Here is a 144,179-nt window from a genome sequence, read left to right as displayed (position 1 = left end):
TCCATGCGCAACGGAGATTGCTGGGTCACTGTACAGTGGCGCTGACTGGTGTCAGGAGCTGAAACATAAGAAGCTAAGAAGGCTCTAAGGGCGCTGTTAAGTAGGAACTCTAAGTACGTGTTACGAATGACGTAGCGCTAGGAAGGCTTTAAGAAGGCTTTCAGGAAACCGGCCCCTGGGTAGTAATAATAATAATAATAATTATTATTATTATTATTATAATAATAATAATAATAATAATAATAATAATAATAATAATAATAATAATAATAATAATAATAATAATAATAATAATAACAACAACAATAACAACAACAACAACAATAATAATAATAAAAATAATAATGATTCATATATTAGTCATATTATCGCATTGTATTGTATTATTAGCATTTGATTAGTTTTTGTCATATAAATACTGAATATAGCTGATTTAAAGGTACTTCCATTGTTTATTTATTCCTTATCCAAACCAATGACGTAGTGAGAGAACCTAAAGCTGATTTGACTCAAATTCTCCTTCATCCATTAGAGACCCTCAAAAAGCTTTCATAAATTGATTAACTTTGTTGACCCTTTAAAAGGTGCTTGCACCCCCTTTGGACAAAAGAGGTACTGTTTTTACTTCGCCAACTCTTGTTCCTGGGTGATGAGACCCATGACAAAGGAATCAAGAAAAAGTATATAAAAATAGCATTCTTTGCACTGATGGTCTTGTTTGCTGTTACATGTAATTTATGATCATCAGAGAAAAAAAATACACTGTTTCGGAAATATTTAAAAGTTCCTCGTAGCACCTATAAATGAACTCAGTGATTACAGTTTTTCCATAACATACATAACATGACATGACATAAGATAAAGCTTTTTCTCCATGACACCTGCCACTTACAGTACATGCAGGTCACTTTTTCTTTGACTTGGAAGGCTATTTTCATGGACACGAACAGAGCCGCACCATTGGCAGCTGCCGGGAAGGACAGTTGCTAAGGGCGATGATGCTGTTGCTAGTCCACAGAAATCAAATCATGTCTGGAAGCTGATTGGCTGATCAGTTCCAGTGTTCAGCCACATGCACAAGAGACAAGGTGAGACTCCCATATCCAGCCATATGCTCAACATGCAAAAACACACACACAAGAAAAACCTCTCAGACTTACATATATTCATAATCCAAGCTCACTTATAAACCCCCTGAAGCAAATTGTTATTTGTGATTTTGGGCTATGTAAATAAAATCGACTTGAATCTCAAAGCACACACACACATAGGCACACAAACAGAAACATTCAGACCCAAATGTTATGTTTTTCTAGCTGTCAGAAGGGAAGATGTGCTGCCAGTCATCTGGGTTGTTGCTGTCAAAACACACAGATGGTGAGGAGAGAAAAGAATTCAGAGAGATGCTGCTGCATTCTACTGGATGACTCAGCACTCTGTCACTGTGACCTTTATCTGCTACCCTCTTCACCTATATGGTCCCATCCCTCCCCATCATTTTCATTCTCAGCACACTTCTAAAACTACATCTCCTGCTGTCTACATGTATGTTGCTTGTCTACTTCACATCTTCTTTCTGACACATATTTGCTCACCCTGGTATAATTTTCACCTTATACACAGTATTCTTTCCTCCCTTGCCAGGGAAGATTTCATTGAAAGGGCAGTGACCCTGCCAAGTTTCTGAATATACCATACATAGTCAGCCTGCCCAAGGCATGCGGTACTATAGATATCATGTATGTACTCCAAAGTTTTCTCCCTAAGCTAGGCCACAATTCCAGAATTAGGTCATTGATTTTTCCTGTTTTCAAAGGCTGAGAAAAACAACAGAGCGTAAAACCACATCCATAATCAATAGTAGAGTACTCTACTCCGAAGGTAAGGACCTATCGCTCTGTGAAAGCGGTGATCATCATCAACCTGGCATGCTCTCGACAAGCAGGTGAAGAACTTCCAAGGTCATTCTCTAAATATAGAGGGATGCCTGAGGGAGACGTGCAGGGAAAGAGTGGAGTGATGGGAGAGGGATTAACGGTCCAAATAAGCTAATATGGTAATATAGTTTCATAGAGAAGATTAACTATTGGATTGCTTTTTTAAATCCATCGTGCCAAAATTAATTGGAAGTGGAAAGACAATTTCCATGTGTTCACAGTGGAATTGAAGGTCTGATGGCATATGGAGCTGCTGTTAAGTAATTTAGGGATATCAGTACAACAGTGACAATGCCTTTTGTGCATTTGTGCATGTATCCCATACACGTGTGCTTGTTTGAGTTTCTCTTCAAGTTATGTTTGTTTCAGTATGGACACGTGTTCTAGTGGCATTTACAGGCACACGCCAATACAGCACTTGTTACATGTGTGTGTGTGTGTGTGTGTGTGTGTGTGTGTGTGTGTGTGCCCAACCGTGTTGTAGCTGGTAAGTGAGCAATCACCTGCTGCAGCTCTAGCATACTGTAGGTCACCCAGGAAAAAGCTCCTCCCCTGCAGTTTGCTGTCATGAGTTGGATCAACACCCTCTTCTCCCCTGGCCTCTGTCTCTTCCTCTCTCTCTCCTCCTCCCTCCCTCTCTGCCTTCCACATGTTCTGCTTCATATAAAAGGGTGGATATTGTTAGGTGTGTAGGTCACAAATACGGGGTCAATTAATCATGTTTGCGAATTAGACTGTGGGCATAATGTGTTCTGTGCAGGTATTGTTCTCTCTACAGCTGCCCTCTGCACTCATTGGTCCCCCTACAGAAAATTGTTTGTTTCTATCATTTTTTTATCCACAACTCTAAAAAAAAAGACAGACAACAGATATTTTTGTCTAGACTCCACCTCAGCAAAGGCTGAAAGTGCTCAGTTGGTGGGTTACAAGTTAGAAAACATTCTCTCGTGTTTCTCTGTGAGGTTCCATCTGGTCTGCCCCATTGAAAACAAAACAGAATCAATGGTCCCATTTTGAGGCTTGGCACAGCCTGAAGGTGAGAGGGAACTGGAGACAGGACTGTGGGGATCTAAAATGGTTGGCGGGTTAATGGCTCTCAAAGCTCCAACTATCTGCTAGCAGTTAAGTTGAATCCTTTTCTTTGCATATATTAATTTACATTGTGGCAGCATTACAAGTATGAAGCATTAGACTGATTGAAACAGCTATAAGCAGGCCAAATCACTGAACCCCCATTTAACAATCTTCTAACAATTTTCAGAACAACATTATGCCCCTGCCTTATTCCTTGTCTTTCCCTTTTTTGGAAAGACAGACGTGGAAGTTTGTAAAAGGTTTTTTTACCAGAAATTATATGTTATAGAAATTTTAACTCTGGCGTTATCCAACAATGAGTTTGTTAGTGCCAAATTTGCATGTATATTCAAACGTGTCTGAACAAACTTCAATACATAAAGTTATTATTTTAATGTCAGTAATCCACTGGCAAAGTTTCATGATATCGATATAGCCGTTATTGCTGATATTGTTGATAGTGTTGTTTTTAATATTTTCTCATATTTATTATTTATATAACTGTGCAACTGGAGGACTGCTCCAACAAAATGTTATTGTCTTGTGCAATGACAATAAAGATTATTCTGATTCTGGGGAGTTGAAAGAATTCAATAATAGAGTGTAGGATATGACTCACTCCTCCCCTAATCCCAATAAACTCAATCCCATATCCCATACTCTAAGGGCTCCATCCTGCTAGTAAAACTGTGTTAGAGATGATGGCTGTGAAAGTGGTGGTAGATGATGATTAATTACACTGCTGACACCTAGCATTGACCATTAGTGGCTGGGCTCTTAGCTGCCCTCCATTTAGAATTCATTTTATAATTTAGATTTCCAGGCCATCTATCAAACTGCTTATGTAAAAGTGTCGATAGCTCCTCGCTGAGACCTTTAGCCACAGCGGCAAACTGTTTTTTTTGCTCTGTGCAGAGTGGAGTCCCTGTGGTCCCATCAGTATTTTGACATTTTGATTGGAGAAGGATTGCATATCATATGGAACCTGCCAGAGAGATGGCAGAGCAAGGAGAACCCGGGGGAAGACGTCATATCCCTTGTGTCTTCTCTGGGGAGTTGTAGAGTCTCTATTTCTTTCACGTGCGATTCCCTCTCCCCACCAGACATAACTGGGTTTTCACCTGGCCCACTTTCAGGCAGCAGAGAAAAGAAGAGCAGGGAAGACTTTCTACAAAAACACTTCAATGCACCAGTAATTGTGGCTGTAATAATAATTGTTGGACTCATAGCATTGCCCTCATCTAGTTTGTGATTGAGCTGTTATCATCAGTCCTGTGTGTGTGGGGGAAGGGGGGGTTGTGTGCCTGTGTGCTTAATAGTCATTAGTGGACTGTCACACAGCTAGTCTGTAAATGATCAGAGCATAATCAACAAGTCAACATTTAGGATCTCAAAGGTTGACCTGGGACTTGACCTGTTTACACAGTGGTCACAGACATGCTCACCATCTATAATTCCCTCATTTCAGTTTAGAAGAATAACCCAGGTAATATTTATTTATTTAATTGTATTTGGTCCTCCCCTGACCTTCTCCCATTGTGGCATTGTGTATGTCTTCATGTTGTCAAGTGTACATCAGGGGCACTGTGCCCCTGCCTGCCAAGCCAATTACAACATTTTAGGAAAATACATGGCGTTGTAAGTTTCTATCTTTCTATATTTTCTTTGTATCCCTAGATCTCTCCTGAGACGTGCATGTTTTGTTGAAAACCGTTACCACCCAGTGGTGGGCGATGCTTCCCCTTTAATGTGGAGCAGTGAGGACAGGAGTGTCGGGGAAGGGGGAGCGCAGAAGGATGGGGCGAGGCGCGCAAGAAGCTGTTAGTATGCGCTGCGATGCCCTACTGCAGCCCACGCGTCTTAACTATGGTGAATCATGGTGAAATATGAGAATTATGAGAAGCTTGAAAACGTTTGATGACGTGTTTCGTGATGAGATGAAAAAGCCGCTGGATATAGGCTATTAGCCAAATAAGGGAAGATGTGAAGGAATGGAGTCACGACCTTAAGGCACCTTTTAAGAGGGGACAGACTGGATCAAAATACATGCGTCTGCGCACCAAGAGAATCAGGGTGAATTCCTGCATGCCATTATCTGAAAATGATATGTAGTCCGACGGACTGCTGTTTTGTTTAGTGCATGGAGTCTATTGTGGCTGTCCATATGACCCGCACAGGAGAGCGCTGCAAATGGCTTTGCTTGAGCATGTCTGGCACCTGCTACTGCAAACTAACTCACGCGTCTGCCGTTGAACCACCAAATTTACATTTCTTAGACAAGCCCAGTGCATGAACTTGGCTGCTTTATCTCAATGTATGAAAATATATCCTCAGCTGTTAAAAAAAAGCCGTCCGATTCCTGCGTTATTCTATGGAATGAATGTAAGCAAACGTGTTTTACTAATGTGCATGGCGTATTCCTCCCTATGAGATAACATTTTAACGAGCTGAAACAGAGTTTAAAAAAAATTAAAAATAAATAAAAAATCTAACAGGTGATTTCGCCGTTAATGGTATCTAGCGACGCGCTTCCGAGTAGCCTACAAATACAGACAGAAGCACGTCCCGCAACCCTGCTTCTCAAAAATCTCTGAAGATAATATATCAGCCTATAGAACTACCTTTGCTGTTGTTGCAGGCGGCAGACTTATTCTGTAGTGTGGGGTGTCATTTAGCTGGTGCCAGCATTTAGAATTGCTCAAACGAAAATCAACAAAAACATGAACGCGCCCCACCAGCATCAACCTGTAGCCTTTAGCTGCATCACAACACGATATCTGCTGTGCTGATCAATGGCCGTGGAGGTAACTCCTTCATCCTCACGCCTTGTCCCCTCTCCCACTTCCACTGCTTCGTCTCTGCAGAGCCGGAGCTGCATGGTGATTTATGGCTGGCGCTGGCAGAAAAGGAATAGCTTTGACCGTTGGGGCTGACTCTTGACCGGACACTTCTGCCAGGCCCGGCTGAACAACCACAGTTAACAAGGATTACTAGACCCAGTGCATAGGCCTATAGGTAGGAATTGTTGCTTAAGTTTGAAGGTTATATAATACTGTTGAACCAGTAGGCTATAAACAGTAATGCTGCCTGCTCTGACAACCACTGCCAGAGACAAACATCCCCAAATATAATTAACTGATGAGTTTTTCCCGGCTTTGGGGGGGGGGGGGGGGGTTGGAATGTTGGTTACATGCATCACACATAGAGAGAGAGAAAATTCATTTTAGAGATTGTATGGAGCACTCAGCATATAATCAGATTTGTTTGTTGTAATTGCACCCCGTGAGAGCTGATACAGTATTACTGGCTAGCATATTGATCCGGCAGTGTGCTGTACGGGAGAGAAGTCAAAACCTAATACACATAGACACAATGGAGCCAATCCCCTCTGATGGTTCTGAAGGAATTGCCCCTGCACCCACACTCACCCCCCCCCCCCCCACACACACACACACACACACTCACACACACTGTTATTTTCTACTGCAATTGTCTTACCTGTGCCTGTAAAGATCTCAGTAAATAAATAATTAAACGGAAGAATTTGTCTCGCTCCTCACATTCATTATGACAGTCTTTTTCTTTCTTTCCTTCCCTAAGCTCTTCAAAGGCAGATCTGCCTGTACCCAAACACACAAGTGTGTCCTTGTGGCCCGACTTGGCCCCACCCTGTCTGAAAGCTGCAGGTCCCATCCTCTTCCAGCATGACGGTTGCTACCAGCGACCCTGCGGACGAAGCAGCAGCACATCCGGGTCAGCCTCATGACCAGTACGATCCAGATCCGGATCAGGAGTGCTGCGAGAGGGTCGTCATCAACATCTCAGGCTTGCGCTTCGAGACGCAGCTGAAGACCCTCTCCCAGTTTCCAGAGACGCTGCTGGGGGACCCCAAGAAAAGGATGAGGTATTTCGATCCTCTCAGGAATGAGTACTTTTTTGACCGGAATCGACCAAGTTTTGATGCTATTCTGTATTATTACCAATCGGGCGGCAGGCTGCGCCGGCCGGTGAATGTAACCCTGGACATTTTTTCAGAGGAGATCCGGTTTTATGAGCTGGGCGAGGAGGCAATGGAAATCTTCAGGGAGGATGAAGGTTTCATAAAGGAGGAGGAGCGGCCCCTGCCAGAGAATGAGTTTCAGAGACAAGTATGGCTGCTGTTTGAGTATCCAGAGAGCTCAGGTCCTGCTCGCATCATTGCCATCATCTCTGTCATGGTGATTCTTATCTCTATTGTCAGCTTCTGTCTGGAGACGTTGCCAGTTTTCCGAAATGAAGATGAGGAGATGTATAATTATCCATTGCAGCCCATGTCCAATGGAACCTCTACTTATGTTGGATCAAACTATTTTACAGATCCTTTCTTCATTGTAGAGACCCTCTGCATTATTTGGTTCTCTTTTGAGTTCCTAGTTAGGTTTTTTGCCTGTCCCAGTAAAGCTGGATTTTTTGGGAACATAATGAACATCATAGATATTGTGGCAATCATCCCCTATTTCATCACCCTGGGCACAGAGCTAGCAGAGAGACCCGAGGAAGGCCAGAGTGGCCAGCAGGCCATGTCTTTGGCGATTCTCCGTGTCATTCGTCTCGTCCGGGTTTTTCGTATCTTTAAACTTTCACGTCACTCGAAGGGGCTCCAGATCTTGGGACAGACTCTGAAGGCCAGTATGCGTGAGCTGGGCCTCCTCATCTTCTTCCTGTTTATCGGTGTGATTCTCTTCTCCAGTGCCGTCTACTTTGCAGAAGCAGACGAGCCAAATTCGCAGTTCAGCAGCATTCCTGAGGCCTTTTGGTGGGCCGTGGTTTCCATGACCACTGTGGGCTATGGAGACATGGTGCCAACAACCATTGGAGGGAAGATTGTGGGGTCTCTCTGCGCAATTGCCGGTGTGCTGACTATTGCACTCCCTGTACCTGTCATTGTGTCGAACTTCAACTACTTCTACCACAGAGAGACGGAAGGCGAGGAGCAGGCACAGTACCTGAATACCCCAAGTGTGCCTAAAGCCAGCTCAGCTGACGATCTGAAGAAGAGTGGTCAGAGTGGCAGTGGATCCACTCTCAGTAAATCTGACTATGTGGAGATCCAGGAGACTGTGAACCACAGTACTGAGGACTTCAGACCAGAGGGCATGAAAACAGGAAACTGCACCCTGGCCAACACGAACTATGTAAATATCACTAAGATGCGTACAGATGTATAATGTGACAGCTTCTTGGCGGTTAACTTCACGACTGGAGGATGAAGATATGACTCCCTATATTGACCAACCACATATGGCGTAGAATGGTAGAATGGTTAACCTGGAAAAAGAAGGTCAGTAGAGAGGACCTTATGGTGTCCCACATCTTACCGTGCAAATCATAGAACTGCCACCCGTAAAATTTAGTCAGTGTCTGCATGGAGTTAGTCTTTCCAATCTGACAGTATTTGTTCTGCTTGCAGAAGTAGCCAAATAGTAGCCTAACCAGTAATAATCAATGTTAACAGCGTACAGGGAACACTAGTTTTTACCCTATTGCTCAAACTTCTGCCGGGAGAAGATGTACGATAAGTTACATTTATCATTTAGATCAGAGAAACCTTTCTTTTGAAGTGTAACTTAACATATGTACTACTATCAGCATTCATGAGCAACTAAAATCTGCTGCTCTAACTGCCAAGGTCCTGACGCAGAGGAATACCAAATCACCAATTTCACAGCTCTTCTGTTTGGGGGAAATCCGAATTGAGCAACAGAGAGAGATACTAATATGTGTTTGGCCAAACGGTCATTTGTGGCCTTCTCTGTCAGAGAAAAAAACATAAGTGCGCCAGCCTTCCTCCCTGGGCTATCAGTCACTAAATATTGTCTGGTACAAGGTAGTGGTCTCTGACGAGCCCATTACATAAATGACAGTGCTGTGATGTAATTCAGGACCACAAAAGCACACCACCTTCTTTCTCCTGCCATCTTTCCTCGATGAAGCTCAAGTGGATTTACACTCTCGCCATGACTCGCCTTTTTTCTGTTTGCAGCCAATGCAGGATAACAGACGGACAGAAGGAATGTGTCTCCGAACAAAGTGAATGTCTTGTTTATTTATTGAAGTGTGTTTGTTTGATTTGTTGTAGTGTATGCTTTTATAATGTTATTTGACGAATGTGTGCATTTTTTAAGGTTAAAATACCTGAGAAAATGATAGTAAATATTCTCTCAGTAGTGCCTATTTCTCCACCCTCTCAACTGCCCACTTAAGTGTCTCTTTAGCCTCCAAACCCTGGTCCACTGAAACAGACGTTCTGTTAGAAGTGCTCAGTTTGACACTACTGCCCAGCATAAGAGTTGCTGTTCTTGACTTCATAGCATTCCATGTGTGTAGGAATAGATCAAATGAGATTAAGATGCAAACAAGGGTGGGTTTTAGTTAGTCATTTCTATCAATTAATGGCAATTAAGCATTAAATATTTTTACGGTACCCAATGTTTTAAATGTTTTAAAAAATCCAAAGGCCCACAACCAAAAATATAGCTCAGTGATCAATTAAAACTTAATGTATGACACCATAACGGCCTATCTATTGCCATACCAGCAAGGCCAGCTTTGTATTATGGAGCATTGCAGAATTAATGTCAGTCTTTAATTCTGCTGTAAACTTGAATGTGAAATCTAGAAGCTCATTAGAAATACAGGTCAAATATATTGCTCTTCAGAAGCAGACCGATGAACCATGTAATCTGTCATGCACTCTTTTATCCCTTCCTTTTAAACAAAAAAAATAAGAACGCAATCTCAAATGGTGCCTGCTTCTGAAAAGTTAGACTTTGAGCAACAGGTCTTTCTGTCGAGTCACCGAATACAGATGTGCTGCCTCCTGGCATACTGTATCCTGTGCTGTGAAATTGATCAAATTTGGTTCAGCTTTATGTTTTATTTTTTGGTACTCAGTTTAAACAATCAATCATTGACGCATTTTCCCCCATATAACGTAGAACCTTCAAAAAGCTGCTATTCTGCTATTGTAGTGCTGCATGTCCTTTGAAGTATTAATAGTAGCATGAAATAGTAAGAATAATACTTAAAAAGCAAAGTGACATAAATGTATTCCTATATATGTAGAGGTACTGGCCAATATACTGTGTGAAAGACAAGTGTCTTGTTTTAGAAGTATGTGTAATGCTTTGCATAATGCATCTTCTTGCTATTAGAAATATTGATTACCATACATGTAAAGTAGTTTCCCAGAGAGGGTTTGGGTGTCCTGGCAAATATTTTTCAACTACTGCTAATGTACAGAGAGTTGCAAGAGTAACAACCTGTCATACATGAAAGGTTAAACATGAAATCAGAGAAGTTTTGAAAAGTTTAGAAAAAACAAATGCAAGATGAGTCCATAGCCAAACCTAACTAATGATGGATAAGCCATACTATCCACAGTTCAGACATAACCAATGTCCCGCTGCCTTCAGCCCCAACGTCTTTATAGTCAGTTGCAGTTACATCCCAGTGACTCGGTTAAAGCACAACAGCTACTATCCACTGCCAGCCCAGTGGATGCACAGAGATTTGAAAAAGTCAATCAGACTTTTTGCTCAGCCTACTGTATGATAGTGCTCCAAGGGAACGTCTGAGTGCCCTAATCTCTGCTATATAGGTCCAGCACTCTCAGTGTGTAATGTTGTGTGTGTGTGTGTGTGTGTGTGTGTGTGTGTGTGTGTGTGTGTGTGTGTGTGTGTGTGTGTGTGTGTGTGTGTGTGTGTGTGTGTGTGTGTGTGTGAGAATAAGAGAGAAAAAGAGTGAGACAAATAGATTGTTTGAGAAACAGAAAGCTTTTAGATGCACACTTGCTGAGAGTATAGCTCTTAGAGACAATGTGGTTGCACTTATCTAAAACACTGCTCCTCCTGACTCCAGGCCAGGACATATATTCCATCATAGCACACTGTTTTTTAGTCTTTGTGTAAGATACAGTATCACCCACATACTGGGTGAGGAAAGATTTTGTAATAAAAATAAGTTTTGGAGGTAAAATGAACGCTGCCCACACCCCCTGTTGCTTTGTTATCTGATGTGTACTTGTGTTTTTCTAATCTGTTGTATACTGGAACACCATTGTGACTTTATCTGGCTTGAAAGCATTGTCTGTAATGCCGTCTTTTCCACTCTTGTTACGAAGCACATACAGTATTGAAGTGACACTCTGTCAAGGCTAAAACACTCTCTTGGAGAAACCAACCGAATGGCACATCAGGACGATCTGAACCAACAAAAACACATCTTTGCTGTATTCCACCACAGAGACCAAGAGGACACACACACATACACACACCGGACACTTGAACACACTGCCTGTGAACGTACGATGTTATGGCTGTGGGCACACCTTAGGTTGTATTGAACTTCACAGAGGCAATGGACTTTAACCCACCGCTGGGGATGAACATACCATGTAAACAATGTATCTAAGAGTTACAGCTGCTTACAATGATGTCTAAAATGCCTAAAGCTTCAGCTTCAAAACTAGCTTCTGCATTGTCCAGATTCCTGTGTAGCTCGGAATCGAAGTGTATGCTTACTGAATTAATACATGAAACAAAAGTTGTACAGTAGGTGAATTATGTTTTACATTTAATATACTCCGGGCACTAAGGATGTGGAAGTGTATTAAGGGATCAAAAAGGAAATATTATTTATTTCAGAAGTTTAACTTATTTGTGTCATTATACACTGTACAACTGAACAGTTGTTTGTTTGTTTTCACTATGTTTTTCTATTGGAATATTATTGGCTCACCTTTGAGCTTCACACAGTGCAGAGGCTGAGGTTTGACTGAAATCAAATCTGTCATATTTACTCCTGCAGATGAGAACCTCTCACTATACTTCCTCTGTCTTCGTCATCTATTTGCCTGTCCCTACTGTGTGTGTATGAGATTAGGACAATCCTCAGCTTCTTCTCTGCACTGCGCTCTTTACTCGTGGTGATCCATACTCAGATATCTGTGTAAAACCTGTGTTCTTTTCTACTATTGTAAAGAAAAAGACTGAACCAAGAAGCAAATTGTCTATTGTTGAGGGGATCCGAACACTTACCATGCCCTTCACAAGGACCAGTGGACATAAACTAATTAACAGAGAATATTTACAGAGCGATACTTTCATCATTCAGAGTTATTGTAAATGATAAAACTATTATGAATAATGATGGCTATATGATGATAATATCAATAATAACATATTTATAACAACCTCAAGCGTCTGTTGTGTCTTTCTTGTGTGGTGTTATTTGTACAGTAAAGGACATGTCATGGCAAAAGAAAAATAGATGCATTTATAATAGTGAATTTAGATGTATTTGTCTCATAATGATGCTAGTATACATCCACCATGCCAACCCAAACCATCTGTTTTGGGCCAGTGTTTTTGATTTATTAGGGCCCGAGCACCGACCGGTGCGAAGCCCTATTGAAACTGCCAGGATTCTTATTCTTCTTATTTATTATTTTTAGTCATTTTTGGCACTTTTCACCCCCTTCCCGTCATGCATAATTTGAAAATATGTGGCGTACCCATCAGACCTGCAAAAAAAATTGCAACTTATCGTTGGTTTCGAGTCCGGGCCAAAAAAACGGCGCCCCCTATGGCCACAAACAGTTTTTCAGGAAATGCATGCTCAAAAATTGGGCTAGAAGCCTGAAATTTTAGGACAACATGTATGGCCCAAGGCGCACATAAATGTACACAATTTTATGTCCAGGGCCAAAATCAACAGGAAGTCGGCCATTTTGGATTTAGTGCCCTAAAATCGCCATATTACAAATTTTCACATATCGACAAACTCGTCCTAGAGTTTTTACGCCAGGAACGTCGAACCACTTCTCAAATACTCAAGACGCTTGCCCGATGTTAAATTGCGAAAAGATTTCAAAATCACAATAGTACCAGGGAGCTATTGGGGGTCAAAGTTGACGTAAACATCATAAAATACGGACCACATGAAACTTTAATTCATCATAACTCAGGCTAGTTATACCTAGCTGCACCAAATTTAAAACCCAAATGTATCTTTGCAGGCCCCACAAAAAAGCCTCTTGAAGCCCCGCCCCAAAATCAACAGGAAGTCTTTTAATTTTAAATATGTGAATTTCTGACTCTCAAATCATCACAATGTTAAAAAATGCATAACTCCTAGCAGGAACATATTTTGCAAAACGAAAACTATATACAAAAAAAAATGTTGTTTGATTCTGAATAACTATGATGAAATGCCAGCCAATAATCACCAAAATGTACTCAAAAGTCATAACTCCACATTACTCTGCAGGATTGCAGAGTAAAGTGGACTCATAACAACTTTTTGTGCAAGAAAAAATATGATAGGGTATGTCCTCCGACATGGAAGATGATATACCCGAAAGCTCGTTTTAATCGGAAGCACCGTCTTGCAGCACCAACGCGTCATTCGCAAAAAAAACATCAAAAACGGACCCTTGAACCCTTGAACCCTTTAATTGATCATAAGTCAGGCTGTGTTACACCTAGATGCACAATAATTCATATAGCGATGTAAAATCCCAGGACAAACAAAAAAGCCTCTTGAAGCCCCGCCCCAAAATCAACAGGAAGTCTTTTAATTTGAAATATTAGCCAAAAAAACAGGAAGTTGGCCTAAATCCACCATACTCTGTATCATCTTCTCCAAATTTGTTATGGTTAATGACACCCAAGGCCTGAGGAAGCCCGGACACTAATATTCATAGAAAGTGAGAGCGCCACTTGTCAAAACGCCTTCGCCGTAGCTTGGCGTCTTCACTAGTAAACAGGAAGTAGCTGTAACTCCACTATACTCAGTCTGATCTTCTCAAAATTTGATATGCTTAATGAGACCCAAGGCCTGAGTAAGCCCACACAATAATATTAAGAAAAAGTGAGAGCGCCAACTGCTGGGTCAAGTAAATATTGCATGCTAGTTATTTACCTCCAAGTCCTACACACTTGATCAAATCAACCTCAAAGCAGCCCAGGGAGGTCCAGAGACAACGATAACACGGGAAGCCGGTTCTGTCGGCTCCATGGCCTTTGTAGTTTGTCGGCGTCATCGCCACGAAACAGGAAGTCGCTGTAATTTCGCTCTGCAATGTCCCATGTGCTCCAAACTTCACCTGCCTGGTAAGAGCCCAGGCCTGAGGTCATCCTTGCATCCGTATCAAGCGCGTCGCGGCAACTTCTGCGCTTCCGGTGACAGGTATTACTGTGCCGCGCGCTCCGAAGAGGAGGACACTGCGTTCGCGTTCGGAGCACCAAGGCCGGCCGGGACGGCGTCCAGCACGATGAGGTGCGAGGGACCGGTCATCATTGCTCGCAGTTTTAATTTATGGTGTTTTTCACCGTAACAATGTACTACAGATTGCACACAATTTAGAGGCAACTGTTTGCATTAAATCCATCAACTTATAAGTCAAGGCAAAGTCACCCTACCCTTCTCCTTTGGTGCTCTTATAACAAAGCTAAAGAAGCTGTGAGAAAGAGACCTCTGAGTTCCATATACAATATAAATGAATGACAGCTCCACGTTAGCAGCATCTCTTATGTCCATTACTGAGAGTATATTTGAATGGACTATCGACCTTTGCCTCCTCAATGCTTTTGTGTCCCACTTCTCTCCTTAAGTGAATCTTATGCTCTCTGTGGTTTACTTAGAAAGCCAAGTGGTCTATTTATAAAAGCAACGATGGACAAGGTGAGGCAGGGAAAGTGGGGGAGCACAGAGAATGAACAAAACGCTCTGGACTCCTGGTTTCAAAAAAGAATAGATGAGTACATACTATGCTCTCTGTATCGGGACCATTTTTACAGTCTAACACCTCCTCCTTTGAGTGTGTCCTCTCTATTCCTCTCTTTTGTTTTCTCCTCTCATATTTCATTCACCACACATTTTCTCTCGTCTTTATCTCCCTCCATCTTTGCGTCTCTGGGGTGATCGAGTTCCCTCTCAGACATACAGTATATTGGCAGGAGTATTATGCTCCTTCTGGCCATCTCAGTTGGCTGGGTTCTGGTCTTTCAGCTAAGGAGATCAGTGAGGCAGCATTACAGATAGATAACTGCTGGGGATTGATCCACTGATTGCAATTTGATTAGCCATGTATATATCACCCATCTGCGCTTCGTCCAGTCTTATGATGTGAGTGATGTTGTTCCCTGCTCTTGTCCTGACTCATCCTTCCTTTTTGTATGCAGCGTTTACAGCATGATTTAAAGTGGCTATAAGAAAAATAATAAAATGAATATGTTACCAATAGGTTTCCCCGCCCAGGAGCTCTCGCAAGGCCTGTCACTTTGATGGACGCAAGTGCACTTGTCCATGTTGAATGAGCCAATATCTGCTGTGAGCATTAGCCCATTGCAGTAAAAGCTGATTTGTAACCTAATACGCAGCCCAGTTATTGGCCTGTCAACCTAAGCTTTCTTTACAGCACACTAGGTTTCATAGACCCTGTGTGCACATATGTACATTTCTGTGTTTGTGTGTGGAGGAAGGGAAGCCCTTTCGCATCACTCCTGTCCCCAGAGTGGAAGCCACTTACGTCAACTTCTTCTATTAATAGCACACACAGTACGTTTCCTTTTCTGTTCATATGAAACGTCTCTATATTAATAGTAAAACGGACTCCATAAGATCTGTGTTTTGTTTCGTTAAACAGTATTTGTTGGCAAATTAAGATGAATAATTTTTTTAAGTATATTTTTATATATATATAGGGTCTGGATAACAAAGGAGTGGGAGGAAGGTGAGATAAGGGGAAGAGGAGGTGGTGGACATATGAGAAAAGAATAATGCCTCTGGGGTGCCTCCACCTGTCAATGTGTGCTTAATGAGCTGAATTGATTTACACAATTGGCCTTCATTCTGTTCTCCATCATATATCTTTACTTACAGCCAAACGTAGCACCGCAAGGGTCTTCAATGTTGACTAAGCATTACGATGTATTGATAGCATGCAAATAGAGCGGTTTAAATTAGACACACATTATTTCAAGACATTAACATTAACAATACTTACACAAAAAAAATATATAATGAGGGAAATGTATCATAATTGTATAGTTGACTGGCATATTAATAGTCCAGTCGATAAGGACATCAATTCATAAATAAATGACTTATATAGAGACATATGGAAAGGGAGGCATCCCCTATGAACAGAAAGAAAACCCTACTGCTATTAATTGATCAGCCATGCTGTTTCTATACTCCATCTGTCTTTACCTAAGCCAGCAACAGAATGAAGCATGTGGAAGCAAAACAAACATATTGAGATGGATAACAAGATCCCTCTACAAAGCTTGAGCTACCCAGCAATGCAGTGACCTTCAGAGAAAATGACTCCCGAGTATTATGCTTGATAAAAATAAAGCAGTTAAGGAATACACAATGAGCACCACTTTTAGTACCAACATTGATGAGGTATCACGTCTTTGATTGCGCTTCTGTTTCTTTTAACCACATCGACCCAAATAGTTTTACCTTCATATTTACGAAAATAGGACTGTCAAAATAAATCAGCAGCCTGAGTATGTCGTTACTTAATGGAGGAAACATCTCAATTCCCTGTAGGCCAAAGTAAAACCATGCACAAGAGATAGACATGTACTTCTGATGTTTTAATGTGTTAAAGAACATAAAGTGTTATTTTATTGTTCTCCTTGTTTGTATGAGTGTGGCTAATAGTCACCACAGTGGAGAAACAGGCAAATGACACCCACTTCCTGTCTTTCTCAAATCAAATCAGTTTTATTTGTATAGCCCAATATCACAAATAGACATTTGCCTCAGTGGTCTTTACATTCCATACAATATGATACAATATGATACAATATGACACCCTGCCCTTACACCCTTAGCTCGGCTGAGAAAAAACTCCCAGTAAAAAACCCTTTACCGGGATTAAAAAATGTTTGAAGAAATCTCAGGGAGAGTTGACAAAGTAAGGGATCCCTCTCCCAGGACGGACATGCTGCAATAGATGTCAGAAGTAGAGAAAATCACGAAGGAATTTGATCATTGACCAGATGTTTATGGTAATACTAAAGTAAAGAGCGAATAATGTGGATTCTCTTTGTCTCTTCACCCACTCATCGCTCACAGACATGATATGGGGGGGCTTAAAATATCCCACCAGCATAAATAATTCATAAACTCAAAATCCATGATCTACAATTCCTCCTGGTTTCCATATTCCTTCTCTGCTCTCCCCCTTCTGCTTTGATCGCTTTTGTCATATTCAGTCTTTCTCGTGGTGTGCTTTTACTCTTCCCGATGTTTGCTTTTATGTGTTGAATTTATTGTCAAATTGCCTTCACACATGAATATTGTAAAACACCCACTTATCAAACATGCACACAAACACACACACACACACACACACACACACACACACAGTAATCAGCTTTGTTATTGTTCTTCATACCACTTAGTGTATTGATCAAGTATGCATCTGAAGTGTTTTACATTATGGGGTGGTGACTAGAGAGCATTAGCAGTCGATAGTTTCTTAGCTTTGGTAATTGTATCGCACACTCAAGGGTTGATTTACTCTGTCTCCACCCATCTGGTCCCCTGGGTTCAATCACCAAACATAAGAAGAATATAGCTCTTAAAAATAAATAAACAAACAAACAAACAAACAAACAAACAAACAAACAAACAAATAAATAAATAAATAAATAAATAAGGTATCGTGGCTTGGCATGGGTCAAAAACCAGTCAGAAAACTAACCATGACTTTTCCACCTATCAGCACCAAGGAGGGAAGAGAAGGCTTGAAACCCCTTCAATCAAGGATGAAGCTTGATAAAGATATCATCAATCAATCAATCAATCAATCAATCAATCAATCAATCAATCAATCAATCAATCAATCAATCAATCAATCAATCAATCAGTAGTATACTGGACTGAGACAAAGTACAATGAACAAGTATAGGCCCTGCATTTTGTGACAAGATATACAATTTCCTTGAATAAAAACACAAGAGATAGAGAACGAAAGAAAAACCTAACCTACTACAAAGTGCTTTACTGTATATTTGTTCTTCTAATAGATAAAACAGAGCCCAGACAATATATTGGCAGTATCAGCTTTGGAAGGGCTGGGAAAAACCCAGAAGTAAGTGTTAAAAGAGCAGGAGATCAGGCCTGTTGAGATACACATTCGGCACTTCCTGGAAGATGACGACTGACTAATGCTTGAGACTTGTGTGGCAATGGAGCCTGCAAAGCTGACAGTGAGATATACAGTATGTCATGCAGTATATCTGATCTGTGAATAAGGTAGTGGTAATGAATTGCTGTATGGGGTTATGTGTTGGACAATCCCAAACTGACAATGGACAGGTCACATTTACGAAAAAAATGCAAACAATCACACAAAACAAAATCTAACCACAAACTTCAAAGCCTGCACAATGAAGTGTGTGTTAAAGTGTAGTGTCACTAGACGCCTGCAGAGGGCAGCCTAGTCATACTGTGTACCTCTCATGTGACCTAGTAGTTCATTCTTTCAGGAGCCAGACAGTGGATCCCCAGCCTGAGGATGAACACAGGTCAAGGGGTCAGCCAGTGGAAGACTCTGGGCCAGACATCTATTCAAACAGTTCGGATGGGAGATTAATATGACAGTAAGAAACGCAGCGAATATATCGTATTTAACCGTTGTGAGATTACCCTTTTGACCTGCATGGAATGTCTTAATGGAATTTAGATGCACCACCGGTCTTGATAATAAACCAAGATCAGCCTCTTTCAGCCGTTCCCAGCATGTCTTCTCTTCCCACGGGTTTACCCTCACTGACTGTGGATCTTATCTTTGTCAGGCACCACTCACAACTCCCCGTGAAATACACCTCTGTGGCGCGATGGGGTTTCTCTTATAAATCTTTTTATCTTAAAATCTACCAACCACTGACATAAAATGCTAGATGGAAAGTTCAACCAACTGAATAAAAATCAAATTAAAGAATAGTAGGTTAGTTAAAAACTAGAGTGAACAGGTACTTTCTTTTAAAAATATTAAGCGAGCTGGCTTCCCTGATAGGTATAGTGTGTTCCACAGCTTTGGCCGCATCCCCGATTTTCTTTCAGCAGTTGCTGGGAAACTCTGTTAAACCAGTGGCAGATGATCTTAAAAGAAAATATGTAACAAGTGAGTTGGCAATGTAGCTTGGCCATAGCCCATGACTTTGACTATAAGGAGGAGGACCTTAAAATCAATAATACATCTTAAGGGAAGCTGGTGCAGAGCAGCTAAAACTGGGATAATGAGCTCTCTCCTTTTGGTTCTTGTTAATAACCAAGAGAGCACAAAAGTCAAGTCCAAAATAAAAAAATAAATACATCCGATGAATTGGAGTTACAAAAAAGTAAGCGGTTTTCACAGAACGAGTGGATATTTGTTCTTGTGCTGCATAAATTTTGACCTTTGACTACTATGAAAATGAATGATATATATTGATAAATCGATTCATTGGTTCAAGGATCAAATCGCACTGATGCAACGCCCAAACATCGATGCATATCACCGTCTTTCACATTTGCTTCTATTTTGACAATCTCTCTTCACGTCGGTTTGTGAAACTATTTCCACTTAAAGAATGTTTTTTTAAATGTTACTATGTGAAAGAGCTCAGAAATAAAATGGGATTGTCATATTTCTGTATTTTCTTGCGGGTTGATATAAATGTAATAGGTTGTGTTAAATGGGTATTTGATCGCCTCTCAGATCGCAGGCCACTGAATTGATTCTAATCGAAGTTGTATCGCGCCAGCCATCGTAATATCATCAAACATTGTATAGTTGTCTCATGAATCGATCTTATATCGTATTGTAATGAAACCAGCGATTTACACCCCAAACAATTAGGAATAATACAGTTGGAATGCAAAGCTAAATCATTGGATAACTCTTTCAAGTAAAAAAAACAATAAAGGAAGCACACAGAGGAAATTGCAGACTAAATAGACTGTCATTTGGAAAAGGCATACATTAATTTCAGTTTATTATTATCAGATTCAACACTTCTCTTACATTCGAGTTGCTGGAGGAAGGAATCCCTTTGCCGCCAGTGAGGACAGAAGGAACTATTGCAGCGACCACAATTGCTTTCATTGAACATAAGGAGTGTTCGCTTTGCTCTGGGATGTTTAAGCTCATGACATTCTAGTTGTGACAAATGGGGAGAGAAAGTTATCATGGCTAATGGTCAAGAGAACATAAGGCAGCCTGGCAGAGGTTAGAGAAAACAACCCTTTTTTATCTCCTTACACACTGTGTGTGTGTGTGTGTGTGTGTGTGTGTGTGTGTGTGTGTGTGTGTGTGTGTGTGTGTGTGTGTGTGTGTGTGTGTGTGTGTGTGTGTGTGTGTGTGTGTGTGTCATCCCCCCCCCCCCCCTCTCGAGATCAAGCGACACAGCTGTAGTTGCAGGACGAAGAGAACAGGGATTTCGCAAGCGGGGAATTGGCCAAATCAAAGTAACCATGCTGCTGTTATATCACTCTCACATCTGTCCACAGGGTGATTGGGGGGTTACCTACGCCGTGCCTGCTGTCCGTGCTGTCCGTCCGGAGGTGACAGGACGCGCGTCGTGGTCAGTCAATCCAGTGCGCAATAACCATGCCTCCGGCTCGGCCCGGAGCACCGAACTTTCACCAACAAGGCCCGGACGTTTGTAGGATCGTGACGGCACTGAAGGTAGGCCACGTTTTTTCTCCTAGAGCATGTCTGTTTCAACAGGTGCTACAGGTTCCGGAGTGATCGTTCCCGCGTTTTTCTCATTTTTTTTATTTATTTCTCTCTCTCTCTCTCGCTCTCTCTCTCTCTCTCCCTCTCTCTTTCTTTTTTAATTCAACCAGCTGTTGCACAATTGCGCTGCATGAGCAGTTCTCCTGTCTGTCGCCGGAACAACAGAGGAATCACAGCTTTTTTTATGTATCTCCTTCAGCTGACTATGTTTTCCAATAAATGGGGAATGGAAAACGTATACTTTCTGCAAACAATATAAGATAAGAAGGGCACCTGGTATTTTATTTAGGTCGACAAAAACTATTTATTTTATCTGTCATCTCCATAAAACTCTACAAATCCTCACTAATGTGTATCTGGAGTTGCCTACATTCTAAAACAAAAGTGTCTCAATAGTGATATCGGCTACTTGTTATGTCCATGTTTTTTCTTACCTCACATTTCTGCTGGGTCATGTCCTGAGATGTTTCCCCCTTTTTCAAGGTTATCAATTAATGTTCAGGATTGAGGAGAGCCAACTGAAAACAGGCCTGGACTTTAAACATTGTTTTATGAGTGTGGCTGATACAGCTGTCACAAAATGTAATGAGGTCAAAAGAATGATGCAGGATTTTACCCTTCTCCACACCTCTTTGATTGAAGTTCAAGCAGTGATTAAGCTGAGCAAATTTCATGCAGATCCCTTGATGTAGCCTATACATCTCATTCACTCCCTCATTTGTTACTAATGACATATATTGCAGCATGTCCATCCTGGGAGAGGGATCCCTTACTTTGTCAATTCTCCCTGAGATTTCTTTAAAAAAAAAAATTTAATCCCGGTAAAGGGTTTTTTACTGGGAGTTTTTTTCTCAGCCAAGCTAAGGGTGTAAGGGCAGGGTGTTATATTGTATCATATTGTATGGAATGTAAAAACCACTGTGGCAAATGTCAATTTGTGATATTGGGCTATACAAATAAAACTGATTTACACAATCCCCTCAAAACTCCACTGGCCCGCCACCGTCCGACCGTCATGGGACGCACACTGTCATCCATACTAGGTGCAACAAGTTAATAAGGAATAAGGAATCTTTGTGATGATAGTTTCATACCTTATGATGATCACCAACTTTTAGCCGCTTTCTACCCTCTTGTCTTATTAAACACCATTGAAAGTTACATTTTCATGATCACTATGAGTCTGTCTATCCTGATGTTAGACAGCTGCACCAGAGAGAGAGAGATAAGTATGCATGTATCAAATGTTGTACTGTAGTCGTCATATGGTTATTTTAGAAGCAGATGCAGGGATTAACTATAATGTATTGTCTGTCTGGGGTGGTGTGTCTATTGTGTGAGTGTGTGTTTGTTGCTTTCTAAAATACCTAAGATTAGTAATACATAATAGAGAGTAAGACCAGATGGCCGTATTTTCCTCATCTGACACTGGTACAAAAAAAGGCTTCTAAAGAATAGCAACCTTTTTCCTGTAAACGAGACAGGTTTAATCCCCACTATGGAGGGATGGGAGGAGGAAGCGGAGGAGGAGGAGGGTGGGGGCCTGAGTACAAAGTAGCAGAGATGAGTGTGTGTCTGTTTTCATTGCTTTTAAGGTCAAATTAAAATCATAACATTTGACATTTTGGCTTTGCTTTGTGAGAAAATAATCTTCTTCTTGCAACAGGGAGAGATAATAAAACTTTTAATACAAAGGTTTTATTTTAACTTCATAAATCCAACTGAAACATAATCAAATAATGTTATTCAGCAATGCAGGTAAATAAAACAATATGTATATATATATGTATTTCATTCAGATTTTACACTATTCTGAAATATCTCATTTATGAATTATTTAATTCCCTACTTTTATTTTTTAATATTTTAATATTAAGCATACAAAACATGTATATAATAATACACTTTCGATGGGGGAGTATTTAATGGAATATTTCATTAAAAGAAAATGTTCCATATATATAAGTTATCGTTGTTCTCCTTTATTTAATGCAAAACTTTTTATGACAGTATGAAACTGTAACTTCCTGATTCCGTCAGGCAAAATACATGTATTTTCTGGGAGTCTGCATTTTTTTTTTTTTTGCCAAAAGTTCAATTTCTTAAATTTTTATGAAATTAATATCATGAGTAAACACAACTCATGAAAATGTTCATTCTGAATTAAATGTTATATAACAGTAATTCATTTATTTTTAACATAGCAAGGGCTCTTCTGTGTGGGACATATTTGATTCTTTATCCCAATAACTCAAAAGCCTTGAAACCCCCTTTTTTTGAAAATGTATATTACGAAGAAAAAAATGTAGCATGTGCAGTTCATGTACAATTATGCATTAAAGGTGCTGTAAGCGGAATGGTTCTTTTAGCTAACTTCCTGTCAGTTACTGCAGTTAGCAGTCCCCTCGCTCGTCCCTACGTCACCACATTAATGCACTGCGGTCTTCAAGCAGCGAGTTATCAAGCATCATCTCGGATCCATGAGTGTGATAAAACATGATGAAAAACCATCAAAACAGACATTGGGAAGGATTTTTACCTGCTCCGCCATTGTAGGCGCATACACATTCACCAATCTGTCGCTCTGGCTTGCACCGGCAGTGAGACCATGAGTGAGACGGGTGTCGGTTTGTAGCGTTCTCTCTTGTGATTGGATATAAATTTCGGGATCCTCCAATAAGTTTATTTGCCGATTACATGCAGAGCAGCCGACTGAGAGATCGGCTTTAAGAAACACGCACATTATGTAAGTGATCACTGTATGAATAAAGAGCGATTTAACACTTATATTAACATAAATAAACCGCTTACTTCACCTTTAATATGGGTTGGTTCATGGCAAATGTTCTGTACATGGTGGCTTTGTGTGTATCAGACCAATGCTGGCATATCAATACTTTTACATCATCAACCTCTGTGCCAGTAATTGATGATGTCCTGTCCATATAACATTCAGCCCAATGACAGGTGTTTTGCCTTTTTTAGAAGTCATGAAAAGACATACGATTATTTTTCTTTATTTTCCATAAAGCAGAACAGTTAGCAGTTGCATACAGCACTATCAGATGTTTATGTCAACGTCAGTGTAGTGCTGATTGTGACACAGGTGCTGCAGATATGTGATATACAGTAATGCAGTATTTTGAAGATAATTATAAGCTTTGCACTTGTGGGTTGGGGTTATTTTTTCAATGCAAGTAAGTCTTGTTAGTCTGTTGACATATTCCTCTAACTGAATGAATGATGGTAGTAGTGTTTATGCTGTTGGTCAGCCAGTGTTATCCCCTCCAGTTGTGTCAATGTCTAAATAAGGCCGATTCTACGCTCTACAGGAAGTTATTGATTCAGAGGTGAATTTGGCTGAGCTCTTGTGTGTGTGTGTGTGTGTGTGTGTGTGTGTGTGTGTGTGTGTGTGTGTGTGTGTGTGTGTGTGTGTGTGTGTGTGTGTGTGTGTGTCTGGGGGTTTGTATGTGTTGTCAAATAGCCAAGTGAGGATTTTATACCCAGCTGCTGTGCACTGAGACTTGGCCTGAAGCCTGCAGACACTATCATTCCAGCATCAGCAGCTTACATCTTATGAATGCCTCACAGAGGTTGCACGTAGACCACAAATCTGCTGAAGACAACACATATGGAGAAGTGGAAAAACAATTTAGATACTTTTCTTTTCAGCTCTCTTTTATTCAGTGAGATATCATCCAAATGTAGGTTTTACTGACCAGTTTTAATGTTTGTTCCCTGCATTTATGATTAACATACTCCAGTCACTCTGGGCTGGGCTGTGGATTATAATCATGCTAGAGTTTCTCTCTAATACTCGTTATTCAACAACAAAACAGCATGACGCACAACACTAGACATATTGCTTTCATCGCTTGGTGGTGTTCATATCACACAAAATGTTTTACTCAAAACTGTCCCCCCAGCAATGTCAAAAGCACAATAGCTAATAAGAATAACCACTGCTGTGACACAAAATATATATTTAACCGTTTTTTAGAAAGGCACCTATTTTAGCAATAACTTTTGGCTTATCTGACCTCAAAAGCATAATCAGTTTGAACATAGAAGGAAAATTAACATAATATGTTGGCAGGTAATTTTTTCTATAATACATTACATTTAAATTCTTACACTCAAAAAGTAAAGTAAAAAAGTTGTCATCTTTGACTGCTTTGCGTGTTTGGAAGATCCACTGCACAACCACAAACACACACCTACACTCATTATGTAAAAATATACAACATATTATTACCTCATATAACCACAACTGAAGGTTCATTTTTGCATCTATTTTTAGCTCCAATCATTAGAGGCAGAGTTTGGCTGCGGTAATGTGACCTGCATTACTTAATGGAGGTTTGTAATTCATATTACAGTAAGTGATTTAAAAGCTCAAGAGAGAGGGCTAAAGGTTATGATATTCTAAAAATCTGATTTTGGGATTAATAGATATTTGATAATTAAAAAAGATACTCTAAATTGCCATCTGTACTACTGTGTGAAAGGGTTTTGAACATAAATGGTTGACTTGGTGTGTGTGTGTGTGTGTGTACAGCAGGGGTGTTTTTGTGTGTTTTTGCTGAATTCCATAGAATAAGTTGCATAATAATACGTTGTGCATGTGCTTTTAAATCTATTATTTTCCTATAAACAGCTAAGATTCATGGTGAGAATAGCTTTTGTCACATTATTGCTATATTCACAAGCTATTTTTATGCATTGTCAAATATCCTCAATGTAACCAGTTAGTATGACATCACGAAGTATAGTAACCTTTATATGGTGCAGCACAAAGTGAATTTGGGATCAGCATGCCATTTATATTCGGGCTGCAAATCTTGATTATTTCCAATATCAATTAAACTTCTTAAGGGTTTTATAATTAATGGAATAATCATTGTGTCTGTTAGATAAAGGAAATAATGGAGGATGGCTGAATTGTGTGATGTATTGAAATATCTTGGCCAAAACTCAAAGATATTCAGTTAATATGTGACTAAGCAAAAAATCTATTCCTCACATTTAAGAAGCTAGACCTTCCTTTCTGAATGTGTGGTTGAAAAAGTGGTTTTACTTGCTTAACCTTTTATATGATAGTTTAGTTTTCCACACAAGGACTTATAGGAAATATGTAGCAGTTGGAAGTTGATGGCACTGTTTTGGGTCATGTTTTACTTTTTGTGTTTGTTTTTTCTATCTGTGATGGCTCGCTTGTATCTGTGATGATCTGACACAAGAGATCCCTCGGCTTATGGCACTGAGCTGCCCAGCCTGTATTAATCTGCTTAATAGGGTGAAACTGGTCCACAAATACAAGCTCTAGCCTACAAGCCTGACCCCCCACTGACTACCACCATCACAGCAGGGAAGTAAGAAAGGGTCCAAGGTCAACTATACCTTATTACAGCTAGTCTAAGTGAAAATGTGGCCCGTGGTAGTTCTTTATGAGGAATTCAAATTTAACCGTGATGTTCACATGTTTTTACACCTACTGTGCTCAGCTACAAACGCCTGGCACATTGTGGATTTATTTATTTTTGTGAAAGTAAAGTATGTTGGAATGCAATAGAATCCAGTTTGTGATGAGGAAAATAAACATTTAAAGGAAGACATTTAATTCAATTACTTTTATTTAGGCAGGAGCCAGGAGGTATGGACACGTTAAACAGCAAAGCCAAATCTGCATCATAGTTTATCAGTATATACTGTAGCTTACACAGAATATGTTTAGCTTAGTATCAGTTTGATATACTTTAGTGCAGTACAGTGTAGTACATCAAGATATATTTGAAGAATAACTAAACCCTTAAAAAAGTTAATTTCAACCCATGTTTCCATGTGAGTGATTTGAACCATATGATTGGAAATGACAAAATCAGGTCCCCCTCGAGCCTGAGTGGAATGAATGAGGACACCAAACCCGTAAAAGCACACTAGTAAATGTCAGGGATGAAGGTTTGGGATACAAAATGACCTTAAATAAACTGTATTTGTCCCAAACTTCCCAAACTTTACCTCTGTAGATTTTTAATCCTCTTATGCTTTGAAAGGTCTGAAGTCAGCAGTGTTGTTCCTGCTTTAAATTCATATGCAAGATGATGTGTTTTTTTCCCTCAAACAATATGCTACTATGTGCTGTAAATTACGCTACTATACTTAATTTGATATAAATTACAAGTGGAAGCTTTTAATGTGCTGCACTTTGTGTGAATGAGTTAACAATGAAGGGTGGAAACAGTGTATGTACATGGCTCACGTTGCCACAGTGACAGTGGTGTTGCAGTGGTTTGAAAAGCGGGTCCCCTGCTAGATCAACCAAAGCAGAAAGGTTTCAATTAAATGGTGTGTAATGTTTTTATTTCTAGGCTAAACATGAGATGTGCATGCATTTGTTGCCGAGCTGCTTGCAAAGGATTGGCTTGTGGTTAAGCTCGATCCGACTGAACATCTGTCCATGTTTACTCAAATGTGGCAAAGTCACAGAGGTTTATCACTAAAATGTACAGCGCTTCTGCGTAACATTCATTACCGCATTTCTGATTTCAGATTCCCATATTGTCCCATGAGTAATTTTTTTCTTCTTCTCTAATCTGTGTGCAGCACTCGGATGTATAGAGATGTTATCTCACAGGTTTTCTCCCACTACTCCCAGAGTAATAATAGCTTGTCAGGAATAGTCAAAGCCCAACAGGTTGACATGGGCCCCATATGACACCTCTGTTTCACGCTGTCCTAACACGAGTGAAGATCACTCAGGAAGGATGCTGTCCTCACTGCTAGGGCACAGCTGCTATAGAGTCTGTTTCCATGCATATGGTTTACTGCATATTCATAAACACATCCGGACATCTTTTCAGTATTTATTTATTTTCAATTCAATTCTTTTGAGGTGTAAGCTCCTGAAACCCCCAGATCAAGACAATAGTGCACGCTGTTTCCAGAAGGGCATTTCAATTCATATATTTGACAAGTTATTATGACAGGTTCTCATAATGACAGCACAGGCTAAAAGAAATAAAAAGCACCATTGTATATCCGTGCGTGCTTGAAGTGCATAAAATAGGATCTGATTATTACACAAATGATGTAAATATATCACAGAGTGTGGACAGCAGTTGTTCACACAGGCTCTAGAGTGGGGTGGCAGCTTCCTTACATGCCTGTGTTTACAGCTTTACAGCATGAGGACAGGGAGGTATGGTTGAGTGTCACTCTGTGGAATTTGATGTCTGCTCTCAGGCCGGCGCCCTATGAGATTGAAGTTGTCCTTTTTTGTTCTCTTGCTCTACTGAAGGAGTACTTTAAACATAAAAGTCAAGCATTGAGAGATCTGAGGATGTAATCGCACCGTTCCACTATACAGGACTTTAAGCACTTGACCTCGATCACTGAGAGACAGCTTATGCCAACAAAGGCCACACACAACTTATGCCAACAAAGGCCACACACAACTTATGCCAACAAAGGCCACACACAACTTATGGCAACAAAGGCCACACACACACACACACACACACACACACACACACACACACACAGGCATAACACTTGCATACAACACTACTGCTTTTTCTTTTTTTGGTGCACTGCATGTGTGTTCTCTTGTGCGCATGTGGCCTTTGACCCAGCTCTGGTTTGTACTCCAGCATAAGTTTACCCAACATTTTCTCTGATAGACTAGTCATTCTGATGGCAATCGAGGTGGTGGTGAATGCTGCCACAGCGGGAGAACTCGTAAAATACCCTTTTCTCCCTCTCTTGTCTTGTCTTTTTAAGGCACATACTCACATGGTCTGTAGACTTCTTGCTGGGGAAGGTAAGGTGTGTGTTGCATGGTTGCTTCTCTGTCTGTGAGATTGTCTGAGCAGCTTATAAAGAAATTCCTATTTGCTTATTTCTTCCTTTAACATGGAGTCAAGGGTGCGGATTTTGCATTGGAGTTTATAAAATTAAACTCCAAAGACCGAGTCGAGTCAGATATCACTCTGTTTTTTTAAAGAAAAAGAAAAATCTTTCTCACTACCGTAATTAAAGGTAATTAAATTAATCAGTGCGAAACACCTTCGACTCATCTGTTTCGGAAACTATTTTCATGTCAGAGCAGTCATACATCTTCGCGGAGACAGACCTATACGAGTTAACATTTATTTGTGTTACTTTTAGGAAACTTAAATATTATTGGCAAGTTTAGTTGTTGAAGAAACGGTAACACTTTATGAGATGGCCTGCAACGCACGGTGTAATTCTTTCCAATTTATCGTGTAAGTCTTTGAACATGTACTGTATGCACCAATAGGTTCAGGGGAATACGATGTGAAGTTAGGGGTACAAATTGGTTAACACAGAAAACTGAAAAACAATCTTGCATTTGGAACAGTTGGTGGAGTTTGATTGAGATGCTCTTCCCATGCCTGCGTATATTTTTGAGACATGCAGGTTATGTGTGACAAGGATGAATGTGAGCGTTAATGGTTGTCCGTCTCTATGAGTCAGCTCTGTAATTGAGTGGGTTTCTCATGCCTCTACCTTAGTGTCAACATGGATTGGCTCCAGCCCTCTGTGACCTTTTGAAGAATCATGAAGACGATATGTGATTGATACTGGTTTTGGTTATGGAGTTTGTAGTATAGGCTGACATATATTTTTTTTTATTTTATGATGAGCTAAACTTAAAATAGTATTGTAGTTGTAAATAGTACCATAAGTACCAAAAAGTAACAATTTAAATTGAGAAAATTTAAGCTATACGTTGCCGGACGTATCATAAAGTGTTACCAGGAAAAGAAATCGGTCAAACCTGGTTTGCAGCTTCTTTTTTAGGATCATGAGAAAGTTGTAGTTGCTCAAAGAGGAGAGGAGCGGAGATTTCCTTTATCTTTTTAAATTTTGTGTGGCTTTGTGTTGCAATCATAGATAGTAAATAATATGTATGTAGCATCCGGGCTGACCTCAGTTATTCACACGGCATCATATAATCCTGGTTTGTGCGCGTTGCCATTTTGTGAGATTATTACTCCACCTCATGTCGGGGGGAGGGAGATAGCTGACGTATACCTCCGAGGCAAAGTGAGGGACAACGGGTGGAGAGCTGTCACTCAAGAGATCGCGCCAATACATTTTAACCTCCAAAAGAATAAAAACTAGCGTGGTCCAAAAAAATTCACCCCCCTCAGTGTTGTCATGGAGATATGACCTAAACATACAGACTAAAATGGTTTTGTGGACCAGGCTGTAAATAGGTTTAATAAGACTTTGAAAACGGCCTGTCTAACAAGTGAGTCAAAAAAAATTGCTCAGTCTTGGTACCACCCCCAGTGGCACTTCCGTGTTACTACAGTTGTGGTCACTTCCTTATTGGATGCTGGTAAAAAATCGCTGAGGTTGGGGCTTGGTTGCAATCCATATCCCCAGATTCTGTTTCTGATTTACTTTCATCTTATCGGAAATCTTTGCCCGTTTGAAATGAACCTATGTTACACTTCTTGAGTAATAGTGATTGGTATCTATCTAAGAAACAAGAAGTCTTGCTAAAACATGTGCTTCCAGACTCCATTTGTTTCTTCCGTGAACAACCCCTCTTTCTTTGTCATAGTGGCTCTCTCATAATCCACTCACCCATCAACTCCTTCAATGTGTCACTTCCCTCCTTTTGCATTCTGTCTTTTGCCCACCAAGTCCCTCCAACCAAATCTGTCTTCCCAACAATTTTTTTGTCATCCTACTTAATCATACAGCTTGCCCGTCTCTCTCTCCCAGTAGCATTGTTATCACCAGCGTTGGATATAGGTGAAAACTCATCCCTGTGGTGTTGAATTAAACACCTGCAGGCTTCATCACTCGGCCATACACATACATATACACATGTGCAGTATAAGCACAGTGCATGTACAAGCTCAGAATACAGATTGCTATTAAAGGTAAACCACACCCTGTTAAAAAGTCACACTAGCTGGGGTATATTTAGCGGCAGATACAGATGGCACCAGAGGATCAGTCTGTTACGGGACTTTAGTGGCACGGTGTGAATTTAAGCGTGGGCCTGGTGTCTGGAAGTAGCTAGGCCCATGCTATCACTGTACAGCCTGTTAATTATGCACTAATGTATGCACAGCCCCAGTTAGCCTAGCCTGCACTAACCTCTCCTTCTATGGCCTGCATTGGGGTCATTAAAGGGTGTGTGTCTAAGAGCATATCTGAACACAACCAGAAATATTTCAACATTTGAAAATAAGCCTTCCGTTAGCTTGCCTGCCATCCAAACACCATATTCTTCTCTTGTTTTCCTGTTCACAGTAACATGACTCATCATCACAGTGCCTCCACAATGACATACTCTGGAAAACAAGGAGTTTTTCTCCCTTTTTTCTTTTTATTTTCCATCTGCCTCACCCTCTTCCTCCTTTTTCTCTCCCCATGTGTCTCCCTCTCCCACTTTCTCTCACTGCCGGTATCTAAGAAACTAGAATTCCTAATAACACATGTGCTTCCCTACGTCATGTCCTTGTCACCCGATGACCATCAACACAAAAACAACCCTTATCCAATTACAGAAACACACTGACTCTCTTTCTCTCTGTGTATCTCTCACTCTACAGGTGTCAGAGGGAACAAAGACTACAGAGGGCTCTTGGTTTTTCCTGTGAGTGCTTCTGAAGACTGGCTGCTCTGGTACCCTGCTGCTGCTTGTGGTGACGAGCCTCCCATCTGTCCATCTGTGTGTGTCACTGTCTTATCCTGGGGTCCCAAGGCTTTACACTGGCTCAAGCGCAGCCATGGAGGTGGCCTTGGTAGACTTTGGGAGCCTGGTTGACCTTGACGGCAGCCTTGAGGATGAGTTGGACACCTATGCAGATGAAACCACAGCACTCACGGTGGACATGCCCCCAGAGCACCTCAGCCCAGGCAGCAACTACCTTCTGCTAGCACCGCAGCTTTCCTCTACGCCCTCCCACCACAGTCCCGTGCCCTCCTGCATGTGGGAATCCACCTCATCTTCGCCCGCTCCACACAACCAGAAACTGGTAATACCTCAGTCACCAACCATGCCAACTCCAAGCAGACAGGGGCGCAGTAGCTGTGCCAGTATGATCTCCAACTGGAAGTTGCTGCTAAGCAGTGAGTGCACTAAGGACAGTGAAACGATCTTCAGCCGGCTTGCAAAGGAGTGCTGTGAGGATTTGTTTGTAGATAAACGAGGGCTGAATGACGGAGATCAGAAAGTCATCATTAACATTGCTGGTCTACGTTTTGAGACACAGCTCAAAACTTTGGACCAGTTTCCTGAAACGCTACTAGGAGATCCTTTGAAGAGGATGGACTACTTTGATCCAATGAGAAACGAGTATTTCTTTGATCGGAACAGACCCAGCTTTGACGGGATCTTGTATTACTACCAGTCAGGGGGTAAGATCAGACGTCCAGCTAACGTTCCACTGGATGTGTTTGCGGATGAAATTGTGTTTTATGACCTTGGACATGAGGCCTTGGAGCAGTTCAGAGAAGATGAAGGATTCATAAAGGAAGTTGAGATCCCTCTACCGGATAATGAAGTGAACAGGCAGTTCTGGCTGCTGTTTGAGTACCCAGAGAGCTCAAATGCAGCCCGAGGTGTGGCATTGGTGTCGGTTTTTGTTATTGTCATTTCCATCATTATTTTCTGCATGGAAACGCTGCCGGAGTTCAGAGATGACTCTGACCCAGTGGTTGTGCCCACAGTGATACAGCCTTTCAACCAATCTAGACTCTATACTTCTGTAGCTCCATCTGGTGCAAAGCCCACAACGTTCTCTGATCCCTTCTTCATCATTGAGACTGCCTGCATTGCTTGGTTCTTCTTTGAGCTGGGTATGAGATTTTTTGTCTGTCCTAGTAAAAGGGAATTTTTCAACAACCTCATGAACATCATTGACCTTGTATCCATCGTCCCTTATTTTGTTACTGTGGTTACAGAGTTGTTCTCAACGCCACAAGAAAACTCGGGACAGAACATGTCTTTGGCCATTCTGCGTATCATCCGTCTGGTCAGGGTGTTTCGTATATTCAAACTCTCGCGTCACTCCAAGGGGCTGCAGATCCTGGGACAGACTCTGAAGGCCAGCATGCGGGAGCTAGGATTGCTCATCTTCTTCCTCTTTATTGGGGTTATCCTTTTCTCCAGTGCCATCTACTTTGCTGAGGTAGACGAGCCTAACACACAGTTTGTCAGCATACCTGATGGCTTCTGGTGGGCTGTGGTTACCATGACCACTGTAGGATATGGGGACATGTGTCCAATTACCATGGGGGGAAAAATGGTGGGCACCTTGTGTGCCATCGCAGGTGTGCTCACCATTGCTTTGCCTGTTCCTGTCATTGTTTCCAACTTCAACTACTTCTATCACAGAGAGACAGAAGCAGAGGACAAGTTGCCCTTGTCCGATGCAGTTGAGGAAGCCATGAGGGCTCAGCCAGACACTAAACAGGCGAGCAACACCTCGCTCAATAAAGCCAATGGCATCAGGCAAAGTAACACAGGGAAATAACTGTATGAGGACACAATTTTGGAGAAGAGACTTTGCCACAAAGCAGAGACGAAATACTGAGGATAAAGATAATTTAGAGGAAATTATCTGTTGTGATTTTCCTCAACAAACTCATTGGATCAATGCAATTAAAATAAATTTTAAAAAGTATATACAGGAAATACTGGACTTACCTCTTAGGTGTAATATATTGTAATATAAAATGACACACAAACATAAAGAAGAATTCAGTGTTCATCTTCAGGTTTCTATGTAAACATATTTCAAGTTTACTTTGTGTTAGAACTCTTCTTTCTATTGCATACAAGTAGTTATCATTTAGCAATACAGTGTTTATGTTGAAAGGATTGTTATTATTTTGGTCTTATTTTCATTGTCTTGGCCATTGATCTTATTGCTTATGACAAGTTACAAAGCAGCTTCACAGATGAGATATTTGGTCACAAGTATTCTTTTTTTCCAAAGGTTTTTTTTATTAAATTGCATAGTTGCAAAGCAATTTCAGACATAGGATTATACATTTTTTCCCCTTTTTTACCCCCGAACATACCCTAATTAACTTCCTGCTGATGGAATAGCTGACATCATCAAAGTTGTTTTTCTGTGTTGAGCACCCATATTCTTTTTATCAAAGTAACGCTGGACGTTTATATTGCACAATTCGGGTAAAGCATTTTTCTTTTTCAAAATGTTTGCATTAAGGCATATGTTGCGTGGCACCCAAAAGATGAGGCCAAATCATAACTGATAGGAATGATGGCCAAAAAAAACAAGATAAACAAAACAAAACAACATAAGTAATAACAAACAACATTTTCCTGTAAGTGTTTTGAATGAGTAACTTGTGTATAGTTTTTAGATTATATCCATGCTGTGTTTATTTATCATAATATGTATCCTAATCCATATTATTTATTCATTCCCTTTGATAGGTAGCATGGGTAAGGATCCTCAACTATTGTTAGTAGTCTTACTGACTCTAAACTGTATTATAATGGAATGCCTTAAATTATTTAATGTTGGGATACTGTTACATTCGCCATACTTAATCTTACTGTAATACTTATGTTTATCATGCATATTCTCAGTATTTATTGATTTCAGCTTGGTTGAAAAAATGTAGATGGAGTAACCTCTCTCCATCCAAACATTTGTTTGTGAGACTTATTTTCCAACAAAGAAATGAATTGCGACCTGAAAAAACAGGAGTATTCAAAGTATTCTGGATCCCATCTGTTTATCAGGTTTACTATCCCCCTTTTTTTTCTTAAGGTAATGTATTTCTGAGGAACGTTTCAGTGACACTATGATCAGAAAATGACACAGTGAGAGAGTGAAAGAGAGAAGGATGAAGCCAAAGATAATGTTGAAAAAAGTAAGAAAAGGGAACTGTAACTTGGCCTTGGAACATTACAGGCCAAAATGTCCCATGAGTCTTATTTTGAAGGAGTAATTGTACATTATGCTGTATCAGTGTAATGTACTGGTGGTGTGTTTTTATGATATTGTCTCAAAATAGCTTTGGACTAATGCCTGCATTTCTGGTTGATCAAATGAGTACCTATGTGTTGGTTTGACAGTCAAATCCATGGTGATAATGATTGTACAGTATGATGTCAGTTCCTCATCTGTAAAATCGCTGTTATTCACAGGTAGACTGGCCTGAAGTGATTACCTGCGTTGTCATGGCTACAGCAGGCCAGAGTGTGTTACACCAACAAGACCATTACACATTGCATTTGTATGTATAACATTTCAGTATACAATTTACTGTCATGTATGCAATATATTCTGGGATTTTAAATCATGCTCTGTCATTTTTTATGTGCTCTGATGTGTGTGTAAGGTGTGTGTGTGTTTGTGTGCATATACGTTTGCATGTTTATAAGAGTCAGACAGAAGAAGAGAGAGAGAAGGAGTTTCGCTTACGTATTTTCTCCTTGTCTCCATCTGTGTTGCCCTTCAGGGAAGATTTCGTCTTTACTTTCTGTAACCTGTCTCTGCTTTCGCTGTAATGACAGTGCCAAACACACGCACACACACGTACACATACACACACACACAGAGAGAGAGAGACTGACTGACAAAGGTCAGATTATCAAGGCATTCATGGCAGGGCAGTGATTGTTTAACTGGAAATCTTCCAAACAACAACAGGATCCCTAGCTTTTACAGCTAGCTAGCTGCACCTGATACCCTTCTCTGTCTGGATTCACCTCAACACTTCATCTCAGATGAAGGAACACTTGAAGCAATTGATTTAGGATTTTACCATTTCATTAAACGATATCTCTTCTAAATTTGTGTTTTGTGTTAAAAATGTTTTGCATTTTCATAATATAGCTGGTGAACAATTTGGAAGATGTGTTTCTATCAGAGTATTCAGGGATCAGTAAATAAACAGAACTTTATTTCCATAGATACATTGCAGGATAGGCATTTTTTTTTAATTAATCTTTATGAAACCCAGAACATTTTAATAGCCAAGCTATCAGGTGTAGATGCACTTTTAACTTTCAAATTAGTTAATGCAAAATGTAATGTGTATGTATCATAAGTAAGCGGCTGAAAAACATACTATATGTAAATATATGTAATTTAACATGGCCTAAACCTAGAAAATACTGCAAATGTGGCACATTCCTCAGATATCATGTTTATGCCAAATTTGACTCAAATTATGCAGCAGATTAAAATTGCAGAGTGCTTCTTGATTTATAATAGGATGCAAATTAAGATGTACTCACACAACCTCAGAACCAAGTTTTTTTTTCTGTCACATTGCAACTGTGTTATTATGCAGGGTAAGGAACACATAACACTGTGATTCCAACTTTGACTACTTTCAGAGTGTGGCTGAATAGAGCAGAGTAGATGAGTTTGATTTGACAACTCTTGCTTCCCCCAAATTGCTCAACAACTGCTGTAGTAAAAGTGGTTACATTACCTGATAACAGGAACCCTAAACTATGAATGAGTTTATGTATGACCCAGATTGTTACTACATGGCTCGCGACTGTAGGTAATGAGGGACATCCAAGGACAAAGAGTGAAAACAGAGCTGCTGCTGAATAGAGATGAAGGAGGGATGAATGACACTTGGGAGGAGGCGAGAGTGGAGTTCACACGCTAGCCGGTCTCTGGTCATCTTGGTGACTGGCAGCCACCTAGATAGGTTAGTAAAAGGTTCCAGTTGAAATAAAGCTCTGGCAGACATTTTGTAAGTCTACACACAAAACAGAATATTAAAGATACTTTAACCTGTCATTAACGGTCCTGTTGTCAAATGGTAGTGATATAGTAATTTTTGGACAAAGTGTACTGTGTATTTGGTAAACCTTTTGTCTTTTGTCCGTCTTTGTGTGTGAAAACTCCAGAAGTTTGAGGAAAGTTTAACTTTGCAATATTTACGTACACAACAGACACTCCAAAAGAAACGTACATCAACATGTATATCATGCTGATGAGGTAACTTTTTTTGAGAACAATTGTAATTGGCTCCTTAGTGACCAGTTTGAGAGTAAGCACAAGAGCAAATGATTGGTAAATATATTAATCTTCATCTCTCACTGCCCCTGTCACTCAACCTTGTCTACAGCTAAGCCTTAGTATTCTTTTTATGCTATTCATTTCAATGGATACAGCAGACAGATACAGACTTTCTTGTTCAAGTAACTTAATTCTGACTGTTACCAATAAACTAATTTGCTAACACAATTTAAACAGCCACATTTCCATGGCAGACTAATGGTCCAGGACCCTAAATTTGCAATAGCAGCTGTATTTTGACTAGAAACATTGTTTTGTCTGGTCATTTCCATTCAAACTCACATTTGTAAAGGACATACTTGTCTGAAATGTTAAATCCAGATATCACATAATTTCAAAAAAGGCCTTAAACCGCTTTGATAATAATCCAAGTATCTCTTCCTGGTTATTTATCCAGAATGTGTGTGTGTGTGTGTGTGTGTGTGTGTGTGTGTGTGTGTGTGTGTGTGTGTGTGTGTGTGTGTGTGTGTGTGTGTGTGTGTGTGTGTGTGTGTGTGTGTGTGTGTGTGTGTGTGTGTGTGTGTGTGTGTGTGTGTGTGTGTGCATGTGCGTGTTTGTGTGTCTGGGTAAGTATGTGTGTGTGTGCTTGCATGTGCACAGAGGGGTTTTATCCACAGCCGGTCAATCTGGCTGAATCACTGGTGAGGTTGGGTAAAGGTCACTAAAATTTCATCAAAATTGTAATCGGTATTGTAATCCCTAGGATTACCCAAATTCAATAAAATATATTTCTTGATTGCTGTCCATATACAAATAAAAACTTACAAATGTATCTTTAGCTACTTCATACAAATATTTTAGATTTAATTTTAATTCAAATGTTACACTCAGGTTGACATTTTAAAGACATAAGCAGATCCAGTATGTTATGGACCCTTAAATAATAATCTCTAATGATCGTTAGTGTATAATCAGTCTTTAATTTTGTTTAGTTTTTAGGTATGGCAACAATAACTACTTAATTTCTTTGGAAATGAAGGTTTGTCCTTCATTTAACTTCAAAAGGACTACTCATCAAAATAGATTCAAGATTCAAAGTGTTTATATGCACAATATGAAACATGTTCTCAGTCATTCAATGCAATTCTTCCTTTGTTTTCCACAGACTGAATGCCATGAAAGAAACATAAAAATATGCAATATACAAATAAAATAGAAAGAAAGCAGCAACAATACAGAACATACAATTTACAAGGTAAATAGAAGAGCAGCAACTAGGTAAAACAACAAATTTAAGTTAAAATAAAATAAAACGGAATGGTGCTAATCCAAGAAAGTGTTCCGTTGTGCATTACCAAAATGTAAAAATATTAACAGTGGTGGCAGTCCTGAGATAGAATAATAACAATAACAACAGTAACAGCAGACTCCTATCGGTTGTTTAGGAGTCTGGGGGCAGTGGGGAAAAAAGAGTTATTTAGTCTGGTTGTACATGTACGCACATATTGATGCAGGTGTGCAAACATATTGTGTGATTGGCTGAGGAAGACTCCATGCTTTTATTTACGTATTTATTTATTTGACCAAACAGTCTTCATCTTGTTTTTGTAGGAGTCTTATCTTTTCCATGCAGTGCCTGAAGTTGATCTTGGGTCCCCACACACATAGACTTCACACAACCAGGGCTGCCCATAAGGACTAAAAAGTGGGAACGCTTTCTGGGGCCCAGCCCTTTGGGGGGCCCATGGGTCTCGGAGGCCAAGAGCCTAACTAAGATAAACTTTATTTTTAACCGAAATATTTACTTTAACCAATTAAAAGTCACACAACCGTAACATCAAAACAATTATTTAATTCATTGTAACTTGAGTAAAATGTCAATGGCCGCGTTTCCCAGATTCGATCGTTCTTTGGGACCAAAGAAGGGTCGAAAGAAGGGTTCGCCTAAGAAGGAGCGCTAAGATACGGGTGTTTCCCAGATGCCATCTTAAGTGCCTTCTTTGGAGAACGCGTAAAATGAAGCCAAAGAAGGTTCTTAGTGGGAGCTGTCCATCGCGGTGGTGCTGGAACTGAATAAATCGATGCCAGGCGAATCGATCACCCACCTCTTTATCAGCGCATAAGTCACACAAAGCGCCCCGTGGTCTCCCCCACACAGGTGGAATTAGGCTACGCATGTCTCGTGTGTGTGTGGGGGTGTGTGGGTGCGGGTGTGTGTGTGGCAACAAGTGTATCCAAGTAGTAATCAAGCCCATTAGCGCATATATACCCCGTGGATATAGGCACACACATGTGAGAGTGGAAGAAAGCGGCAGCAAAAGAAACAAGCGGGCACCGTCGTTTACTGCGGAGGAGATGGGCGTCTTAGTGGACGAGGTCTGGCAGCACTAACATTAAAAAAAATAGACAACTTTGTTGACGTTTTCAAAGAGCATACACATCTTTTTCTTCTCTGTGATGTCATGGCTGACACCGCACACTGGAAGATCCCTGTCAAACGCTTAAAGATGCATGAGATTGTTCCATTATTAATGAGATGCTTTGATGGAAAGTTCCACGCCCCGGACTGGAGATACAGGGATCACGTGTGAAAACACATTTATACTAAATAGGATCTCAGAATTCAATACACCTTCATATTCCAACTGGTGAAGTAGGCATTTAAGAGCGCTCCAAATAAGTACTTAGCTCCAAAGAGGCTCTTAACGAATCTGGGAAACGCGGCCATTGTCAGTCCTGTTTTAATATGGGCAACTGACCTTGCGCAGGGCCCATTATTCAAAAATAAGGCTGTCTTTGTACAATGACTGTGTTTAACTGTGAGCAGTTGCTCTCAGTGAGAGCACCCTGGGTAAATAATGGTTACAACACACAAAAACAAGTAGGGATACAATCCTCTCAACTGTGCACTGGAACTGATTCCCACTCTTTGCACATATCTCCAAGTCACAAGAGAGAAGCACTTCATGGAGGTTAACCATCGTGTGAGAGTGAATCAGAACAAAACAATGCTTCATTGTAGCAAGTCAATTGATACATCAACAGGCTGACATTACTTATAGCTGCCGGCTCCTGGAGTGATGGTTATGGAAGCTATTTATAAAACCGTTTTTTTTTTATTCTGCAATTTTTTACTGTTTTCATGAGTTAATGGTAAACAACATTAGCAATGGAAGGCAGATTTTTCTTTTCTTTTTGGAAAGAAATATGGAGTTAATTACATACTTATTTTTGATGTACCTACCAGATGATTGGTGAATAATTGTGCCAATAGAATGTGTATATCATTGATTACTGTCATAATATGCTTAAAAATTAAAAATTTGACTATTAAAGGTAAATATTCTGCATGCAGACCCTAACCGATGGGCATCACACTGTAGCACATAAATACAAGTAAATGAAAAGGATGATGAGATGAAGTGACTGGAAGTCAAGATAGGTGAAAATGTGGGCAAGACGGTCAGAATTGAGACGAATGGAGAGTATGTCAGTTTGACTATATCCCTCAGTGCCTGGCATCATTATCAAGACGGGAGGAGGAGGGAAGGATTAGAAACAGAATACAGTCAATCTGTTGCTGTTTATTACTCAGTTGGCTCGCAGGGTTCTGCAGAGAGTCACACACGCACACACACACAAAACACTCATTCATTAAAACATGCAAGTTGTGCTCCTTCCCTAGTGAAACCTGGCAACATCTGTTCAGGACTGTTGATTGAGTGGTCAGACTTAATCTTAATCATCTCCGCTAGATTACCCAACTTCACAACAGACAAACAAACTCAGAGCGATAGTCACGTAAGGCCTCTTTGGGTAAATAATGTTCTAGAACTAAGTTATCTTTTAACAGCAAACAAGACCATCAGCAAAATCAACTCTATTTTTGTAATAGTTATTATTAATGACTTTGCACGGGTTCAACATGTTTGACGCCAGGCAGAACAGTACATCCTGTGTTTCCTGAATGGTACTATTTCAAAGTTTACTTACCTTTACCATCCTCATATTACCATTATAAATGTTAGTCACATATAAATAGCCTACATTTCCTCATCGTGAATTTGCGAATAGCAAACCCTGTAGACATAGTGTAAAGTTATTTTGACAGTGACCTGAAGAAACAAATAAGGAAAAAACGGAACCTATTAATGTGTGGAAATCTGATATTATATTGGATACAGGGTGGGTGAGTTGGGAGGTAAGAGGGGTGGAGTGAAAGGGCTTTTTTTCTTCACCAGTCAGCTGGTGGAGAAAACATACTAGAGTTACTCACTCGGACTGATAACTATATAGCAAATAGACACACACACTCACACGCTCTGACACACTTAGACTGACACAGACTGAGCTAATACCATAAGTAAGGGTTTATAGAGCATATCTCTAATACCTAAAACTGAACTGCTCTCCCGCACATTCAAAGTAACCCACACCTCTTTTTATCAGAATCAAACTACATGACAGACACCAATGATCAAATGTCAATCTGCTCATGTGAAATCACATCACCTAATGCTCTGTTCACCCTGTTACCAGGCGGATTAGTGAAAAAGGTCATGCACTTATAGAGGTATCATCACAAAATAGACAGGAAGCAGCTTGTGCTCTAATTTTAGCAATGTTAGTAATTTCATAAAATCACATTTTATGGACTTACCGGGAAGAGGAAGAGATTAAACCTGTGTGTTTGTGTGTGTGTTTCAATTAAGAGAATCTGCTCTTTTTCTGCATATCCTGAATATATGAACTCCTACATGTTTTACGTGAAAAAACACCACGCTGTGGCTCTTCTCTGTCTATACAAAGCCATCTGGTCCCCACTGACTGGCTGGATCAGTGGCTGGTGTAGGACAGCAGCAGATGTGTGTGTTATCCGTATGAGCTATCCACATTCATTATATAAGAGGATCTATCTATTTCCGCAGGTTAACAGGCCATCTGTGTGAAACGGACGTAGCGCACAGATAAAATAGCCGGTTATGGCAGATCAAGACCTAGTGCCATCCGGGCAGGAGTGGATAATGTGTACACAGTAAATTCCCTAGTGTTAAAAGGGCATTGTCAAAATATATGGACTCTTTCAGAGTTAGTATAACAACAGTGAGAGTAACTTAAACACATCTAGAGTAAGATATCACCCAGTGTAAGTGTAAACCTTCAGAGTTAAAATGTACAGTGTATAATGTACAGTGTTAAGGCACAGCACTCTTTCAGAGTTATTTCAACAACAGCATGAGTAGTGACTGACAACTGATTGAAGGCAGGTGTTCCTTAGAAATAACTCTGAAGCCTACCCTGGAAAGCTCCACCCCCATCTCATTCTTCTTTACTGAGGACCATGGACCTATGAAGAATGGGAGGGAGTGTGACGGCCACAGGGTTGCCTCTGTTGTTGTGTTGTTGTTGCTGCTGGTGTGTTCTGTGTTGCAGGGAGCTGGCGAGATGCAGCTCACCTGAGCAGGCTTGGCTCAGGAGCCTATAAAGCATTCCCTGACAGATTGGCTCATTCTCTTCCCCGGCCTGCAGCCTGACCTTTTGTTTAATTTGTGTTGCACTAATACATTCATTCATATACACTTCTCCACATGCACCCAGACACTGCACACATACTGATCTACTGACAAACACACTTAATGATTTCATGCTATTCTTTATTAACCCTTATGCCCTATTAAAAAAAAGTTACACTGGGACCGTTAAGTACATTTTGTGTATTTTGACCTTTAAACTGCATTAAAATGATGAAAGATCAATATTTTTTCACAATTTTTTTTTCCATATTTTTCATGAAGGGGTTGCTATTCAATTTATGTCATGATTTAATAAATCACAAATAAAAATTAACCCTTTAGATGCCATTTTTGATCATATACCACTAACCGCTTTATTGAAAAATACACTAAAATTCAATATTCGATTTTTTTTTTTTACTTTGATTATTATTAGTATCACCGGCTCACCCATCTGAATACTAGGTGAGAAAATTGAATTTGGTGCATTATTACTTTTTGTATAATGTCAGATTGAATAAAAAAGTTACACTGGGACCGTTAAGTACATTTTGTGTATGTTGACCTTTAAACTGCATTAAATTTATGAAAGATCAATATTTTTTCACAATTTTTTCTTTCATATTTTTCATGAAGGGGTTGTTGTTCAATCTATGTCATGATTTAATTAATCACAATTAAAAATTAACCCTTTAGATGCCAGTTTTGATCATATACCACCAACCGCTTTATTGAAAAATACACTAAAATTCAATATTCGAATATTTTTTTTAACTTTGATTATTATTAGTATCACTGGCTCACCCATCTGAATACTAGGTGAGAAAATTGAATTTGGTGCATTATTACTTTTTGTATAATGTCAGATTGAATAAAAAAGTTACACTGGGACCATTAAGTACATTTTGTGTATTTTGACCTTTAAACTGCATTAAATATATGAAAGATCAATATTTTTTCACAATTTCTTTTTTCATATTTTTCATGAAGGGGTTGTTGTTCAATCTATGTCATGATTTAATTAATCACAATTAAAAATTAACCCTTTAGATGCCAGTTTTGATCATATACCAACAACCACTTTATTGAAAAATACACTAAAATGCAATATTAAAATATTTTTTTTAACTTTGATTATTATTAGTATCACCGGCTCACCCATCTGAACAATAGGTGAGAAAATTGAATTTGGGGCATTATTACTTTTTGAATAATGTCAAATTGAATAGAAAAAGTTAGATTTCTACCATTGACTTACATTATAACGAAACTTTTTGGCAACCCGCCTTTAAATTAAAGTGAAACAATTTTTTTGCCTCTGATTTCCCATTTTACTGCAGAAAACACAATGCAATTGGGTAAAATGAAAGAGAATAGTAAAATTTACCCATTTTATCACCTCTTTTGTCATCAAAATATGAGTTTTTATGATGAAAACAACTCACTAAAACTACAAAATAACAGCTTTTTTTTTTTTTTTTTTTCGTGTGTAAGTGTGTGTGTATGTGTCTGTGTGTGTGTGTGTGCAAGTGTAAGTGCATGTGTGTGTGTAAAAGTGTGCTTGTGTGTCTGTATGAGAGGAGAGAAATTACAAGGGGTACAGATTTACAGCCCTAATATCGTATGACACATGCAAACACACACACCCCCACACACACACACACATACACACACAATCTTATTTTGTCATGGACATGCAGACGTCAGTCCATACTATCCATATCAGAACACCTTTGACATTTTTCTTTAGATTTTTTTGTCACATTGGCCAGTAATCCTGAAGTTTGACAGAAAATATGAAAATTTCAAATTTTTCCTCGTTTGTGTCATTTGGCATGTTTGTCCCTCGGTTTGAGACTATATGAAATGAATAAATCAACTAGAAATGGGTTAAAACCTAAAATGTGATGCCTTACCTTCAAAATGAATGCAAAAAATTATATAAATTCTGATTTTATCTTGCCATTGCCAAGGAATCAAAAATACTGGTTTTATGGCTTTTTATGAGTTTACGAAATGGCATCTTTTTACACAAGGATTTCAGTTTATGTGATTTGAGTTCACACAGACTGACTCCTGGAAAATATTTTTTCACTTCAACCATTCTGACTAAAAGAGGTGTTCACTAACTACACATCAAAACCATTTTATTGTATTTTTTTATTTTTGTTATTGGTTTGCAGCCATGAATTATAAAAGGATGCCAATTTGTTGTAAAGGGTCACCATAGAGGTCAGTGGGGGGGGGCTAAAATGGGGCATTTTTTTTATTTACCTTATTTTTACATAAGTTTATCAAGTTTACTACAGAGAAATGGCAAATTACAGTCAAAATTATTTTTCACTTTAATTTTAAGGTGGGGGTCAAAAAATGTCGTTATAATGGAAGTCAATGGTACAAATCGTGTAGCTAACGGTCCCAGTGTAACAAAAACATCTCACACAGTCAAAATTAAGTAGATATGGATGAAACTCAGAATATCCAAACTTCATTGTAAAACACACCTCCTTACCAAATTTTATGGCTAGGGGACAATCACAGCCAAAATTATCTCAAAAATGCAACCCCAGATACACAAATCTCCACCAATAGGGCATAAGGGTTAAACATCATGTATTTAATTCAAGACGATGTGTGGTCTCCCTCTTGTTGTTGTGAGTACCAACACCTTTGTGCCAGATTGTACCAAATAATTGGTACTATCTCTTTAAGCGGTGTCCTTGGGTGCAGAGAAAGGCGCCTTTAAATAAAATGTATTATTATTATCAAGCAATCTTGTTTGTTCATATGGATTGCTGCAGTTGGATGATGGCGTTTGCAATGTTTAAATTTTACAACGATGTCTCTCTTAAAAACAATGTATTTTTTTTCATCTGAAAGTAAATTCTCTGTTAAACCCAAGAGTTAATGATTTCATTTTTTAAACATGGATATATTATTGTTTCACTTTTCTCCTGCAGACATTCTTATTTTTACTTATTTAAAGTGTTAGCTGGACATAGTAAGGTAGAAAAATAACAAAGTGTTGTGACAGAATAACACTAGCAGGGAGTAAATAGTATATAGTTTTCAACACAGTCAGTTAAAAATCAACAATATGTAGGGAGTAATCTCTCAGTGTTAAGTAGGTCTAGCACTCATTTTAAGTAAAATATTAAGAGTTAATTCTGGTTAACACTTAAAAACTTAGAGTCAAATGTAAATAACACTGTTAGTGTTATTTTCATCATAGTATAAAACTTCAGTAACACTTGTCAGTGTTATATAATCACAAATATTAACTCTTATCGGAGTTGAATTAACTCTCAAAATATAACTCTATGGTAAGTGTAACTTTCACACTTTGTAGATAAGGAACGTATGTTATCTGGAATAGTGTTAAAATTGACTCTAAGTGTTGGATTTACACTGTCAATTTGACTGTGTATTAGCTGCTGAGTATGTGGTGTCTTAAAATAGGACGGTATTTTCATTTAATTTTTTTTACTATATTCCATGTGGATTATTCATCTGAAAAAATACTGCATATTTATAAAGAAGGAAGTTTGAGCTTGGTTGCACAATCTTGCAATGGTGCTTCAAAATAAATCACTTATTTCTGCATGGCGCCACTTTTTTCCTGGAAGGAAACACTATGCCAACGAACCCTGAGGCCTATCGAATTCTTACACTTACACAAGAGGAGTAAAAGGCTGCAGTGTTCGAGTAGCACATCACAGGACTTGTCCTCACTTCTGATGTGGAAATTAAATTACGAAATGTCTAGATAATCACCCTGAAGCTTAACTCCTAACTCGACTCAAACTATTGTATCTTTGTCTGGAATGTTCCACTGAAACTATGGATAACTGATTAGTGTAACATTTTGGGCGATGAACCACCTACATGCATTCTGTCTTATGCTTTGCATTCTTTGTTTGATGCTTGTCAATGTAATGTCTGTTTGATTAGCTTCACATACTGTGACTCTTCTACCACAGATCTGGTAAAGAGTTGACTTTTTGTTTCTTTGCTCTATTTAATGTCCCTCAATATGCACTCAAAAAGGCTTGTTTAAGAAATACATGTAAACAGCTATACAACGAACACATTGTCTACAGTTGTACATGTTTGCTTGGTGGGCAAACAAAAAAGTCAGTGTCTCTCGATACATTTACTGCAATTTTGGTGCCTTGTAATCCTGTGACGGAACGACGAACCATCTGTGTAGGCTCCAACGCTTCCACTCTTCTGAATGGGCAGAAAAGGGAAACTTATGGCCAGGTGAAGCATACCTGTCTGCTGGTGGATCATCATATTGTGCAAGCACCATCAGCCACTGCAACACTATGACGATGGGCATAATCCTAAAACATAAAGAGCAGTCCAGTCAAGTTGAATCAAGTCAGGTCGGGTCCGACATGACATGAGATGAGATGTTCGAAAGAAAATATTAGTATAAAATGTGCAACAACTGAACCTTCAAAAAAAACTTGTAGTAAAATAATTAAGCAGTAATGCACAACATTTCCACAATGGTTGAGGAAGTATTCAAAGTATCAAAATATTATCATAAAAGGAAATCATACTTTTTATGCAGAAAAATGGTCCCTGTCATTGTATCACTATGATTTTTTTATGGATTGAGAGGATAAAATGAAAGATTACATACAGTATATTGTTTTAGTTTAGAAAGCTCTTACCAGTTCTCGGTGTTCTTCTTGAAGCTACAGAAGACTGTGTTCAAAAAGAAGAATGTAAAGTGTCTCAGGCCATACCAAGCCCAGAACACCAACTCAGGTGCCTGCCTGGACATCAACTCCAGTCTGGGAGAGAGAAAAGACTTGTGGAAATCATGGAAACCAAGTGAAATGGCAATGCCTTTCTATTTGCTAAATACATATTAGTGTATCTGTATATGAGGGCATAACTTAACCATGACTATAATAACCATAACACAACCATGACCTAAGATGCGGAGACCTTCTAGGATTCATTTTGATGTGAGTTACAAATGATCGTTACCAATTTCATGTCTGTTTTCCAAATATGCTACAGCTAGCTGCCAGTGAGCTTAGCTTGGCATAAAGAATGCCTAAGTGTATTTTTCACAAAAAGTCAAACTGTTCCTTTAAATCTGGGTAAGTATAAATATTGTGACTTCCCTTAGCATTTCTGTGTTAAATGAGAGGAATTCCAGAAAGTCTCTCAGTACACAACTTTGGTGTCATCAAAAGTTGACTCTGTTTTAGGTGCAGTTTGTTCAGTGGGTTCATTACCTGCGACCACTCTGTAGAACGGCTTGAAAAGACAGAATGAGCGGTATGAGCAGGTAGGAAAATATTCTTGCAGGGTGTCCAACCATGCTCAGATAGATCATTGCATTTCCAAGAAAAACTGAAAGGCATATTTTGACAAGAGCAAAGGCTTAATGTAACATTTACTAAATGATCATGTTGCTGCAAGCACAGCACTTTATTCAAGGCACTTCACACACGACAGTTTCTCAACATGGGCCAGTTCAAAGCTGGATTAGCAAAATAAGTGCCAAACTTTATTTACAAAGACATGGATATAGTTTGTGTTTGGTTGGTGATGTGGAGAGTAGCCTAAGTCCCGTGTGTATACAGTATAGCATATCAGCTCAATGACTGTCAGAACTAGCTCGGACACTTCACTCCATGTAATTTCCGCTAGCTGTAGTGGCTTGCCAAAATCTGTATTTACAGACATGATCTGAAGAAATTTAGAAAAGTCACAAATGGACAAGAAATCAGGGCAGGCTTTACAACAGTAGTGTGTGTTTGTGTGTGTGTGTGTGTGTGTGTGTGTGTGTGTGTGTGTGTGTGTGTGTGTGTGTGTGTGTGTGTGTGTGCACGTGCCATACCATTCTTTATCGTGTTTAAATGCAGGGGAGGTTTTTTAATTTGTTGATTTCCAGTCGATTCAGGCTCAGAAGAGCTTTCCATCTGCATGCATCTATTGTCTATAGAAGATGTCAGTGTAGCGGGCTCCTTTTCCTCTATGTTGCTCTTTAGGTGCATCGATGTTTGCATGTAGACATGGTTAAGTGGCCCTTGGAGTGCCCTGTGTGTCAGCCAATGTGGCCCGAGATCTGCACACAACGGGAAAATGTGAAAGACAAATAAAAACAAGTAAGTCAGATTGATTCTGTGTGACAATAAGTATATCTTCATTGCTTGAATTAGTATCCCCAGCATATACAGATTACCCACTCTTGCTCTGAAGGAAATGAATGGCATCTTTGTAGCCACTGTTGTAGGCTTGTTCCAGATTCTAAATAGAAAAAGAACAACAAACAATGAAATGTTACAAAATTATCATTTAGAGAGTGGTTTTCACAATGTTATTGTTGGACCGGTCCTAATAGTTCACATTGATGTAATAGCAGCTAGTAAAGGAACATCCCATCGAGATTATATTGGAATTATTTTGCATGAAAAAATCACTCAAACATTCAGCTTCAAAGATAGGTTTATAGGTTGTTTTATATATAATAAGATTATATAGCACAAACACATTTGAGATTAACTCAAAAGAAGAACATGCTGTCCGAATTGTTACACAACACTAGTTCAATTTCCTGGACCACATTTCTAAAAACACTTATTTACCCACCTAGACACCAATATGAAATAATAGACTAAGAATAAAAGTGTGCACATGGAGAGTATGTTATGAGACAAAACAGGGGTCTGACCTCTACACTCATGGGGTAGAGAGCATTGATGAGCCTGGAGCTGTTAGCCATGTTGCCCTTCAGGGTGGATCCGCTGATCACCAGGTCCCAAAAAGAATGTGTGTCGGCGGGACAGATGTCCGCGTCTCCAGCGAATGGAGACACGGTCAAGACGTCACCACTGTGTGTGGGCAGTAATGGCTGCATGCTGCTGAAACCCCCATCCAGATAATGCTGTGGGATCACACAAGATCACATGTATTATGCTCATGACGAGCACTGTAAATGAGGACAACCTCAGTGTCTCACGAGTTGAAATAAAAGGTCATTACATTGAATTGAATTATGACTCAGACCACACAATGTGTTTTAAGCAAGTTTGTGAAGAGGCCATCAAATACTCACTACTCCTTTGAAGGATGGAGCAAGCATACCGCAGTACACAGGCAGAAAGCAGCTACAAAGCAAAGCCTAAGGACAACGTGGAAATAAAAAAGGTCAAAGTGTTGGTGATATTGCATTTAAGGCGAGACCCTATCCCTAACCCACTGCCGGTGACAGTGGGTTAGGGTTAGGGTACATTTTTTAATTTTTAGATATCATCATGAACTTTACCAGTTGATAACTTGCATTACAATTTTTTTAGAAATGTTAAATGAAAATGTGAATTTGGCAATATCTTACTAATTATGTACATTTACATCTCTTTAAAAAAACAAAAATCTAGATGTTAAATCCAGAATTAAAATCTTGACTTCTTTTTCACACCATATTTTATTCCAAAGTTTTTACTGCACAGATTTTGGATTTTAGACAGCCTTTATTCATATTATAAATCAAAAAAATACCACGTACCGGTGTTAAAAATGCACTCAGCATGTTTTTTAGAAGAAAATGTTTTATAATCAGACAATTAACAATATATGGACCTATCCTTCTGAAATACCCTTCAGAATAGTGTTAAGAATGATCATGGATATAGTTGACAAAGCAAAATACTCAGAAATCTCAAAATTGACCAGTGCTTGAAAAAATTATGTTTTTGCCTGCAGTGTCTCGCCACAACCTGCTGAGGCTTTATTTAATTCATGATAGTGTTAATCTGTTGTACAAACTCACCTGTAAGACATCCTCTTTAGACTGAAAATCAGACATGATAATGAGCTTTCTATCAGTCACGCGGGTCAAAGCCACAGCAAGACGCCCACTGGCCCGTGTGTGCGCATCAGAAGGAAGATGTTTGTGTAAAACTGACTCTATCCAGTGGAAAACATTGATTGAAGGGCTCAACGGTCCAAGTGTAAATGATTGAATACGTTTGGCACAACTAAGCATCTCATCCCGAATGGTCTCTGTAAAGTAGAAAACCTTAGGTCAGAAAAAGTATTTACATGCAACATAAGTGGATTTAGAAAGAAAGAACAAAGTCACTTACCCATACTTATTTCACACACTATAGCAGCTGCTACCAAAGAGCCAGCAGATGCACCCAGTACACAAGGTGATGTGCGCAGTATCCATGGTGCGTAATTTAGGATGCACTGGGAAACACCTAACTGGTAGGTGCACAAGAATCCAGATCCAGAGAAGGATATGGAAGGAGGAACGTCGCGAAAATGACAACTGGAAACTCCTGGAGCCATTTTCGGAAGGCTTCTAATTATCAGTTCAAAACAATCTAATAGTAATGATGTTGTTTCAAAAACGTATTCTTTGAGTCAATTTATTCAGTAGGAAAAATGGGTGGCGGCTCCACAATCAGTGTTTTTAAACCAGTCTCCATTAGACATACTGTATTGGTCATGCCCATGAGTCATAACACAAAATGCTCTTGTTTGTTTCTATTCCCAAAAGCTAAAGTGGTTTTGGTTTCGCTTATTTAGGCTGGCTTCCACATGATACTAGAAAATAACTGTTAAGCAGCTGAACTAATGAGTGAAAAGTTCAAATCAACAAAAGAAAACTTACACAAGACCTTTCTTTTAACACTTGCAGGTCAGACAACATGCACAAACACTTTAAACAAACATCAATATGTTCATCATCCGAGTCTACTGGGTCATCTTCTTTATCCTCCTCTGTCTTTTTTGACTGAAACAAAGTAAAACATTTTTTTCCTATATGAATAAAACACAACACTTTTCACAAAATGACTCACTGCTTTCCTATATATATAGAGCGAATAAACAAGATATTTTAAATGCAACAGACACACTCTGTTTCACTTGTATAGCTGATTTTTAAATAACACTATACATTATGTACTCAATACTCCATTGAAATGTGTAATATCCTGGAGAATTAAAGTCAATTGAGATATTAAGTTAGCTAATAATAAATGTCCTAATTTCTGCTGTCTAGGAGGAAAGGAGGTTATTTATCAGAAGCTCAGGCACTGGTTTCCTTGCTACAACAGCACCCCCTGCAGGTACAGATGCCAACTTTGACTGTGTATTCCTCAAGTGTCCTAGGTTTTCTGAGCTTGCTAATGCTGTCTGATATACAGTACATTTTTCCAAAAACGCACGCCTGTTAGTGGACTCTAGTTCCGACTGGCCTATGATTTTTGTCTTTGCTTTAAGTAGTTTGTTAATTCCATTATTGAGGTGGATTTACAGTAATTTACATCTAGATTATTCACCCTAGAGGTTAATGTTATTACTGATCATACGTAATAAAATAACAATGAAGTGATATATTGTTCTAGTACAAAATAGGCCTAATATTTTATTTAAAAAAGCATGAAAAACACCAGCTTTGAAAACTAAAATACCTCCATTTGAGGTTGATATGTGCCACGTCTATAAACTGGCATCAAACCTTCTACACTGACTGTGTTTTACTGTTCTGCTAGAATGATTTGATTTGAGTCCTTTTAGACCGCTTACATGCAAGACCTTAATTATATCTGAAAAATAAGCCTTTTTCATCTAGAAACTGTGTTGAGCAAGCCTGAAAAATTAAAGTGATTGGTTGACTGTTTGAATACTTAAGTGAGTTCTTTCAGTTTTCCTCATACCATGATATTAGTGTTCATTCTGATCACAGACACACATTATACAGAAAAATTAAAAGCAATTTCAGATTGGGAAAAACTTTCCTAACAATACAGCTAACAGTGCTTTGAGTTGTACCTGTACATGCATGCGTTATTTTCTGAAGCCCAAACAGTCTCCCATTTAAACTGTAATAATCGGCATTCTGTGTACTGTTTTTAGGACGTCGAATACTTTTCCTATGGCGGAGGCTGTGGAGAAGCCCGGTCGGGGGAAACCTCAAAAGAGTCCTCATTGAACTCATGTGTGGGACTACTGTCTGTAAAGTCCTGATCCGGAGTGTGTTGTGGGGACTCAGCCCGCAGTTTCCTGACACCATGTGGGAGTTTCAGAAACCTGAGGGAGATACAGAGAAGTAATAACGATAAATATGTGTGTCGTTGTGTGTGTGGGAGAATTACAAAGAAAGAAATGTGCAAAGACCTGAAGAGGAGTTTTTGTCCTGGTTCTTTTTTGATGATGTTGAGCTTGTAGTAGTGGCGCAGAGCACGGGACATTTTCTCATAGGTCATATTGTCTCGGTTCTGTGAAAAGAGATCACACATCATCCTGGGCCAATAATACAACATTTACTCTGCTTCGATTTCCCCTGTTTTTCTTGTTTTGTTTATCTTGTCTTTCATTGTTTCTTGTGGTGCTCACCTTGTGGTTTCCCCAGAGACGTGCCAGTCCGTTGGGGTCGACCACTCGGAACACCAGGCTGCCCTTTTCTTCCCATCGGATGTAATTTTGGTACTGGTCGTCACACAGCAGGTGATACACATAGTCCCACAGCAGTCTGCACTCTGGACATGATTGAAAGAGCAATACGACAAATAAACTAATGCACTAACACCAGTTATTGCTATTTAAAGATCTATGAAGTATGTATAATGCAAATTATGCATGTTTATCCATTTTAAATACAACTCAATATTAATGCCTTGTTATATTGCCATATCTAAACATATATGCATCTGTAATATTGTCACTCTTGCAGATCCTTTAAGGACTTTAAAGTTTTTTTGTCTGTATGTGGCTGCAGAACAGGGCAGACCAGGGTTACAATATGATTGAATGGTGAATCGTATGGATTTCTAGATAAGAAGTTGAGAAGCTGACAGTGTATTGGTGACTGGTATCTACGAGTTTTTAACACCCTCTTGTGGTCAAAAACAGCTTTGTTTTTGTGAATGTAGCTTAGTGATAGCTGCAATGCAACTGTTAATAAAACAACATAGCAGTACCTGTGATGCGGCCGTTGGCTTTGTGCAGCAGGCTCCTTGGGTTCTCTCGACTGGATAGGTTGAGTGGCTGCTGGATGCAGCTCTCTGATTGGGGAGGACATTGAACTTGGCTTTTGGGCAATGTGGAGATAGCTGCTGATCCATCTAAGAAAAGGGACAGATGGAGAGATACAGACATCAAAAAAAGAAAGGGACAAATCCCTGTCAACAACTTCGTATGCAGGGTAATGTTCTTTTTTCTTTTTCTTTTTTTTTTAAATACCCACTACTATGTGTGAGCGGAGCAGGGTTAGTGTAAACGATCAATAGACAATCCCTGAGAGGTGACATGGACTGTGGCTGACTGCTCACAGTGGTTACAACTGCTGCCAACGCTGCAGAAAGATAAGTGGGTGAGAAAGATAAGTGGAACTGTGAAAAAGAGCTAAAGTGAAAGTAAAAGTAAATTTGAGATCAGTTTGAACATGTCACATCAATGTGAATATTGACCTAAAGCCATGTGCAACACAAAGAGGCCATATCAATCCTTGCATACAGTAGAAAATATAGTTGTTAACTTGGACTCTGGAGTTGTAAGATCATTGGTTTCCAGGTAACCATGGCACGCCCAACTGGCACATATCCTACTTTCTAAAATGGAAAGCACCTTTTTTTAAGACACAAGGTGTGTGTGTTGTATTCCTCTACTGAGGGGGGGTAAAATGTCCTCATAAAATGTCTTGCAGTGTGCAGGGTTAAACTATTACAGCCGTTAGACAACCTCACAAGTAAAGTAAAAAGAGAACATAGGAGAGAGCACAACTCCCTGCGTGTTCTTGCACACATAGCGTGCACGCATGTGGACAATCAGGAACTATTTGTGGCCACAAACAAACCAGGATAAACAAGTTTTAATTTTATACGCAACAGACTCAAATACAAAATGTGCAGTAGGTGTGTGTGTTCGTTGTACTGCCATGCACTTCTGCATGCTCTCTACCAAGAACCCTGTGCATACAGTACATAAGAATCTGACCTTAATGTAGATTGTATGCTGTACTGATCTTTCCTCCTGTATATTATAGCTATAGGCTATACAAATAAGTTTGATTATATTCATTGAGCTTTATATCTTTGATTAGTTGCATGTCTGTAATTGTATTGTCCATTAATTCAGACTGATTCTGAACATGTTTTAAATGTACTCCTATGCGTGACTGACCTTGATTGCCATTGGGAGGTTGGGACTCTTGGACACTCTGATTAGCTCTCTGGCAGCTGACTGAGCTCTGGATGTGTCCAGTTGGCGGGGAAGCAGATGTATTTGGGGGTTCACAAACAACACTCCTCCTTTGCTGTTTCACGCACTGTAGGATCTCATACAAGACATCACCTGTACAAAATAGTGTGTGTATGTGTGGGAAAACGAAGACTCAGAAATAGTCGGCAGATTCTCTCTTTTTTTTTTTGCAGTCACACTCATTGTTCTACCTGAGCTGGGACAGCGGCGTCTGAAGTCTTCTTTGGTGAGCAGGCACAGGGCTCGACCATTCATCTCAAAGTGTCCCTTTTCAGGCCGGCGCAGGGAGTACTCCTTCTGAGCCCAGTGGAGCCAGTGAGCAACATCCTCCTTATCCCACAGTGATGGATTTATTCCTATGACACAGATGCACACAATTCAAATACACTTTTACGGTCTGCTCTGCTGTATGTTATTTCTGGAGTGGTATCTTCAAGGTAAACAAGGGTATGTCCAACAGAAAACAGAGTCTGACTCACGCAATCTTCCAGGTAGATGCCACAGGTCTTCCTGAGTGAGAGAACTCACCAGAGGAAGCTGGTGATGCGCACTGAGAGGAACATTGACTTGCCTGCCAGGCATTATGGACTGTGGACTGTTTGCCCCTTTCTCTTGCTGCAAAACATGAACACACATGCCCATATAAGTTCACATACACAACATATTGGCAGTATAGAAACAGCAATTCAGAGACATTTTAAACTTTTACATAAAAACTTTTTTGGGGGGAGGGAGGGGCATGGCTATCAATCTAAAAAAAAACAGTCCAGTCCAAAAATACATAAATTGATAAATAGAGGTAGGCTTAGCTGAGACAAAAAAACTAGGCTTTGCTCCTGTGACCTTATCTTACCTTGACCAAAGGAGACGGGGAAATGTTCTCCATGGAAATACCGTTGTTTCTGTTCGATTAAAAACAGGCTATAGTTCCCTTGAAAGTATTTAACTCGTCCAATAAATAAAATAAAGTGCAGCTCAATTCTACCCAAACATCACTTTAAATGAAAACTCGGTGTATCTTAAGAAGAAATAAAACTCATTCGATCCTTCCGGGAAATGAAAACGAAAGAAACATAATTCTGGCAGGGGGTGTGTGCAAGATAGGCTGATTGGAGGAAGCGACCGCAGAGTACAGATCCAGCAACAGTCGACTGCGCTCCTGCAACTATTTATGGGAGCGTTGCACACATGATCTCTTAAAACGTAGGCCTATATGGAATAAGTCTGCAAGGGGAAATAATCGATGGAAACTTTCGAAACTGCGTTCATGTTTGTTTGTGTGTGTGTGAGTGTGTGTGTGTGGGGGGGGGGGGGGTATAGGACGTTAGTGATTAGAAAAACAATAGTGTGAATAAGCGAACAAAACAGAGAAGCCAGCTACATTGATTTGCATGACTTCTTTCTAGTTGTACATCTCTTATTGTATGTACAAATGATATGTTATTATATATTTAACTTACACTAGTTAATGTCCCATGCATTTTGGCTTCAATTTATTTTTTGTTTTCCTTGTTTGATGTAGACTAGGCCTAGAAGATCATTGTTGGAGTGAGCCTGATATGATATGTGGATTAGCCTATAGGGGAGCCTATATCATAGATAGTAAAATATATGCTATAGGCTATATGTATCAAGTGAAGTGTCCGTCAATTGGAGATGGTTATCTAGAACATTGTAGTTCCCAGGAAGTCAAATAAAGACTTCTTAATTTTTTTTCGGTTAGATTAGGTGAAATTGATCGTAGGTTTAAATTCAGCAATGTGTTTATGCCTCAAATCCTGCATTGTGATTTGCATTCCGCTAGTAGTATGGATATATCTGTACCAAAAAGCACAGATGTTACAGAGCTAAGCCTCATATGAAATCCTAAATTATTTGAGTCGTTTGACACTGGTATTTTGAAGTAGGACTATTGTAATAAAGTTTTTTCAAAGTAGAAAAACAATGGGGAAAAAAGGAAAACAATCCACTGTCCAATCACAAGGAAGGGGCGGGGGTTATGCAGCTGACTGCGTCCATGAGTGACACCAACGTTTACTGCACAATAAGATTTGACTAAAGATTTTCTAAATAAGGTTTTGCCTCTGCAAAATTATCGGTAAGTGTTGACGGCTGGGCTAATTAGTATTAACTTACGATAAACAGTGTAACGGAGGAGAAGCTAATGTTAATGCAAAGAGATTTCTAGCTGGAATTGGTTGAAGAAAGTCCAAAAGGCTAGCTTGTAGCTATAGTTAACCTTTTGTAATAAAAAGACACTCACTAAAAGTATCCCTTTTTTATTAGTGTTGTGAGAAAAAAGTTAATAGCCTACATCTGTTCAGTCTCTTCTTTGAAAAAATGTGCAAGCTATTTTTTTAAGTGTTAATCTGAGAGATAATCTTCCAGTTTTAATTTGATTAAACATTTAAAAAATATGCGATTTAAGAATCTTCACTTTTCTGCAGTTCAGTTGTTTTTATTGGTTGATTTGAGAAGATCACCAGTGTAGCCAACACGAGTGTGGTTTGGTCAGTGTCACGTGAAGTTTAGTATTTATTAAAAAACTACTAAACTTTGTGCAACGCTCCCATGTTTTAAAGCATTTTAACCCATGAGATGCCCACACTAGAAGTTGTTGATTTTAAATCTCTAGTAGTTTAGCCACATGTATAAAAATGCCAATATCTTTCCATTCTACTTTCTCCAGTGATGTGGGCTGAAAAACTTGGGGCACAGTTGGGCAACCCAACACGATCATTGGCAGGGTGGATGGTCAGTAAGGTTCTCAGAAAACGCAATCATGTACTTGAGGAGAATGCTGTGCTGCTGAGTGGGATCCAACCTGGGGACACAGTGCTGGAGCTGGGTCATGGCCCTGGACTGGGTCTGCAGTTAGCGGCCACACTGCTCACAAAGCCCACAGGCCACCTTATAGGCGTGGATTACTCTGAGTACATGCATCAGGTGATGTACTGAAGAGAAAAAAAGCAGAAGACACAAACAAGCCTCTTTAGCACACCTAAACTAGCCACATACCAATTGCAAGTATCTCTGTAAGGAACAATAAGAAAGACAAAATTGAAGAAACTCTTGGCAAACAGGCAGACAAAAGCTGAAAAAATTGTATTTACATGTCTGGGACAACACATGTATGTTAACTCTTTTTCCTTCTCTTACAGATGGCAAGTAAGCAAATGAAAGAACATGTGGCCAGCGGGAAAGTGAACCTATACCACTGTGATGTAGCAGCATTACCTCTGGCAGATAGCATTGTGGATAAAGTATTTCATTGTAACTGCTACTACTTCTGGCCTGACCTCAGGAAGGGAGCCACAGAGATTCACCGGGTAATGAAACCAGGTAGGATAAGACAGTCACTACGTTTACATGCACAGCATATTCTGATTAAGGTCCATACTCCGGTTAAGACAATATTCCAAATAAGGTGTTTACATGCGCAGCAGCTACGGGGGTATTCCCGTTTACATGTCAATCAGCATATTCTGAATAAACCAGCGACGCGGTAGAAGGGTCATGATGCCTGACGTAAGCATATTATTTTCCAGTAATAATTCATCCATGGAAAATGAACTCACTTTATGTCACTTGCGTTGTCTGGCATTGTTGCATACGCCAAAAATTATCACTTTTTTTAAGGAGCGTTGTTGCATGTTTACACACTTTAGATAACAGCCATAAACCAGGGCATGTGTTACAAACTGCGGGCCTCGGCAAATGCTGAAAAATACAGCAAAAACACCAGCAAAACATATGCTCAAGTCAGGCATCATGGCGTTTCTACCGCGTCGCTGGTTTATTCAGAATATGCTGATTGACATGTAAACGGGAATACCCCGTAGCTGCTGCGCATCATGTACACACCTTATTTGGAATATTGTCTTAACCGGAGTATGTACCTTAATCAGAACATGCTGTGCATAATTGTCACAGTCGACCAGACTTTGTGCCTCTGTTGCCAAAATAAGTCATTATTTCTTTCCTCTCTTCAACCTGCCCAGGAGGCCTGATGGTGACCACACTCAGGCTGTCCAATGTGGCCGCTATGGCAGCAATGCGAGTGATGCCAGGGGAGAACTGGCGCCCGGAGGCCTACATGGCAGCTCTGAGAGACTCTGGATTCACTGATGTCAGGATGGAAGACAAGGAGCACAAACAATTTACTTTTCAGGCTATCTATGCCACTGCCTAAAAATTACATTGAAATCAAACCACCAGTGAGAGACTGCACCATGCACTATTTCCCCCCGACTTCTGTGACTTTGATTTTGTTTGTTACTAAAGTTGCCAATATGATATCAATCAATTTATGTTGGATTTGTTTAAATTTAGACATTTAAAATCTTCCATTTAGAGGAAAACCAAGTGTCAGAAATACAGTAAGTATAGGGAAATATCTGCTCACCTATGTGCCTGATCTTTATGTTAGACACTTCTATTTATCCACTTTTGTAAGTATTCCCTCAATGCAAAGAGGACTTGGAGAATAAGTGGGCATCAGAAATACACTATAGCCCATTGTATTGTATTGTACAGTATGCATGTCTGTTTGTTGTGGAGCTTTTTGATTTGGTTATATCACAATATATCACCTTTTTTATACAAATATCCCCACTGCTGTCAATATCTGTCTGAAAAGCTGCTGCCTCACGGTTTTATCCATCCCATTCCAACCACTACAATAAATATTGTTTAACACGGATCAGATCAAATGTAGCCTATTTGTTCTATTGGAAATTCAAGTAATATAAGTTAAACTAAAATTATATCATATACTGTAAATAAAAGGTGCATTAAACCAAAAAATGATGTAAAATGGAATAAAATGAAGGTGAAAGAAAAAAAAACTAACACCAGCAACAACATTAGCAATTCAACAGGGCAATGCAGTATATCTGTAAATTAAGGGGACATCAAGGGGAGCATGTGGGGGAGCTGGCTTTGGAAGGTGCATGGGAGTGGGGAGGAGCAAGAGTGAAAAGGGAATGTTTGATTTTTAAAGTCAATGAGGGAATGGGGAGGATAGAGTTTTGGGAGGAGGGGGTGGCCCTTGTAGTTCACTGGCCAACTATACCACCATGGATTCTACTAGTGCCAGAGATAGATCTAAGTGTGTTAGCTCATGAGAGAACTGCAACATTTGGGGGAATTGTAAAGGAAAGGCTAAATAACAAATCGGGACAGTACATACACATTTACACTGATGGGACTCAAGACCCAAGAACTGGGAAGTCTGGGTTTGCTTTTTGCATCCCAGATTTGGATGTTGTCAAATATAGGCGACTGTCTGAGGGGGTTTCAGTTTACACCACAGAGCTGCTTGCAATAATCTGGGCTATGCAGTGGGTGGAGGAGGTCAGGCCAGGGCCAGTTGTGATATGTTCTGACTCTGCTTCAGTGCTGATGACATTGACGGAGGGAGGGCTTGGAGCCAGGTCGGACCTCATGGTGGAGCTTCTTACCCTGATGTACAGGATTTAGCAGGCAGGGAAGTCAGTGGGGTTCATGTGGGTCCCAGCTCATGTGGGGATAGAGAGGAATGAGCTAGCTGATGGGGCAGCAAAAAGGGCTTTAAGAAGGGAAGATGTGGACGTAGAAGTGAGGCTGGGGTTATCTGAGTTTAGGTCAATCATCAAAAAGAACATCATGGCTGTGTGGCAGGAGGAGTGGGATAAGGAAAAGAAGGGGAGGCATTACTACAACTTGCAGAATAGAGTCACAAAGAGCCAGTGTTTTTTGGGAAAGGAAAGGAGGCATACAGTCATGATGACCAGACTGGGGCTGGGGCATTGCGGACTCGCATGGGATTTACAAAAACATGGGAAACATGAAAATGGACTATGTGGAGTGTGTAAAAAACAGCAAACAGTAAGACATATCCTGATGGAATGTACTGGACTCACTCGACAGAGGGAACATCTGTATACAGCAGTGGAAAAGCCTGGGCACAACACCGGTTACACTAAAGAGCCTTCTAAATCCCATTGAGAATCAGCCTGGGACTATAAAAACTGTCCTGGATTTCATATCGGCCACTGGATTATTCCTATGGAAATAGGATGGATTGATTGCGTTTGAAATATGTTGTTTGTTTGTTTGTTTGTTTATTTTTTGTCCTGTGGGTGGCAGCAATGTACCGCAAAGGCATACAGTCTGCCGGAAATTAAAATAAGAAGAAGAAGCAACTCAACAGTAGGTGGCGATCGTGCCGTGGTTGGGTGCAAAATTGCCTTTAAAACAGAAGAAGAAGAAAAAGTTGAAGGCGGGCGGCGTTGATGACGTAGCGAGAGCGAAATCCAAAACAGCTCACGGCCACTCGGACGGTGTTGGCAAAGTTGAGAAGCCAACTAAAGCGAAACAAGCTGTTCATTGCACGTCAGTTGTTAAAGCGGGACAAAAGTAAGCGACTGTGATTTAATATCGCGTAAATTCTATTGACCAGAGTGTGTTTTTTTTTTATTTCACAAAGACATAATTACAGTTTCCAAAGCCACAGCATATTAGAGGCTCAAACATTAGCTTGAAACTTTGAAGGTGAGAGCTAACGTTAAAATAAGTGTCTTTAGGTTTTAACATAAAATCTATCAATAGCAACATTAGAACAGCCAGAGCTAACCTTATCTGTAAAGCGAGGGAATATTTATTTATTGTTCAAAACGGATACATTAGCCAAGTAGCCTACCAGACGAAGGACCAACAGCATTTCTGATGCAGGGTTCCGCATAGTCTATCCTTAAAAAGTCAGAAAAGGCGTTGAAGGAATTAATCTAAAAATAAGGCCATTAATATGTCTTATATCAATCTTTCTTAAGCCTCATTCATCTCTGTCTGACGTTGCGATTTAAAAACTCTAAACAATTGTATTCCTGGTAGAATCTATTTGTCAAACATTTTACAAATACCTCTGGCAATAAAAAAAAAAAAAGTATTTACAAGCCTTAAATATGGCTTGCCTTAAGCTGCATGAACCCTGTTCTTATGTGTTTGTGCTGCATTTATATAAACTGGTTCACTTTTCACTGACCCTGTACCAGCATGCAGAGAGCTTCCCGTCTCAAGCGTGAACTTCAGATGCTGACCACCGAGCCAACCCCGGGGATAACGTGCTGGCAGACGGAGGAACGCATTGACGACCTTCGTGCACGTAAGTATTCTCAGCGTCAAATCCCTGCAACTAAAATAACTAAGACTGCATATCAATGAAACTAATAAAATCTAACAGGATAAATATCTGCCAGATCATGTGTTGTTCACCTTTATCTGGTTTACAGAGATAGTGGGTGGAACAGAGACTCCATATGAAGGTGGCCTTTTCTCCCTGGAGATAAACATCCCAGAGAGGTACGTTTTCCCAAAGGTTTAACATTGATGGAGGATGACTGCCTCCCATTTCCAAGTTATAAACACCTACTGCAGTCCATCAGCCATGACCTGATGTGTTCCTCTCATAGGTACCCGTTTGAGCCTCCAAAAATAAGATTCTTGACCCCCATCTACCACCCAAACATCGACAATTCAGGACGTATCTGCCATGATGCTCTCAAACTCCCACCAAAGGTAATAACTAAATTAAACAAAACAAATACATTCTGGTTCACTTCTTTCAAATGGGTTTGTTTGTCTGCTGTCAAATTAGGGGCCACTCACACTAGGGCCGCGGCCCCGTGCCCGAGCTCATTTGCATACTAAAGTCTAGAACGTTTGGCTAGTGTGACCACGCCATCCGTATTCCAGCACGGAACAGCCCCTTGGCCACGGTACACTTGGAAGAGGTGTGCCGTGGCCAAAGTACAGATGCTAATGAGATGACACGCGCACAAGGCCACAAGCAAGCGCACAGGCGGCGTTCCTGACGTGAATTTATTAAGGATGCATTGTCCGTTAACGTCCGCTGCCTTTCTAGTCGGCACCAGAATTGCCCACCACTTTGACTGTAGCTACATAAAATGTGTGAGAATTAACATGTGTGTAGGCCTAGGTGTGGGCTAATAAAAGAGGGAGAGAGCTAAATAGGTGAGCGCAGAAAGCAAAGCAAAAAGGTTTTCGTGTTTACTCACGTTCGTCAGATGATTTTTTTCTTTTTCCTCCCGTCAGCTGTCATAATACTGTCTTTACACATGGCGGTGGAGACGAACACATAACAACACACAACGGGACTCCGCGACCCGGTGATAAGGAAACAGTAGCCTACACTAAGGTTTAACAAGAAACTTTATAAAGACACTAAAAAAAAGATCTCTGCCCATACAAAAAGTTCTGACTTGGATTACTTGATGGAGCGATCGATGTGTATAAAACCATCCGGTACGTATGGTCTGATGACGGGCCGTTATATTAATAATAAACAGCGTGCTGCCGTTATATTAATAATAAACAGAGTGCTGCACAAATATGAGACTGTCTATTACGTCAAGGCTACATTTAAAAAAAAAACAATAGCTTAAGGATTCTCGTTGCTCTAATGTGGAAGTGGAATATATGATGCAAATTTGGCCGGATGAAAATATTCACAAACAGTCGTATAGCCTACAAGTAGACTACGCTCCGAATCCTAAACGCGCACGGTGACGTAGACAAGGTGCAATCGTGCCCAGGCCACGAGCAGTGTGACTACGGGCCAGCGGGGGGAGTGGGGAGGAGGGGAATCGTGCTGAATCTTCCTGCAGCACGGAACAGGCAAACGGCCCTAGTGTGAGTGGGCCCTTACTGAGGAAACATGCCACCTAATGTTTTACATTTTAAGTTTTCTGCTTCTTTTTTTCTCATTTTATTCAGGGTGCCTGGAAACCATCATTAAACATTTCCACAGTCCTCACCTCCATTCAGCTGCTCATGGCTGAGCCCAATCCAGACGACCCACTGATGGCTGATATAGTGAGTCACTCATATTCTCGCTTTGAAGCACAATGATAATGTAGTGGTTTCACTTGTTTTTGTGAATATTTTAACACAAATATTTACGTGAAAAGACAGCTTTTGAGAAAATAGTAATGACTGAGTTCAATGAGTTTTGAACTAAACAAAACTATGCTTAAAATTTGTACCTGGAAAGATATGTAATACTCTTTCCAGCATGCATTTTTTATTACAAGGCATAGGTTTGGCTAAATGCCTGAATAAATTGTTCAGATAATCTTTCGGAAACACCTTTACCTCTTGTCACAAATAAACATTCTTGTCCTAAAACTGCAGTAGAGGACATTTGACTTGTTATACCAGGATCAACTGTGTATTTTCACGGTATATACTTGTATATTTTGAATGCAGTCGTCAGAGTTCAAATACAACAAACAGCTGTTCTCGGAGAAGGCCAGGAAGTGGACACAAGAACATGCTGTTCAGAAAAATACAGTAAGTCATTCTGGCTGAAGCAGTATTTGCTGTCGTTCATGATTGAAAAAATTAGAATATCAATGAAAAGTTCATTATTTTCTGTCATTTGATTTCAAAAAGGGAAATTTATATATATGCTAGATTCATTACACATGAATTGAAATTATTCTAGATTAAACATACCTTTCGGAAGGTCGGCATTTCTGTATTATAAATCTTTTTTTGATTGGTTTTAGGTAATACTAATATATTTTGTGATACTTGATATTTTATTTGATGAGCTGTGAGCCATAATCATCTAAATTGAAACAAAAGAAAGGCCTGACATATTTCATTTTGTGTAATGAATCTAGAATACATGAAAGTTTCATTGTTTGAATGAACTTCTCCATGATATCCAAATTTGTGTTAGATGCACCTGTACTGACCTTCTGAATGTAGTGATTTGTTTCACCCACAAGGTGGTGTTATGCTCCCTTTTTAGAATGGTGTCTATTAATTGAATAGGCCTATTCAGTTGTGACAGGATTACGCAGACTGTTTGATTTATACTCAAATGTGTCCTTCAAATATAATGCTTCTCAGTATTTGTAGAGCATAGATGAGCATTGGTGACATTATCTAAACTAGTTGGTATCCGTCTTTGTTCAGGGAGTGATAGAGGGCAACAAAGAAAATCATTCAGATCAAAAAGCTTCATCCCGCAAAAGAGAATCTTTCGATGCACAGCAGGAGACTGAGGAACCAGCCAAAAGGACCTGTGTGTAGTTTGCATCATGTTTGTTGGATCCACAGGTCTCTCTTCTCCAAAACCACCATGCCTTATACACCTGTCTACTTGGGAAGAGAATGATTTCCATTTTTAATTTAGGGCTCTTACCTACTTTCATGTACTATGTATGCATTCCCCTTCTTAATCCAGAAATTCTGACATATTTATATGTATATTATTTACGTGTGATATTAAAGTTTATTTTGAACATTATTTGATCATTCAACTTTATTTAATGCATTTCATAAAATTCCTTGACTTTGTCTGATACAGAGGTGTGTTTCACAATAGTACCAGAGTGGTCGATGTATATACATTATGAAGATAATAATTTTATTCAGACATATGCTTATCAGTTGTATACAAAGTATGTACATCCTAAATAGCATTTTTTTTGTTTTTGTTTTTTAATACAAACTAAGGATTTATTTCTTAATATATAAAATTATATATTTGCTGCGTATCATTTAAAAAGGGAGACAAACATCATAAGGTTGTAGTGAGTCAATGTCATGCTAGTTCAGAGGTAGTTACATTGTATGTACATATTGCTAGCCTACCCTAATGTCTATAGAAAGATAGCTACATCCCATTCAGTCTGTATATAAATGCTCCTATCCTATTGGAGAGTTGCATATTTGAGACAAAATCATGTAAACCGTATGAAACTGTATGTGCGATTTGTTTCCTGTTGCATTTTCCTGCCACACGTTATAAAAATAAAATTTTGTTTAAAAGCTACTTAACAGTTGGAAAGAAACATATCTGACGTTACTGAGAATGGGAAATCTTAGCTTACTCTGGTAAAAAATAAAAATCCTGGTGTGTCTGATGAGTCCCTTTCCATAAAACAGACCTTAGCAATAAGATAAAACTTGATAAACAAATACAAATCAGGTAACTCCACTTATATAACAAAACAATCTGTATCCTCTATGCTTTATGTCTCATGATCACATTTCAGAATAAACATTTACACTAAAAATTCTACTGGTTCTACCTAAATTCTCCCTGGCTAAACCATTGATTTGTCTGATGCTTAGTTTTTCCATTTCATTTACAGTTTACTTGAGCTTTCTTTTTTGCATGCAAGTCCATGACTGACGCAGTCCACTCGGTATTTTCTGACAAGGTCCTTTTTTTCTTGACGCTCATGTTGTACTGCAGTGTTTCCTTTCATAGTCTTTACTGTGAAGGGAACTTTTAGTTGCACACTCCATTTTTAGAGGCACATTGTTGTGTTCTCATAAACTTCTCTAGTGCTATACAATCCTATTGTAGACTCATTCTGAGGTGCTTGAGGATTGAAAACCCGGAGCAGGTTTCGCTGATGTTTTTGATGAGGGGTCCTTGAGTGTTTATAGTGTCCCAGCTATACAGACAAACAGAGGTTCATGGATGAGAGGTGAGAGAGGCAGTCATGGTAGAGTGATACAGAGGGCAAGTGTTATGAATCACGTCTTGATCCAAACCCTTAAGACATTCATCATCGCTCGGGCTCCCTCGTTCTGTCACTCTGTCTCTATCTCTGGCAGTGGGTATCTGGCAAGGGATGAGAGGAACGGAGGAAGTCGAAGAGCAGTGGGAAAACCTGATTGGATCCAGTCGAGGTTGGAGGGGTGACCCCCCACTGTACAGGGCGTCAACATCAGCGAGTGACACCTGTGTTGACGAATCGGAGCAGGAGCTCTTCTCTGTCCCCACAGAGACCAGTGAGTCCAGGGTGTGGTCCCGGCGTAGCTGTGGGCGTGCTTTGGGGTGAGGCCAGAAGAAAAACTGGGTATTGTCTCGTGTGAAGAGGAGGAAGAGGAGGGGGTTGAGGCAGGCAGGCAGGGGCTGGAGAAGCAGGAGAACTGATTTTAGCACCTCCTCCCCCAGTGAAAGGAGTCCCAGGAGAGAGCATAGGGAGAGGAAAGCTACTGGTACATAGAGGAGGCCATTGGTGAATATTAGCCAGGCAACGTGTTTGATCATAGCACAGTCCCACAGGCCCTCACACTCTCCCCTAAGTAACTCCCAGTAGAGGCGGATGTAGGAACCTGTGACTATAAGCAAGCACAGGGTGTTCATCATAATAAGCGCCAAGGGAAAGCCCAAGGAGGATGGCATTCGAGAGGATGGGGGTGGCAGGTGCGAGGGAAGGCAGAAGGGTGAGGACCCATACTCCCCAACCCCTATGAGTGGGAGAGAAGCGAGGGTGAGTGATAGAGTGAGGCAGAAAAGTGCACATGTGCGTACACTCCCAAGGGATGGAGACTTTCCATATGCACGGGCACATGTCACACTCACTCCACACTGTACGGCAGCCAGAGTCAGCAGCAGCACACTTGCCTCAGAGGCAAACACCCATACCCATCCCGTCGCCTGACAACCAGGACCCCCTTCCCAGCGGGCTCCGTGGTGACCAAACTCTCCAAAAGTTAGAGCGTCCACAAGGGCCAGGGTGCATGTACACACTCCAGTCAGCAGGTTGGAGGCACCCATACAGGCCACAGTGAAGCGGAGCGGTGACAGGTAGCCAGTTGAGCCAAAGAAGGACAGGAGCAGAAGAGAGTTCCCCAGAAGAGACACCAAGGAGATGGACCACAGGCCCACACGAACCAGCCAGCTGCCCAACAGAGAGTCACAGGGACGGAAGGGACCTGCAGACATCAAAATCACCAGCTGTAGTTTAACAAACTTTATAACGACTTGATCAACATTGCTGAAGGTGTTACTTCCATTACCTGGTGTCGGTGTGCATTGGACACTGGTATGCAGTTTGGATTCTTCTACTTCTAGTTGGAACTCTTCCAGGTCAGGGTCGTCTGTAATAAAGCATTGCAGGGTCAGTAATCAGAACATCTTTCAAGTCTGTTTAGCCTGCATGAGCTCTTAAGACAGCCTATTCTGTATGTGCATGTGTTAACAGTATTCACATCTTAGATTGTATCTGGGGGGGAATTGGTGGTTTAAGGAGGAGGTGAGGTGATCACTCTTTTGCATGATAAAAATATTTCCAGAAGATAATTGGCATCTGCATGCAATTTGATCATCATGACTGTTTTTCTATCCGTTAATGTGAATATATTTTAATTAGTGATATGTCTGTTTAATAATTTTTGTTATCGTTACCTTTTTGTTACACTAAGCATGTGTTTATTTTCAGATTTAATGGTCTAGTGTTAATGGTTTTAATTTCAACTTAATTTTGGTTTATTGGTGTTTGTACTTTATGTCTGCCACAGGAATGCGTGGCAGGGTTGACACTCAAGTGTAAGAGTCCGTCAGCTGCCAGGAGCTGTGGTTTTAGCGAGGCTCTGATCTGTTTCAAGTGGGCTTGTGTCAATAATTCAGCAATGAGCCCAGACATTTGGCGCTCAGATTTCCATGTATTGCTTTACCCCGCACCCTTGGTGTGTACACCATGTGTTATTTACAGTACTGTATGCTAGCAAAGATATTACATGCTTTCTTACCATGTGTGTCAGCATGGATAGGGTACATGGCTACAGTCCTCTTGTGTAGGTCCTCTTCACTGTGGCTCTGCTCTGCGTCCCACTGGCTTCCTGGCTTGTAACTATCACAGGAACCATACACACAGCACTGGTAGGCATAAGGCATCTCTATTACCCTGTTGCAAACAGATGAACAAATATTGATGATAGACCTGGACAATCAAGGCCACAACAGATGGTGTTATAAGTGCACAAATAAATGGTAACAAAACCTTAACATTTGTGTGATGTTCAATTTAATGTCAGCATGAGCATTACCACCTTAGATCTTTGATACAGTAACGAGTATTTGCATTACTGTTTCAAAGCAATCTCAGATGTGTATTAATCTGTTCCTGTAGCAGTTGAGTAATTATAAAAAAGAACCTATCACTCTTTATCTACAACAAAAAGGAGATTAAATGATTTCCTGAAGTCAGGAACAGCTGACTTGTTTGTGGACGGTTGTAAGAAAACATTTACTGTGCATGTACAATGCTTCTCAAAGCGGCTTTCTGCCAGAACTTCTGTTTTGGACGATGTTATACAGTAATGCCAACAATTTCCACTTGATCACCTGCCATCTCCAATGTCTTTGAAACTGACTCCATTTCTACTTCACTGCACCTTTCTGGGCCTTCAGGGATCGCTGTAACAAGAATTAACTTGCTGCTTACAAATGCTTCCTCATTGTTGAAGTTAAGTTCAGGGATGGCTTGCAGGGGTACAGTGGAATTTGTTTATTGCCAACCTTGGCTGCTTTTGGTAAATTGAAGATATTCATAGAAAATTATGGGAGGGAGGATAATTGAAGGGATGGGAAGTAATGCATTCTATCATACAGCCACAGGATACACACCTGGGCATGTTATCATCTTAAATCAGTTTTTGGTTAGAAACCAAATTACACAAAGTTCACTGTGGGGTCTACATTAAGAAATAGATACATTGAAGGATGCATGATGGTGTGTGTTACCTCATACGGGCAAAGTGATCAGGACTGAAGGCCTCGTATAATTCTGTGTTGCCCCTCAGCTTGAGATGGGTGAGACCCCCCAACCCTGCAACAGGTACTGAGGTGAGACGGTTCTCAGTCAGGTCCCTGAGATGTTTATGGAAAGAAAATCCAAAAGTAGTTAGATGTGAGATCAAGTCAAATCAGTGTTTATAAAAAAGATAATTTTGGATATTGCAGAGGGTCATCGTGTTACAAAAAGGCCTTGTGTCTCAGAAGGTTTCCTATCAGATGTACTGTAGCTGCTTGTTTAGCTAGGCATATTTCAACCGGTCTTCACAGAATGAAGCAGTTTGTATTGGCATGGCCTGGGATGAGTCTCTTGGCCACACAGAGGGGTGTCTCAAACAATAAATGCATATCTGTTTTCTCTGTAGACTCAGCCAAAGACAACAGGTTTTCTGTGCTACACAAAGTCATGTGTTGAGGGATTGTACAAGGCAAAGGCTCTGACATACAGAGTGAATGTATTTTAAGATTCACAATTTAGGCATGCTTTCTATGGGAAAAGATTGGCACTGCAGAAGGACCACATGAAAGGTAGAAGAGTTGTAGTGACGGTTATGTATGTGTGTCTACTCACAGTTTCAACAAAGAGTGAAGCGAGACAAAGGCATCCGAGTGGATCCACTCGATCATGTTCCAGCTCAGATCGCTGACAGAAAATAAGAAGCAAAATTTACTGAAATGGACTCACAGTAATTGTAATAACACATTGATATTGTATCTCCATCACCACTAGATGTCACTGTTAGGTCAAAAGTCTACGCAGTTAGATCTTAACCAATGCTTCCCAGCCGTTTTGGCCACTGAAACGGACCCATGTCAATGAACCCATGTCTTCTTTTCTGATCACACTATGTGAGTGATTTACAGTCCAAAGACTAATTGTTTACATATTTCTTAGAACTGCGAAGAGGTTAAGCTAGCCAACATTGCATAAGGAAAAATATTTGTGCATAAGAATTATATTTAGTTTTTATTCTCTCCTATGATGTTCATCATGAATGGAAACTCAAATATATCTTGTAACCTCTTGGTGGGATCTTGATCCCAAGACTGGGAACCACTGATCTAGAGAATAATTTTCTATAAAGACAATAATGTGTGACATGTTGGAGAAGAGGAACAGTTACAACATATTTGGACTCACAGTGCTCTTAAAGAGGAGAGCTGCTGGAAGGTGCTTGACTCTATCCTCCTGATTTGGTTATGCTGTAGCCCTCTGATGAAAAAATACATGTAGGCATACATAAGTACAGACTAAATTGTGCAGGGAAACCGATACATGGTTGAATTTTTGATGTATTTGTGCATGCAAATGTGTTGGGAGTTGAACTTCTCACATCTCTTGCAGTACAGAGCAGTGGTAAAAGCTGGGCAGATCCTCTATCTGGTTGTAAGACAGCTCTCTACCACAACACACAAAGCACACATAAACACAGTGACCAGCTGTGGATTTATAGCGTGGGAAATTATGGGGGTGACAGGATTATTTGGGTGAACAGTCGGCTTTGTGAGCAAGGCGATATAGCAGGACAATCATTTTGGTGGGGGTGATTGGATTTCATAGCGCAGTGATTGTACAAATGATTGCCTTGGGGTCACAGCTCTGCACAGTTGGGTTTTCTGTATCAGTTTTTGTACCTCTCACTTCCTCCCCCCCCCCCCCCCCCCCCCCACTCCCATGTGTCTGTGCTTGCGTGTGTACTCACAGCACTCTGAGGTTAGGCAGCTGCTCACATAGATCCAGAGGGAGAGCTGATAGACCGGCTCGAGTCAGTGTCCTATAGAGAAAAAGAGAATCATCATTGTTGAAGTGCAAGCAAGCAAAAGGATCCCCCAGTCCCGTGATTCTAACTTGGACAGACAGGGAGCTGTGTAGGTTCGCCAAACCTGTCACTCGCTGGCATAACTAGCTTACTCCTCCCTATCTCTTTCATAAGTCTCCCGTTCTGTCCCTTTCTCCACCAGAATCCTAAAACACACATATTCTCTCCTTTCTTTTCCTCTTGGCTTTCTGTGTGTATCTGTCTCATTCTTTTCTTTATCCCTCTCCACTCTTTTTCTCTCATGTGCTTGGACTGGGTCTGTGTCTCTGGCCTAAACCTTACTGTATTTTCACATTCTTTCTTGTATGTTGTGAAGACCCAATAGATTAAATAATACTCTGCGCTTTTGTGGTGTTAGTGGTGGTGTGTGTGTGGGGATAAGGGAGACACTCACAAGATTTCCAGGCTTGTGGTTCCTTTCAGATCGGGGAACTCTTGAATCTGGGTTGCTCCGTTAAGGGAACTGCCGTAGATCAGGGAGAAAAGTGTCAGAAAACTCTCTTTCTTTCTTTCTCTCCCTCTCTCCCACCGGCTCACACACACCCACACACACCCACACACACACACACTCATGGGTGTGCACACCAACTTTGTCTAACAGCTCATTTCAGCCATCAAACTTTTCCTCCAACATCAACACAGGCTGTTTTGGCTGTCTCGCTAGACATCATAAGTCACACCATTCAACATGTTCTTACAACACACTCACCCTTACCACATCAGCACACAGCAACGCAATACACTAACACAACATCATTCAGTAGGCCATTACACATGTCCACTCAACTCTCACTGCTAGGGACAGAGGATGATTTAAACAGTGTTTTGGCTAACTCACTGGAATGGTTTCTGCTGACCGAATACTTACAGTGTGTGCAACTTAGGTAAGAACTGGAAAGCGGATTTCCCCACAAACTGTATGGGGTTCTCATAGAAATGACTGGAAGAAAAGAAAATGGATTTTGACTTATTCTGCTGAAGCTTTTTTGTGGAATGAGTCACTCTGTAAATGATGTTGACATAAAATAGCATTCATTACTGTATTTGTTCACGTAATACAGTATGTGCACATTACAGCATTAGGCTCACATGGTTTGGAGCTGAGGGTTTCCCACAAAGGCCCTCTCAGGAATGGCTTTGATATTGTTGTTATGGAAGCCCCTGCAAATATAAAACATACCCTAAGTCAGACAGTTTATCAATGTTTTTCTGATTGTTGTGTATGTCTTTGGAGGAGATACAGAGTGTATTTGTGAGCTAGAGGCAGGTCACATGTCCTCATGTTGCACCTGCCATTGCACAGCTGAAAAACATTTTTGGATAAATGAGATGTAAACACGCACACATATGCTGTATCTGTGACACATATGCACGGTGCAGAACATCTGCTGAAGCAGAGGGAACATTTTTTTTGTGTGTGTGCGTGTGCATCTGTGTGTACGTGCAGGCAAGCGGGAGCGTGGGTGTGTAGGCAGCACCTGCTTAGGGCGAGAGAGATTGTATCCGAGTGCCACATTAAAATCACTTAACGGGATTACTTGGGATAACGCAACAATGATAGTCATGTCAGGCAGGTGGGTTTTTGAGCGTGTCTGTGTGTACTCACAGTTCCTGAAGTTTACTCAGAGTCCTGATGGCCACAGGAAACTCCTGCAGATCATTGTAGTTTAAATCCCTGAGAGAGATACAGTATGATAAACAACCATGTTCGTTTGTGTGTGTGTGTGTGTGTGTGTGTGTGTGTGTGTGTGTGTGTGTGTGTGTGTGTGTGTGAAACTGTCTGATTGCACATGTATACCTAGCAATTTCCTCCCACTCTGAGAGGCTGACAGCTGGTGAGTGTGAAGTTTGAATGTGACCTTTGACCTTTGCTGCTCTGACCTGATTATTTAGGTCTGTCTCTGATTAGTTTCCCAGGAAACGCTGTATCAAAACAACCGTTGCTATAGTTGACACAGCTCATATGCAGGTGGCAGGAAAAGGGATTTAAATGCAATTCTTGTTGGTGTATGAGTGTAGATGTGCTTGTGTACACACCACGGGGAAAGTCTGTGGTGCGAATGTTTGTGCATACATACATAGTATGGCCTTTTCCCACATATAAAAATGTGCGTGCATGCATGTGTGTTTTTTTGAAGATTCCAGGGCTTGTAGATATACTTCTAGATACATATGTATATGTTTTTGTGTTGTGAAAAGGTTTACTGTTTGTGTCTTCTCCGTCTAGTTTGCATATGCTGTTACGTTTTCCAGCAGTTCCCTGGATGACTCCTCATAGTAATGATTTTATAATACACACTAGGGGTTCGGGGAGGGTGGTGGTGATGCAGATGGTCTCTCGTATTTCTCATAAGCAAGGCCGCTGTGAAAGATTAACCCCTCATACCAGCGCAATCCCCACGTCAATGACACCTGTCATCTTATCCCTCTGCATCATCTGTCTCTCCTAGCTGCTGACGGCCCAAACACTTTAACACACACTATTCTGGTCCAGAAAGCTCCATCCCTGTCTTGCTCACTCTATAGTTTCCCTTCATCCCCTTAACCACAGCTCCCCTGACTTACACCCTGTTCCCTCACATTTTCGGGCATGACTCAGTTGCACCGTTCCCCTTTCTCTCGCTTTCTTCCTCAACGTCTTTCATAAGAACGTGTCAGTTTCTTGCGGTTTACATATTGGTGTGTGGTTACGAACTAGGTATCAAAGCTACGGCACGTACACTCAAACGACTCTCCTAAAGCCATGCTGAGCCATATTTGACCTCAGTGCTGCTTAGCAATTACTTTTACAAAACAAAGAGGAATCTGTAAAGGTTTCTTCAAGGTTTTTCAAACAGGGAACTTTGATCTTCACATTCCTGCCGTTCATGTATTGGTTGTGGTTTTTAGAAACTTTTTAACACCTGCTGAAATTACCAGGATATTTATCATTACACATTTGTTGCAATTGATTATAAAAACACATTAATTTAAGGTGTTCCAAGTAACACCAAATACTTTCCCTCACAAAAAGAAACAAGGCTGTAGCAAGACTTGTGTGTAAAATGATGGCTCTTAATTAAATTACCTTTCTATCTATATAGTTTTGAGTTATTCTAATGACATGTGCTTGTTGTAAAACACTACGCACCATGCTTGATGAATGTTGATACTTTGTCATCACAAAGCCTGCCTTGTGTTGTTGGGATGTTTGGGGAAACAGAGGAGGTACTCATTTGGGCGTGTGTCTGTGCATGTGTGCTTGTGTCTTGTGTGTGTGTGATACTGACAGTGTCTCAAGACTGTGTAGACCCTCGAAACATCTCGGGCCCATGCTCTGGATCTGGTTGTTATGGAGATGCCTGGAAAAAAGACAGAAATATTTTTCAACAAATCAGTAATGACTTTTTTCTGAAACGTTTCCACACTGCAATCATCACCGACCTGCGGAACAAATCATTTCTCTGCTAAGTTGAGAAACCACACTCACTCAAGAGTTTTAAGTAAACAAGCCAATATGTCACTTACAGTACGACAAGGGCGGAGAGGTTGGTGAAAGCATAATCGGGGATGTGTGTGATCTGGTTTAGGGCCAGCGTCATGGCCTGCAGGGAGGGCAGAGAGTCCAGGGCCGTCACTGGGATCTCTGTAAGGGAGTTGTCATCCAACCACAGGTGTCTTAGAGAGCGGACTCCTCTAAAAGCCCCAGCCGGGACTTCAGACAACAGGTTTGCATCGAGACGCCTGTGGGGTGAGAGGAACTAAGCTTAGTGAGATAATCACCAAGTCTAAAGTTCAGTATGTTTGCATATGATGCATTACAGGTTGTGTGTTGTGGCATTGAAACTGTTTGGCTTACTGAACGGTTATTATGAGGTTCTTGCCGCAGCTTCTCAGAAGCTCCTCATTATGATTTATTCACATGCTAAATAAGCCATGTCTAGCTTTGCAAGCACAGACATGTAGGAAATGTAAGATGTGAAAAACACAGACATAATCATGTAGGAACGGTTTTGGCAAGCCTATTATAATGTACCACTCTTTATTTATGTTGTACTAAGCCGAGATCTCTTTGTCTGATAAATGGGAAGAATTGCAGTTTGAATGCAACTTTAGCTCATCTTCCTTACTTCTTCCCTCCTTTACTCTTTCCAATGGAGTCCCACTGTCCTCATCAGTTCCCGAAAATTTCCACCATTTATATAAAAATAAATGATAAAAAAAAATGTTCAGACTTTAAATGATCAGAAAGAGATTGGTTTAGCTTTCAATTAAAGGTGCTGTAAGCGGAATGGTTCTTTTAGCTAACTTCCTGTCAGTTACTGCAATTAGCAGTCCCCTCGCTCGTCCCTACGTCACCCACATTAAAGGCACTACGAGTAAGATGGCACGTTGGCGTCCCCTTTGGACAAAAGCGGTAGTATTTTTACGACGCCCGCTGTCGCAAATGCTCGTGCCAGGCGCGTGAGCGTGGACTGAGAAGGGCGCAATATAGTGCATGTTCGTGTGTTGAAAGTGTGAGGACTCTTTTCGGCTCCGTGAGAGTGGTTTTGACACTGCATCAACTAATGCCAGTCAGTACACACACCTGCTTGCAATGAGTTGATTCAGCAGCGTCACCTAACTACTCTCTCTCTCACGGAGCTGTGTCCTCACAGAAAGCGAATGAATGAGAGACGGCAGTTAGTAGACTATGGATCACGATGAGGTAATGTGTTTGTGTTGTTGATGTAAATAATGACTATTTCAGATAATGGTTATCTGATGATGGTGAAGCAAAGCAAACTTTGTGTTAGTACCAACCGCTCATTCATTTAGCAGTCTAGTTTCGCTCTTGTGAAATTGTATACACGTTGCTTGGCAACGTCCTCCCGCCCGCCTATCACTCACTCTCCCTTTTCGCTTTTCTTCATTGCATTCTCTTTTTTTTCTTTGATGGTTCAGCCCCGTTATCAGTCATTTATGACGACAAATAACTGTCTCAAACAAGGCTCCCGCTCCCCTTCCCTCACCTGGAGGGATAGGCTTCTCAAATCGCGTTGCAGCGCCACACTGAAATCTGCAACCAATACGGATATGTGACCATAGAGCCTGCACGAGCGAACCGAAAATCGGACTGGGTGTGCGACCAGACCAAAAGCAGTAATAAAAACTATATAAAAACGTCTTTCTTTGCACTGATGGTCTCGTTTGCTGTTAAAGGTAATTTATGATTATCAGAGGAAACATGAGGTTGTTTAAAAGATATTTAAATGTTACTCGTATCCGCTTTAATGCACTGCGGTCTTTAAGCAGCGAGTTATCTAGCATCATCTCAGATTCATAAGTGTGATAAAACATGATAAAAACAGACATTGGGAAGGATTTTTACCTGCTCTGCCATTGTAGGCGCATAAACATTCACCCATCTGTTGCTCTGGCGTGCACCGGCAGTGAGACCATGAGTGAGACGGGTGTCGGTTGTTAGCGTTCTCTCTTGTGTTTGGATAAAAATTTCGGGATCCTCCAATAAGTTTATTTGCAGATTACATGCAGAGCAGCTGACTGAGAAATCTGCTTTATGAAACGCGCACATTATGTAAGTGATCACTGTATGAATAAAGTGCAATTTAACACTTATATTAACATAAATAAACCGCTTACTTCACCTTTAACATTTTGTAGCTGCTGGTCAACTCTTTCAGAATGGAGGATATACGCCTTCTACCACCAGTAATAACATACCACCTGTCTCTCAAGTACTATTTTCACCCTTGTTCCAGTTCCCACAAGTGTTGTTGTAGATGCGCTCATAGCCATCAACCCCAGGAAGTACAGTGGAGGAAATAAGTATTTGCTCCCTCACTGATTTTGTAAGTTTGCCCACTTACAATGAAATGAATGGTCTATCATTTTAATGCTAGGTTTATTTTAACAGTGATAGACAGAATATCAAAAAGAAAATCCAGAAAATCACTTATAAAAAGATAGAAATTCTTTTGCATTTCATTGAGTGAAATAAGTATTTGATCCCCTATCAAAACATTGCTTAGTACTTGGTAGAGAAACCCTTGTTGGCAAGTACAGAGGTCAGACGTGTCTTGTAGTTGATGACCAGGTTTGCACACATCTCAGGAGGATACTTGGACCACTCCACTTTGCAGATCCTCTCCTAATCTTTAAGTTTTCGAGGCTGTCGCTTGAGCTTCAGTTCCCTCCACAGATCTATTGGATTCGGGTCCAGAGACTGGCTAGGCCACTCCATTACCTTAGTGTGCTTCTTCTTGAGCCACTCCTTTGTTGCCCTTGCTGTATTTTTAGGGTCATTGACGTGCTGGAAGACCCATACATGACCCATTTTTACGGACCTGGCTGAAAGAAAGAGGTTGTCACCTAGTATTTCATGGTACATGGCCCCATCCATATTTCCTTTGATGCAGTGAAGTCCACCTCTCCCCTTAGCAGAGAAACACCCCCAAAGCATAATGCTTCAGCCTCCATGCTTGACTGTGGGGATGGTGTTCTTTGGGTCATAGTCAGAATTCCTCTTCCTCCAAGCATGGCAAGTCACTATGATACCAAAGAACTTGATTTTGTTGTAATCTGACCACATCACCTTCTCCCAAGCATTCTCTGAGTCGTTCAGGTGCTCATTGGAAAACTTCAGTCGGTTCTGTACATGTCCCTTCTTGAGCAGGGGGACTTTACGGGCACTACAGGATTTCAATCCATTACGGCATAGTGTGTTACCAATGGTTTTCTTGGTGACTGTGGTCCCAGCTGCTTTGGGATCATAAACAGGCTCCTCCCGTGTAGATCTGGGCTGATCCCTCACCTTTCTCATGATCATTGATACCCCACGAGGTGAGATCTTGCATGGAGCCCCAGACCGAGGGAGATTCAGGGTCATTTTGTGTTTCTTTCATTTTCGAAAAATCGCAATCACAGTTGTCTCCTTCTCACCCAGCTTCTCGCCAATGGTCTTGTAGTCTATTCCGGCCTTGTGCAGGTCTACAATCTTGTCCCTAATGTCCTTAGACAGCACTGTGGTCTTGCCCATGATGGAGATGTTGGAGTTTGATTTATTGACTCTGTGGACAGGTGTCTTTTATACAGGCAACAAGTTGAGACAGGTGTGTTGTAGATTGCTGTAGATGAGTACTTTTTTAAAGCACGAGAAATAATCTGTGGGAGCCAGAATTCTTTATGGTTGGTAGGGGATCAAGTACTTATTTCACTCAATGCAATGCAAAATTATTTATTTTAATGTGATTTTCTGGATTTTCTTTGTGACATTCTGTCTATCACTGTTAAAATAAACCTAGCTTTAAAATTATAGACCGCTCATTTCTTTGTAAGTGGGAAAACTTACAAAATCAGTGAGGGATCAAATACTTATTTCCTCCACTGTACATGGGAGAGGACAATTTGGACATGTTTTCAATCAATCTCTCTGCACTTATCATATCAAAACAAATAACCCATATGTTTAATATTTCCATCTCCTCTGGTATAGTTCCTAAAGTCTGGAAAAAAGCTCACTTTATCCCATTGCATAAAGGTGGTGACAAAAGTGATCCAAATAATTACAGGCCAATATCCAAACTCCCATGCCTTGCAAAAATTCTAGAATCACTTATTAATAATCAGTTGAAAACCTTTCTATCCAGTGCTTCCATTTTGAGCCCATTCCAATCTGGTTTTAGGGCAGGCCACAGTACCATATCTGCTGTCACTTTGGTCTTAAACAACATTGTTACAGCTATAGACAATAAAAGCACTGTGCAACACTTTTTGTTGATCCTTCAAAAGCCTTTGATAATGTTGACCACCATTTGCTACAAAGGCTGCATGACATTGTTTTTGATTATTCTACATATAGCTGGTTTAGGGACTATCTTTCTAATAGACAGCAGTCAGTAAAACTGGGAAGCTACCAAACTGAGTTTTTAAGAGTTACAAATGTTGTTCCGCAGGGCTCAATTTTAGGTCCAGTTTTATTCACAATTTATATCAATGACATTGTCTCATCGCTGCAAAACTGTCACGCCCATCTGTATGCTGACGACACAGTACTGTATTGCATTTCTGATTCGGTCCAACAATCTATAGAGAACCTACAAAGCTCTTTTAACACCATACAGGACTGTCTGTCTAGTGGACCTCAAGATTGTTCTTAATATAGACAAAACAAAATATATGTGTTTCTCCAGAGCAAGAGCTACACATTTCAATGATCTCAATATCTATACAAATAATGGATTTCCAATTGAAAGAGTCACAGAATATAAATATCTCGGCATCTGGATAGATGAAAAATTAACTTTTAATTTTCACATAAAAAAATATTGTATGTCGTCTTCGACAAAAGATTGGATATTTTTAGGAACAAAGCCACCTTCCCTTTTTTCAGTTGGAAAAGGATTATCGAGACAGTTTTAATGTCTCTCCTTGATTACGGTGATGTGGTTTATCGGCATGCAGCTCATTTGTCTCTTTGTAAGCTTGTTGTGTATTTTTATTGTATATTGTGTATTTGTAATAACTCGACGTCATTGAAAAATAGGGTCACCCCTCAATTGATCTTTCGAAGTTAAATAAAGGAAAATTAAATTAAATATACTAACACAACTCGAATGAATGTATTACACTAGAAACACACATATGCTCTCACAAATGAACTTTAACCTCTTCATCCGGACCAAACCTTACAAACCTTTGATTTCTCTCTCCCTCAGTGTCATCAACCCACAGGCAATGAATGTGCACTGTGACACTCACACTCTTCACATAAACGTACACATGCATACACACTGTCCTGAGTGATGAATGATCCCCTCAGGGCAGAGTTGACAAGCTGAGACCACTTCCTCCTGCTATTCTTCTTTCTTTGGCCCTCCACACTCATCCATTAATCTTCTTTCCTCCCTCCGGCCCCCTCTCACACTCACATTTTGTTTCTTACATCTTCATTGATGCACTCCCGACTGCTGCAAAAACCCTTTTGGGTCCCACTCCTTAACTCTTGTGCGTCTTTCAAACATCCTCCCTTATCAATCTTCCACTGTGGTTCTTTGATTCTGGCTCCACAGCTCCTCCTCAGCCTCCTCACCCCTTGGAGGCTTCACCAAACAAACAGCATCATCAAAGTGAAATCTGAACTTGAACTCTGAACTCTGGACCCTTCTCCCCAGGGAAATTTTCCATCAGGAGAGGCAACTGTATACACTGGCAGATGCTCACACACAAGCACACAGTGAAATGCCCTCCGGCATTCATGTAAATACACATCCATGTGTGTATGCACACACACACACCAACAGCTTCAATACATTTCATTTTGGCTACTTCCCGAGCACACTTTTTCTTCAGTGCTAAACATCGTCCTTGTGCATCCTGTGCACTCCAACAATGTTTGCCTTCGACCCAAAGAGCAGGATAAAAGCTGCGGAAGACCCTTCAACTATTGGGTTTGTTCTCCAGGGCAAATAATAATTGCTCCTCTGGGTGGACCTGCCAGGTTTCCAGAACGTCCAGACCGAACCAGGAATGTTCCACAGAAGCCAATAAAGCAGCAACTATTTCCTGTCCGTCACATCAAAGTCAGGGGTACGATTATGAGAGAGAAATGAGAGACAGAAAGAGAAAGTTTGCTTAAATGATCCTGTAGATCTGCGGACCTGCCTCCACGGGTTCAATTCTCCAGATGGCCAAAACTTTATACAACAGGGAACTTGGAGGAGCATGCTTAACTACCATGGAGTCAAATCTCGGAAAACGGGGTTACGTTGATTAATGTGGCTTGTGGAACTCATCAGTAGTGATTACGATGCTTAACCTGTGGGTTGGGATCCAAAACACATACGTCTGCTTATAATGGCACCAAACTAAACAACAGCACTTGCACTGTGTGTCGTAATTAGCCTCTTCCACACGGTGAAACAAATGTCTTAACTTGGTTTCAGTTCTCGGCTGACAAAAGGATTCCTTGGCCGTGATTAAGACATTATTTATTTTGGATGAAAGCCTATACATTTATACCAATTTAAAACTGAGGTGCCTTTTCTTTTTACCTGGTGTGTCTTATGTTGGTGAAAGGCGCCGACAAGCTTCACTCTTCAAGCCTTTCCAGTAATCTGTCTTTGCTGGGCTTATCATTAGTGTAATGACAAGGTGCGTCTCTGTACACTGGCTCAGTGTGTCTACTGTGTGTGTGTGTGTGTGTGTGCACATGTTTTTTCATTACTTTTAGACCATCTCTATGTGAAGAAATTGGGAAACCACACACACCTGCGTGCACACACACACACTCACAGGCCAAAGACATTGAGACATCATCATGTCAAAATTGGGAGGTTAGACACAAACTCACACAGCCTGAGCCATAGTGCCTGCCTGCAAGTACAGTGTGTGTGCAGTCTTGGCGACTGCATTGAGGCAGAGCAGGCCTGTTTTATACCAGACAGGGAAACATTTGAGGTAGTAGAGGAGTTAAATGTGGCCGCCCTTCCTCTGTGTGTGTGTGTGTGTGTGTGTGTTTGTGCAGAAGGAAATGGCTTAATGGATATTTACAAAGAATTATTAATTTGGAAAGCAGGGATATGGAGTATGTGTGCGGTACAAAGTTGGGAGAGACGGGAAGGGGTGAGGAAATACAGATGAGGTGGTCCACATGCACCCGCCCAAACATCCACACCGACACACACACACACACACACACACTGACCCCACAGATGAGACAATTATGCCACCAAACATTCTCATTAGCCAGGGGAAAGCGGTGTGGGTGGTGGGAGAAGAACGGAGGAGAGGAGCGGAGGAGGAAGAGAGGGGGAATTGATGGAAAATGGGGTTGTTTCACAGCTCATTGGAGATGCTCTCCCTGGCCTGCAGTGTCTGCTGTTTCCCTCATGGCTTCCAGATGCTACCATGAACTGCACTGACACAGTCAGGCTGTGACTCTTGCCGTCTGGCAGTACAGCACTGAGTGCAGGCGTATGGTCTGTGATATATTAATTGTACTATACCTGCAATGCGGTTAGAGCTGATATGTGTGGGTGGGTGGTGAGGGGATGTTTCATTATTTATTGGATGAGGTAGAGTAGCATGGTGTGTGTGTGTGTGTGTGTGTGTGTGTGTGTGTGTGTGTGTGTGTGTGTGTGTGTGTGTGTGTGTGTGTGTGTGTGTGTGTGTGTGTGTGTGTGTGTGTGTCTGGACTTACAGGGACAGTAGGTTGGGGAGGTCCCATGGTACATCATTAGGAAGTCTCTCCAGTTGGTTGTTTTGTAGCATCCTGAAAGGCACATACACATTATTCGGTTAGAGGTAATAGGTCTTTTCGTGATAGAGTGTATGTGGTGTGTGTGAGGGCACATCAAGCAGAACAAATAATTCCATCGTAAGGGAAATCTGACACAAGATGGAAAGGGCCAGTGAAAGCTTGAAGAGAAGCAGAGAATGAAGGGTAGAAGAAAAGTGAAAGAGAAGCTCCTTGGGTGGGCTGCTGATGTCATTCTCGGAAGAATGGAGCAAAAAAGCGAGCAGGAAGTGGGGAGGAAACAATAGTCCTCTCTTTCCTCTCACTTTCACTTCCTCTCTTTCTATGTCTTTCTCTCCATCTTTTTTATGGTTCTTATTGTGACCAGTCGGCTGACATCAGTGCACAATTCGTATAGTCTCCAGCATATTGCCTTTATCATGGCATCATGCTGTCACAATAGTCAGTCTTTGTGGGTCTGTGAGTGTAAGGCCTTGTCTCGCAACAGTTATCTGCTACATCTTAGCTTACAGTGAAGTCATTAGTTCATAGGTAGCGGCATCTTTTATCTTTGTGAGTATCAGCGATTCTGGAGAGCGCTTGTTCAAAAATCAGTGAATATCTTCTCACAATCTGCTACCTGTCCGTATTGTGTATGTGCTGAGAAAAAAAAATCTGTAGTTTGTACACAGCCTAGGCTCTGTGAACTGGTATGTAAACAAAGGGTATGTAAACAAAAGGGGCCCAATGTAGTTAGCAACATGCAAGCTGTACAGTGCCAGGGCTGTGTATTAACTTTTTTCAGCGCAGCAGGCACAGCACACAGTACAGACAGCTAGTGGATCGTGAGGAGATATTCACTGATTTTGAGAAAGTGATTTTGACAACAACTGTTCTCTCGATTTGCTGACTCCACCTTTCGGTAACCTTGTGGCCTGTACTGCCGAGTACGAGCGAACCATGTCCTTATCATCTATTAATTCATTTAGCTGTAAGTCAGGGTTACAATGTTTGTGTTATCGTGCATTCTGGATGCCTAAAAATTTAAGAAGCATATTTTCCTATTTTTATTAAAAACTGAATGTGTCACAGGCTCTTGTTGTGTAGTGTGTTTTAGAATAGTCTCCTTTGAAAGATACCATAATTGCTTCAGCATAGAAAAAATGCTCAGGTTTGAGACGATCAGCGGAATGTTTCCACTGGGATGTTGCCATGATAAGTACATAGAATTTAGTCTTTTCCTGTTTCAATTAAATTCTCTAAGGGGGAGCTTCGCTGTACTCGACTCAAGGTCCATAACCGTGTGTGTGTGTGTGTGTGTGTGAGAGAGAGAGAGAGAGAGTGAGTCAACAGGGACCTTGAAGTTACCCTACACGAGGCCAGCGGTCCATTTATGTTTGACACAGTCCGACTTTAACTAACACATCGAGGAAGGAAACCAACAGCTCAGCTGCTCTGAGGTCAAAGAAAGCCTCCCAAGTTTGCCAAGGTGTTGCATAGCGTGAAGCATGAAAGCTTGCAGATTTCAGGAAATGTGTGTGTCCTTCTGCAGTAATGACATAATAGCCTAGGATTCATGGCTGAGTTTCACAACACAAGGTGAAAGAAGATCGACGTGTGTGCTTGGTAATCCCCCGGATTCACTTTTCAAAGCCAGGTTACGAAATAAACAAAGTTTGTTTCCAGTCCTCATGAAAACCTCCTTATTAACTTTGTCTTTCACACACTACAAATATGGCCCCAATTATGTAGGTGTCACACTCATAAGTAAGAGAGTACCATGGTTTTTATGGTTTCTTTGGACTTTTTTTTTGTGATTTAATACTTCTGTTCCAGCGCTAACAGTTGGTGACCATGGATCATGAGTGTATGAACACACTATGAGAAATGGGGTGTTGAGAGAAAAGCTTTGAATTACTTTTGTAAGTGTTTTTATCTTGCTTTTTGCCACTTGCTGTAATCTCGGTGGGTGGTGTGACTGGGAGGTCCGCCATTACACCTGTGTGTGTGTGTGTGTGTGTGTGTGTGTGTGTGTGTGTGTGTGTGTGTGCGCATTATTGTAACTGAAACAGGGCTTTTTTGGGAATGAAGGGACTGCAGGGCATCCCCCCCTCCAGCCTATAAACTTTAACTACAGTTAATGATGCATGGCCTGTGTGTTTCATTCAAGGCGGGAGCACAACTCTAGCAGCCCAGAATGCTGGAGTGGAACAACCCACCTGGGATGAGGACTGAACCACCAGACTGGGACAGGGTAGGAGGGAGAAGGAAGTTACTTACAGAACTTTGAGGTTGTGGAGACCCTGGAGAGCGTTCCCTGAGATATACTTCAGCTGATTCCCTGAGATACGCCTAGGAGAGAAACGCAGAAATTAAAGGAGAAATATAAATACAAAAGTAAAAAATGAAACACAAGCACATACACCAAAGAAATTACAACACTCACGAGAGAAGTTTTGCCTTTTGCTTTATACTTTTTTTTTGGATTGAGTTGAGTCATGACTTCATCCTCGAGTTCCTGCTTTAGGGTTGTTGTTGGGGCACTATGCAAATAACGATATTCAGTTCCCTTCACTGCGGTTGCTTTTGGCCCAAAGGACACCCTGAAACCTTAACCAATTCTGGGAGCTCTGATGAGTGAGTAAAGTTCGAATTGGATGAGACTGAGACTGGGTCAACAAGTGCAGCGTCAAAGTATATTTGCTTGTGCATGTGAGTGTGTTTATGGGTGTGTATATAGTAAGGTGTATACTATATATGTGTGCAATGTTAATGCTTGTTTTATTTTCCATGTCCTTGAGGTAAATTAGGTCCATTCTCAGGGGCCTTGAGAAAAGCAAGGGAGAAAAACCACACACATTAACACAAGCAATCCAATCAGTTTGTTTATCAAACACAGCACCTAATGGTCATTTGTGAGTGTGTATAAGATGTCCAAATAAATAACTTTCAGTCCAACAGAGTCACTATCAAGGTCACAAGCTGGAAGCACAGTTTAAACACAGATTTGGTCTTAACCGATCGAGACCACCCACTTTTATTTAACACACACACAAGTTAAATGTTACTCATGCGCATCCTCCCCACACTATTGATCTACAGGTGACATTTCAAGCCTTATGCTAAACAGCCCGTCTGATGTTTCTTTAGTGCAAGTGTATTGAAATATAGATAATGAGCTCTGCTTGCCTTTCCAAGCCACTATCATCCAGATGGTAATGGACGAAGGGCTCCCAGCAAACTCCCTTTGACATCTGATACTCGTGTCAACATGTCTCAGTCTTATTACTGTGCAGTGGCAAACCACACAACCCCACCCACGCCTGCCAAATCTCACACTCAGCCCAGTTTAGAACTCTTATGGAGCTTGTATTTATCAAACGCACACACTTGCACATACACTTAGATGCACACCCATACTGGCATAGTAGAATACTAAAACGGGCTGATTGTTATCCAAGCTATTGTGCTATTTAGTCATGCTTCTCAAACCACAGTCAAAACTCATTTAAACACACTTTGACTGGGCCACATGTCTCAATTTACTGTAGATCTTTACAGAGATTGAGAACATAGAGTTCCATTTGCTTTTAGAGTCTTTTTTTCACATGTAAAGCAATCTGTTTACTGCTTCTGTCCTGTCCCTCCTAGGACAATATGTCTGCTTCTTCAATACCATTTCAGTTTCCACTAGTGAACAAGCTGATCAGCGGGGTCCATTTCCTTTGCTTCTTTACCAGAGGTAACTGTTTCAATAGGTTTTGCTCAGGTCCTGTCACCAGTTAAACAAATCTAAGCCTTGTGCTACTAAAACCCCTAATTGCCTTCTTTTGGTTCTGGTTCAAACACGATTAGTTACAGACGTATTGGTAGGAAAGAGATATAGGTAGCACCAAAGAAAAATAAACGTCCTTTCACTGGGGGGGTGTGTGTGAGGGTGGGGAGGCATTAATTTAGAGTCTTAGAAAACAAACATTGTAGTTAAGGTCATGTTATGATGTGCAAGTTGTACTGCCAACCAGCCTTTCTATATTAGCTGCATCATTGGAGCCAAAACAGCATTAGAATGGAATTGTGCTTTTTTTGCCGACATCATTTGTCAAATGGATAATCATGTCGAAAGTGAAGATGGATATTGAAAAAAAGAAAGAAATTTTCTGACGTTCTTGATACACATCAACAGAACACCAGCAGTTGCCATTTACCAACTGTTTCCATGATATCAGTGAGTGTATTGATGTGTGTACGTGCGTGTAAATGATTGTACGTATGAGTGAATGTTCCGCACTTAGCCTCCTAGTCCTTCCACATCAATCTCATTCTAATGAAAGGCGCCTTGCTCTTGTCAAACCGTGGCTCCAACTGTTTTTTCTGTTAATTTGATTTGGGGATGGTTAAAATTTTTCTTGGCCCCAAAACTACGTTGATAAAAAATTCCGTCTCAGCATAATTCAGCCCTATTGAAGTGATTCATAGATAAAATAACAGAGGCCAGTACAGTTCAAACTGAGAGAGGCGGGAGGGGTGGTAAAGAAACAAAAAGTGAGACCACCCTGCTATCAGAGCCAATCAGTGAGGGCTGTTGATTATCCAATGTATCACCATGTCTTCAAAATAATAAACAAAGAGGCGGATTAAAGGCCCAGACAGCAAAGACGGCATCATATTTTGGAATACTATCTGAGGTGGTGATAGGACGTCATAGTGGCACCAGGGCCAGGATGGTTGATAGGAGACGATGATGAAAGGAGAAGGAGAGGACAAACCGGTCTTATCGGAGAGGGCAGCTTGTGTGTGGGTGTTAGTACGTATGCATGGATGGCTTTTTTCACCCTTGGTCCATCAATAGAAATGTTATCCCTCCTTCTGTTCAGAGGTCCAGCCTGAGGGCCAACCACTTAACCTGGTGTTAACCTCTGAAATTATTGGAGCAAAATATAGACGTGGTAAACAGTGTGTGGGTGTGTGTGTTTAGTTACGTGTTTTTGAGAGAGAGAAAAAGACAAGCAGACAAAAAACAAAGCAATGTTGGCAACACATAAAGGAACATGTTTAATTGACCTAGATAGTCCCAGCTGTGTGGTGCACCTGGAGTATCAAGACAGCCAATACCATTAACCCTTAACCCTCACCTACGTCATTCGCATGGCCTATCAGCAGACAATCTTATCACCTAGTGGAAGACAAGCAGGGCAGCGCCGCTCACAACTTCTCTCCTCTCACATTTGGATTGTATTTGTTTGCTATCATAGGGCTGGAGAAGCCTGGGCTGAAGGGACATTCCAGGTAACAAAGACAGTGCCTAAGATTCGCACATTCCCTTCACGAACCAAAGCAAACAGGAATTGAGAGTTATTGCAAATCCAGGCCACTTTGAATGGGCTGAATTCAGCTCTGTATTTAGGAGGCGTCTAATGGCTTCAGGTAATGATAAGAGGAGCATGAGAGGATCATCCCAAACGGCTGATTATGAAGGGAGTCAAAAGAAAAGGGTAAAGTGAAGTGAAATCACCGGAGATATGAACATGGACTTTGATACTGATGAAAGCTAGAAAGCACTGGTACCTTCTGAAGTGGTTTTCGGAAAGGGCTTTCATGGGACAGTTTCAACTAAAACCATCCTCTACTAGTTCTCAGTTGCAATTAGATCGGAAATAGACAGCACATCTTAGAGCGGAACATTTGAAGAGGGGATGTCTTTGATATGTCAGGTACATGAGTAACCAGTCTCAAAGTCTGTACCGGAGTGTGGGTCCTTGCTGCCCTCTCATTAATACATAGACCAGCAGTCTGGCTCTCTGTCGCCTCTCTTCATGCTCTGTCTGACTGACAGTAGCGTGCAGGATTGTGTGTTTGAATTAAAAGGCGTTTAAATGAAGGCTTAATGAGAGGGATCTGAGATCAATTGAGTACAATTAAGAAATAAGGAGTTAGAGGCTGGAGGGATGGGTGATTAATATTAACGCCGCATTGAATCAAAGGGAGGCGTGCTACCTGCTTTGTGAATTTATCTAATCATCTTACTTGAGGTTCAAAGGGGTTGTCTGTTTACTCTTTGACACTATAGGTGAGAGCTGAATAAAATAAAATGATAATAGGCAGCTTGATGCAGTTTAAGTTTATGACCAGTGCTTCAGAAGATAACCTTTTATTTCCTCTCCTCCCCATAGTGTATAGAATGAAAGCTGCACTTATTGCCATAAGCAGATTGGTTTTGCTTTGTAAGAAAGTTAACAGAGCAAAAGAAAGAAAAGGGAAATAGTATAAAAACTATCAAAGGCATCGACTACAGCTTGGAACAGCCTGCAGTGCAATGGAGATGGGGGTCTGTGGAAATGAATTGGAAAGGAGGGAGAAAGAGTGAGGGAGGTAGGGAAGGCAGGCAGGGAGGGAGGTAGAGCACAACATCAAACAATTTATCACTCTACTAGTCACAACCTGCCTGGCCCTTGCCTCTCCCTGTGCTACCAACAAGTGTTGTAGACCCACATCCAACGATCTGGCTCTCCACCCGACCGTGTTTGTGTTTAGAGCCTTGGTTTGTTTTTCTAAGCGCCATAAGTTGATGCAATTATAATGTGTTTACCATAACGTGCTACGCTCCATCTCTCTAAGCCTTCTAGACAGAAGTGGATGTCAGAAATGTCTTTCCCTCTGCCTTGGAACATCATCATCGTCTCAGCATGTTTCTTGAAATGGTCAGCGGGCTATAACATTGGCTCAAGGGTAGGAACATCCTTCTTGGAAGAGTTACAAAGCAACGGAATGTCTCCATAAAGTGTCAGAACATACAGGGGAAGCAAGATCAACGGGGCTATAAAAACACAGGGGGGGATTGTCTCTGGACAAACACTGCAGGTGGAGCTGCGTCCAAGACCTCCACCCCCACCCATATTTCCCAATGGAGGCTAATGTCAGCATCAATGATCAGAATCACTCTGCACTGTTAGGTTATGATTATTACCCCATGAGTAATACCTGATCTTTTCAGCGTTTTTATGACTGCAAAAGTTCAGATCTGCAGTTCAATAAACGGCAGTAAATCCACATTTTGAATTTAAAGGTCACATATTATGCTAAATGCACTTTTTAAATGTGTTCTAACATATCCATGGGTCCACTGTGTGCCTAGAGACTGCCAAAATATCAAAAAAAATAACAATCTCTCCTTTTCTCACTCTCCCCCTTTCTGAACCCCCCCCCCCCAATATACTCCAGTCAGAATTCTCGCCGACTATTACGTAATAGTCGGCACAGCCACATCCCCATATTTTCTTTATATGTCCATGCTTCCCCCCCACATTAGTAACCAGAAACGTCCACCGTGCAGTAGTCTATGATAACCCCACCCCCCATTTGTTATTGGTCCACGGCCCCGAGATCCGATGGAAAATTTTCCGAGCGACAGCCATGTTGTTTTCCCCGCTAAGCGACAAGAAGCCCGTAGTACAGCCTGAATGTTACATACACCAACACAGAATGCTTTTGCTCATACTCCACTAATTTATCTTAACCACAGCAGTCTATTAATGCCTCGTTTTTAATAACACAACGGATAGGAAGCTACCTGTGCTTTTTTTTAAACGGTGAAACTAAAATAATAGTGTTTATTGGTAGTTTTGCCTGACTGGTGTATAGCTATTAGCTTTGGGACAAGCAACCAGCTTTTGCTCATAACACGCTGTTTATATTCCCCACATCAGTCTGAAAATGACTCGTTTTTAACATGACAAAGGATGGGAAGATATTCCTGTAGAAATCAAACTTTGAAGCTACTGTTTTCACTGGTTTTAAATCGTCTGAGTCTTATTTTTAGCGTTAGCGCCCATGTAACTTCGGTTGTAGCACCAAGTTTTGCTCCTAATACACTAACTTAGCTTTCCCCTTGCAGTCTAATAATGACTCGTTTTTAACATGACAAAGGATGGGAAGATATTCCTGTAGAAATCAAACTTTGAAGCTACTGTTTTCACTGGTTTTAATCATGTCAGGTCATGTCAAACTGTTCAAAGTATGGCTTAGCTCCGGTTAAACACTGTGTTCGCAGTCACGCAGTGTCTCTCTAGTATCGCGAGATCACGGCAGAGACGGTGGGAGAGCCCCATGGACATATAAAGAAAGCCCGGCAGAGAGGTGGGAGGGGCCATCCAGATCGCAGGCTGCAGACACAAATATAGGTCATCCTGAGACCAGAGGACAATCAGGGTATAGAGGCTTGCTACAATAAATGATCTGAACGGGTTTTTCAGCAAACATCTAAAAAAATAAGTATTAGGGACTACTTAGACCATATAAAATTGACAGCAAAGTGCATAATATGGGAGCTTTAACTCTGGCACTTCAGGGTGTCACAAAAGTTAATTGTTCAGCTTCGTTCCACTTTTCAAATCCAGTTTGACCGTGACTCAAAGCCATCTGAATGGTTATCCAGCTAACTTTTCACTTTCATCATCATTAGCTCATGCCTCACAGGCTGCAGCTGCAAGAATTAGCAAGAAAAACAGTGCACTGTTCAAACACCAACTGCAGACACATACACAAGAGTCAGGTGAAGGCTGACATACACACATAATCCCCCACAATTTACTACACACTTAAACACACATTCACACCCTTCGGGCATATCTGTGGGCAGCCATTGTCAATCTGAGATTTAGCTGAATTCTGCTGAGTGATCAAATCAGATATGGGCCAGGTCGACCGCAAACATGTTCAAAAAAAGGTTTGTGATCTTGCTGCGGCATGTGTGCTTTTATCAGCCCTGTGAGAATGAAACTAATATCTTTCTACATTGTAGAGAACTGATCAAAGTGTGTCCGTTCATAAGAAGTAAAGAAATTTGGCACAGAGGCTGTGTCAAATTCTTAGTGCAATTACTACAATTCTTCATTTGCTTATTTTATTATATTTCTTATTGTTATGTAGTTCAATTATTTTTGTTGTAGACATTTTTTTTTTAAGAAATTAATAAAAAGTATGTCTGTCTTGGCATTTAACTCATATAGTGTGTTGGAAACGTCAAACATGCCTAAGGATACCCAACCGTACTCATTCTTAATGTAATAAACAAGAGAAAATAAATCTTTGCTAATTTATTTTTCCCCAATCCTGGCCTGAAATTCTCCTATAGTGTGTTGCTTGTCTTGGCAAAGGCTTGTGTCTACGTGTGTTCTGCTCCTGCTGAGCTGTCCAGCTGTAACAAAGTCACGGAGGGCAAGAAAGCAGCGGCTTGGATGCAGAGCACAGAACACTCTTTAAGGACCATATATCCACTCTCTGTGTGACTATCAGGTTCCCTTCACCTCCCTCTTTTTGTGCAGTCATCCCAGGATCTACTAGCCTTTTGCTGCAGGCAGTTTCTTGGTAGGAGAGATCATAGGCAGGCCAGAGTCATCAATCCCCATCACTGAGGTCGGCGATATCAGTGGCTCGGCCGGGGAGTGACTGTTTCTTGTCATGTGTGAGTTGCGACGACAGAGGTTTATTGAGTTAATGTGAGTGGAATATGTTTGTACTCACAGTTCTGATAACAGGTGCAGTCGGTGGAAGGCCCTGGACTGGATCTCGCTGATGTTGTTCATACTCAGATCCCTGGAGAGCAAAGGAAAAAGGGGAGTATCAGTATCAATCAATGTATACCTTTATGGATGGACTTTGAAGGTACTCAGGACATGTCAATTTACAAAAGTTTAGAGAGCAATTATTTTCAAATGGCGATCGATCAACAGGAGTGGGGAGTTGTACGCAGAGAAAAGGTTAGCGGGTTAGGTAGAGAGGTTGGAGAATGAGAGGGAGGGGAGGGAGATGCAGAAGAGAAATTTTCCCCAATGAATCATTGTTGGGCAGCTGTAATTTCCTCCTCGTCCCACTGACTCCTTCTCTTTTCCAGATGTCTCACTCTACCTTTAGATCTGACCCCTCAGTCTCCCTCCATATCTACCATCCCCCCTCCCCAATCTCCATCTCTACTCTTCTTTTTTTCCCAATCCTCAGGTTTCTCAGGAGACCACCTCATTGTCCCCTTATGTTCTTTGCCGCAACATAGACACACTCCATTTCTCTGCGTCTCAACTCTTAGACACACACTCTGATGTGAGAGGGTTTGTTGGGGAGCGAGTGTTGACGCAGCTGCATTGTGGTCAAAGAGGGAGAGGTGCAGGATGCTCTGATACATGCATGCACACGCACACAAATAACCTACCCTTTTTGAACACTTGGGATAGTATGAGGACAACTTATGTGTCAGCCTCTGGTAGAAAACATACATAACCTTGTGGCCCCAGTCATGTAAGGTCATCTCTTTGATAAACACATTGAAAGCAAGAAAGGGTGTTACGTCACCCCTTCTTTTCTTTCACAGCCCTTGGGGTCTCGCATGATTTTTCAAGAGTGAGGCTTGTATGTGTGTGCGTGTCCGTTTGTGTGTATGACACTAACCATTGCTCATAAATTCAGACCACCGGGCTAGCAAGTGTAAACTGTGCTCTCAGAAGCCCTTTGCAGTTTGGAGTTTTGACACACTGGCTGTTTGTTTGTCAAGTCAGCCAGGCTGATGGGGAGCTGGATGAATTTATCCACATGCGTGATCTATATTTAGCTTCAGGGGAGAGGTGGAAAAACCATTGCACGACTTGAGTTCACTAATTTGGGGATTTGAGAAGCCTGTCATATTTCGCATTTGTGACAAGACACATTCAGTATAGCAACAGTTTGGTACCCTGTCAAGGATAACATGTGAACTGTCAGCATCGCTTTGTCACCCAAAGCAATGCTTTGTTCTCACCATGTGATGAGCCTGCAACGTTGGCCGTGTCCTTTCGCCATTGGATTTTGTCCTTTTTTTGTCTCTGCTGACATTGAATGTTTTCCTTATGAAAGCATAATTGCAAGTTAGTTTCCCTGCATAGGAATTTCCTGTAACAGATGCCCCCTCCTGGGAGGTCTGACTGCAGAGAAAGGGGTTCAAGGTGTTACTCAGAGACACGTAAGCAGGGTGGATGCTTTCCATCAGTGTTTGTGGAAAATGGTGAATGATTATCTTAAATAACATTGCTTTTGTCTGGAACAGTCACAATGACTCTCTTTTGTTGTATCTTCCTGATGAGAAGGTCCCTTTTTAAATTGTGTTCTGAAAGTCGACCACAGGCCCAGGAGTGGCATTACACACATTTATGCTTCGGAGATTGGTAATGCATATTGACAGCTGGTGGTGGTTATGCACCATAAAAGGTAGCAATGGCCCAATAAAAAATGGAGAAGAAGGAGACCACAAGCCAGACTAAGTAATGCAGGTGTCAAAACTTCAAACTTTAGGAGGACACTATGCACTCTTGAAACTGTGAATGCAGCCTTTTTTCTTTTTTTCTTTACAATATAAACCCCACTGGGAATCTTTAAATAGTATATCCTTGTTTAATGTCCATATTTTCTAAATATTATTCTTATCTTGTAAAAGTACTCAATGTACACATAACACATTAGTTAACAAACAAATCGATCATCAAGTCAATTATTTTAAGTTTGCAATGAGTCCCTAAAAATTAGTTTTTCTTAATAAAGAACAAACTAATCAAGTACATATAAGCAAATCATTTGTAATTTATTACAGTTCCCCCAACACTTGCTGTTGCTGACATGGGATGCCGTCCTGGGACCTCAGGTGTACATCTCAACCAAAGTACTTTGATGATGTCATGTGAATCTAATACTCCACGTTTGTCGATTTTTTTGGCACAATCTGCTCAGGCCCCAAGCGGTAATTTGGGAATGAATACAACACGTGTAATGAACTGCTGCTTGATTAAAGTCAAAGGTAAATATAAGCATTACAAAGTTGCCATGGAGATGACACAGCCAGCAGTAACAGAAAACCAAAAGACATAATCAAGAATGGGTGACATCACATACAACACAGGAAGCACCAGGTCACCTCATGGGGCCTTGTGAGCAATAAACATACACACCTTAATCCTATTCATTGTCTGGGTACTAATATTATGTTGAGAAAAAAATGTATTGTAACATCCTGGGGATAAATCATTAAAGCAAAGCAACACACACATGCAGATACATATATATATACACACACACACATACATCACCCAGCTTCTGGGGATGCGCCCACGGATGGAGACAACTCTCCATTATCTGGTCATGATTAAAGAAGCCATAAACAAACGTTGTGTGAAGTCCATAACAGCGGCCTCACTCAGACGGAATAAACACGCAGCAATGGAGAGAGAAAATGTTTAAAAATAAAGGCACACAGTGGTGAGTCATGGGGTAAGGTTGAATGCAGCTCAGCTAGGCTCTGCTCTCCAACAAACTCATTGGGAAACTGGAGAGAGAGAAAGAGAGAGACATTTCTGCTGTGCAGGCCAAGGCCTCCGCTGACAACTTGACGTATCGTTGGAAGGCACTGCGCTATGGCTTGTTTTTAAAATCAAATAACAGCTGTGGCTTTTTTAAACCATGATAATTATGATTGATGACTACCACATGTGCATTGTGTCGGCTGGCGCTGTGACGTGCAGATATTTTCAGCGCAAATAAACGGCCGCAAACGAATTGAGAAGGAGAGCGCTAGAATACTCTGCAGGCTCTGCTGTGTTCCATGACTAGAATCTGAGTTTTCTGCGCCCCCGTTTAATAGGCATCTCTAATGTGTGTGTGTGTGTGTGTGTGTGTGTGTGTGTGTGTGTGTGTGCTCTGTGATAGGTAGGTTGGGGGGGGGGGGGGGGCTGTGTGTGTGTGTCAGAATCTGTGTATGTCTGTGAAGAACAATATAATTTGCTTTTAATAGGTGACAGTGGTGGTGTGTGGTAAGATGTCTGTCGCTCATTTTTACACCCCTATTGTTTTCCATTGAGCCTGCAGATGTGTTGGCTACAGTCCCTGGTTGTATTTTCACCACATCATACATGGATGCTGCTGTGTGTGTGTGGGGGGGGGGGACAGGGGGGGTGTGTAAGGCTCAGAACGCAGGCACATGTGGTTTCTTCATGCCCTATCTTGGCCATCGCGGCGTCAAGAAAGCAGCCTGATATTGCTCGCGGCGCAACACATCTCTCAACCGACAGAGGCACATGGGCCATCTCCCCTCAGATCTCTGTCTGCTGTTGAATGACGAACTAAAGACTCCTGAGCAGTATTAGGAGCGGATGATGCAGACACAGAGACCCATGCTCATCCCTCAACAAACACAACTCACAAATGCGCCCTCTCTTAACTGTTCTTTTTATCCCCCTCCGCTCTGAACCTGCAGACTGACTGACAAAGCCTCCAGTGATCTCTTTCTGTCCCTGGATAGGAATTGAGTTGTTGCATGTGCGTGCTTGTAATGTTGTGTGTTTAGACACAGCAGTGTAAATTGGGGCCAAAATTGAAGCAACTGCAGGAGTAAAAAAAAAAGAGGACATTTTTCCATTCCTGTTCCTCTATCGTTCTGCGATTTGCAGATACACAATGTACTCTGATAGATCATTGAGTCTTGAAAGTGTGTGAGTGCGTGCACACTTGTGTGCATGTGAATGTAAGATAGGAAGGTTTGGCGAAGGAAGAAAGGTAAAGCACTGGATATTCGACTGCTTTACGCTGTGATTGATAGAGTAACCATGGCGAGGAGCTTGTCTTAAGGGGGGAACGGAAGCATGAAGAAGCAGAGGTACATTTCTATTCATCAGCCGTGGTCCTTTCTCTCCCTCTCTTACGCCACTCTATAACTCACACTCACTCTTACACTGCTTCAAATTTCAACCGGAGCATGAGTTTACACACTCCAGTAGTTGCAATGATGTGATTTATCATATTTCCTATTCGCCGTAGACAGAACTACTGAAGTATGTTATCGGCTCTGTGATCAAAGGCAGTGGATGTGTGTGGGTGTCAATGTGCCCCTAGCTCTGTTGTAGCCAATTTCCAACTGGAAGCATTTCTGACAAGAGCTGGTGATTTAGCGCAGCAAAACAACTGGCCACATCATATGAGAGCACCCCTGTTTACGTTCACAGACGCACACACCCACCCACACAACAATCTACAGGCACTTACACCCGCTTCAGGCTCCGGCTGGCTTTTGTGTGGCGGATGGTGGACCACCCCGGCGAATGAATATACCCTCACAGATGTGATCGGCGGTCAGGTGTCTGTTTTCATCATCATTGGTGAAATGTGTCAGTCAAACAAAGCCGTGCAGGAGCAGGCTAGGTAGAGATGACTTGATACAGTTCACTTTTAAGAATTCCATTGTCTCAAAGTAAAACAAGCAAACAAAAATAACTTGTACGGAAGAATCTATGGCATGCTGCTGAAGAATACAATTGCATGCAGGTACATTATAGTCATCACAATGCAGACAAAAGCATGTAAATAAACATTGTTACCCTGGGATGTTATTCTCTTACATACATACATTCTCACACACATACAGTACACACACACACAACTTTAAAAAGCCATACCCTAAGGTATTCCATCTCACTTCCTTCTCTCCTCCCTCTCTCTGTTTCTTCTTGCCTTCTCCATGGCTCAGGTGGAGACTCTTACCAAACAAACATCCAATAATGGCGTTAAGCTGTTCACCTTTGAAGGTGGCTTATCTGTGACGAACATTAGAGTAATAGATCTTTAGTAGAAATCATCAACCAGAGCCTTTGCCCAGGGGGCAGGGGTTCTGCGTTAGCGGTGCTCGAGCCACACCTTGGCATGTCTTTTACAGTAACTATGACAGTAATGTCTTCAGTCAGATTCAGCCAGTCTGAGCCTCTCCGCTTAGCTCTTTGAAACAGTTAAGGCCGGCGATGAAAGAAGATCTTCTATGCCACACAATGCAGCAGGTAGTCAAAGCTTGGGCGCCGCCTTAAAGAGGGCCTAAATGGTTGTGAGTGAGTGTGTGTGTGCGTGTGTGTGTGTGAGTGAGAGAGAGAGAGAGAGAGAGAGGCAGAGAGAACGAGCAGAGTGTGAGGGTGAGGTCTAAGTGTGTTAGCTTTTTTCTATCTGAATAGACTGACGGCTTTGGCATTCAGTTTCTCTCGCGGTCACACATGAGCTTGCACACACACACACACACACACACACACACACACAAAGAGTCAGGAAGGAGGGTACAATGCTGTCCTCCCCTCCTCCTTCCTCTAAAGATGTGGGTTTTTTCTCCCTCTCCACCAGACTTCCTGGGAGGGGTACACTGCCCTTTGTGTCCGAAGGCACTCTCTCTTTATCTTTCCCTCTCTTATTCTCTCTTTCTCTCATTCACGGCACACAAAGAGCGAGGGAGAGGGCGAGGAGAAGTCTTTCACCTGGACAAGGATGGCCACGGGGAGGACTCGGCTACAAAAGAGCAAAGACGCGGAGAGGGAGGGAGAGAGGAAGAGAAAAGAGGAGATAACGAGACAGAAAAGGGAGATGCGTCTGTGTATTATTATTCCCATGTTTTGTGCTCTTTTCCGCTCGCTGCGGTTTAGGGGAGAATGACAGGCGGATGTCTGGGTGGAGAGAGCGGCTGTTTAGTCTGAGGCCATGTCATGGGAAACATATTCATGCCCTCTGGGATTTATTCACACCACGCACACACAGACACACGTGCACAAACACACTCTGTGTCCGCTCCTTGTCCTCCCACACACACCCAGTCATGGGACAGGGGGGAGGGTGGGGGGGAGGTGAAAGGTCAAGCACTTCAGTAATGGAACAGGAAGTGTTGGAACAGTCGGCACTACACAACATACAACTGCCTCCAACATGTGGACAGGACTGACGGGCAGCTGTTGTGGGTAGGACATGGCTATGGAAGGCAGAGAGGCATTCATAGCTCTGCCCATATACTCCACTGATCTGTTGTTTTGGCATGTATATTTTATCTGTCTTTCATAAACTGTATGTTTGTAACATGACATGTGCCGGAGAGCATTCTTTGTTTCTTTTTCTAAATCAAAGCTAACAATTTCTACCACATGAAGGAAGTGTTTCATGAGCGCAGAACAAACACATACCGCTGAAATCTGTTGAAATAATGCGTGGAAAAGGGGTTTCAAATCTCACCACTTTTCCACACATCCTAAAAAGGTATATCTTACGTAGAGGTGTTCTTTCCTGCACACCGATTCTCAGCAGTTAATACAACAGCAAAATGAAACCCGATGAGTATTAGTGTCAGGCGCTATTATGACTTCATTTGGTTGAATGGCAGAAACAGGAGGACATTGGATCTAGTTAGAGGACTGCTCAAATCCGCTCCTGGCTCACTCCTCCTTTACTGCTGCGCTCACAGATCTATGATCAGCTCATCTGCTCCTTGTATTTAACAGTACCCAAGGATAACATCTAGACCTGAACTTTGATCAGCACTTGATGAAATCGTACCCCATACCGATGAGGACATGCGGCTGCTGTTGGTTTAAAGAGATTTAGTTTGGCCTCTGGCCATGCATGTAAAAAGTCCAGATTTCCTCTTTTGCTCCTTCTCAGACATGTAATAGAGACGTGAGCGAGTCTGGCTGCAGATGCAGAGGCTCTGCAGTGGCAGAATTCCCTCCAGCCTCCCTTCACAGCAGATGGAAAATGCACCTGTGAAGTCCAGTCTTAGCAAGAATTATACTATTGCCTTGTCCCATCACCGTGACCCGACTGCTGTTTGCGTTCAGATCAGTTAAGCCTAAAGGGCCTTTCCCACCGCCGCGCGGCAACCGCCCTCTCAACCGCCTCCTTGCCGGAGGACTCCACCGGTGAGCCCGGCGTTTTTAGAAGCGGCTGCTGCCTCGGCGGCCATGACAGCGAGATGCTTCGGTGATCGTATCGTTGATATAGCCCGACCAGAAGTCCACCACACTTATTTCTCTCTTTCTCTCTCGTATAACGATGTTATAGTCTCTCTATATGAGCTTTTATGAAGAATAAAAGTACAGAGAGAAAATACAGTTCCGTCTAAAAAATATTTCCCCTAGAAAATCGTCTTCAATCACTGGTTCCACATGTTTGTGTTCAACGTCGAATATATATCCAATCTTTTTTAAACGACAGACACTTTAACATTGACTTAAAACATGGTAGATCCGTGTTGTTTATGTCTGTACTCCGTTTGCAACGATGCCTTGTACTCCCGCCTTGCCGCCGGGCGGCTGCCGCTGAAAGTTTCAACACGGGGAAAGCTGAGCGGTTGGGGAAAATCTGCGCGCGGTCACGTGGGCGGCAACCGCTTCCTGGTCCAACCGCCGCGGCTGAACCGCCTCCCTTGCCGCCTTCCCTCAGCCGCCCTTCCCTCATTGAAATGAATGGAGGCGGCGGCGTTGCCGCGCGGCGGTGGAAAAGGGCCTTAACCCTCGAAAAAAGTCCAGTAAAAGGTTTTATCATTTTTTTCTCTTCGTACTTCAAATTTTCTGCATCTTCTTTTTTCTTCATCCCCTCTTCAACGTTCTGGACATTCCTGTGCAGTGCCCCCTTTTGGTTATGCTACGTGCATGTGTGTGCCCTCCGGCGTGTGCCCATGTGTGTGACATTTAATTGTGTCTGCGATTGCTTCTCTGTTCCCTTTAGCTAACTCCCGTCCTAGTGGTCCATTCTCCCGTCCTAATCCCTGCTAGCATTGCTGCATCAGCACTGCTAGCAGGGATGCTTTGATGCTGCAGAGGAGGATTGGAAAGGGCATTAACCATCATTAAGTGTGTGTGTGTGTGTGTGTGTGTGTGTGTGTGTGTGTGTGTGTGTGTGTGTGTGTGTGTGTGTGTGTGTGTGTGTGTGTGTGTGTGTGTGTGTGTGTGCAAGCAAGCTTTACATCCATGCTTTTTGCAACTTGTTTGCTTGTGTGTAATGTGCACATGGGGGTCTTGTGGGTAAATGTGTGTGTGTGTGTGTGTGTGTGTGTGTGTGTGTGTGTGTGTGTGTGTACGCTGTTGGAAAGGGCATTAAGTATCATTAGCTCTTACTAGTCATCACCTGCACACTGCCAACCCCACATGAGCCACTTTAGTCAGCAGGCCTGTCCAGCAATCACACAGATAGGCAGACAGAGACAGACAGCCCTGTGTTGAGGTACAGGGGGAAGTTGGTGAGCTATGTCCCACACACACTGCTATCAACACTCATGTAAACACTCTCCTGTATGTCTGGAACTCGGTATTTCTTTTTTTCCTATTCAAAAGAAATCTGGGAATGTATTGCGTTAACATTTTAAATATACTGGCGGGTGGATAAAAAATAGTTAGGAATAAAAAAATCTGGTTTTGAAAACACCAGGAACTGGCGGTTTTCTCTCTATCACACAAGTGAGCAATTAAACTTATAGCACTTAAATGTGTAGTGTGTCACATAGTCTTGGCGTCATCTAGTGCTGAAAGTTCTAGATTTAAGTGCGCCCTGCTCCTATGTAGATATAAAACATTATTCAAAGTTCATGAAAATAAATATATTCAAGCTATTATACACAAATTTAAACATACTTATGAGTATTATAATCCATTTTTACCAAGTCTGTTCTTTAAAAAAAACACAAAAACCTTCCACACACTGCACCTTTAAGCAAAGTGCTTTAGTGAGGGGAGAAAAGAAAATGACAAAAATTAAGAAACAGACTAGATGAGATGCAGATTATACAAACCAGACATAATAAAGTTATAAGTGAGTAATAAATAATGTTTGCACTGATTTGGCACAATCTAAAATTCAAGTTATTTATTGTGAGCTGCGGTAAAGTGTCATCTTGCAGCAGACTTCCTGCAAAATAGATGTGTGGAGACACTAAACGCAGAATGTGATTGAAAGTTGTGGCATATTTATGGTGAAAATGTACCGTACCAAAACTGATCAACCTCATGTATCTGTTATCCAACCATAAGCACATACACTGACACCAATGCCAGCTTGCAGAGTCACAGGTCATGGACGCACATGTGTATAGGGCCTACACGTGTGCTTGTACACGCACCAGAACAGTTAGGGACATTTGTCGTGGCCTGGCCCAAGATTAGACAATGCCTTCTCTGTAGTGGAAAAGAGAGGGGTTAGTGCTCATATTTATGCACACATACACTCACACGCGCACACACATTCCCATGGATTCCCAGGGCTGGAAAGGGGCAGAATAGGAATCTAGGCCATGCAGGCTTTTTTGAATTCTCGCCATCAGCAGCAGCAGCCCTGCACCCCACAACCACACGTCACAGGGAGCACATTCCGAGCCCCCGTGTAATACTTGCGTCACACTGCTATCACACAAAACATACACATTTTTATATTTGGTCAGTGGGCATAGGTTTGACCTCATTGAATATCAACGCTCCGAAACACATCCTCTTTAACATCCTCCAACCTAGTTCCCCTCAAGATCTTCTGTCGTGATTGCTTTCTACTTTTTTTTCTAAAGGACAGGATATGGAGCGACAGAGCACACTATGGCCTCTGTGTGTCCTCTGCCCGCCGCTCCCGAGGGAATTGTCATTGTTTCCATTGTTGTCCTCTACCTACCTACCTGCCGTCTGTCCCTGAGCGACATTTAAAAGCCTCCCAAGTTGCTCTCAGGAAACCACAAACCAATGCACTATCCAAAGCTAAACTGCTATCCATTCCCTCCAACACCCTTCTGGCATAAATATCACATTTGCAGCAGGTCCGAGTGCCTTTTTTTATTTTTTATTCTTTTTTTTGTGTTGCTGTCGTTCATTGTGGGCCTCCAGGGAATCTAGGAGAAGGCTGAGGAATTGACCCTTTGAGGCAAACACTTTAAGTTCTCGGGACGGAAGGAATGAATGAGTAAAAGAAGAGCGGGCAGAATCAGGGAGGAGATGGAGGAAGGAAATCTCCTCTATAAAGCGTAACAAATTAAGTATGATTACATATGTCACTGCTTTCTTCCTCCGTTTAATCAGAGGTGCGTAACTCTCTTCCTCAACTCGGATCGCAGCTGATAGTTTGCTGGCTTGAAGCCAAAGCACCTCCTCCCCCAACCAAAATACACACACACACACTTTGAAAAAGTATACACCATTTGCCTTGGATACACACCTTAGATTAGACAACTTTATGAATATTCCTTGTTGGGATCAATAAAGTTGTTTCATCTAATCTAATCTCTACTTTACTCGCTCCACTGCCCTGAGCTATATATGCATTCATTTTGAGTTACTTAGAAGCACATTGCACATCAGTGATCATACATTTAAACGTAATGCTGCATGACTGGCTTCAACACCTGCTCCCAAATCAAATCAGTTTTATTTGTATAGCCCTATATCACAAATAGCCATTTGCCTTTACATTCCCAAGACACACACACATGCTCAAGCACTTAACGTATGGATTCTTGTTCTATCTGAGGGATGCCAGAGGAAACAGGTGAGGAAAGGAGAATAGGCGGGGGTAGAAGGGTGGACAGAGCGAGTGAGGGAGGGGAGTGTGGTTGACGCGGGGGGCTACCAAAGACGTCTGGAGCCAGGACACTGATGCTGGAGCTGATAGCTGCTGTATAGAGAACTCTCCACTGACAGTGCACACACATACACACACACTGTTTTCCTTTCTCTGCAATTCTCTTATTTTTGTTCATCCCCCCCTTAATTCCTCCTCCCACTCCACCTCTTACAACTTACAGTTTTCTCTCTCTCTCTCTCTCACACACACTCACAGAAACATGATGTTTACAGTGTGACCCCCGGTCCCTCATGATAGGAATCATTCCATCAACATAATGACTAAATGACACGCACACGACTGTTTCAGTCATGGCCACCAGGATGTTGTCTCCTGTACGTGTATGTACAGCATGTGTGTGTGACTGTGTGTGTGTCTGCCTACTTTACCCAAGACCAAGTTTAAAATCTTCCGATAAACATCTCTGTCATCAATTTTCTAATCCTCTCCTTTTTCCTTGACACTTTTCACTCTTTTCTTCCCCTTGCCTTAATTTTTCTTACACTCTTACTTCACCTCCACTGACTAGAAAAAAAAATACTCTCAGCAGTCTGGGTGGTCTTCACTCACACACACACATGCACGCTCTCACACACTCCTTCCCTTCCCTCCGTCTGGTAATGTGCTAGCTGTGGTTTCCTGGCCTCGGCCAAAACACCGTTAGATGTTCACCGCACTCACCGCTACCACAAAGCATCACCTAATCGCTGCTCAACTCCAGTCACAGACCTACATACGGCTCACACACACACTTCTTTTCCTCTGACATGCACACACTGAAGCCTGCTGAAGGATGTGTGAGTGATGTGTAAACTATGCACCTGACAAACTTAGAGGCAGACTTTGTACACATAATCAGACTAGCCAGATCAGGAACATAATCATTTACATCAAGTTTAAATAGCTGCTATAAATATGTATAAGTATATTAAGGGGACCACTCCCAGCTAGCATTTGTGGTAGACAAGCTACTTATTGTGTCAATGTAACAGCTAACTTCGCATGCAGCTTCACACAAAACAGCAACCAACCCTCTGATGCACATACTGTACTCTGTGTTCTTAAGTTCAATATACATTGAGACAGATGCACACACACACACACACCCACGCAGACACACACCCTTGGGCCCCGTCTTTCGTCTCTAATCTGATATCAAAGAGAAGACCTTTTCAAAGCGTCTCACATGACAGCTCATTTTATGTGTTGCCCACGGAAACGATTATTGTCATAAATCTCTACGCGCTCTGCTCATAGTAGCTCGGAGCACCTTTTGCCTCCGAATTGTTGAATTCCTTTGCAGCGTCAACCTGTATTCACTTCGGCGATATAAAATATCGCCTTTGTTGATGAGCATTCCATCAGTTCTTATTCATCATAAGCGCAACACTTACAGGCGCAGTCATTGGCAATTAAATCCCTAAGACTCAGGCGTATGCTGTGGGGTGCTAGAAAATCGAGTGAATCATGCATAGCCTGGATTGCCCTCTCGGTCACCATAGTATGTAAAGTTGCGTTCACTTTGAAGAGCTCTCCGATGACAAGGGTGAATGATGTCATATACTTTCACAGCGTTGTGTGGATGTGGTTTGTAATAGTGACTGTTCCAAGCAAATCCCTGTGACCTCGGCAGCCTACAGTGTGTGCTAAGAGGCTAATCCAGCCTCCCCAGCACAGCAGGGCGTTCTGGACAGTTCCACAGATCCTGGTGAGGATTGGGCTGGCTCTCCACTGTTGTAACCTTTTTATACTCCAGGACGAAATGAGAAACTGTAGCCTGCTGAGTTGAGTTCTGGGTTCTGTGTGTGTGTGTGTGTGTGTGTGTGCGCGCGCGTCTGTGTGTGTGCGTCTGTGTGTTTGCATGTGGGCAGGGTTAGGAAGGGTATTTGTGTTTGTGTTTGATGATGTTTATCAGCCAGGCAAAAGGGAAATCTGTGATTCACTATCTTAATTTGTTGCGGCATCTCTCCTGCTGTCCCACATTCCCGTCTTCCCTCTGCAGTGATGTTTGTGTATCACTGTGTGAGTGGGCATGTGCGGTTGGTCGCTGAGTTTATTTATCTCATTCTTAATCAGCCCTCAAACTCACTAATTGGCCCAGGTCCACTGTTAGGTAACGAAGGGAAATGAACAATTACTCTTGTGTTTGTAGGGAATGCTGTGTGTGTGTGTGTGTGTGTGTGTGTGTGTGTGTGTGTGTGTGTGTGTGTGTGTGTGTGTGTGTGTGTGTGTTTGTGGCTATAGTGGAGCAGTTAGTATTGACTTGCCTCACTGTATACTTATTCAAGTTGACTTATTCGAGAGGAGGACAGAGAGGCTCAACACTCTCCCCGTCAGATTCATCCCTCCTTCTATGTGTGTCAGTATGCAGTATGTGAGTGTACCAGCTTTGCTGTATGAAGTGCGTCTTGGAGGGTCTGTGAGACTGAAAATTCACCCCCATAAACTCTACATATGTCTTAACTTCCAAACGAACACATTGAAATCTGGCCATGGCAGGCCAAAGTTGGGTGTCATTCAAAAAGAGATGTGTCTCTTTTAGAGTATTTCACTGTTGATCTCTCCTCACCCTCTCGTGTAGTACTTGTGGAGCCCCTAGCGAGCAACTGCACTGTTTCCTGGATTTGATTTATATCACTTCAATATCAGTTATCACAAAATGTCTGTAATCTGTCCTCAGAGGCTTAAGCGGTGAAGGAATTTGTAAGATCTAGCCGTACGCCACCGGGTGTTGTAGGAAAATGCTTTGATGTCCTGTATTTTGCATTATGTAAGTATAAAGCTTATTTTACTGCCCTATAAAAAAAATGTTGGCTTAATTCATGCAACTCATTATGGAAAAAAATGTTAGTGATATGTTAATGATTAGGTTTTAAGTTATATTTATAGTATGTGCCACTACCTTATGCAACTTTTCAAACAAATTATCACAAATTATTTTTAAATATTCAGTATGCCGATAGAGCAAAATAAAATGGAAAAAATCAGTTGGTTTTCTGGTTCGAATGTCAACAATCTCTTCAGTTTTTGGTATCATAGAACAATAAAGCTGCTCAGTAACGTCACACACATTTCTGAGATTTTATGTGTTCTAACACTTCCTCTTTCACACAGCTTGTGTCATGTGCTAGCACAGACACACATTCACAAACACATATACTATACATAAAGGCAAGCACAGGTGTGTGTGTGTGTGCGCGCGCACACACACACACTGTCACGCTGGGTCTCCAGTTGGTGCTCAGAAACCTGATACTGAAAGAAGTGATCCAATAATTTTGCCATAGTGGTCAACGCACACACTCTCTCTCACACACACACACAGACACACACACGTGTACATGAGGGTTCTCCTTCTGTTTCTTGGTCACACATTCAAGCGCCTGTTGCCTTCTGCTCTATTTTTAAAGGAGGAATCCCAGCTTACAATTGCGAAGCTATGAAATAAGGGTGTTTGACTTTGAAACCAGTTGGAACCAAACCACTATGCATGAGAATGGAATTGATGAAGTTTGGGGTTCAGGGGGAATGACGTACAAAAGTAGAAACACAAGAATAGGAAATGGGATATAACATAACACACCCAAGAAATGTGTTACTCACAGGTAAGTGGTGAAAGGGCTGAGGTTGGCTGGCACAGACGATAGTCCCAACTCAGAGCAGTCCACCATGACGAAGATCCCGTCTTCTTCACACTGGCACGGAGACGGACACAGTGGTGTGGCCGGCCCCTGCCTCTCCTGGATCCGTCCGTACCCCCACACTCTGGGGGCAGACCCCCCAAATCCTCCAGCCAGGCAGAGAAGCAGGAGCACAGGCAGCATATCGGACTGTACACCTATCTGCATTTACACCTCTGTTGACCTCGTTGATGTTTCCAGAGGCAGCTTTTAACAAGGGGAGGAGATGGTTCCTATATGTTTCTTTGCTTTTCCAAATACTCCTCTCTGGAATCCGTACTCCTGGCTCTGTTCTGAAGCCCCTTACTCCTTTTTGTCCCCTCCTGTGCAGGTTGTCCACACTGTAAATATGTCCCTGTCACAAGTTATATCTCTTCATCTCTCCTCTGCATCTGCCTGTCTCTCAGTCACCACTTCATCCCCGGGGGATTAACTTAGTTGCAACTTTTCTCCCCTCTTGCTTGTCTTACCTCTCACTCTACCCTGTCCTTTCTCACCGTCTTTCTCCCCCCAAAACACAGTCTCTCGTTTCTCTCTCTCTCTCTCTCCTTCTATATATCTCTTGCCCTCTCTGTCTCTCTCTCTCTCCTTACCTATTGCAGAAGGAGCGCATGAGTTGTGAATGAGCCACCCTCATTGGCCCACAATTTAGGGATGGGCTGGAGCATCTCCGGAAAGTAGGAGGGGCCCGCAATTTCCCAAACTCTTCCCTCTCTTTCTCCCTTCTCTTCCTTTCCCTCTGTATTACTTTGCCCAGAAGCTCAATGTGCAGAGAAAGGGTGTTAAGTTTGAGTAAAGGGAAAAGAGAAGGGGGGGAGCGTTGTGGGGTGGAAATACAGTACAGTGTTGTGAGACAGGAGATTTCTCCTTGTCGGACCCTATGAATGGAACTGAAAGAAAATGGGATACAGTGTTTATAGATGGAAGAGAGAGGAGGAAAAAGCAAGGTCTGGAGGCTAAGAGTGAAGGCGGCAGAGTGTGTTTGGCTGTGTGAGAGAGATGCAGCGGGTCAGAGTGTGTGACTGGGAGTGACTTTTTGGAGGAAATTGGAATTCTGACACTTCAGCACCCCTCAGTCCCCAGAAAGAGCAGAATCCAGTGTCTCTCGTAAGTCACACCTTCTCAGGTTTCTGCTGCTGGAATGTCGCAATTGCACACGCACGCAGAAACACACACGCGCTTGCATGCACACAGGCACACGGACGCCCATAGAAAATAACAGATTATGAGCGGTCGGCGCAACGGAGCTTGCATATCCATTTCACATACACACACTCCGGTCTATAGAGAGAAGAGTGTGGATTTGTTAAGAAGTGTCAGCTGCCTCGCGGCAAAAGCCTATCTGTGTTTCACAGTGTGTGCTCCCTTGCAGTTGTCCACCAAATTTTGAAAATAAAGTCATCCAACATTTCAGATTTATCACAAAACATAATTCTTGTTTGTGTACCCTTAATAATGAAATTAAACCTGCTTTTCCTGGTACACAAATAAGGGGCTATTATACAGCTGGACAAGAATGCCATCAAATAAGACTGTTTGTGTTTTGTGTTCAAAACAAGATGAACATGCTGTGCACCTGTAAGTACAAGATGTTGCATAACCACCCAATGATGCATTCTACAATTATAACAAATCAAAGAAAGAAAAACTGGCTTGCCATTCAAAGCAGTGCCGACTTAATTCTGCTCTCTTGTTAAATTTCAGGCGTATCTCCCAGCGGCAAGAACTGAGCAGTCGAACACTTCAGTAGGGAGGGGAGATAATTCTCTTTTCCAATAGAAAATATGAAAATAATGCGTGGCACCGATAGACGATTGTGATACTTCTGAGACGTTTAGCAGAAAATCCTTGGTGGAGTTGGCCTTAAATCACATTCCCATGACTCCAGTTTTGGTGATTTTCATGTTTTATTAGAGGGATTACATGCTATTCCATGAGTTGATCAAATCTGACAACCGCTTGGACTCATCATATAATTTAAAACCCTACAGGATAGGATGAACTCAAATATGCATGGTAGTCAATGTGTTACTGGAGTTCCTGGAAAGCTGAGGCTTGAGGGACTGAGGCTTTAAGTCGACAGCATCAAATTGTTACATGCACAAAAACGCACATATGCAAAGCCGAGAACTAAAAAGAAACATGTCAAATTTACGATGCGCACATTCTCAAAACAGGCCTTAAAGAATGCATAGTTGCAGGGAAACTGGACCTAGAGCTACAAACCATTCTATTCGCAATGTAAAAACTATATGTATAAATGGCTTTGCACCATGTCTGAGTTTGTCGACCCCTCCGTCCAGTTGATCTGTCTCTCGGTCTCTCTCCCTCTCTGTCTTTCTCTCTCCACCCTTCTCTGGAGCCTGAATAGTTTCTCATTAATTAATTAACATTCCTATGCCACTGTGTTTTCTGAAGGGCCTTTGTTATGTCCCCACAAAAACTCTTTCAGAGCTGTTCTTCACATAGTCTCTCGCTCATGCTCTCTCTCTCTCTCTCTCTCTCTCTCTCTCTCTTTATGTTCTCTCCTTTCCTACTCTTTCTAGTGGAATGTCCGTTGTTGCTCCTTCTATTGTAAGTTTAAAGAATGTTGCGTAAATTGTTTTCAAGCGATGTTTTATTGCATTTTGTTTTATGTTATACAAGCATTCACTACCCCGGATGCACACAAGCAGAAAAAAAGACTTCAGGGTAACACATCGCGTGATCTTCCAGTACACCCAAATACAATACACACACACACACACACACACACAAAAACATGCACAAGTTCTTCATACACCTGCAGACTCCACCTCTGCCCTTCTCAGGCGCAGAGCTCTGTCATCTTTTTAAATGCTCTTTAATTGTCTGGCCCCAGGTGAGCCCTAAAACACACATACTGTAAAAAACCTGCATGTCTGGTCTCCTGCATGTCTTTCTCTGTCCTCTCATCTCTTATTGGCTTCCACTACCTTCCTTTTCATTTGTTATGATTTTTCCTTCAATAACAAATATGTAGACAACCACTCATGGCGCTCCTACCGTTAGGAAAGTAAGCCAAGTATTTGTTCAAAATTGCACCTGTTCTGACAGTTCTGATGGATATGTGCGAGGTCAAATGTGAGTCAATGCAATCCAGTTTTTCTCCTGTGGGGGAGGATGCGAATTCCCATATCTATGTAACACTAGACCTGCTCATGCTCCAGCGAATTTTCAACAGAGTCAAGAAATGTTTCACCGATGACAGATTGGCAGATCTCGGCTATTTGACCACTGCCTCTATGTGTTTGTAAGATACATTTGGTGTGTTATATTTTGGTATTACTCGTGGCGTTTTTTCTAAAGGCAGAGCCACTCTGATTTTGATCTATTTAATTCTTCTCAGGGCCCCAAAAAGGCTTGCTCTGGCCCTTGGTTAAATGAATGGCTCAAACACACATACACACAGTTGTTAGCATGTGTGTGGACATTTGAACATGCCACTGACAAAAAGTATGCGCACACTGGTCTTCTCCCTCTTTCTCGCCTTCTTACTCCACCGTCTTTCTCACTCACACAAAGCTATCAAACAGTCTGCATCAGATCAAAGCCAGTGCTCCCTCCCCACTCTTCTACCCCGTCCTTCCTCTCTCTATGGGCTGTAAACACTATCCAAGCAACGGCAGCCTTGAAGACACAAAGACAAGTAGCTACCTGACACCTGAGAGCACTCACCATGGTCAATCTGGGAATAAAACACACCCACACACACACACACACACACACAAGGCTACCTGATCTCCCTGCAGCAAGAAGAGTCCTTTCAGAGAGTGAACAGACAAAGTAACCATGCAATCAACCCCCCTTTCCCGAGCACACACACACTCCATCCTACCTCACCTCTTCAACCACATCCCCTGGTCACCCCTCTCCCCCCCCCCCCACACACACACACACACAAAAAAACTCTGCCCCTGCACTTCCAACACCTGACAGTAATGATTCTAGCCATGCATATGTCTATAGATACATGTTCTCAGAAATATCTCTGTCTTTGGTATTTGTGCATGCCTGGGCTGTACACAGGCAATTGAAGGCCAACTCAGGTGTGTTCAGCGGAAGCAAGCGAGACGCCATGAGTCGCCAGTGGCGGCAACCTAGGTGTGTACTCTTTTCATGTGAAAGCACCTGAAAGCCAACAAAAGGTCCCTCTGCTTCCCTTCATCCCTCCCTCCCCCATCCCTCTCTTCCTCTCTGCATCTCACAGTACAAAGGAGAGAAATGAATGAAAGAAAGAAAAAAAGAAAGAAAGAGCAGCAGAAGAAGGGGAATGAGGTAAGGGGACGAGGATGCAAGGGTGGGGCAGGGTGGGTGGGGTGGAGAGGAGGAGAGGTGGGGGTGCTGGCGAGTGGGCAAAACAGGGGTGGAGGCATTTTTCCCCTGTGTTATGGGACAATAGAAAGCCCGGGGACATGGTTGGTTATGGAGTTCAGCAGAGCACTCAATCACAGGCTGGTAAAAGCTACATTATTAACCTCAGCTGGAGGGTCTGTAAATTATATTTAATAATTAATAATGTTTTTTTGGGATATTTCAGTCTGGAACGACAGAGAGACATTGCCATTTATAGAGCCCCACTAGTTCAGAAGCTACAGAGTTAAGTAGCTTTAAGGAACCTTTCCAATTTGACCTAAGGCTACTAAAAGAACTGCCACGCTTTACGTCATCTGGTTCATTATCTTAAATTGTCAAAGCTTTGAAAATATTCTTTATTTAGACAGTTTTGTATTATTGTCAGTATAATATGAAAATATTGTCTTTGAATAACACATGATACCAGTATTATAAGAATATAAAATAGTAGAAATTTTAGTAGCATTGCCTACTGACAAACTGTTTAAAAAAAAGAAGCTACATCCTACCTCGGATGATATTCAATATACACTAAACATCACAAAGAAGAATCCAACATTTTATGGTGCCATTTATTGTATCTCATTTTTATTGCAATAACCGACAATAAACCATAAGGGAGAGCCCTTCCTGAACTTCACACCGTGGCCTAGCCCTAGAGGCTCATCAGCAGTGAAAGGAAAGGAGAAAACTTCACTTACTTCTGCCATAAGCGAGGATTCAATCTGTATGAAGTGCGGAGATCTTGAAAACACTGCTGACGGAGTTTTACAATTTTTATAATAAAATATTCAGATAATACTGTGCACACATATTGTGACAGTATCAGCCAAGACTATTATACTATGACACCTCCATGTATGCATCTTGTTAGGGTAAATCATTTAAAATGCACTCTGAGACAGAGTTTTCTTTTGTTGTAATCTCCACTTTGCTTGTTTTTTCTGCAGTGACAGTGTGATATACGAGGGTTAATATGGTGAAAAAGGCTGACTGAAGCAGACAGGTCTGCACCTGCACGCTGCCAAAGAGGGAGACGCTCTACTCTGTTTGATGCTATTCTGAGAGACGCCAGTGGCGCTGAAATCAGAGGGTGTGTGTTTAGAAATTAGCCTGTAGGTGCGTGTGTTTGTCTGTGAGACTGTTGCACGTGTGAATACTTTCTACCAAAAGTTAAGTGACTTAGAAACAAAGTTGTGATCACTGTGGCAAGGACTCCCTAATCGTGTGCGTGTGTGTGTGTGTGTGTGTGCATGCATTCATGGGCTGGCATAGCCAGTTCTGGATGATATTATCAGCTGTGTCAGTTTGGAGGGAGACTGATGTGGAATGTTAACAGTGACTGAAAGTATTGAGCTGTCTCCATAGAGTCCCATCCATGCAGAACCTAGATAGGACATAGCAGGAGACTCAACACAATATAGTGAGAGATGAAGAGAGGAGCCCTATTATTGAAGGTTTCCTACTAGCCTCAGATCATTTTCATCTGCAAAGTACATTGCAGCGATTTACAGCTATAAAAACTCAAATTAGGCACCTATGAAGTAAATGATAGTTGTATTAAATCAGATCATCATGTTACGTCAACTGCTTTTCATGGGCTCCATAGTGGCCTTTTGAATTAGCTGATGAAATGGCGCCATCTTCAGCCAAGAGACAGAACAGCGCCACTCAGCCTAGGAACTGATCAACCAGCTGATGGCGACAACCCCTTTGTATCAGTCTGCATACAATGCGTACCTTTGTGTTCTTTATAAAAGCTTGCCAATAACTTTACAGTTGGACTCAAAGGCAACATGGTCGAATTAGACTGATAACTAAAAGAAGCTCATTGAACCCCCCTAGGATAAACCTAAACTAAGATTTCTGCCAGGGTCCCACATTTTTATATGAACTATCTTTTATTGAAAACGCGATTCATAAAATACAAAAATGTGTTTTCCATTTTTTTTGGGGGGGGGGGGTGATGCAATGTGTTTAAATATTAAAATCCAGAAATAAATGGTAGCAGAAAATAATAAATAAAGGTGATTTTCAATTCCAGTGATCAAATAACTCTTTTGTTGTATCTCCAGGGCATTTCCTGTTAAGATAATTAACATTTATAATAGTCAGTCTAATTTACAGTGACTCTAACTGCTTATCAATAATGACTATCCAAGGCTCTGCACATCCACACAGGTGTGGTCAATTCCCTGGTTGACGAATGGTGAAGATATAACTGAATTATGTGAGGTCACCAAGAAAGATAAAAGTTTAATTTTATCTTTCTATCTTATCTTTCTCAAAATTAAAATCACCTGTGTAGGCTTGCCTTCATCATCTAAAATGAACAAGTGTCATCAAGTGTTATGTATGTTACTGTAGGATTATCAGCCTAATGTACAGTCAATTAGTGCCATTGATTAGAACCTGACTGGTAAATCAGCACCTTTCCTTGTCACCGATATACAGTAGTCTATTGGTGTTAAAGGTGCCATTCAAGAGCTAAAGGTACTGTATATGTTAGTCACAATTCTTAAATATAGCCTGATTGTAGCAGGTGTTGGGATAATTTGGCAGTCGAATCAAAAAGTAAATAAAGATATTATCATCCCTATCAATAAACAGTATAAGCACTGAAGTAACTCTTCCAGCTTCAACACTATGATTCTGTAACTGCACTCTCAGCACAAAGCCTCAAATCCACAGAACTTCACAACACAAACTGCCCTCTCATTCATTTTGCTGTGTACGCTCTGCCCTTTGAAGATTTTTGTGAAGCAGAAGTGCTAAATATCCAATAGCCACACAGACAATGACGTGCTCTTCTGTGGAAAGAGGAAGCCTTTCCCCTGCCCTGATATAGCAAACCAAAGCAATCATGCTAACCATAAAGTGCAGTGCATGCATGCATGACAGTGGCTTTGATTCCACTGGACACTCCTAAAGGTGCAGAAATCACAGCAGAAAAAACCCATGTGTATGTAGTTTCCATGGATATTTAATGAATCGGAAAAAACACTTGAAGACCATTGTTTTTTGCAACATGCATTGTTGTGATATGTCCTTTTGGAATTTCTTTTTTACTTTATGATGATTTTTTTTCTCAAGAATCAATTTAGTCCAATTGTCTGATCATTTCATTCAGCAGACTAATGTCAGACCTTAGACTCCATTTTACAACAGCATTGCACTAATTGCACCCTAACTTGACTTAAAACTTTTGTTTTATATACTATCTATGGTTTTGAAATATGTCAACATCTAGTGGATCAACTAGATCATCAAGTCAAATTTAAAAGTTGTCCAATACTTTCTTGGTCTATGACTAAATACCAAAAACAAATTACATTCCTATATTCCTTTGATGCCCTTTTTTAATGCTAATTAGCAAAGGTTATGCTAACACTCTGCACTATGATGGCGAACATGGTAAACATTATAGCCTACTGTCTCTGCAAGCATTGTCACAGTGAATGTGTTAGCATTTAGCTCAAAGCACAGCTGTAAAGTCTTAGTCTTTCACATTGTAAAATGTGATTAAATTCAAATTGTGTTAATGCAATGTTTTTGTTCTATTCCACATTCTCTATCAAAGCTGTTAGTGAATTACAGAAGAAGCTTATACAAACATATAGCACTAATATAACAACAGTAGGCTATCTATTGGATATTGAATTGAAAGTACGTAAACCATGGCATTGTTTTTTTCTTGTTACAGTATCATTTACCATGGCAAAGGACAAAAGATCGCAAAGCATTCGTTCTTTACTGTTACCATTGCAATCAAGCGCCATCACCTCCTGAAAGATTCATATACCATGTAAAGCAGGACAACAGACAGATGTCACATGCAAGAGCGTTGCTAATGAGGCGACAAGTTCAGATGTGGGAGGTCGATAAAAAAGAATGCTATTGTTTTCCTCGACCCTCCCTGCATGAAAACAGCTGTGGAGTGGAGGTGTGGGCCTCCAGCAGGAGAACACACTATGATCTGGTCAAGCTGTGCTTACAGGCAAACGTGCTGCACTGAGTGTGGCCTGTGTGAGCTTTCCTGTGTGCAACAGGGACATACTGTAGTTATAAACAAATATCTCATCAAAGACCCCAAGGCTCTGTATTGTATTTCTTTGGAAGCAAGATGGAAAAACTTACAGAGATGTTTTATTTAATTCCTCTCGCTCTCTATGTCTGTGCTTATCTCGCTGTGAAAACAGATGATTTATGTACAGTCTTTGCGCTCGAGTTTATGTGTTATTCCGATAAGGCCGGTGGGTTTGTGTGCGTGCCTGTGTCTGTGTGGTTTATGAGTGTTTATGAGTGAGACCACAGATTGTAGGACTGTCTACTAGAGGACACAAACAATCTTCCGTGGGAATGCAAAGTCTCACCAGTTCCCAATCCCATTCCTTATCTCCAGCATTCCCATATGAGTGATGTATATTATCCTCCTGGACCTAGACCACTTGACTGCTGCAAAGCTAGCAACCAAATGGCATATATTTACAGTTTTGTGCACAATGCAGGTTGTATTAGTTAAATTAGTAAAGCTGTAGAAAATAACGCACGCTAAAAACATAATGGATTGAAAATGCATAACAAATATAAAACGGACTGGAAATAGAAAATGAGAAATGTTCATCTTGGAGCCACAAATTCAAATGAATAAAATAATAAAATTTTTGCATTGAGTTAAAAAAAAAGACAGACAGGTGGTTTAAAAACAAGACAGACGTGTGTGAGAGCGAAAGAGAAGTAGTGGTGTAGACAGTGATGTGGGGGGGACAACCTCAGGTTTTGCATACTTGCCAGTGTCTCTAATACGCAGTGCATATCGCCAACATTACGGCATGTCCAACTGCCTCCTAACTCGCCAGGTTGTTCACCTGACTCCCTTTGCCTCACCAAGGCCCTGCCTATGAGTGTGGAAATCAACCTAAAAAAAAAAAAAAAACTGTTGCCCCTCACAATTCGTTAAAATCATCATCAGGTGTACCATCAGTCCAATGACATACTTTAATTGGAATAACACCAACATGTGATAAAGAAGACACGTGATTATTTTTTCCAAATGTTATATGATTAGATCAAATATGTGAGGTATTAATACAAAACATGTTGAGTTTGCAACTCAGCTTAGTAAAAAGGCATTTATAAAAATAAAAATAAATTCTAATCATGTATACTACGAATACATTTGTCTGTCAATAGAGATTGGAAGGAGTCGTCAAAAAAACATGGGGGGCAATCTGTATTATGTATGTTTGTATCATACATATTTATTTATTTTGCATAATGAGCAGCTGGCCATGCATTTTATTAGATTTTCTTGCATTTTCATGTTGTTTTTATTTAAAATGTTTGTTTAATAATAATAATAATAATAATAATAATAATAATAAATTTTATTTAAAGGCGCCTTTCATGATACGCAAGGACACCGTACAATGTGACAAATACAGTACAATCAATTGATTTAAAAACAAAAATGGGATGGGTAGATCAGGAGGCGTAAGCAAATTTGAAAAGATGAGTTTTGAGTTTAGATTTGAACAGGGATATGGAGTCAGTGTTGCGGATGTCGGGGGGTAGTGCATTCCAGAGCAGGGGAGCATAGCGGCTGAAGGTTCTGCTCCCCATCGTGGTGAGACGGGCAGAGGGGACAGTGAGGTGAACAGAGGAGGAGGAGCGGAGTGCACGGAGGGAGTGGCAATTTGAATGAGGTCTGTTAGATATGTGGGTGCAAGGTTATGGATGCTTTTGAAGGTGTAAAGGAGGATTTTAAATTGAATACGGAAATGAACCGGGAGCCAATGAAGCTGGTGAAGGACAGGGGTGATGTGGTGAGAGGAGGGTGTTCTGGAGATGATCCATGCTGCTGAGTGTTGAAGAAGTTGGAGTTAATGGAGGGTTTTTTGGGGGAGACCGAAGTGGAGGGAGTTGCAGTAGTCGAGCCTTGATGTGACCAGACTTTTGACAAGGATGGTGGCAGTGTGGGGGGTAAGGGAGGGGCGGAGGCGGTTGATGTTTCGTAGGTGGAAGTAGGCAGTCCGGGTAATGTTATTGATGTGGGGTTGAAATGAAAGTGTGGTGTCGAGGATGACACCCAGACTCTTAACCTGGGGGGAGGGTGAAACAGTGGAGTTATCAATGGTGAGAGAAAAGCTGTCGGTTTTGGATAATGTAGATTTGGTGCCAATGAGGAGAACCTCGGTTTTGCTTCTGTTTAATTTCAGGAAGTTTTGACTGAACCAGGTTTTTATTTCTGAGATGCAATCAGTAAGGGAAGTGGGCGGGAGAGTGGACGAGGGCTTTGTAGAGAGGTAGAGCTGGGTGTCATCAGCATAACAGTGGAAATGAATGTCAAATTTGCGGAAGATATTGCCAAGGGGAAGGAGGTAAATGATGAAGAGTAGGGGCCCCAGGACAGAGCCCTGGGGAACACCTGTGGTGACGGGGGAGGGGATGGATTTAAAAGACTTTAGTTGAACAAATTGAGTACGGCCAGAAAGATAAGATGTGAACCAATCTAACAGAGTGTCGGTGATGCCAATGGAGGATAGAATCTGGACTGGAACTGTTCATAAAGGTAATTGTCCGATAGGTGAAAATGGAGTTGGGAGGCCACTGTCTTTTCCAGGATTTTGGAGATGAAGGGAAGATTAGATATAGGACGGAAGTTGTTGAAGTTGGAGGGGTCTGCACCAGGTTTCTTCAGAATTGGGGTGATGGCATCAGTTTTGAAGGATGTAGGGACAGTTCCAGTAGTAAGAGAGGAGTGGATGATTGCAGAAATGAGAGGAACTAGGGAGGGGAGGGAGGCCTTAACTAGGGATGGGACGATCCACTTTTTTTAGTTCCGATCCGATTCCGATACCTGGGGTTTGGATATCGGCCGATACCGATACTGACCGATACGATATCATAATTATTCACAAGGGGTACTACAGTTCTCTTTGAGTCAGCCAGCAGAGCTCTTGGTGGAGTTATCGGCAAAACTAAGATGCTGAAGGATATTGTGTATTGTGTATTTTGATTGTGTACTACACTTTTTGTGTAGTTATATCGGTGTCCTGTAATCCTGTGTGAGATATCCTGTGTGAGATATATATATATATATATTGTGCATTATCTGGTTGTGCTTTGTTATATTTTGGTTGTTTTCTATTGTGTGGCCTAATTTTTAGGCTTTGCATATGTCCAATCTAAATGGAGTACTTGGACATAATTCACCTTGGTGTAACACACTGTGAAAAATAAAGTTTAAAAAAGAAATATGTGAGGCATTGTTGACTGCTGAATATTTAGCATATTATTCAGTTTGGTTATAGCAGTATTTGCTCATGGTGGTGATGGTGATGGGGGGGGGGGGGGGGGTGTTTGTCACTTATCACTTCACACACAAAAACATGCACACCCAACACGCACACACTATTTGTCTAGGCGTAGGGGGAATTCCCAGTTACCTGCATTTATACAGGTGATTTGCGTATATTCACTAATCTAGGGCGTTTGGCTATAACTGTAAACCCACTACACCTGGACACACTTGCACGGACACAGACAGAAACACACACACATAGACACACGCCCACTTACTCATCAGCAACTGATGACTGTGGTGATAAGCCAAGGACAAAACTTTCTTAGGGGCTTCACGGCTTCACACTAATGGTCAACAGTGTTTGAGTGTGTGTGTGTGTGAGTGTGTGTTTGTGTGAGTGTCAGTTTTACAAATCACCTGCCTTGCTGTGACCGTTAAACATCACAAGTGACTCAGGCGCAATACAGACGATCAACACACACACATGCACACAGACACCATTGCAAATGCTCAGCAACATTATAAATATGCAAATGCATAAACAATTGATATTAATTGCAACAAAATGTCAGTTTTCTCTTGGTGCACGGCTTTTAGACAGTATGCTTTTGTCAACTGATTTATTTCAAGAGATGAATACAGTGAAATAATGTAATATATAGTATACAGTAGCCATTACGTCACCAGACTGATTGCAAGTGAGCTTCATGACTATCTTTGACATTTGTTTTTGCCCCTACGGCCACAAAACAACCTCAGATTCAAGATCTCGCCCGATTTTACCTCAAGTGTATTTTTAGAAGCAATCTCTTATTTTTAGCTCAGACCTCCCTGTTCATTCTTAAAAAGAAGACTGACAAAAATGTTAAGGCATTTCCAAAAACCCAAATCAGATACAGTGTAACCGCTGCATCCCCTGGTATGGTGACAGTTCTCGGGTTTCACCTGCCTCTCTGTGTGTTTCTGATTGCATGGGTCCAATGTCTCTATGGCCTTATCACCCTGTCTAATACCTCCAGGTGCAGGCTGAGTTATAGGAATCCTAACCGTCACCCATTACGCTTGAACACTGAGGGTTTTTCCGAACACGTTTAACAAGTCCTTTTTATAAAGCTTGATAAAAAAGTGTTTTTGTTTTGACAACTATTAACTTGTACCACTGCTTCTTCAACTATATCTATAACTAAACTGCAATTCTGAGTTCCACTACAATCATTCATCCTACAAATACAGTATACTACTGCAACTACTAGTACTACTTTCTTTTTTATTATTTTGTTTAGTTTCTTTGTACAGTTTATAAAAGATACAACATGTTAAAGGTGGAGTCCGAAATTCTGGAAATTCTTGTTCAAATCAAAATCACTTTTTGTCAAAAGCAGTGAATTTTTCCTCACGAACCCCTACCTGTCTGTTCTGTATGCGGGCTGAAAAAAATCAAATGTTAATACACAGCCTAGGTTTTTTTTAAAAAACAGGTACTGTATGTTGCTAGCTACGTTGGGTCCCCTTTGTTTACATACGCTTTGTTTACTTAACGCATTGGCTTGGATTTTATAGTAATGCATATTTTCCATACACGTGTCAACAACATGATGGCATGATATCAGTTCCCCACAGAATAAGAATATGTGCTAGCTGTGGTGTATATGTTGCTGAATCCTGACAGTGAATGCCTGAGAAAGAGATTTACAATGCATATGGTGGAAGGGAGTGGGGAATGATTATATACCACCTGATGCAAATTATATGTAGGCTATGACTTCTAAAGTGAAAGCAAATATTGCATACACTAAGGTTTGTTTTGCACTTGTTGGGTGTGCTTTCATCTGTATACAGTTGGCACCCTCAGGGTTAAAAAGGCTGAATGACATCATACGCATCAAGTACGGGAAACTCTCCCAATATTTCTCCACCTTGCTGAACAGGTTTTCAGACTGCATTTGGCTTTATTAAAAAAACACATACATACATACATACATACATACATACATACATACATACATACATACATACATACATACATACATACATACATACATACATACATACATACATACATACATACATACATACATACATACATACATACATACATACATACATACATACATACAAAGCGCAATGTAAATTGTAAACAACTAGTTTGAAACAATCAATTCATGATCTGATTTGTTGACCAAACGTTTATTCAAGTATTTGTGTAAAGTGGCTTTTAATTGTTTGCACCTGTGCATGACCATGCCCGGGGTAAGTGGACTGCACAAGAAAGACCAGTAACATTTAACAGTGAATGGCATTATATGCATTTGCATATATGAGTATGAATGTGTATCTGCATTGTGTGTGTGTGTGTGTGTGTGTGTGTGTGTGTGTGTGTGTGTGTGTGTGTTTGTGTGTGCGTGTTCAGAAGGATTGCAATATTCCAGATGGTCAAGCCGTCTGTCAATCTTTGGTAAATCACTGGCACTATTTGCTCAGCTGCAACCAGTGTTTCAAAAGAGTTTTAACACATGAGATTATATGATTTGACTCATGCATTAGTTCATGAACACATTTATGTTAGTGTAAGTAAGAAAGAAAAAAAAAAAAACAAGTTCTTGCTGACACACTTCTGTGTGACTCTAAGTTGTTTTTCCATGTACTGAAATATTACCAATTACCAAGTGGCAATGTTTCAGAGTGATGAATTTTCTACGCTCAAGATGTAAAGTTGCTGATGCCATTTCTGCTAGTGCAGGTTGAGTTTTTTTTTCATTGTGTTAATATGATAGCCCAGGAATAAAACACTGGTTGTAAATACCCACTGCCTCTCCCATTGCAAACGCATCATATATCACCATTACATGGAGGTCACAGGCTACTGGCACTGCATTTAGATTTATAATGACTCTGCTTATCAGGCCGTATATACCTGTGTGACAGGCATCTTTTAGCAATAATTATTGCTACTTTTGTTCTATTTCTTAAGGGTAAATGTTTTCTGTCAGCAGGCTTTATCCCAGCATGCATTGCAGGGAAACACCTTAAATGGGACAATACGTTTTCAGTTGATCTGATTCACATGTCTTCTGACTGTTTACCAGAGTAATCCCACATAGAAAGGGCCAGTGTGCAGGAAACAAATAGTTCAAACCATCAGTTTTCACAATTTGTATGATGATAATTTGCACTATAATGTGGTGGAAATAGTTGTCAGAGTTGTGGATGAATAACAAGCAAATGATGTCACTAATTATTGAATAACTCTTTTTTATTTTGAGTAATAAGCACCAAATTGGTGTGGTCATTCCAGAATTGCTTTACAGTCTCAAACATGTACAGTCGCTGTACATACAGCAGGATCTTTGAGGTCAGGCTTCTGTTTTACTGTGTGTTTCAGACCTAGAGAGGTTTGGGGAAATCCCTCTCTCACACCCTGGGAATACTCACATGTCGCACGGGCAAGCATTGCACTGGAATCTACGTCTGAAATTATAACACACGTAACAACAACAAAAGGGAACTTGTTCACTCGCGGCACATAATGCAGCGTATATCAGAAGTGATCTTTGAATGACATCATGTGTTTCTAACTGTGGGGCGTGATGCAATTCCTGTGGCTGTTTGATTCCCCCAAAATGGAGAACAATGTAATTTGCATATGATGGCCTTAGAAGGCTAATAAAAATACATAAATAAAATAAACAAATTAATTCAGGCTTTCTTTCAAAGGTAGAGGTAGTAATACACATTACTCCCAAAATCCCATTACATTCCTTATATGCTCTTTCTTCCCCACTCCCTTAGATTCAGTCATCACCATATATGTATTCTGACTTTTTCTGCAAAAGTGTGTCATGTTTCATCCAGCATCCAGAATTGTGAAGCCAGAGATATAAAGTCACACATGTATTTCCCATGGTATACCTCTGCTGCGGCGAATATAAAATGATAAGAAACCACAGATACAGCACACAGGTTTTGATACCATGAAATCAAACCCTGCAGGCTTACAAAACAAAACAATCACTGTAACGCTAGCTCAAACAGACAATATGCCCCAAAAAAAAAGAAAAAAAAAAGAAGTGTAAGCCACTCCTCTAGCAGCACTGTTGGCCAAAGGGGCCTGGCCTGAAGAGTGCAAAAGCTATAAGACAGGCGTCCAGGTGGAGCATCATACAGGTGTGCCTTCACGCTCACATTCTCCTCCCTCTACTGCCTGAGGATACTACTTCACTGTAGCAGACACAGGAGTACAACCCAACAAGGTACAAATCTCCTTTTCATTGTGCTCATTCATATGAATGTCTATGTGCCATCTAATAAGTTAGAGAACTTGTGTCAGCTTTTTTCACTTCTTCATTCATGTTGTAAGTTTTGTGTCTCACAAAGTTTCTCTTCTTTTTCTCCCCCAGATTGTCCTTTAAGTATGTTGGCCGAAATTGACACGGTGAGTCGCAGATCATTTCTGTTTTAATCAGTGTGCTTGTTTCTTTTGTTTTCATTTGTAATCAGCCCACAACTTAAGAAGACAAAGTGCTTGTATTTATAGAACTTGATGCTTCAGCAATAGTGAAACATCAACTATCGTAAAAAAATATATACAAAGGTATATATCTTGTCAACTGTATGATGTGTGTGTTGTCCTGAGGGAATGGGGTTATTAGTTAGAGTACCAGCTAAGCCACACATAACAGTTACCTGAGAACAAACACTTGCATAAATTTGCCAGTCAAACTCATCCCACACATTGCTTACGGTGATGTTACTTGGCTCACTTTCAAGGCACAAAACATACAGCTCAGATCATATGGTTCACCACTGCGTGTGGATGTCAACATGGCGGCATGTTTCCTAGACGGGGAAAAAATTTAAAGAATGATTGCTGCTGTTTAATATTGTGTAAAACATTGATAACCCATAGACAATTTGCAGCTCATTTCAAATTGATACGTGAGTGCATTAATGATCTTCAGTTCAGCAAAATGATTCGATGCACAGCACAATAGTGCATGACAGAAAAAAAACAATTACAATTCAAACAAAAAAAAACAGGTGTGCGGCCTGCTAAAGCCAACACCTCAGTGTGTGACTGACACAAGGAAATTGGCGATCATTCAAATGTGTTTTCTCTCGCTCAGGAGGAGCACACAACAAAACTCCCTCAGGTAAAAAAAAACAAAAAGTGTGTATGGTTTCTGAAAGTGCCTTGTCCTGCTGCTCTGTGTCCGTCAGATGGCTTATGTACGCGGGGCCTGGAGTGGAGTGGCTCCCTCCTCTTGCCCTGAAGTGGACCTGGAAGTCATCGAGGAATACCTGCAGGAGCATTCACTGGAGGTCCAGCCCACACACACACCTGCATCACCTCCTACCGCCGTGGGTCAACACACGCACATACACTCCCACCACGGCACCAGGATCATAGGTTAGTGTGAGAGACATGTTAACAGGATGATGTACTGTAGGTGCTTGCACATTTCTGTATCATTTATCCGACTGTATGTCTCTTTTTGCCTTGTCTTTCGTAGAGAACAGCTGGTCAGGTCAGCATCCATATGAGTGGCACTGTGACCCTCACACTCCAAACAAGGAATATGAAGAGCAAGCCCTTCCTCCAGCCTGGCCCTGTCCCCATGAAAACCAATGGGTGAGTTTAAGGACCTGAAACGCGGAATACACCGGCACATCACTAGTGTGACACATTTCAGCATTTCGTGGCTGAATTTATGCCTTTCGACTGACTCAGTTCATGATTTATGAGACATGTGTGAATTATAAATACGTTTTAATGTGCTTGCTTCAGGATCACATTGAGTATTGCCTCGAGGCACCTGCGTACATCGACTCAGACTCCAGGTCCAGTAGCTCCCAGTACCAGGAATACCAAGAATACCAAGACTTCCCGTCACCCTCATCTGACAGGGGAGGGAAGAATGACTGTCTGCCTCTTGCCCCACTTTCAGGTAAACACACACACAAACAAAAACATTTACAAAAATCACAGCTGGACATATCTACACACCTAACCTCCATGCATTTAGTGTTAAACTCTTGGTTGAGGCAAACACATGCACGTTCACACATACCCGTATGAGTAACTGTCAATGCATAGAATGTATTCACACCCACCTTCCTCCTTTGCAGGAAAGAGGAAGGAGCGCTTGTTCCAGTTCCTGTTCGAGATGCTCCAGACACCATCGATGCGGAGCTGCATCTGGTGGGTCCAATCCACCGCCGGTACGTTCCAGTTCTCCTCGCAGAACAAGGAACGGCTGGCGCAGCTTTGGGGCCGGAGAAAGGGCAACCGCAAGACCATGACCTACCAGAAGATGGCACGGGCGCTGAGGAACTACTCCCGTACCGGAGAGATCCGAAAGGTCAAGAGGAAACTTACCTACCGCTTTGATGAGAAGACTCTGAGAGGCCTCCAAGGAGACTCCAACACAGTGTAGTGAAGCATGAGGGAGAGTGTATGTGTGAGCATGGAAATAGAAGAAGCACACTGGATGTCCAGAGGAAATCTGAATCCCATTAAAATCCTTTCTGATGTTTCTAATTCTATAATACAGTAGGTGAAAAAAAATGAATACTGAGTATTTGAACAAAAAAAGAAGAAAAAGTCAGAAGATGAAACCCTGTCTGTCAGAGCTTTTCTATAGATAAAGGACCATATTGGAGATGGTATAAGGGGGCAAACAGGGAATGTTGATGCAAAGTCACTAGATAGGCAATGTGTGAAAAGTCAGCTGGCATTGAAAAGCATGTAAATCTAAAAGGTTATCAAATAATATCTACTTCATAAGTAGAACCTGAAGTGGTGGTTTTCTGTTTTGTTTTTTTATGATTCTGTTTTGCCGATACTCAACCGATTCAAGATAATTTCGTAGAAGAACAAAACTAGGCTGTGTAAATATCATCTGTTTGTGTTGAAATATATATTTTTTAAGATCAAATAAATCTGAAAAAATTGTCAGAATACATGCTATTTATTTTTCTGTCCGCCTGTCTTTCTGTTTGTCCCTCTATGTGAACAAAGATGTTTTGTGTAGTGCAAACACAGCTGTGCTTGTAAACTGAAGCAAACACACAAACATACACCCATAGCCAAAGTTGTATGCAAAGTAAGTGTGCCTTAAAGAAACCGCCATTAATAACAGACCTGTTAATCAGTAACATCTACAAAGTCCCCTGACACGCGATACAGTCAACACACACACACACACACACACACACACACACAAACTCAGCACATTTGTAGAGTATAACTTTCTGGTATGAAGTTAACAAAGTAAATCAATTTATTTGCATGGTCATGTATAGAAAAACAACAACAAAAAACTGATTATACAGGGACAAATTGCATAATATTCAACGCACCTGTATTATTAAGCCTGACTGCATGGTTAAAACATTATAATTTGTTATTGTTGTTGATCTGGTTAATGTCACAAACTTGAGTTGGTATGATGAGTTTACAGTGATGAGTTACAGAAAGTCTACATACCAGTGGTGTATAAAGTAATTACATGCTATACTTTAGTAAAAGTAAAGAAATACATGAAGAAAATCAGTTGAAGTCTTAGCCTACTTGAGTATCAAAAGTTGCCTATGTGTTGGGTGTTAAAATGTAGGCCTCCTTAAGAAGGCTATCAGAATTACAAGTACAATTACAATGAAACAAAACATTCTGAAATTGATTTGTTTTCTTCAATTTAAATCACTTCTATTTTAATATAAACTATAATGGCACTACTCCCTCCCTCTCCTCTAATTCCCCCCTCTCCTCTTCTCCTTCCCTCCTTCCTTTTGATCCCCTGTACCTCTTCTATTAGGGTGTATTCATACCTGCCGTGTTTAGTTCGGTTGAAACGAACTCAGGTGCACTTCCGCCTTCGGTGCGCATCTTTCAGGAAGGTGTGAGTACAGCAATCACACTCGGGGGCGGACCTATGGGGCAGGCCAAACAAGCGCCCCGAGTAGAGACCTCGGTGCGCTTCCAAACCTATGTTCCAAACGCACTCTGCTGCAGTTCGTTTGTGGTGTGAATTTGGCCGGACTCGATCCAACCAAAATGCAGGAAGCACTGTGCATTTTCATTATTTTATTTTTTAATAAAGCGCCGTCAGCTTCACATTATGGGAAAGTGTTGTTTTCGCAATTCTTAGGAAGATTAGTTGTGGTTTGACCGGGAGCCCTGAGCCAATATATTACATTTGATAGAGAGGACGGGTAAACATGCTGATGTGTTCAGTGATCAGATGAAGGAGAGGGGAGCGTCTCCAGCACAGTGCCAACAGGTTCACGCTGCGCTTTGCATGAAGTAGGCGGCCTACTGCTTCCCATGTTTACGGGTTAGACTGTTAATACCATCCCCGTGTCAGTTAGGAGCTGAGCCGTGACACACAGCTGACTCACTGCTAAATCAGCTGTGTGTCAGCTTGAGCCTTCTTCTCGCTAGCCGCGCGTCCAGCAGCACACTAGGCTACAGTACAACTTTTTTTCACATCGTACCATATGAAACAACAATAATTAGATTTGTTTCTTCTTTATTTAGATGTAGGCCTATTTATTTATTATTTCAACCCCTGTATCAAACTGTAGATCAGACAGTGCCCCCCCTCTTCTTCTCTCCGCCTATAGGATAGGCCTACTGTACTGTACTTCGGTGCCATTGTGAGGTGTATGCCTACTTTGCATGAGTATTTCCATTTCATTCTAGGCCTACTTTATTTAGTAACTTGATACTTTGCTTGCATAATTATATTTTACCAATAAAACATACAGTCAACAAGATAAGATGTGATCAATTGTGATCAAATCTGCCCAACTTCCTATGAAGAAGTTGAATTAAGTTCAAACAGTTACAACAGTAGCCTATAATGCTGCTTACAAATTAAGGATTACTAATATCGTACATTAAAATATGACGTGGATACTTTAAGCACATTTCAGTTAAATTGTATTTCAATATATGGCTACTATAGGCCTATTGTAGTAGAATATTACTACTTTATATTACTATATTATTACTCAAGTGCAAACTAGTACTGCTGACAATGTGGAACACTTGTTTAGAGAAGAATGTGAAATGGCTAATCCAATCCTCTAGTGAGGCACATTTATTACAGTGAGGAGAGGTTTTTCACTCACTGATGAATTACAGATGGCGTCTCGAAGGATGGGGCACGCCTGTTGTTGTCAGTGCACACAAAAGCACATGCATGTCTGCGTATAAAAAGCCTTTTTCAAATGCTTTTCTGGTAATTTGAAGCCAAGAGCCGAAAGGAGCTGACTATGTGAACAACAAACACAGGATGATGTTGGACTTAACTTCGCTTTACCCCAGATGTCCACGGCCTTCAAGGAAACCTGCTTTATCATTGGACTTAAACGCTTCTCCTTCCTCACTGATCCCCATCTTCACTGATGGCAGAATGGAGTTGGGTGGCCTACACAGTGCTAGAAGTGCTGATTGCTGTGGCCTGTTGCCTTGGCAATGTGTTGGTGATGTGTGCGGTGTGTTTTGGTATCCGGGATTCCCTTCGGGAGCCAACATTCTGCTTCCTGGTTTCCCTGGCGTTGGCCGACCTCCTGGTGGGTGTGGCTGCTGTGCCCCTGGCTGTTCTATTGGACGGCTGGGTGAGTGTGACCCCTGGCATGTGTCTACTTCTCAGCTGTGTGGTCCTCGTGCTGACTCAGGCCTCTGTGCTGTCGCTGTTGGCTATCTCCATGGACAGATACCTGCGCTTACACATGCCACTCAGGTGAGGTATGCACCCTGAGACACCAGTACACACAGGTAGAAGAGCTTTATAGATTAAAGGGGTAGTCAGTGATTCTGGAGAACACTTGTTGTCAAAATCAGGGTTTGTCAAAATCAGTGAATATCTCTTCATGATCCGCTACCAGTCCATAGACCTACTGTACACTGAACAATAATCTGGTGTTAATACACAGCCTCGGATTTGTAAACTGGTAGGCCTATATGAAAAAAGGGGTATGTAAACATAGGGGCCATTGCTAGCAACATGACTGTTTACAGAGCCTAAGTTGTGTATTAACACTGGATTTAGTTTCTAGCATGCAGACAGTATGTACTACGTAGCCTACAGGTAGCGGATCGTGAGGAGATTTTCACTGATTTTGACCTTAAGAATTATCCAGAATTGCTAACTCCACCTTTAAAGGTGAAGTTAGCAATATATTTATGTTAATATACGTGTTAAATCTCTCTATATTTATACAGTGATCACGCATATAGTGTGCACGCTTCATAACTCCGATCTCTCAGTCACCCGCTCTGCATGTAATCTTCAAATAAACTTTTCTGGGATCCCACAACTGATATCCAATCAGAAGAGAGAACGCTACAAACCGGGTGACAGATGGGTGAATGTTAACGGCCTGTAATGGTGGAGCTGGTAAAAATCCTTCCCAATGTCTGTTTTGATGGTTTTTATCATGTTTTATTGAACTTACGGATCTGAGATGATGCTAGATAACTTTCTGCTTGAAGACTGCAGTGCATTAATGTGGTGGTGACGTAGGGACGAGGGAGGGGACTGCTACAGTCACTGACAGGAAGTTAGCCAAAATAACCATTTCGCTTATAGCACCTTTAACATGCTTACTTGTTGAATTGAAGGAATAATCTTCTCCTCTATTCCTTCTTTCTCTGGTATCCCTCATTCCCAGATACAAAGCCCTGACCACAAAGAAGCGTACATGGATGGTCCTGTCTCTGTGCTGGACACTGTCCTGTCTGCTGGGGTTCACCCCTCTGTTTGGCTGGAACAACTATTCCCCTCAAGCTTCTGATTCCACCAATACATCTTTCACAGCCTCCGTGTCCCCGCCCTGCACCTTCCTTTCAGTTATTTCCCTCCCCTTCATGGTTTACTTTAATTTCCTGGGATGCGTCATGGCTCCCTTGCTGATCATGACCCTACTCTACGCTCTAATTTTCTGGAGCCTGCAGGGCCGTCTGAAGGAGAGCTGTCCCCAGGCCCAGGCCTCTCTGCTCAGGGAGAAGAGGCTGGCCTGCTCCCTGGCTCTGGTTCTCATTCTGTTTGCCGGTTGCTGGATTCCTCTGCACCTGATGAACTGTCTGCTGCTGGTTAACGGCCCTCAAGCAGTCAAACAGGGGACAATGTATACAGGCAGGTGACAGTTGCTGTTCTACAGTTGGTCATTTTTTGATTTTCATGAGACTTGTATTCAAAGTTCCCCCAGACGCTTTAAATGTGTTTTTTTTCTGTCATATATCATAGCATATATACGTATATACATATTCCAATACTTACCAGCCCTTACACTGGAAATCTCAACTATAATAAATCAATTTTTGCAGGTATTCTCCTGTCCCATTTCAACTCAGCGGTCAACCCAGTGGTCTATGCGTACCGCATCCCAAAGATCCGAAGGGCCTACAGTCAAATATGGAGACGCTTCCTCGTGAACATAAACTGTTGCCGTGGGGACAAGCAAGCCCAGCGGTCAAGAGCAGGCAGCCGAGCCAATCGCACAGAGACGAGTGCAGAGGGAGGGAAGACCTTGTCCTGACAACAGACCACATGGTCATGTGAAGTTCAATAAGTGTGAGATGAGTTCATGGGGTCAGAAGGTTTTCCAACCATTAAAGCTAAAAAAATAAATCACAATAGAAATGTGTCCAACCATCTTTATTACAGATAACAAACAGAGGGAATACAGGCAACAAGTGAGTGTTTGGATTTAGGCAATCCCTATTGTAGTGTTAGTTATTGTTGTGTGGTCCACCATGACACTGGTAAACTTAATTTCAGTCAAAGATCAAAGATCACATCCTCTAGTGATGCACCACTAGAGGGTGCTCTCGACTAACAAACTCAATAGCCGCTGTCGTGCACAAACCATGACACAATCAGAACTGCACAAGTTACACATACAAACAATTTCTAGAACTCATTCACCAACTTTTCAATAACTGATTTAATTATGATTTAATTGAGATGTGTTTCAAACAATGCATTATTACTGTTTTTCCTCCTTTTTCTTCCTGACACCGGAGAATAAATGTGATACTTCCATGCCATGAGAGTGTGTCGATCATTCATGGGCGTTCAGTGAGCTCCTCAGGGAAGGCAATAGACTGTATAGTTATCACCTGAGCAGGGCGCAATCCCACCCACCAAACTATACAACCTACTACCTCACCCTGACAGAGCCCAAACGTATTCACGTCCTGTTCAGGAACATGAAACCTAATTGACCTGCTGTAAAAAATAGAAAATCAGTGCTTGTCATAGTGCATTATGTTGATTGCTGTGAGCGTATGTTTTGATTGGAGAGCATGATTGCCCATCTGGAGATGACAGTCGGCGAGTGGCTGACTCAGCTGTCTCCTTGGGAAAGACAGTAGATTGTATAGTTATCTCAAAAAGAGGTTACACAACCCCACAACTATTCAATCTACTACCTCAGCCCCAAGGACAGCATCCACGTTGATTCCACATCAAATATCCACAAAGGTAGATCTCCTGCAGTGGTACAAAGAAAAAGAGAGACAGAGAGGGTTATCTTAATAAGCTATTCGTCTCTGTAAAGTACATGCAAGAAGTATGGCTGTCACTTTAACTGGTGTATATTTACGCTTAATTTTTTTTTCAACTGCTGTGTTTTCAAATTCAGTCCCTGCACAAAGGGATGTAATCGTATTTTCGTAGTTTTATCTCCATCTGATTCTTTGATTTGGCTCCTGGAAATGGTTCAAAATAACGACTTATGTCTGGAAACGACTCGTGCTTTATGACAACATGTCTTCAACTGCCAAAATTGGGAGAAACATTTAACATCTTAACAAAAGAGGACCATCTGAGATTTTGCATATTGGCACATTCTCACCGATCAACCAAGCCTCTTCTTTGCTTTCTTATGCCGGGATGAATGGAAACGCCGTTCCATTAAAACAAATCAAGGACAAATGAGTCAACGGTAGGCAGACATGGTAAAGTGAGAGCACTAATGTGTGAAAGCCCAACAAACAACCCACTGGCTTCCTGAGACTCTGGCATGTGATCGAAAGAGGAAAAAAAAAGAGCTGCTCGATCCCGTGCCAGGAATTTGTTTCCGTTTTTGCCAAAAAATTGAGCTCATTCCAATGGGCTATCCCTGTGTATGCAGGCTGCTGCTTCTCAGACGGAGGTACACACACACATGCCTGCAAATATGGCTTCCACCAGCTGCCTCCGATTGAATACAAGGCTGGGATTCTGCCCCCAATACACAACAAGGAAAACAAAATGGCGTCCCGTACATCGGCCATTTTAAGTCTGCTATAAGGTCTACCTTTCAGGGTTTCTTTCTCAAAAGCACGCTGTCTCACAATTAAGAAGGGGCGGCTGTCCTGTCGAGAGTGATGGAGAATCAGTCTTGTGCCAAGCACGGAGACGAAGCCAACATACTGAGACTCGCTATCCATGTACAAAGTAAGAGAGCAACTTAATACTCATCAGACAGCTGGAAAGTGCACAGTGAAAAAGCATCACCATATACAGTATGTCAATTTTTCCTGTTAATTTACTCGTACCATAAAAAGTTCAGCTTTGGTTTGATCCATTATTATTATTTTGACCGTCCTCGCAGAGGAAGCAGATTCTATATTTGGTTTCTTAAAACCTTTACTAACTTCACTCAGAAACACATTGTTCATCCTGAGGCAGCTAAAAGAAACCCCCTTATGGGATAGAGGTTGGGATGTGACAGCAGGGTTAACATGGCAGTGACTGAAGGGTTAAAGAGTGCCAGACAGAATCCCAGACCTGGGCCTCAGCTAGACAGAGAAGGGGTTAGGAGGTACACTGCTTGCATAAATTAGCATACAGCCACAACCCCTGAGACTCGGCCCAGACCAGCCCATAGTTAGCATGCACTAGACCCTGCTAGTCTGAATATAGAAGACCAGACAGACATAAGGGGGTGAGGGGGGATGCGTTGGCATGATGCCCAACTCTGCCACCGTGCCAGTGACAAATCTACAAGCTCATTTTGTTTGCAGAGAAAAGTCCCCACATAGGAGCTGTGTTTGGAGGAAAAGAGGAACAGACTAATAGTGATATGCCACTGTCGTTCTGAGGGAAATGGGTCAAATGAATGAAGATTTAACAGGACATCTCAGCATGGCAGCAAATAAAAAAAGGATAAAAACATACAATCTTTGATGGGAATTCCGTGGTTGACGGTTAATTGAAGAAATTGGCGTCCCGTTTCCTACACAACTTCCGACTGTTTTGGAAACACTAAGGTCAAACTTGGTCAGTCATGTGAGCTCTATTTGGGCGCCGCTGTCTGTTAGCGTGGACTTTGTCTGTTGCACACAGAGAAGAGGCACACAGGGCTCAGCTGGGTCCAATAACATTATGAAATAAATATGGGGATCTTGAAGAAAAGACGAGAAAAGGGAGCAATAGGGCCCGTTGAGTTAATCTCATCTACCTATCAGACAGTCTGTTAGTTAATTCATATAAGCAGTATTCTGTGTAAGCCAAGAAACACGGACCTTGTCCTCTCTTGCTCTCTGATAACGCTGCCCTGCTGTGACCAAACAGGATATGCTTTTTCTGGAGACAATTTCCTGCTCTAATATGTTAATCTTACTTCGGGTGACAGTTATGTACAGTTACAGATACAGTTATGCTTTCTTTAACTGTTTTCCAAAACTCTGTGTCAGTTGAAGTAAGGTTATTCTATAACTGTTTATTTTAAATATATCTACTGCAGCAGCGTTAATAAAGCCCATACCTGATCGTTTCCCAGACCAAATATCTAAGGTTTGTTTTAAATTAAAGTAATTGTTTATAATGCTGCCACAAATATAACAATTAAACAATTAAAAACTGAATACTTACAAAAAAGACAAGATCTTACCATCAAATTATCTATTTATTCCGCACCTTCGTGGATTAAGGCAGAAATGACAAACGAAATCGAAATGGCAGTGTTTAAGATTACATTTTTACAAACTACTAACATTAACCTGCTGTGCTGTCAAAACACATGAACAAAACCCACACTACTGCGACATCTTTACCAAATCAAAACTAGTTTAGAAAATTTCCACAGAACATATTAAGAAAACAATGGGCCCTCCTTGGCCGCCACACTGTGAAAAGAACGCGTGATTTGTCGTAATTATTTCCTGGCCAATACAAACGACGTAAACACACAAATTAATCAGTAAATCCCCCAACACACCCAGCTAGCTTGGTTGCCCAAAAAATTCCCCAGAATTGGAGCAGATTTTTTTGCAGGAAGCAGAGGCAGGGAAATACCTATTGGATTTCCTGGTCCCTTGGTCCGCGAGACGGGATGAATGCTTGGCAGACACAACGGACGGGGCACCAGACGATTGGTACAGGTTCTTATGTGTTTCTATCTCTCTCTCCTTCTCTTTCTCTCTCTCTCTGAGCTTTGTGCCAAGAATGGGCAGTGTCTGTGTGCCAGGCTGAATTTCAATGAGAGAGGCAGGAGGTGGTGATGGTGGGCAAAGAGAAGGAGGAGCGGTGGGGGGAGCTGCAGTTGGCAGAGGAAGTATGCCACACAATAAATGGCACGATGAAGAATTCCCACAGCTAAAAAGATGCAAACGGATGTCTTGTCTTACACGTGTTCAGTCTTAATCTTGAGAAGAATGGTGCAGCTGGCACACACCAGAAAGAGAGCTGATCCACAACAGAGAGCTACGGTCATTTTATCATACCTGCTTTTTCATCTCCCCCACTCCCTTAGGAATTCCTGGTTTCTGCATTAAATGGCGCGAGCACTGAGCTTCTTCCTTGCCCACTTGGCAAGGTGCCCGCTCGGATGTGCTGTATATCCTCATTAACCAGGCGCAAACACACAAGGCTCACAAGTATGCATGCGTACAAAAACGCTCTGCCATAATGCAGGTTCCTATACACTGCTAGACACAACACAGCGCAGCTGCTTGACTTGTGTCCCAGAATCCGATTCTATCTGATCCTGATTTATTAAACATGTATTTAATTAAAGAGCTTTCAGTCCATAATCATCAGCTCCTCTGTTTCGCAAGATAAGAGGGATGCACACCCAAACGCGGGACTCGCAGGCGTAAGAGCTAGGTAAATATGTTGGGCAACGTGTTTGAAAAGATAGTATGACCCAGATAGGGCGAGAGAATAAGAGAGCTATTGTGTTGATTATGGCAGAGTCTAACAATCATTTTGACCAAAGATACACACACAGAAGTTTAGCTAAGTTGAATAATCAGTGGTCAAAAAAGGGGCAGGATGATTAAAACCCTACCATCTCAGGTTTGATTGCCACAACATTAGAAATGCCTTTTTTTATGAATGATAGAGAAAAAATCAGACACTTTCTGAATCACTGGTGTATCAGCTAAAGCATACCCCCACCCCCTCTCAACTATCCAGACTGCCAGATGTGTTTGTAAAGCCTCAGAAGGAAGAAAATACACATCACAGGTATCTGTCCTCCCCTTCCTTTACTAACTATATCCCCTCTCTTCTTTTGTACCCATTAATGCTTTTGCTGATGTGCTGATGAGATGTGTCGTTACCATGGTTTCAAATGTTTCTAATAGCTCAGATGCCTGGCCTGGCATGTTGCTACACGCCCACGTTACAGTATTCGCTAATGCCACTCAGAGCAAGCCATACGCACACATGCACACACGCACTCACAAACAAACACATATGTATATGCTAACATGCTTTGAAAGGTATGCCCTTTGGAAGAGGGCGTGCGTGCATACTTGTGTTCACGTACTGTACACAAGGAGTATGCGTGCGAGAGTGCAAAGCGATGTATGTCAGGTCGAAACAGCTGCAGCTTCCTGCATGAGAAGAGAAACTTCCTGTTGCCTCGCTGCGAACCGCGGCCGGTCAGCCAAGATATCAGCCAATCAGCTATGCTGGGGCTGAATGCAGGAAGTCAGCCTGACTGCCTCTAGGAGAGAAACTCAGAAACATTGTGAGGCAACACGATAAGTTCATCTGAGGATAAGCGAGGGGCGGGGACAGCAGCTCTCCCACTCCTACCTCTCTTTCTGTCTCTGTAACCCTTGTTCTCTCTCTGTCTCTCCAGCTTCTTCTTTTCTGAACATCTTTGTCTCATCATTGTCACATGTCGAAATACATTACGAGTGTCTCTTTTGGCCCCTTTATTATCAATTAATAGGCCGCAGCTGAGTGATTCGAAATGACTGAGAGTTAGGCAGAGGAATTAGGAGTAGTATACCCACAAATCGTGAGGGCCATGTTGTAAGGGTCTGCCCATATTCACTGTTTCTAAAACACGTGGCACAAAGGCGCCATCTTAACACAAACCCGTGTTTAGATCATGATACAGTATTGTCAATAAGCACTCCCAGTTCAGATTCCTAATTGTACATACAATATGCAGATATTTCATACAACTCGTTTCGTGTAAAGTACCCCTCTAAAAGTTAGTTGAAAGATCAAATCGGTCGCTGATTATTTACATATCTTGTTTCCTCTAATTCGGAGTTTGCAACAATAATATTTTGCTCTTGTTGCATGGCATTGTTGCCTCTGCCATGAGACTATGAGCAGGATATGCAGTGCAATATGAATAACAGGCTTGTTTTGTTTGCAGTTTTGTAAGACAGGCATCAATCAGACAAACGCTACTGTTTACGTTTGAAATTTTTTTTTTTTTCGAAAGGCCCGTCGCAGCGATGAAAATAACTCAGCAGCTTTACTGATTAAAAAGCAACTTAACAATCTGCCCTTGTTCTTTACAGCATTGTCTGTTTTGTCCGAACATAACTCGGTTTCATTTTTGCCTCAGTTTCAAGTGCAAAGTATCATGCACAGCAGTCCATGACGCAGTGTCGAGACAAACATTACAGTTGGCACCTTTTAGCAACCTGCCACACCTCTAGATCGCACACAGATAAACACGCATGTACGTGTGAAACAACAACTGCCACATTTTCACAGGGTCAGAGAGTGCAAACAGTGTAGGAAGGGGAATGATTGAAACCAAGTAAATATTGCCCTCGTATTATCTATCATAACGGCTGTGGATGATAAGAGACCTTGCCGAGTGTCTCTCACATGTCGTGTGGGTGCACCGGTCAGCACCTAAACATACTGACACGAACTCGACAACAGCTCTCTGGCTCTGTCGACCCTGCTGAGGTCAGAAAGTAACCGAGGAGGCCTGTCCTTCCCCCTGGCCGGCTACAAAGAGACACCTGTTCGGTGCGGAAAGCCACAGAAAGACGGTTGACCAGCCTGTCAGAGCCTGCTGTCCCACAGCAGAGAGGGCAGAGGAAGAAGGGCACAGGGAAAGAGGGGGAAAGAGACGCTGGAAGCAGGAGAAAGAAGATGGTCAGCAGAGGGGTTGAGGAGTCCCTTTTTGAGCTCTAGAAAAAGTTTTCTCCTGGTTATGTCCATTGAGCCAAAATGGCGGCGAGCGGAGTGCAGCGTGGCAACCGACATCGATAGAAACATTTACAGGGAGGAAGACCACGGCGAAGGACAGAGAAAGACGGGCGAGAGGAACCGTAGGAGACAGATTACAGGGCAGTTGGGGGAAAAAGACAGGAAGAGGTGTCTCAGGTTAAAAAAAAAGAAAAAATACCTGGAGCCAGTACGTGAGTGGCGGGCTGGGCCGGAGGACTGGAGGACTGGAGGAGAAGAGGGCCGTGATGGCGGGAAGAAGGGAAAAGAGAGGAGTAGAGCACACCCTCTGAGAGCTACACCCCCTTCCCACAATCCCCTCCTACTGGCGTGAGTGCGTCTGTCCGTACACAGGGTGACAGGGGGACGTCTGCTCGCACACAGCCCTATAACACACACACACACACACTCGTACACTAGACACAAGCCACGGTATCAAACACACTGTGCACTACAAAAAGAGGAAAAGCTCGGTTACAGACTCGCAGTTGCGTATGACCAAAACGGAGAAAAACACACACACACACACACATTTTTAAGAATGCACACAGAGACAGAGGACACGTCAAAACACAAACATACACTGAATCAATTTGCCAGCCTTTGGATCGCCCTCTGCTCTGCCCTATGCTGTGTTTGCCTCAGTCCGCCTGCCCACTTTGGCACTGCTGCCAAGAGGGAAGGGGAGAAAAGGGAGGGAGGGAGGGAGAGGGGAGTGCAGAGACAGAGAAAGAGGAAGGGAGGGACGTGCTGTAGCGAGAGAGAGAGAGAGGGGGGGGGGGGAACTGAAAGAGGAGGAGTCAGAGAAAAAGAGTTAAGAAAGAGAGTGAGACACAGAAAGACAAGAAAAAAGAAAAAGGGGGAAGCGTAAACTGTCATGAGCGAAAAACGGTGACACAAAACAGTGGCTTGGCCTGCAGGCAGCACCACGAGAAAATGTGTGCGTTAATCATCCAACGTCCCAAGACACACCTCTCACCTTGTACTGTACTTATCTACTATCCCGCAGCACAAAGACAGATGGCCAAGAGAAGACAAGCAGATCCCCACACACACCTCTGCCATATTGTTCCATCTCACCATATGTTTTTAAATATATAGACAGCAAAAAAGCACAGAACTGGCCCTAGATCCGAAATCTCAACTCATGGTCATGGCCCTATCTTTATGCTGCCTGCTTTTCTACGCGTCTCCCTTTATCCTTCCGTCAATTTGTCCTCCCTCTCCTTCCATCTGGGATAATATCTGCCCTCCTGAATGGGAGGGATTTGGAGGAGTTCAGCTATATGAATCAATGAGCGAGGAGGGGTTGATATTTCAAAGAATGTCACTTTTTCTTCAACCCACCCAACCCACACACACCCCCAATTCGTTTGGCATCTTTCCCAGGTCTCCCTTCGCTTCCTAACACCAGCAGGACAGTTGGACACCAAGGCAGCATCTTGGAGCACCGAGCTGTCGCCTCCAGATGACCTCAATCATTAGGAGAGAAAACATAAATCCACCGGTTCATAAATGGCCGACCTTGACTAAAGCCAGTGTGCCGACCAATCACTGCAGTTTGAGCGGTTGTCCCGAGCCGAGCCAACCAATCAGAGCCAGCTCCTCGGGCTGATGTCATTTTGAAACTGCTCACTGAAATTCAAAAAAGAAAAAAAAAAGAAAAAATTGCAAACAAATACTTTTTCTCCTATCTTAAAACTTGAACCAACCCCTTCAAAAGGGAAAATGACAAAGCTTGTTTTGCTTCTGGTAAGTGAAACCGTTAACTCCTGGCTGCAGCTGCTGTAATACCTGAGTTATTGAGTCCTGAAACAGAGCAAACACACACACTGGGCACTTTTCTGGAGGGTTCTCCCGGTCCTCAAACACGCACAAAGCAGACCACAATAGTCCAACGTCTCTGCTTAAACTCCAAGTGAGTCTTTTCTCGAAGGATAGGACAATGGACATTCACACACACACACACACACACACACACACACACACACACACACACACACACACACACACATTCATACTGTACACAGGCACTCATACACACACACACACACACACACACACACACACACGTGGTGGTGCGAACAATCCGGTTCTTCCATGGAGGCTCAGATTCAGCCAGCAGGTTGGACAGCCCCTTAACCTGACGTCACGTCTCCTTTGTTGTTTATGCATTTATTTCTCTCCTCAGCTGAACTCTCTGAACCCAATAACCCCGTCCCCCCCCCCCCCCCCTCCCTTTACACTTACCCCCTGCCAACAAAGGCGGGCAAATACAGTATGGCTTTAACAAGGAATAAGAAAAGAAAGACAGACACACACAGAGACGGGCAGATAGACAGTGAGAAGGGAGACAGGGAGACAGGGAGAGGGAAAGAAAGGAGCTTGGATGTCTCTCTCACATTTTTCTTTTCCTCCTTTTCTTCTTCGATCGCTCCCCGTGTCTCTTCCTGCTTGGCTTGTAAAAGTTTCAGCTGCATGGCGGGCCGGCCTCTTTTGGCAGCCGTCCAACCCTTGACTCTCCTGTCCCCTTGCGAGAGAGAGAAGGAGGGAAGCACAAATATAGTCACAGCTAGACTATACAGTAGAGTCGCAGAGGCAGATGTACTCTGTGAATGCACAGCCACCATTTTTATATTTCGTGCTAGCATACAAGCCTCTTATTTCTAATGAGCAACAGTTGAAGCACTATAGGGCAGATCTCATGTAAAAAACACACACAGGCTAATCACTACTCAGGAGAGCATGTAGTTTTTAACTGGGGCTTGCCACAGTTGTGATGTTACTTTAGCATTTAGCTAAGTGTGACAGCTGAATCTGATAACAGTGTGGTGGTTATGGTGCTCACACCCAGTTTACTCGGGACACACTGGTAGCAATAAGGGGAGCAGCTCATTTCCTCGTGTGTACAGTCAGATTTACACAAGCATACGACAACATTCAAAAACACAATATGTGTTACATGACACACTTTAAAACATAAAGCCTTCGTTGGACAGGCACTTACACAAAGACACATGCGCAAAAACAGACTGGGGACATGCCAGCATGGTGAACAGGGCTTTTACTGTACTGTACTGTTGTTGAGGCAGTTTGACAGTAACAAGTGAACTAACTATTAAATAATTATTCTCCCTAAATTAAGTGTACTCATTAAACTCTCATAATTAGCCTTAGTACAAGGATAATTAAAGCATTAACTCTTAAAAGAATAAATAATGAATTAGGTTTTATAACATGCCATTTTCTGACGTTTCTGTAAAATAACCCGGTTTACCTTCCTTATCTTCCCTGGTATGCTATTTCAGCCTACATTTCAAAATACCCACATTTCAAAGTACTGTAATTCGGTTTTTCAGTTATTGTGTTTAATATGAAAATCCTATATACAGTATACTGTATGTACACTCACCGACCACTTTATTGGGTACAGAGGTTAATTTTCTTGTTAACACATATAACTTTTCAGCCAATCACATGGCAGCAACTCAATGCATTTAGGTATGTAGATGTGGACAGGACAACTTATTGAAGTTAAAATGAGCATCAGAATGGGGAAGAAAGAGGGTTTAAGTGACTTTGAACATGGCAATGTTGATGGTGCCAGACGGGCTGGTCTGAGTATTTCAGAAACGTATCTACTGGGATTTTCACGCACAACCATCTCTAGGGTTTACAGATAATGGCCCAAAAAAGAAAAAATATCCAGTTAGCGGCATTTGTGTGGACGAAAATGCCTTGTAGATGTCAGAGGTCAGAGGAGGATGGGCATACTGGTTCAAGTGCACCATCAACCATGCCACCTTAGAAGTCGCTTAAATCCCCTTTCTTCCCCATTCTGATGCTCGGTTTGAACTTCAGCACGTTGTCTTGACCACGTATACATACCTAAATGCATTGAGTTACTGCCATGTGATTGGAAGATTAGCTTTTTGTTTTATAAGCAATTAAACAGGTGTACCTAATAAAGTGGCGGGTGAGTATGTGTGTGTGTATATATAGGCCTATATATATATATATATATATATATATATATATGAATATATTTTTTTTTTTTTGTGTGTGTGTGTGTGTGTGTTTACATGTACAATAATAAAGTAGAAGATTTCAAATGTGCTAGCTTTTAACAGAAACCATGTGCAAAGCCTATTATTATTGTTACTGTATAGCTCAGGAAATGAATATTCACCTAATCATTTTTGTAAATAAATGTAATGTAATTAAAGGCTTACTAAACTTGTTTATTAAATAATGTCAAAGTCATGTCACAGAAAAATCAACGCCAGGTGATCTCTACTAGCTAGATGCTACTAGCAGTAGCCTAGGAGCTAGTTATCTAGCTAAAAGCTAGTAGCTTGACTGGCTTGAAGAATTTCACCAGGTGTTTGCCAACTTCCAAACAAGTTAGGACTTTTGAAAATGCAAGACTAAAAAGAAACAGCAAAAATTAAGTAAAATAAATTTTGGAAAGTTTTCCACATGTGCTGAAAAATCCCCAGCTCACCTGGCTGAGATGCTGGAGAGGGATTGAAGGTCACTACCATCTGCTGCAGCCAGAGCATCTTAATCAGGCCGACATGTTTCTTCGGCCTGTATTTGAGACAGTTGAATAATTATACGTTTACAGCACTTCAACAATAAATGTAGTCCATGCAGTTGTAGCTGTACAATGATGATGGTGGATTGATTTAGCATATTCTTTGCTTTGCTCTGACAACAGAGTAATCTAGTCAAGCGTTTGAGATAACTGTGGGTGGGTCAACATGGAAAAGGAATTTAAAGCTTGGCAGAATTGAGCTTAATAAATGTGTCTGTGTGGTTAATATTATTTTATTTATTGAAGTTGTTGGCTTGTAGCCTTAATGCAACTCTTTGTTTACCAACATAGGTCAGTAATCGGATGCAAGGCTTCAACTAAATATAAGCCTATAGCCTATCACAACAGCACATCTCCTCACAAATAAACACAATTAATTACTGTAGGCCTATATACTATTCCAATGTCGCTGACTGGTTAAACTATCACATTGAACAGTTTTCACAGAAAAAGGAAGTGCCCCATCTAGCGGCAAACTTGTGCTAATGCATTTATTTAGGCTATCTGAAGGGAATCCTCAAAGAATTATAAACTACTACAGGTGAAACTCGAAAAATTAGAATATCGTGCTAAAGTTCATTTATTTCAGTAATTCAACCTAAATGGTGAAACTAATATATTATATAGACTCATTACATTCAAAGTGAGATATTTCAAGCCTTTATTTGTTATAATTGTGATTTTTATGGCTTACAGCTTATGAAAACCCCAAATTCAAAATCTCAGAAAATTAGAATATTACATAAAATCAATAAAAAAATTATTTTAAATACAGAAATGTCGGCCCTCTAGAAAGTATAATCATGCATATGTACTAAGTACTTGGTTTGGGCCCCTTTTGCTAGAATTATTGCCTAAATGCGGGGTGGCATGGATGCTATCAGCCTGTGGCACTGCTGAGGTGTTATGGAAGCCCAGGTTGCTTTGATAGAGGCCTTCAGCTCGTCTGTATTGTTGGGTCTGGTGTGTATCATCTGCCTCTTGACAGTACTCCATAGTTTCTCTATTGGGTTTCAGGTCAGGAGAGTTGTCTGGCCAATCAACACAGTAATACCATGGTCAGTCAACCAGTTACTTGTGGTTTTGGCACTGTGGACAGGTGTCAAGTCTTGCTGGAAAAAGTAATTCAGCATCTCCATAAAGCTTGTCAACAGACAGGAGCATGAAGTGCTCTAAAATCTCCTGGTAGACAGCTGTGGTGACTTTGGACTTGCTAACACAGTGGACCAACACCATCAGATGACATGGTGCCTTAAATCATCAATGACTGTTGAAACTTGACAGTGGTCTTCAAACCCCTTGGATTTTGTGCCCCTCCACTCTTCCTCTAGACTGTGGGACCGTGATTTCCAAATGAAACGCAACATTTAATTTGGATCAGTGATGATTTGAGGTATCATGTCATCTGATGCTGTTAGTCCACTGTGTTATCAAGTCCAAAGTCACCACAGCCATCTACCAGAAGATTTTAGAGCACTTCATGTCTGTTGACAAGCTTTATGGAGATGACAATTTCCATTTCCAGCTAGACTTAGCACCTGCCCACAGTACCATAAACCACTGGTAACTGGTTGACTGACCATGGTATTACTCTGTTGATTCGCCAGACAACTCTCCTGACCTGAACTCCATAGAGAAACTATGGACTATTGACAAGAGGAAGATGATACACACCAGACCCAACAATACAGACGAGCTGAAGGCCACTATCAAAGCAACATGGGCTTCCATAACATCTCAGCAGTGCCACAGACTGATAGCATCCATGCCACACCGCATTGAGGCAAGAATTCATGCAAAAGGGGCCCAAACCAAGTACTTAGTACATATGCATGATTATAATTTGTAGAGGGCCGACATTTCTGTATTTAAAATCCTTTTTTTATTGATTTTATGTAATATTCTAATTTTCTGAGATTTTGAATTTGGGTTTTTTATAAACTGTAAGCCATAATAATCACAATTATAACAAATAAAGGCTTCACATATCTTACTTTGTAATGAGTCTGTATAAGATATTATTTTCACCTTTAAAGTTGAATTACTGAAATAAATGAACTTTTGCACGCTATTCTAATTTTTCGAGTTTCACCTTTATATAGGCTAAGTTAAGTAGGTCTCAGCTATAGCCTATTTTACACTAAAAATATATATAACACAGTGACACCGTTTGCAGAATAATTTGCCATTGATTATTAGTTTCATTGTATTTATTTTATGTTATTCTTAAGATGAAACATTAACAGAGAACAGGATAAAAGAAAGCAGTTGTAGTTGCAGTTGTAAATAAGACAAAAGAGACAAGTCGAGTGAAGATCAAATTATCAGGAGGGGCTGCTGGGTTAAGATTAGACTGATAGATATTCTGTTCTGTGCTGCAAACAAGTGTGTTTAGACAATCATGATTACATTGTATCACAACAGTGTTACTATGTGATCAAAGTGTCATACATCAACATAAAGTCAGGCAAAGGTAACGAAGACAACGGGTGTAGCAGGTTTTGATACCACTTGTTTAAGGTCTTGGTCTCATCTCTGAATTGAACACATTTCTACTCAGTATCAGACAAAGGGGACTCTTTCAAGACCACAACATGAATATAATTTAATACACACACCTGTATTCAGTGTATGGCAAATAAAGAGGTGAATGAAGGAATCTTAATTTGTTTTTTGTTTTTGTGGGTTTTCACTGGAATGTGGATCTTACAGATCAATTTGAGTAGTCGGCCTATACTGTTTGCATGTTCCACATTCTACTGTAAACGTGTGCATCGTATTGTCTTGACTAAGCTTATAGCCCTGCCTCTGCCCAGTCTTCACTTGTTCTCAACCCCTCAAAGTCTTGGTCTTGTCTCAATCTTGATACACTCTGGTCTCATTCATTACTTGGTCTCGGTTTAAGTGTTCTTGACTAAGACAGCACAGAAATGGGAAAGAAAAAAAAGAGAAAGTATACAGCCCTGGAATGACTATTAAATATATTTTTCCAGAGCAGCCTAACTGCCACTGAGCCTGAAATTAATAATCCTGAATGGTCCGCCCACATGAGTGAGTGAGAAAGAGGTGGAAAGTAAAGAATAAAAGAGAGAGAGATTGAGGCTTACTTTCCATATTTGAACAGGATGATGATGTAAAAGGAGGAAGTTGACCTCTTTAAAAATCCTGTTAACGCCAAGTTGCACTGTCGCC

General features: G+C 41.4%; 9 protein-coding genes across 10 annotated transcripts; 6 read left to right on the top strand and 3 right to left on the bottom strand.

The window, feature by feature from the left end:
- Nucleotides 1-6,715: 6,715 nt before the first annotated feature.
- kcna2b (potassium voltage-gated channel, shaker-related subfamily, member 2b) lies at nucleotides 6,716-8,218 on the top strand (the record flags this gene model as incomplete). Its single annotated transcript, XM_080031200.1, has 1 exon — nucleotides 6,716-8,218. One exon carries the CDS (start codon nucleotides 6,716-6,718, stop codon nucleotides 8,216-8,218), a length of 1,503 nt encoding a protein of 500 aa, XP_079887326.1.
- A 23,353-nt stretch (nucleotides 8,219-31,571) lies between these two features.
- kcna10a (potassium voltage-gated channel, shaker-related subfamily, member 10a) lies at nucleotides 31,572-33,320 on the top strand (the record flags this gene model as incomplete). The annotated part of the gene is made up of 1 exon (XM_080030696.1): nucleotides 31,572-33,320. The coding sequence occupies one exon, from the start codon at nucleotides 31,572-31,574 to the stop codon at nucleotides 33,318-33,320; it is 1,749 nt and encodes a 582-aa protein (XP_079886822.1).
- A 12,278-nt stretch (nucleotides 33,321-45,598) lies between these two features.
- pnpla1 (patatin-like phospholipase domain containing 1) lies at nucleotides 45,599-50,644 on the bottom strand (the record flags this gene model as incomplete). 2 transcript variants are annotated; one of them, XM_080030479.1, is made up of 9 exons in its annotated part: nucleotides 45,599-46,668; nucleotides 47,005-47,127; nucleotides 47,581-47,698; nucleotides 48,189-48,416; nucleotides 48,538-48,598; nucleotides 49,023-49,235; nucleotides 49,407-49,472; nucleotides 50,121-50,353; nucleotides 50,437-50,644. In XM_080030479.1, 9 exons carry the CDS (start codon nucleotides 50,642-50,644, stop codon nucleotides 46,476-46,478), a joined length of 1,443 nt encoding a protein of 480 aa, XP_079886605.1. In that variant the 3' UTR covers nucleotides 45,599-46,475. The 2 variants fall into 2 exon arrangements, with proteins under 2 accessions (XP_079886605.1, XP_079886606.1); XM_080030480.1 differs by lacking the exons at nucleotides 45,599-46,668; nucleotides 47,581-47,698 and having other exon boundaries at nucleotides 47,078-47,127.
- Nucleotides 50,645-50,724: 80 nt separating this feature from the next.
- Nucleotides 50,725-55,613, bottom strand: etv7 (ETS variant transcription factor 7). Its single transcript, XM_080031782.1, has 8 exons — nucleotides 55,416-55,613; nucleotides 55,042-55,177; nucleotides 54,754-54,918; nucleotides 54,485-54,655; nucleotides 53,284-53,427; nucleotides 52,700-52,842; nucleotides 52,481-52,581; nucleotides 50,725-52,393 (listed from the first exon to the last, which is right to left on the bottom strand). The coding sequence occupies exons 1-8, from the start codon at nucleotides 55,446-55,448 to the stop codon at nucleotides 52,237-52,239; spliced, it is 1,050 nt and encodes a 349-aa protein (XP_079887908.1). The 5' UTR covers nucleotides 55,449-55,613; the 3' UTR covers nucleotides 50,725-52,236.
- A 970-nt stretch (nucleotides 55,614-56,583) lies between these two features.
- Nucleotides 56,584-59,200, top strand: LOC307253666 (putative methyltransferase YdaC). The gene is made up of 4 exons (XM_080031789.1): nucleotides 56,584-56,660; nucleotides 57,252-57,508; nucleotides 57,724-57,904; nucleotides 58,564-59,200. Exons 2-4 carry the CDS (start codon nucleotides 57,254-57,256, stop codon nucleotides 58,752-58,754), a joined length of 627 nt encoding a protein of 208 aa, XP_079887915.1. The 5' UTR covers nucleotides 56,584-56,660; nucleotides 57,252-57,253; the 3' UTR covers nucleotides 58,755-59,200.
- Nucleotides 59,201-60,833: 1,633 nt separating this feature from the next.
- ube2t (ubiquitin-conjugating enzyme E2T (putative)) lies at nucleotides 60,834-64,887 on the top strand. Its single transcript, XM_080030686.1, has 7 exons — nucleotides 60,834-60,961; nucleotides 61,597-61,706; nucleotides 61,834-61,903; nucleotides 62,014-62,119; nucleotides 63,338-63,436; nucleotides 63,830-63,913; nucleotides 64,547-64,887. Exons 2-7 carry the CDS (start codon nucleotides 61,598-61,600, stop codon nucleotides 64,661-64,663), a joined length of 585 nt encoding a protein of 194 aa, XP_079886812.1. The 5' UTR covers nucleotides 60,834-60,961; nucleotide 61,597; the 3' UTR covers nucleotides 64,664-64,887.
- Nucleotides 64,888-65,757: 870 nt separating this feature from the next.
- lgr6 (leucine-rich repeat containing G protein-coupled receptor 6) lies at nucleotides 65,758-106,751 on the bottom strand. Its single transcript, XM_080030685.1, has 18 exons — nucleotides 106,206-106,751; nucleotides 91,725-91,796; nucleotides 84,486-84,557; nucleotides 82,170-82,241; nucleotides 74,498-74,713; nucleotides 74,260-74,331; nucleotides 72,597-72,665; nucleotides 72,080-72,151; nucleotides 71,859-71,930; nucleotides 71,385-71,453; nucleotides 70,874-70,945; nucleotides 70,505-70,570; nucleotides 70,312-70,383; nucleotides 69,742-69,813; nucleotides 69,120-69,245; nucleotides 68,126-68,280; nucleotides 67,394-67,474; nucleotides 65,758-67,309 (listed from the first exon to the last, which is right to left on the bottom strand). The coding sequence occupies exons 1-18, from the start codon at nucleotides 106,448-106,450 to the stop codon at nucleotides 66,060-66,062; spliced, it is 2,925 nt and encodes a 974-aa protein (XP_079886811.1). The 5' UTR covers nucleotides 106,451-106,751; the 3' UTR covers nucleotides 65,758-66,059.
- Nucleotides 106,752-116,436: 9,685 nt separating this feature from the next.
- LOC307252871 (uncharacterized protein) lies at nucleotides 116,437-124,514 on the top strand (the record flags this gene model as incomplete). Its single annotated transcript, XM_080030695.1, has 5 exons — nucleotides 116,437-116,481; nucleotides 123,180-123,369; nucleotides 123,473-123,591; nucleotides 123,748-123,907; nucleotides 124,089-124,514. 5 exons carry the CDS (start codon nucleotides 116,437-116,439, stop codon nucleotides 124,394-124,396), a joined length of 822 nt encoding a protein of 273 aa, XP_079886821.1. The 3' UTR covers nucleotides 124,397-124,514.
- Nucleotides 124,515-127,247: 2,733 nt separating this feature from the next.
- On the top strand, nucleotides 127,248-129,615 carry LOC307253334 (adenosine receptor A3). Its single transcript, XM_080031324.1, has 3 exons — nucleotides 127,248-127,708; nucleotides 128,640-129,103; nucleotides 129,295-129,615. Exons 1-3 carry the CDS (start codon nucleotides 127,371-127,373, stop codon nucleotides 129,504-129,506), a joined length of 1,014 nt encoding a protein of 337 aa, XP_079887450.1. The 5' UTR covers nucleotides 127,248-127,370; the 3' UTR covers nucleotides 129,507-129,615.
- The last annotated feature ends 14,564 nt before the right edge of the window (nucleotides 129,616-144,179 follow it).

Source organism: Ammodytes marinus (assembly GCF_949987685.1).
Source record: "Ammodytes marinus genome assembly, chromosome: 7".
Taxonomy (NCBI): Eukaryota; Metazoa; Chordata; class Actinopteri; order Uranoscopiformes; family Ammodytidae; genus Ammodytes; species Ammodytes marinus.
Note: the sequence above shows the minus strand (reverse complement) of the source record. Positions and strands in the feature narration are given on the sequence as shown.

Excerpts from the sequence above, each read along its gene's own strand:
- lgr6 (XM_080030685.1), bottom strand. The coding sequence starts at position 106,450 with ATGCAGATAGGTGTACAGTCCGATATGCTGCCTGTGCTCCTGCTTCTC. Across the intron at positions 74,714-82,169 it reads CTCCCCAACCTACTGTCCCT|GCGTCTCGATGCAAACCTGT; the intron begins GTAAGTCCAGAC and ends CTCACCCCACAG. Across the intron at positions 69,246-69,741 it reads CTTCACTCTTTGTTGAAACT|GGACCTGACTGAGAACCGTC; the intron begins GTGAGTAGACAC and ends TAAACATCTCAG.
- etv7 (XM_080031782.1), bottom strand. The coding sequence starts at position 55,448 with ATGGAGAACATTTCCCCGTCTCCTTTGGTCAAG. Across the intron at positions 54,919-55,041 it reads GCATCTACCTGGAAGATTGC|GAATAAATCCATCACTGTGG; the intron begins GTGAGTCAGACT and ends TCTGTGTCATAG. Across the intron at positions 53,428-54,484 it reads ACCTCCCAATGGCAATCAAG|ATGGATCAGCAGCTATCTCC; the intron begins GTCAGTCACGCA and ends CCCTTTTCTTAG.
- ube2t (XM_080030686.1), top strand. The coding sequence starts at position 61,598 with ATGCAGAGAGCTTCCCGTCTCAAGCGTGAACTTCAGATGCTGACCACC. Across the intron at positions 61,904-62,013 it reads GAGATAAACATCCCAGAGAG|GTACCCGTTTGAGCCTCCAA; the intron begins GTACGTTTTCCC and ends TTCCTCTCATAG. Across the intron at positions 62,120-63,337 it reads CTCTCAAACTCCCACCAAAG|GGTGCCTGGAAACCATCATT; the intron begins GTAATAACTAAA and ends CATTTTATTCAG.
- LOC307253666 (XM_080031789.1), top strand. The coding sequence starts at position 57,254 with ATGTGGGCTGAAAAACTTGGGGCACAGTTGGGCAACCCAACACGATCA. Across the intron at positions 57,509-57,723 it reads ACTCTGAGTACATGCATCAG|ATGGCAAGTAAGCAAATGAA; the intron begins GTGATGTACTGA and ends CTTCTCTTACAG. Across the intron at positions 57,905-58,563 it reads TCACCGGGTAATGAAACCAG|GAGGCCTGATGGTGACCACA; the intron begins GTAGGATAAGAC and ends CAACCTGCCCAG.
- LOC307253334 (XM_080031324.1), top strand. The coding sequence starts at position 127,371 with ATGGCAGAATGGAGTTGGGTGGCCTACACAGTGCTAGAAGTGCTGATT. Across the intron at positions 127,709-128,639 it reads CGCTTACACATGCCACTCAG|ATACAAAGCCCTGACCACAA; the intron begins GTGAGGTATGCA and ends CCTCATTCCCAG. Across the intron at positions 129,104-129,294 it reads ACAGGGGACAATGTATACAG|GTATTCTCCTGTCCCATTTC; the intron begins GCAGGTGACAGT and ends CAATTTTTGCAG.